The following is a 144179-nucleotide window of genomic DNA, read 5'->3' as shown; positions in this document are numbered from 1 at the left end:
AAATTAATTTTGATTAAGAGTGTTAAGCAATAAATTAATTAAGTGAAGCATCTCCCATCTCCTCAATGATGATCAATCATTACTGAAAATAAATAGATGATTAAGATTTGTCGGATGCCCACAACATTAATTAACGCTAGTTACATATGAAAGAACATTAATAACAAATTATTAAACTAATAGTTATTAAAATACATACTTTGTTTGGCTCAATAATGGAATTTATGTGAGCAGATGGATAATGATTGCTTAAATTGATGGGCATAAATATAATTTAAAAGATATGAAAGGCACAATTAAAGGAGATTCAATTGTTTGTATGTGATGCGAAGTAGACTTGCTTTGATGAGAGACGTGATGATATGATTTTGTAACCACAAAAATAATGGCAATAATGCATGTGATTCTTGTACGAAAAATAAGTTTGTTTGATTGCTTTCTTTTGCCCGTTTAAAATATGCATCTTTCACTATCTTGCACTTAATATAGTAATAATATCACGGGTATTAATATTCTCATTCGACATGACATTATAAAATGTGTGTGTGTGTGTGTGTATTATTATTAAGATTTCTCATTTTATATATAGTTAAGAAACTAATAACTGTTCTTCATTTCTACATTTATTTTTGAATAAATAACTTAAGAAACCAATAGAAGTACATGAAATGGTAAAGGAAAACATATATTTTAAACTAAAAGTGGGATTTTAGATCACATGCAGCATAGCTAGTGTGTGTATAAAGCCCATTGAAGTTTATAATTTTAGCTGAAATTTGCAATATTATTCTATGTTATTTACTCTCCTAAAACATATAAAGATACAAAGGTAATTTAAATAAACTATTAATGAGTGAAATTTAAATTCACCTCCACATTCTTCATTTTAATTTTAAGAAATAATTTTTATTTTGGTCCTTTTTCGAGAAATTATATAGGGGACGTCTCCCTCCACATGTCCATGTGTCTGTTTTCTTAATGTTAGGAATGTGACAAGTTAGTCATACACTTATTAATATCAAATTAAAGAGGAACTCATTTTTAGTAAGTGTATAATTAAGGAAACAGACACATGGATATGTGGAAGGGGAGGTCCCCTGTATAATTTTCCCTATTTTTTCCACTTCCTCAACTTCTTCCTCTGCAAATGCCTCCCTCGTATTTTTAAAAGTTTTGTTTTATTTTATTTTTAATATATACACGCATTCTCACAGAAAAATTTGATCACTCTTATGTTTCTAGTAGCACTGTCACACATAATGCACTACTATGAATAAGTCCATCACTATATATAAGTGAAGTTTATATATAGTTTGAAGACTAATTTCTGTTTTAGGTACTTATTCATCCATATAGACCTCAGTAGATTATATATAAGTGAAGCTTATTATTCAAAACAATTAAAATTAAGCAAACTTATTCTTTTTATATATAAAATATTCTTAGATATTTTGATTAGATCCCAACAAGCTAATGAATATATAAAAGAATGCGATCCATATTCAATAAGTAGAATGCAAATCAATTAAGCTTCCAACCTAAAAGTAAGATTCATCTTTAGAATTGTATCTAGACTTTATACATAAATGTATGAGAGAGAGAGAGAGAGAGAGAGGGGCATGGGCCATTATCCATAACCAATCAAGCTACATAGGAAGCGTGAAGATCATGAGTGTTTTTCCTTTATGGGTGGCTGGTTTTATTTGTGTCGGTGGAGATGAGGGTGATGAGTCTAAGCAGGTGGGAGGAATTGCAGGCACATATATGGTGGTGGCGGCTTGCAAATATATATATATAAAATCGTGGATCATTCAAACAAGGGTTGTACACATTGGTCGCACTATGGGAGCTGGCCATGTCCCGAATATATATAATAATATATGTATGCTTTAATTAATAACAAATGCACTGCTACTGTTTACCCTTTTAGTTGGTGATTGATATGATGCATTATATGCCATGATTGGCAGCTGGGCACACCAAGCACCACCCTCATTATCTTCTCTTTTATCCCATTATGATCACTTGAATAAAAATAGTTCCACGTGTCACTTGACTTTTAATATATATATATATATATATATATATATATATATATATATATATTTGTTAGGATTTGTCCCACATTGATTGTGGAAGGGGTTTGATGGTCAGTTATTAAGTGTGAGGGAAAATCTTACCCCATTAGTTAGCTTTTGGGGTTGAGAAGACCCAAAACCACCCAACAAGTGGTATCAGAGCCGTGTTATTTGTACACATTAAATTTGTGTAAATCATAGATGGTAATGTTGGCCGTATGATTAGCTTCAATGGAAGCAATTGGGTAACTTGGAAAACAAAAAATGTAAGATCTTTTATTTTGTAAAGATTTGGATGGGCCTATTGAGGGTGATAGCCGAAAGCCTAAAGACATGAGTGATGATGAGTGGAATAGGTTTAATAGGAAAACCGTTGGTGTTTTTCGCAAAGGGATTGATGATAGTGTTTTTCATCATATTTCTACCGAAATTTCGGCACGTGAATTATGGAAAAAGGGTCTTTATGATAGAAATTCGGCTACAAATAAAGCTTTTCTTTTCCAAAAATTGGTGAACTTGAAATATAAAATGACGGTCTTATTACTGAACATTTGAATGAGATGAAAAATATTATCAATTAGCTTACTACTATGAAAATAGTTTTTGATGATGAATTGCAAGCATTAATGCTTCTTAACTTTTTGCCGGAAAGTTGGGAGACTTTGGTTGTAACAGTTAGTAATTCGGCTCCCGATGGAATTGTTACTATGAACCAAGTAACTAGCAGCTTATTGAATGAAGAAATTAAAAGAAAATCAATTGGCTATTCTCATTTAGAGGCACTTGTGACAGAAATCGGGGGAGAGACAAAAGCAAAAGCAGATATTCTCACTGCAATGATAAATTAAGAGGCCGGTTCAGCTCAGTTTCGAAAAAAGATATTGAGTGCCACTATTGTCATAAAAAGGGGCATATGAAGCGGAAGTGTAAAAAATTGAAATTCAAGGAGCAAAACAAAGAGAAAAATTTTGAGAAAAAACATGAAAATACAATTTCAGTTACATCTGATGGTGATCTCATGGTTGTTTGTGATGAAAGTTGCATTAATTTGACAAGTCAAGAGACTGATTGGGTTATTGATTCCGGTGCGTCATTCCATGTCACTTCTCGGGGAGATTTGTTCACTTCTTATTCCAAAGGAAATTATGGAGTTGTTCGGATAGGAAATGAAGGTCTGTCGAAGATTGTTGGCATGGGAAATGTTTGTTTGGAAACAAATTTAGGATGTAAGTTGGTGCTCAAAGATGTGAGACATGTACCCGGAATTCGACTAAATTTTATATCTACCGGAAAGCTTGATGATGAAGGGTTTGACAACCATTTTGGAGATGGAAAATGGAAGCTCGCAAAGGGTAACTTGGTGGTGGCTAAAGGCAAGAAGACTGGTACACTCTATATGATGCAAGGTAAAATTGGTAATGGTATTGTGAATGCAATTGAGAGTCACTCTTCCACCGATTTGTGGCATAAGTGGCTTGGGCACGTGAGTGAAAAAGAAATGCAGTTTTTGTTAAAAAAAAAAACTCTTACCCGGGTTGAAAGGTACCTCTCTTAAAGCTTGTGTTCATTGTTTGGCCAGTAAGCAACATATAACTCCTTTTCGTACAAAGTTTGTTACTAAAAAATCTAATGTTTTAGATTTGATACATTCAGATGTATGTGATCCTTTGAAAGTTAAATCTCATGTTGGTGCACTTTATTTTGTTACCTTTATTGATGATTGTTCAAGAAAAGTTTGGGCTTACACTTTGAAGTCTAAAGATCAAGTTTTAGATGTGTTTAAGCATTTTTATGTTAAAGTTGAAAGGGAGACTTGAAAAAAGGTGAAATGTGTGCGCTCAGATAATGGTAGAGAGTATATTGGCCCATTTGATGCATATTGTTACAGCCAAGGAATTAGACATCAAAAGACCGTCAAGAAAACCCCTCAACAAAATGGTATTTCTGAAAGGATGAACCACACTATACTGGAGAGAATGAGATGTATGCTCTCTCATGCGAAGTTTCCAAAATCATTTTGGGGTGAAGCAATGGGGACGGCGGTGGACTTGATTAATTTGTCTCCTTCATCTCCTCTACCTTGTGAAGTTTCCGAAAAAAATTGGAAAGGTAAGGATGTCACTTATGATCACTTGAAAGTGTTTGGTTGTCGTGCATTTGTTCACATTCCAAAAGATGAAATATCCAAACTTGATGACAAAATAATGCAATCTATTTTTCTTGGCTATGGGCATGATGAATTTGGATACAGATTGTGGGATCCGATTGACAAGAAAATTGTTAGAAGTCGAGATGTTGTATTTTTTGAAGATCAAACAATTGAAGATTTTGGCACGGTTGAGAAACCACAATCTAATGGAAATGATTTTGTTGATTTAGACTTACCTTCTCCACCTTTGGCACATGATGAAAATTTAGAAGATGTTCTTCCATCTCTTGAAGATGTTGGAAATGATGAAATTCCTAGTGATGTTGAAGATGAAAATGAGGGGGAGCAACAAGTTCAAGAGCAAGCTCCATTGAGAAGATATTCAAGAGAGCCAAGACCTTCAACTAAATATCCATCAAGCGATTATGTTACTCTAACAGATCAAGGGGAGCTCGAAAGCTATTAAGAAGCCATGAACCATGAAAATAAAGTTGAATGGATGGAGGCTATGCAAGAGGAAATGAATTCCATAGTTGACAAATCACACTAATGATTTGGTTACACTTCCTCCTAGAAAGAAAACTTTGAAAAATAAATGGGTGTTTAGGATGAAAAATGATGGAAAGAATCTTCGGTATAAGGCTAGGCTTGTGGTAAAAGACTTTGATCAGAAAAAGGGAATTGACTTTGATGAGATATTCTCATCGGTTGTGAAGATGTCATCTATTCGGTTTGTTCTTGGCATGACAGCATACTTGAATTTAGAAGTTGAGCAACTAGATGTGAAAACAGCTTTCTTACATGGTGACTTAGAAAATGAAATTTACATGGAATAACCAAAAGGCTTCAAACAAAAAGGGAAATAGAATTTAGTGTGCAAATTAAAGAAAAGTTTGTATTGGTTGAAGCAAGCACCACGGAGATGGTACAAGAAATTTGATTCTTTCATGATTGATCATGGTTATTCAAAAACCTCTTCGCATGATTGTGTGTTTGTGAAAAATTTTTCAGATGGTACTTATATTATTCTCTTACTCTATGTTGATGATTTGCTTATTGTAGGACAGGACTTCTCTAAGATTAACAAGTTGAAGTTGGAGTTGAGCAAGTCTTTTGCTATGAAAGACTTGGGACCAGCAAAGCAAATTCTTGACTTGAGAATTGTTCGTGATCATGAAAAAGGGCAAATTTGGTTGTCTTAAGAAAGTTACATTGAAAAAGTGCATGAGAGGTTCAATATGAATAAAGCAAAACTCGTTGGTTGCCCACTTTCTAGTCACTTCAAGATTTATAAAAAACAAAGTCCTACAAGTGAGAAATACAAGGAAAAGATTAACAAAATTCCTTATGCTTTGGCCGTTGGTTCCTTAATGTATGCAATGGTTTGTATAAGACCAAAAATTAGCTTATGCTGTTGGAGTTGTTAGTCGGTTTCTCTCTAATCCAGGAAAGGAGCATTGGTTATTGGTAAAATGGATTCTATGATACCTTAGAGGCACTTCAAAGGTGTGTTTGTGCTTTGGAAATGGTAAATCTACGCTCCATGGATTCATGGACGCCAACATAGCTGGTGATGTTGATTCTAGAAAATCCACTTCGGGTTATTTGATGACTTTTGTAGGGGGAGTTGTGGCATGGCAATCTAAATTACAGAAATGTGTTGCTTTATCTACTACAGAAGCTGATTTTATAGCCATTACGGAAGCTTCCAAAGAATTACTTTGGTTGAAGAGATTCTTGAAAGAGTTGGGCATGGAACAAGAAAGGTATGTTCTTTATTGTGATAGCCAAAATGCAATTCATTTGAGTAAAAATTCTATCTTTCATTCAAAGTCAAAACATATTGATGTTAGATATCATTGGATTCGAGATGTGTTGGATAAGAAATTGTTGGAACTTAACAAAATTCACACTGATGATAATGGTTCGAATATGATGACAAAAGCATTGACTAGAGACAAGCATGTGAAGTGTCGAGTTTTGGCTGGATTGGTGGAGTTGTCCCCATAAGTCGGGAGGGGGAGATTTGTTGGGTTTCCCTCCTTTTGGGGCCCACACATTTTGGAAAGGTATTTTTTTATTGAGTTGGCTTCTAAAGGAAGCATGGTAGTTGTTGCCTTGCATTTTTCCAAAGGTCTCACGCACATCAGCTGCCCCTTTATCTCTTTTTCTCCTTTTTTTGTCTACTCATAGCAACAAGGGGCTCCTCAGTTTTTCCTCTATTTTTCTATTTTTCATTCACGTCTGCAGCTCCAACACCTCACTCCAGCAACCGCACCGGTCGTCTTCTTTGTTGCAGCAACCTATTGCTGTTGTTTCGGCTATATATTTACAGCATATTGGTATTTCTTTGATTGTGCTCATTTTGGTTGGTTTTTTGGAGCTTTGTTCAGAATATTTGGTGAGGTCTTTTCATCTTGCTACATTTATTTATACACTCTTGTGTATTTGTAAGGCTTATGCCTTTTGTATCCACTTTGTACAACATTTTTGGTAAGAGTGGATTTGGACCGCCATCCCCCGTGGACGTACCTTAACATTTGAGGCAACCACGTTAAATTTCTTGTGTCTTATTTTTATTTATCATTTGCATTACTCCATTGATTTACTTTTGAGAATTGTTTGCACAAATTTTTTTTCCAACAAGTGGTATCAGAGCCCATGGTTTCTCCCTGGGATGCTGGGCATGTGGTGCTGCCAATTTGGTGAGCCCAATTCGTGAGAAGTTTGGAGCCCGATCCTAATTCGTGAGGAGTTTGGAGCCCGATGTGTGAGGGGGAGATTGTTGGGATTTGTCCCACATTGGTTGTGGAAGGGACTTGGTGGTCAGTTATTAAGTGTGAGGAAAAGCCTCACCCCATGACTTAGCTTTTGGGGTTGAGAAGGCCCAAGACTACCCAACAATTTGTTTAAGGCCTCCACCAAAATGGAACTATTTTTTCAATAATTTAATGTTACAAGAGGGAGGAAATCTGCTGCACAAGTCAATTCAGCTCTATCAAATATCAAAAAGGCCAGTTCTTTTGTAAAAATATTGAAGAAGATGTATTATGAGAAGTTGATCCCACAAAGTGAATCCAATTTTATATGAGTAGTAGTTATTGATGAAAGGATAAAAACTGGATTGAAATTAAGGAAGCTAATGGATTATATAAGAGCGAAACCACTGAAAAGTTTGTTAAGAATGAGAAAAATGAGGATGAAGTGGGTATGGTATCCTATCTGAAAGCAATCGACAATAAGTTCTTTTTAAAATTGACTAATTTTTCATTTTAGAGGTGTTTTAAAACATTTTTTACACTCAAGTAAATGGCTCTACGAACAAATAGATTGATACAACTTAGAAAATAGAAATGTAGAAACCCGAATCCATAAAATAAAAGAAATAAATAAGAAAGGAAAAAGGGAAAATTTTAAAAAGGGAAACAATAGGCTTCGTCGACGAATCCCATGTTTTGGTCAATGAATGCCCTTCCGTGGTTTGTTGATGAAGTTCAGGCATTATTGACGAAGAGATCTCGAACGACAGAAATTTCAAGTTTAGAGTTCGTCGACGAAGCCCTTCTTTCGTCGACGAACGTTTTTTCTGCAACTCGTCAACGAAGACTTCATTTCGTCAACGAGGTTGGCTGAGTCAACGCCTATAAATAGAATTTCTCATTTCTTACTCATTAAGAAACCTAAAATTCTCTATTTCTCTCTCTAAAACGACACTCCTCACTCTCTCTCTCTCTATGATTTCTCATCGTTCGTCGCCTGATTCGATGATCAGAAGCCGTTACGAGGATCTAGGAGAAATTCTTTAGAAGTCTAGCGGAGTGGATTTTCGAACGAAGTCTTTTCAGGCATCACCCTAAAGTTGAGGTAAGGGTAGAAATGAGCTGTTTGTCTAGTATATAATTATTTAAATGGGGTGTATGAGCTTGGAGATGTTTAATAGTTGTTGATATGGGGTTTGACTTGATAAACTAAGGTTATTGAATCAGGGTTCGGGTGAGTGCCGCAGGCATCGTTTTGGGGTCCCTGCTCACATAGTTTAGGAAATCAGGTAAGAGGAATAGATTAAGCCAGTAGTTTGTAAATTTCACCGGCTAAAGTGGACATTATTTGTGTATTTATATGAATATCCTGCGAGTATTGAAAGCCAACCGTTTAAACTGAGATTTTTGAGCGTAGGGCTGTGTTATTAGTTATTATTTGTTAAAATAGAATGATTAAAATAATGACGTGTATTTTTAGTAAAATAGACAATAAACATGGGTTGGCTTATTATTTTAGATGATATAATTATGTATATTATTTAAATTGTGTGGCCTGAGTAAAATGAATATACTGAGTTGGGTTGTGATATATGTATGACATGTTGGAAATAATGAAATGTATTGGGATTATACTACATGTGAATTGTTTAATCATAGCAGAATGTGAATGTTAAATTGTAATGCATGGTTTGAGAACTTTGGTGGACCATTGTATGCACAGTACTGTTGCGCGTGATTTCTGAAGAGCTTAGTGCACCCACACGTCTTAGAAAGAGTGTGGAGATGGGATGATCGATTAGGCTGAAAAGGGTAGAGTCCCCCTAGAGTCTAGACTAGCATGGGAATAGCCAATCTGACTTACATACTGAAGAGGTTGTTACTAATTTAACTCTGGTGGGCTAACTAGGGTTAAGTCCAGCCTACGGGCCGCACAACCTGTCATGGGGGGAAGCATGACAGTGATTATCCATCTGCCAGTTCTAAATGCATAATTGATAATTTAACCAATGTATAACATGAGAACAACATATGTGAATTATCTGTGAATACGGAGTATGTGAAGACAAGAGATGAGAAATGTGAAATGTAATCATGTGATGCGAAATACTGAGAAATGTGGGAACTGAGATCATGAAGAGATGATTATTACGGAGATATCAGATTCAGAGTAAAGCATAAATGTATTATATATATATATATATATATATATATATATATATATATATATATTGTAGTATTATATTTATTTGGGATGAGGTAAACTCTCCGCCCAAGGGCTTGTTGAGAAAGGCGAGTGCCTTGATAGGTATCAGATGTAGTCATATCAGGCTCCATAAAGTATTAGGGCAGAGGGTAGCTACTTGTATGGGCAGGTAATCTTCCCTATTCTCAGGAACCTTCGTTGATAAATAATTTTGTGAATGTGTGTGAATACGGGACAAACTATCCACCTGAGGGCTTACTGAGTAAGGTAAGTACCCTGATGAGCATTAGTTGTAGCCATACTCGGTTGCATAAGGTATCAGACCAAAGAGGTGCCACTTGTATGGGCGGGTAATCACCCCAATCCTTAAGAAATTCTTGTTAATAAAATACGTTGCATGTGTGTGAGTAGGGATAGAGAATGATTCCATAATTGTGGATTAATTTGTAAATGATGATTATATTTTGTACACAAACCTCATGATAGTCACACACTGATGTTAATTTATTCCATCTTACTGAGATGTGTCTCACCCGATATGAATTTCATCTTTTTTAGGTCCTCCACGTGATCGAGCTCAGTGAGCTCGGGCTGGTGTAGCGTTTTTTTTAGAGAAAGAGGGTATAGTCTTTTGATGTATATTTTTGGGTTTTGTTTGAGTTTCTGAGATGTATGTATTTTTGAATAATGGATGTTGGAGAATACTATTTTGGCATAAATATATATAGAACTCTAATATGTTATAAAGGATGTTAGTGTATTTCTCCGCTGCGTAATTGATGTTATAGTATCAGATACAGGTAAATGGAAACACACAGCACCTGGGCCCCACTTGGTGGGTTCGGGGCATCACAAGGTGGTATCAGAGCATTAGGTTTTAGGTTCTGCAAACTTAGGGATGATGAATACCAGAGTATAGGAACAGATGACAATGAGGATAGGAACTGGGTAGGTTAGGTGTTGAGAGTTATAGGATCTTGTCTTGTAGCCTAGAGGGGGAAGTACGTCGATGGCTTTCGGTGATTTTTTTGAAGCAGTTGATGGTTTCAGAAAAACCATGGCAAACCTTAGATGATTTCGTTTCTGAACTGTGGGACTAGTCCTTAAGTTGAGAATTTGGACGTATATTGGATTTTAGTTTAATGATTGTGTTGAGTAGGTTATGATAATGGAATTCTTAATTCTTTTCTGTCCTATTTTCAAGATGGGCCCTCGAGGGAAGAATGTAGATGTTGAAGGAAGAGATGACTCGGAGGCTTCTAGTGAGGAGGATTTTGATACCTCCACGATGTTGTAGGGTATAGCCCGTCAGGTTAAGGCAGAGATGTAAGAACCTGAACCTTGATATATAGGTTTAAATATATAAGAGAGGATAAAATTGGGAATTTATCAAATTTTCTCGATGAAGCCAGGATTCGTCGACGAAGTCCATGTAAGTCTCATCGACGAGGAGAAGTTGAGAGATTTCAGGAAACTGGTGATATCAGGATTCGTCGACGAATCCATCGTCTCTTCGACGAGCTGTCTATATAACCTTGTCGACGAGGCCACCATTTCGTCAACGAGGATGCTCGAGTTAAAGGGTTATAAATATCAATTCTCTTTACTTCCAAGTTAAGAAAACTAAAAATCTTCTCTCTCTCTCTCTCTCTCTCTCTCTCTCTCTCTCTCTCTCTCTCTCTCTCTCTCTCTCTCTCTCTCTCTTTTTCTAGAACTCTCCCTACACTTCCTCTCTCTAGATTTATTCACCGTTTGTCATGTTAATTGTTAATCTGAAGTTACCACGAGGATTGTGGAAGGATTCTCTACAAAACCTACAGATTGAAATCCCATTTTGGAGATTTTCGGGTTTCGACTTCAAATCGAGGTAAGGCTCAGTTTTATTTTCTGATCCGGTAGTTTGGTAGAGGAAGGACTTGTGAGTATCTTCTATACTGTGATTTGTAGGTTTTGGAAGTCGATTTCGTTGTTTAGGAGCCTTAGAGTTCAGGAATTTCTATTCGGGGAAAAGGTCAAGGGAATTGTGTTTATATCGGTTATTTTCAAAATCAAATTCAGTAAAACTGTGGTTCATGGTCCTATGTGTGTTTTGGCTACTCATTTGGGGGGATCTAATGGGGGAAACTATGGGTTTTTCATGATTACAGTTTTGGGAAAAATGGCGCAACGGGCTACATCCCTAGTTTTGTTGAAAACCGAATGTATATATTAATTTATACTGTGTTTTAGGGATGGTCGTGCCTTGACTTATTTTAAACTGTATGTGTTTGAAAAACCATGATTTTAGATTACCAAATGGGTGTGGTTTGTTTGGTTATATGAGCATGCATGTGTGTGTGATTGGTTGAAATGCTAGTAGGAACGTGGTTCCGAATTGTTCCAGGTACTAAGAGTGTCTGGCTCTATATCCAAGGGCATATGAAATCGCTAACCATAGATTGTAGAGTGTTCGGCTCTATATCCTAGGACATGAGCCTATTCTGGCAGATCAGGTTGAAGGGTGTGGATCCACCATTTTAGTTCCAGTACGATGCCATGGGAGTCGGGGACTAACCATGTGTCGGTGGCGCCGTGTTTTGCGGGTTGGCTACAGGCTAACTGTCGCACGCCGCCTTCGGGCTGATGGGTGTGACGACACTGGGATTGCTGATCATGTGTGTGTGTGCATGTATGCACTATTGTGAAATTAGTACTGGAATTGCATTCAACTGCATGTATATTGTATCATGATAACACTCAAATGTCACACACCGATATAACATGTATTCTTCCTTACTGAGAGCTGTCTCACCCTTGCTGTACATACATATTTTTCAGGTCCTTCGAGTAACCAAAACTAGCGTCCTTGTGTTGGGAGCGTAGTGGCCGATGTACTATGGGTAGCGCTTGGGTAAGTGCTAGGACTTGTGTTTGTGTAGGTTTCCGTTTTGAGATATGTTGGGCACCCGTTTGTACATTATTCGATGGAACCTTGATTTTTTCCTTGTATAGACTCTGGTATGGTACTGCATGTATATAGTATGACCTTTTTCCACTGCGTATATTTTGTTATGTTTGAATGTGTATAGGGTGCCTGGGAACCCCACGGGGTCTGACCCTCATCCATTGTCTTGTATCTTTGGATGTTTTGTATAGTACAGGGACTAGTTGGTTTACATTTTCACCCTTGGGTCCCATTTTCGGGTTCGGGGCATGACAGCTTGGTATCAGAGCTAACCAAGTTATTAGGTCTTGTAGACTTGGTTAGGCTTAGCTGTGAGTATATACCAGAGTATGGGATGTTGGATATGGGTAGAGTTGGTTGAGGGTTGTTCGGTTGCTAGATCGGGATTTATCGACGGTATTCCATGTTTTTCCTGGAGTGACGATTTTAGTAAAAATAGGGTAGAAAATTGATGACTTTCATGTTGGTGTGATAGGACAGACTTGGACCTGGCAGGGAATAGTTAACACGATTAGTTATAAATCATTGTGTTAACTGTGTGTGTTGTAGGGATACTGATAGATTCCTATTGTGTTGCAGAATGGAGCCCAATGATAACGATCTAGGAAGTGGCTCCGAGGAGACTGCAAGTGATGAGTCTCCTTCTATGCCTTGAGGTTTGTTGAGGCAGGTGTTGCGAGAGATCAAGTGGAGGGTGAGGAGACGCAAGCGCTCTCCTACTACTGAGAGGTGTACCATTGAGAGGTTCACACACATGCATCCTCCGACGTTCTCTGGAGGACCTAACCCAATGATAGTAGAGGACTGGGTAGAGAATACTGAGAGGATTCCGGAGGTCATGCACTGTACAGATAGGTAGCGAGTCTTCTATGCTACCTTTTAGCTATCTGGGGAGGCGGGTTGATGGTGGACTACGGTGAGTTAGCTGGAGAAGCAGAGAGCCGGTCCTGAGGAGATTTTATGGAGTCATTTCAAGGAGGTGTTCTTCGACAGATACTTCCCGGCTTCTGTACGTGATGTGAAGGCGGATGAGTTTTCTACTCTGACTCAGAGGAGTATGATGGTGTAGGGATATGCGACTCGGTACATAGAGTTGTCCCTCTTTGCACCATGTTTGATCTCGAGTGAGTATGAGAAGACTCGTAGGTTTGAGAAGGGCTTGAGGAAGGACATCCGCAGATTGGTGGGTATGCTTCAGATCCGTGAGTTCTCAGTGTTGGTGGATAAAGCTATGGTGATTGAGACTGGTATCTAAGAGGATGAGATGGATCAGGAGTTGAAGAAGAGGCCAGTACCTTCTGGTTCTCAGTCAGGATCTCGTCAGGGATCGTGGAAGAAGAGGAACAAGGGCTCGGGTTACCGCCATAATACCGAGCGTCAGGGTTCTCAGATGAGCCAGACTAGTGGTCGTTGTACCAGATGCCACAGATGGCATGAGGGTGAGTGCTAGTCATTTGGGGGTAACTGTTACAACTGTGGCTAGCCAGGTCACATGTTTTGTAATTGTCGTGCACCGAAGCGAGACTTGCCTGCATCCAGTGTGAACTAAGGGAGCAATCAGATACCTCGGGGAACCATTCAGACGAATATAGCTCAGGCCAAATTATACTCTCTTACTCCAGCGAACGTTGAACATGCGAGGAATGTGGTGACAGGTACCTTATTATTGCTTTCAAATAAGGCTTTTATTTTGTTTGATTCGGGTGCAAACCATTCTTTTATATCTGTGAATTTTGTTGGATGGTGTGGGATTGAGACCCAAGACATGAACGAGGTGTTATCTGTTACTACACCATATGGGAGTGTATCATTCTATAGGAAGATGTTTGTAGGTTGCCCAATAGTAATTCAGGGAAAGCTGCTACCGGCGAATCTTGTGGTATACGACATGTCAGGGTTCGATGTCATTCTAGGGATAAATTGGTTGTTCTCCAGTTATGCTATGATCGACTGTTGTAGGAAGGTAGTAGTTTTCAGACCTCTTGAGCAGTAGGAGTATGAATTCGTGGGATCGTGTGTGCGTTCAGCGCCACAGATTTTGTCAGCACTACAGGTGAGGAGGTTACTCTTGGACGGATGTCAGGGGTAACTAGCTTGTGTGAAAGAACCGACACGGGATAAGTTGAGGCTCGAGGACATTCGGGTAGTCAGCGAGTTCCCGGATGTGTTTCCAGATGATTTACCCAATTTACCTCCGGATTGTGAGGTGGAGTTTGTGATAGAGTTGCTGCCTGGCAAGGCACCGATCTCTAAAGCTCCGTACCTGATGGCTCTAGCCGAACTTCGGGAATTGAAGGAGCAGTTGCAGGAATTACTGGATAGGGGTTTCATTCGACCTAATGTTTCACCCTAGGGTGCTCTAGTACTATTTGTGAAGAAGAAGGACGGGTCGATGCGGATGTGCATTGATTACCGTGAGATTAACAAGGTGACTGTGAAGAATCTCTATCCTTTACCTCATATAGATGATCTCTTTGACCAGTTGCAGGGAACGCGGGTTTTTTCAAAGATTGACTTGCGGTCAAGATATCATCAGGTGAGGGTCAGATCGGAGGATGTGGCGAAGACTACTTTCTGAACTAGATACGACCACTACGAGTTCTTGGTCATGCCATTTGGGTTGACGAATGCTCCGGCAATGTTCATGGATCTGATGAATAGGGTTTTCCATGAGTACCTGGATCGATTCATGGTGGTATTCATTAACGATATTCTGGTATACTTGAGGAGTTCAGAAGAGCATGAGGACCATCTGAGGTTAGTATCACAGATTTAGCAGGAGAAGAAGTTGTATGCTAAACTGAAGAAGTGTGAATTCTGGTTGATTCAGATTGCTTTCTTAGGCCATGTGGTTACTGGTGATGGTATATCAGTTGATCCTAGCAAGATCGAAGCTATGGTCAACTGGGTGAGGCCGAAGAATGTGTAGGAGGTTTGGAGTTCTCTAGGACTGGCGGGTTACTATCGTCGGTTCGTGGAATGTTTCTCTAAATTGTCTAGGCCTCTGACTCGATTGACCAAGAAGGGAGTGCAGTTTGAGTGGACTAGCGATTGCGAGCAGTGCTTTCAGGAGTTGAAGCACCGACTGGTTACTGCTCCAGTTTTGACCATTCCTTCAGGGGGATGGCGGGTTTGTGATCTATAATGATGCATCTCTGAAGGGTTTGGGATGTGTGCTTATGCAGCAGGATAAGGTAGTAGCATATGCTTCTCGAAAATTGAAAGAATATAAGAAGAATTACCCTACACATTATCTGGAATTAGCTGCTGTTGTATATGCACTGAAGATCTGGCAACACTATCTATATGGTGTGCAGTGTGAGATCTTCACCGACAATAAGAGTCTCAGATACTTTTTCATGCAGAAGGACTTGAATATGAGGCAGAGACGGTGGCTTGAGTTGATTAAGGACTACGATTGCACTATCAGTTATTACCCAGGAAAAGCTAATGTGGTGGCTAATGTGTTGAGTCGGAAGTCGGGACCTGCGGCTGTATCTGCAGTTGTAACTCAGTGTCACATCAGACAGGATTTGGAGAGCTCAGGTATAGAGTTGGTGTGTGGTGATCATCAGGCATTCCTTGCTAGTCTGGTGGTCCAGCCGACTTTATTTAAGCGTATAAAGGCTACGCAGGCTAGTGATGTGGAGTTGGCGAAGGTAATGGAAAAGTACAACAAGGACTGGCTACAGAGTTTAACATCTCTAAGGGAGGTGTGTTGAGGTTTGGGACTAGGTTATGTGTTCCGAACGACAATGAGATCAGAAAGACAATTCTGGAGGAAGCACATCGTTCTTTGTAAACGGTACATCTTGGTAGTACAAAGATGTCTCGTGACTTGCGCGAGACCTTCTGATGGTCTGGTATAAAAAGGCAGATTACTCAGTTCGTGGAGCAGTGTCTGACGTGTCAGCAGGTGAAAGCTGAATATCAGAGGCCGGCAAAGCCATTGTAGCCTTTGCCTATTCTGGTATGGAAATGGGAGCATATTTCCATGGATTTTGTGACCGGATTGCCGCCAGTACTTCACGTGCAGAATGCTATTTGGGTAATCGTGGACAGGTTGACGAAATCTGCTCATTTCATACCGATGAAGGTTGGCTATTCTTTAAGTAAGCTAGCAGATATGTATATGAATGAGATTATGAGAATGCACGGAGTACCGGTGTCCATTGTTTCAGATCGAGATCCGAGGTTTACTTCTCGATTTTGGACGAGTTTGCAAGAGGCACTGGGGACGAAGCTTACTTTCAGTAGAGCGTTCCACCCCTAGATTGATGGACAATCGGAGAGGACGATACATATCTTGGAGGATATGTAGCGAGCTTGTGTGTTTGACTTCGGTGGTAGCTGGATACAGTTTATGCCACTAGTTGAGTTTGCTTATAATAACAGCTTCCAGGCTACTATCGGGATGGCACCGTTCGAGGCTTTGTATAGTCGGAGGTGTCGATCTCCTTTGTGTTGGGATGACGTTGGTGAGCGTTAGGTGTTAGGACCAGAACTCGTGCAGTAGGCATCTGAGAAGGTGGATTTGATTCGGGAGAGGATTAGATCAGCTCAAATTTGGCAGAAGAGTTACGTAGATGTTTGCCGCCATGAGTTAGAGTTCGAGGTGGGGGTGGTAAGGTATTTTTGCGTATCGCTCCGATGAAAGGGGTGATGAAATTTGGGAGGAAGGGCAAGCTGAGCCCAAGGTATATCGAACCATTTAAGGTTCTTGAGCGAGTGGGTCTAGTAGCCTACAGGTATGCACTACCCCCAGCACTCTCGAGGGTCCACGATGTATTTCACGTATCCATGTTGAGAAGGTACATGTTGGATCCTTCACATGTTATCAGCTATGATGAGTTGGAAATTGGGGATACTTTAGTGTATGAGGAGATACCTATTCAGGTTTTGGACTGTAAAGTTCAGAAGCTTCGTACCAAAGAGATATCGTTAGTAAAGGTATTGTGGCGGAACCATAAGGTTGAGGAAGCTTCTTGGGAACTAGAAACGGAAATACGCCGAAAGTATCCATAGTTGTTTTAACCTGCTTTGGGTTGGGATAGGTGGTTAGTCGTCAGGAGTGTGTATATTTTGAACTCCTGAGACGGTTGTATATGTAACCATGGTATTCCGCCGCCATAAGTGAGGGTGTGTATGTATGTGTATGATGGGGCTACGATGTAGTTGTAGCCAGTTTTCTCTAGAGTTGCATGTATGTGTTCAGTTGTATGTATGAGTTTGTGAATGAGAGATGGAAAATTTCGAGGACAAATTTTTTGTAAAGAGGGGAGACTGTAAGAACCTGAACCGTGATATATGAGTATAAATAAATAAGAGAGGGGCAAATTGGGAATTTAGAAAATTTCGTCAACGAAGCTAGGATTCGTCGACGAAGTCCATATAAGTCTTGTCGACGAAGTTCAGAGGCTCGTCGACGAGGAGAAGCTGAGATATTTCGGGAAACCAATGATATCAAGATACGTCGACGAGCTGTCTATATGACCTCGTCGACAAGAACACCATTTCGTCGACGAGGATGCCCGAATCAAAGGGCTATAAATATCAATTCTCTTTACTTCCAAGCTAAGATAACTAAAAATCTTTTCTCTCTCTCTCTCTAGAACTCTCCCTACACTTCTTCTCTCTAGATTTCTTTGTCGTTCGTCGCGTTAATCGTTAATCTGAAGTTACCACAAGGATCGTGGAAGGATTCTCTACAAAACCTACGGATCGGAATCCCGTTTCGGAGATTTTTGGGTTTCGGCTTAAATTCGAGGTTAGGCTTGGTTTTCTTTTCTGATCCGGTAGTTTGGTAGAGGACGGACTTGTGAGTGTCTTCTGTATTGTGATTTGTAGGTTTTGGAACTCGGTTCGCTATTTAAGAGCCCTTAGAGTTTGGGAATTTCTATTCGGGGAAAAGGTAAGGGGAATTGTGTTTATATCGGTTATTTTCAAAATCAGACTCGGTAGAACTGTGGTTCATGGTCCTGTGTGTGTTTTGGCTACTCATTTGGGGGGATCTAACGGGGGAAACTATGGGTTTTTCATGATTACAATTTTGGGAAAAATGGGGCGACGGGCTGCATCCTTGGTTTTGTTGAAAACCGAATGTATATGTTGATTCATACTGTGTTGTAGGGATGACTGTGCTTTGACTTGTTTTAAACTGTTTGTGTTTGAAAAATCATGATTTTAGATTACCAAATGGGTGTGGTTTGTTTAGTTATATGAGCATGCATGTGTGTGTGATTGGTTGAAATGCTAGTAGGAAGGTGGTTCCGAATTGTTCTAGGTACTGAGAGTGTCTGGCTTTATATCCGAGGGCGTATGAAATCGCTGGTCATAGATTGGCAGAGTGTTCGACTGTATATCCGAGGGCATGAGCCTATTCCTGCAGATCAGGCCGAAGGATGTGGATCTCCTAGTTTAGCGCTGGTACGATGCCATGGGAGTTGAGGACTAGCCATGTGCCGGTGGCACCGTGTTTCGTGGGTTGGCTAAGGGCCAATGTCGTATGTTGCTGGCCGGCTTAGGGCCGATGGGTGTGACGACACTAGGATTGCTGATCATGTGTGTGTGCGCGTGTATGCACTGTTGTGAAATTAGTATTGGAACTGCATTTAACTGCGTGTATATTGCATCATGATAACACTCAAATGCCACACACCGATATAACCTGTATTCTTCCTTACTAAGAGGTGTCTCACCCCTACCATACGTACATATTTTTAAGGCCCTTCGAGTAACCGGAACTAGCGTCCTTGTGTCGGGAGCGTAGTGGCTGGTGTACTACGGGTAGCGCTTGGGTAAGTGCTAGGACTTGTGTTTGTGCGGGTTGCCATTTTAAGATATGTTGGGCACCCGTTTGTACGTTATTCAATAGAACCTTGATTCTGTCCTTGTATAGACTCTGGTATGGTACTGCATGTATATAGTATGACCTTTTTTCGCTGCGTATATTCTGTTATGTTTGAATGTGTATAGGGTGCCTGGGAACCTCACGGGGTCGGACCCTCATCCATTATCCTATATCTTTGAATGTTTTGTATAGTACAGAGACTTGTTGGTTTACATTTTCACCCCTGGATCCCATTTTCGGGTTTGGGGCGTGACAAGAGATAATACGGGATCCTAGAGAGCATAACTGCCCATCTATAGACCAGGGCTGTAGCATCAAAGAGTTCATTAGATTAAACCCTCCGACTTTTGCTGGAGGACCTGATCCAGAGGCTACAGAGAACTGGTTTTAGGAAATTTAGGAAATAATGGAAGTACTCAACTGCACGGACAAGCAGAAAGTCTGTTATGCCACGTTTAAGATAACAGTTAATGCAAAATGTTGGTGGCTTTCGATGAAACGTCTAAAGGGACAGAGGTTAGTGAAAGTGGCACTGACCTAGGAATGATTCAAGGAGTTGTTCTTTGACAGGTACTTCCCCTCATCCACTAGAGAAGAAAAGGTTGAGGAGTTTACCAACCTGACCCAGGGGAATATGATTGTTAGGGAGTATGCAGCGACATTTATGGAGCTATCTCACTTTGCACCATTTATGATCCCGAATGAGGCAAGAAAGGTTAGGATGCTTGAAAAAGGCCTAAGACGAAAGATCTATGAACTTGTCGTGGGGTTCCACGTTCAGAACTTCTCGGAATTGGTGGATAAGGCCTCGGTATTAGAGAAGAGCTTGTAGGGCAGTATAGAGCTGTTGGAGTAGAGAAAGAGGCCTATACCTTCCAACTTTCAAGCTGAGGCTAGTCAGAGATTGTGGAAGAAAGAAAGGGATACTATGGGCCCGAGGTAGGAGACGAGGGATCGGGGTTATCCTGGTTATCAGGATGATTCATCTTACCTTGTATGTCGTAGATGTAACAGGAGGCATACGGGTGACTGTCGAATTGGGGGTCCTAGCTGCTATAGGTGCGGTAAACTAGGGCACATTGCAAGGAATTGCTGTTAACTATTGCCCAATGTACCTGCACCAAATCAGATCCGAGGAAACCAACACGTACCCCGAGGTGGAGGTGGACCAACACGTGTGTACACGATGATCCCAACTGAGGCAAATATTGCCAAGGGGGCAAGTACGAGTTTATATGTAAGATAATACAGGTTTTATTTAATTAAAGTTAATGCAGAAATTGAGATGGTGGTATATACTGGATTGTATGAGATATAATAAGTTAATAAATTGTAAAAATGTGAAAAATGAATGATTAACAAAATTTCAAGGACGAAATTTTTATAAGGGGGGAAATTGTAGAAACCCGGATCCAAAAAGAAGTAAATAAATAAATAGGAAAGGAAAGGAAAATTTTAAAAAGGGAAACAATAGGCTTCGTCGACGAAGTTCAGGCGTCATCGACGAAGAGATCCCGAACGATAGAAATTTTAGGTTTAGGGTTCATTGACGAAATCCTTCTTTCATCGACGAACGTTCTTCTGCAACTCGTCGATGAAGAATTCATTTCGTCAACGAGGTTGGCCAAGTCAACGGCCTATAAATAGAATTTCTCATTTCTTACTCATTAAGAAACCTAAAATTCTCTCTTTATCTCTCTAAAACGATGCTCCTCACTCACTCTCTCTCTTTATGATTTCTCGTTGTTCGTCGCCTGATTTGACAATCAGAAGTCGTTACAAGGATTTAGGAGAAATTCTCTACAAGTCTAGTGGAGTGGATTTTTGAACAGGGTCTTTCCAAGCATCACCCCAAAGTTGAGGTAAGGGTAGAAATGAGCTGTTTTTCTAGTATATAATTATTTAAATGGGGTGTATGGGCTTGGGGATGTTTAATAGTTGTTGAGTTGGGGTTTGAGTTGATAAACTAGGGTTATTGAATTAGGGTTCGGGTGAGCGCCACAGGTATTGTTTTGGGGTCCCTACTGGCGTAGTTCAAGAAATCAGGTAAGGGGAATAGATTAAGCCAATAGATTTGTAAATTTCACCAGTTAAAATGGAAATTATTTTTGTATTTATATGAATATCCTGCAAGTATTGAAATCCAACCGTTTAAACTGAGATTTTTTAGCATAGGGCTATGTTATTAGTTATTATTTGCGAAAATGGAATGATTAAAGTAATGACGTGTATTTTCAGTAAAACAAACGATGAACATGGGTTGGCTTATTATTTTACATGATATAATTATGTGTATTATTTTAAATTGTGTGACATGAGTAAAATGAATATACTGAGTTGGGTTGTGATATATGTATGACATGTTGGAAATAATGAAATGTATTGGGATTATACTACATGTGAACCATAGTTCCTCTTTTTCCACTGTCCCTGTCTAGAAACAGTCTGAGAACCAGAAGGTACCAGCCTCTTCTTCTGATCTTGTGTCACGTCATCCTCCCAGAGACCAGCCTCAACTACGGCATCCTTCTCCACTAAAACAAAAAACTCCCGACTCTACAGCATTCCCACCAGCCTACAGATGTCCTTTCTCAAGCCCTTTTCGAACCTTGAGCCTTTCGTACTCATTTGAGATCATACACGACACAAAGTGGGACAACTCGATGTATCTAGCTGCGTAACTCTACACTGTCAGGGTCCCTTAAGTCAGACTCGAGAACTTGTCTTCCTTCGCGTCACGAACGGAAACCGGGAAGTATCTTTCGAAGAACACCTCCTTAAAGCAGCCCCACGTCATCCCAGATCAATCGGCTCTCTACTCCTCAAGCAAACTCATAGACACCCACCACCTCTCAGCTTCTCCTGTTAGCTGAAACGTAGCGTAAAGAACCTTGTGCTCATCGGTGTAGTGCAAAACTTTCAATATCTTTTCTGTCTTTCGCACCTAGATCTCTGCGACAATCGGGTCGGATCCTCTAGTAAACGTTGGAGGATGCATGTGGGTGAACTTCTCAATGGTGCAACCCATAACTAAAGGTGGATGCTCCTATCCCTTAACACTTCGCCCGATCTCTCGCATGATATGCCTGGTCAAACCCCGAGGCATGGAAGGTGACCCTTCACTTGAAGTCCCCTCCGAGCTACTATCCCAGTTGCTATCTTTGGGTTCCATACTAAAAATAGTATAGGAATATATTAGCATTCCTATATCATAGCATAGTTAACACAATTATTTACAGAATAATCATGTTAAACTCTCTAGACTCTCAGGTCCAGGTCTACCCAACTGCACAAACATGAAACCATAAATGGTTTGCCGTGATTTTACTAAAATCATCATTCCATGAAAAATATAGAACACCGCCAATGAATCCCTATCTAGCTACAAGACAACACTTGACCTACTCTATCCATTTCCTACATCCTATACTCTGGTATGTTCACATAACTACGCCTAACCAAGTCTACAAGACTTAACAACTTGGTTAGCTCTAATACCAAGTTGTCATGCCCTGAACCCGAAAATGGGCCCTAGGGTGTGATTTAGTAACCTAACATGTCCCTATATCATACAATCGTTCATGATACTATACAATACAAGGGTCTGACCCCGTCGGGTTCACGTATATTCTATCCACAATCACATGTACCATATACGCAGCGGAATAATTCAACCTAATACATTTATAAAACCATACTAGAGTCTATACAAAACAAGATCTAACTCCCAAAATACAATATATATACCACGGGTGTCAACATAACCCAAAATGACAGCCCGGCCAAAAACAATACTACACAAGTACTCCTATACAACTAACCAACCACCGCGCTCTTGATACACTAGGACACTAGTGTCGGCTACTTGAAAGACCTGAAAAAAATATTTTTATGATAAGAGTGAGACACCTCTTAGCAAGGGAGAAACAGGTTATATCAGTGTGTGGATACATGAGTGTTATTTTAATAGTAAAACATACATTTCACAATACAGTATTTTCACAAATACAGTTCCAGTATACATACATATGAAAGCAATACAATCTGGTGTCGTCACACCCTTCAACCTAAGCCGGACTGTCTGGTGGTATTTCACACCCTTCGGAAAAAGCAAGACGATCTGGTGGTATTTCACACCCTTCGGTAAAAGTCGGTGCACCCGATAAGTTGGCATAGCATAAGCCCCCACAGTGTTGAACCAGTGCAGGTCTGGTGTTCACACACCCTTCGGTAAAAATCGGCCGATCTGATGGTATTGGGCACCCTTCAACAAAAGTCGGACTACAAAACCTGCGGTCTTATTCCAGCTCGGTTCAATAGCGCAGCCCGCGACATTTTAATCCGACCCGCTTTGATATATTCCCACTAGTATCATCTCGCCAAGGTGTTTTCACAAAACCTGGAACATTTTTGAACTCACGTCCCTATATCTCATTTGAATAATCCACAACCTATGATTGTTAACCGGCATGCTTTACTACAAAATACATTACTCAAATTTACCATCTCATTCCATACTCATTTGGGTAAACAAACCATCACATATCAGGTGTTATAAAGATACAGTTTAAAATAATCAAAGGCATGGTCATCTCTATATCACAATTTATATCAATATAAAGTTTTCCAACAAAAACGGAGATGATACCCGAAACCCCATAAATGGTAAACCGAAAATCTCGTAATTTCACCCGATAGATTTTCCCAAATAAGTAACCAAAACATCTATAGAATCGTAAACTACAGTTCTATTAATTCAGATTACAAAAACAACTGATATAAACAGAAACCCCTTACCTTTCCCGCAAACTGAAACATGAACTTAATCGGTCCAAAACAACGACACGGGACCCCCAAAACCTAAAAATCGAAGAACAATACTTCAATATATTTACTACTACTATAGATCTACCGAACAGAAATGAAATCGGAATCTTACCTCGATTTTGGATCAAAACCCAAAAATCCTCAAAACGAAATTCCAATCCTCTATAAACGTAGAAATTCCCCTCCTATTCCATGTGGCAACGTTAGATCGTTGATTTGGATAATAGATAGCCCGAATCCATAAAGAGAGAGAAAGAGATTCGAGTACTAGAGAGAGAGAGAGAGAGAGAGAGAGAGAGAAAGGTTTTTGAGTTTACTTAGCAATGAAGAAATGAATAGATATTTATAACTTGGTTGACTCGGCCAGACTCGTCGACGCGACGGCCTCCTCATCGATGAGACGACGTCCTCGTCAATGAGCATAAGAAGGGAGTTCATCGATGAGCCTGAGATTTCAGAATTTTCCAAAATCCCTCGGCATCCTCTCATTGACGAACCTCTAAATTTTGTCGCCAAGCTATAGAAGGGATCTCGTCAACGAGCAAAGGAGCCTCATCGATGAGTCTTGCTAGTTTTCTTTTTTTAATTTGCTTCCTCCTTTCTTATTTATTTAATTCAAAACTCTTGGGTCAGGTTCGTACTGTGAGGTTGTGTTGTATTTGATATCAACTTAATTGAAGGAGCATCATTTTGTACCTCATCTTCTTGTTGAAAAGGGATTGGTTCCCATATTGAAGGTTCTTGGTGAACCGTTGTTAAAGGTTCTTGGTGGACAAATTTGCAAGGCTTTTTGGTGAACCTTGTAGCTCTTGGTGAGTGTTGAGGGATTTGTTCCCTTGTTGTAAGGCTTCTACACTGGTGAAGGAGTTTGTTAGTGGCTTGTGGAATCCTTAACACTGGTATTTTTATTAAAAAGGAGTAATGGGCCGGTGCTGGGCTAAAGCCCAAATGGGTTCTGTGGTTTAGAAAAATTGGGTCTGGCCCTTTCATTTTAAAAATGAACAGTGGGCTTGAATTTTTTTTTTTTTTTTAAAAGGGGCCCAAGGCCTTTTATTATTATTTTAAATGAGCAGTGCGCCTGGTCGACAGGTCAATGGTTTAGTCGACCCAAGTCTAGGTGCACCTAGGTCCTAGGGAGTCTGGGTCAATAGTTCAAGTTAACGGGTTAGGTCAATGAGTCAAATCCGATTGATTTCAGAGTACTTCGATTATGGTTTTTGAAATAATATTGAATAAATAATCAAAGAATAATTAATATTAATTCAAAATATCTACCTATTTTCTTCCACTCCATCAATCTTTAAATAGAATGTTGATACCCCCTTTCAATTGTATGCTTCTAAGTACCAGAACGTCTTTGCTTATGAATTGCTTTGCTCTGTGAATTGCTCTGCTTCTACTTATATTGATATTCACTAAATATGAATTTTCTCTGCTAGTTCTTACTGCTTATGATTTTTACTCACTACTGCTTTTGTTGTTACTCTCTCTTTCTCCATGCTTCTCCATGTGAACCTCAATTTATAGGTTCAAGGATGCATTTAATTTTCAATTACTAACCCTCTATTAACTGCTACCCAATTTCCTTTGTGCGGGTGTGCAAGTGCTAGCAATGTTCCAAGACTCTTGTCTCCTCCTTTTTTTTTACATTTATTTTTGTTGTATTGTACTTCATTTTTTTTTTTTTGTATTTGTCTTTGCTGTATTCCCTCTTATGTTGTATTTTTTTCTATTGCATTTGTATTCACTGTGTAATAATAATAATAATAATAATAATAATAATAATAATAAAAGTATTTTCTTTTGTTATATTTGGCCCCCAAGACAAAATGGGGTGTCTACAATAACAACAACGACAACATTAATAATAAAAAAATAAAATAATTATTATTATTATAAAAATATTAACAACTAATAGTAAGTACACTTAAAATAATATTTATTATTCTAAAATAATGATAACAACAAGAGCAATAATAATAAAAATATGCATAATAATTATTATAAAAATAGTAATAACAACAAACAATAAAAATTACACTAATAATAATCACTATTATGAAAACAATAAAAATAATAATCAAACATAAACAACAATAAAAAATAATACTAATTGTTATTATTATTATTATTATAAAAACAATAACAACTAATAGTGATTACAATAACAATAATAACAATTAATAATAATATTTATGATAATTAAAATAATAATAAAAACAAGAACATTATAAACAAAAAAATGCCAAAATAATAATAAGCATATTTTAAGCATAATAATTATTATATAATAAAATAATAATAAAAATTAATAATAGCTATGATAACAATAACATTTATTATTATAAAATAATTACAATAATAAAATAATAATAATAATAGTTGAAAAATAATAAGAATTATTTTAAGGATAATTATTATTATTATTATTATAAAGATAATTAAAAATAGTAATAACAACAATAAACAATAATAATCACAATAATAATAATCACTATTATAAAAATAACAAAATAATAATAATCAAACAAAAGCAACAATAAAAACTAATACTAATTGTTATTATTATTATTATAAAAACAATAACAACTAATAATAATTACAATAACGCTAATAAAAAACTAAAAATAATATTTATTACTATAAAATAGTAATAACAAAGAGGAAACAAACAACAAAAAGTGCAAAAAAGTATAATTATTACTATTTTAAGGACAATAATTATTACAAAAATAATTAAAAAATAAAAAATTATTAAAATTAAAATAGCAATAATAATTATTACTATAAATAAAAATAAAAATGAAAAAAATTTATTATTTTTTAAGGATAATAATTAGTATAAAATTAAAAAAATTTAAAACTAATAAAAATCACTATTATAAAATAAAAATAATAATACAAAATTAAATAATTATGCATTAGGATTTTTTTAATAAAAATGACTTATTTTTTATTCCATTATAGAAGCCACTAAAGAATATTAAATGTTGGAAAAATAATTGAAACTAGATTCTTACGGTCATTCCATGTTACTAACTAAACGTAGTGATTGCATCCCAGAAGTAATTACATTGCTACCTTGATTCCATTCTTTTTCTGATTCCTTTCCTACTTCAATTTCATTATGCAAACTAAATGGAGGGTAAGTATAGGACTTTATGCGCCAAAGGAATCATGTTAATTAGGCCTCGTGAGTAGACGATCCATGATTGTAGAGTCTTATTAGGAACTCTATATATAAACACATGAAAGGTCCATAATCTCACCCTAATGGCATTTTGATTTCCTGTCAAGACACAATTAGGCTTTGTTTGGAACTTGTAAAATGTGAGGGAAAGCAAAAAAAAAGAAAGAGAAATTCACTTTTTCATGTTTGGTTATTAAAGAAAGTTAGAAAGAAAAAAAATATATACCAAATTAATGAATAAAGTTTTAACTTTAGGCATCATTACCATTTAATTTTTCTTCATTTTTAATTATATTAGAATAAATTATTATTTTTAGTATTGTTGTATTGATTGAATTGCACAGCGGAAATTAGTTCTTACTATCTAGTATCAAAGACACGAACATTGTTACAAATGCATCACAAATGATATATAAATAGAGTTTCCGGAGGCTTTCCCTTCAAATTTCCAACCAACTTAACGTCTCTCGTTTAAAATTCAAAAACCTGCGCTGGGTTCCCAAACCAAACCGTCGATTGTTTGGGCCAAACCACCGACAGTTTCAGACAAAATGGAAATTGTCTGAAATTGGGTGCCAAACCATCGACGATTATAGCCAATCCGTTGACGGTTTTTCTGTTGCTGCAGCAACACTTTGATTTTCTACTATGTTCTCTTTTTGTACATGTATCTCATTCATTATATGAGTCACATATCACAACAAGTATTATTTGGTATGAAGAGAAAATATAATAGAAAATAAATTTCCAACCTATTTTTTTTTCCTTTCCTTTCCCACATAAAAATCTCTTATCTAAAGAGACCCTTAGGCTTCATTTGGACCACAGAAAATATTAGGAAAAGGAAGGGAAAATATCAAGGAATCCATATCTTCATATTTGATTATCAAGTAAAGTAAAAAAAAATTAAAAATTAAAAATATACCAAATCAATCATCAAAGTTTTAATTTTACACATCATTATAATTTAATTTTTAATCATATTAAAACAACCTTTCATTTTTTATAATATTTAATAGAGAGAAAAGTAAGGAAAACAAGCTTACTCTTGATTTTCTTTTTCTTTCCTTTTCTCAAGTAAAATCCTTAATCCAAACAGACCCTTAAAAAAAGAGGAAAGAGGGTGGTCTGCTTCTCATACCCATAGTCTTCTAAATACTGCTATATTTAATCATGTAAAATACATGATTAGTTTTTTTTTTTTTTTTTTGTATTCATATAAATGTTGATTAATTAAAACATTATTGTCAACGAATATTTTGTTATCAAAAACTCATCTCTAGAATCTTTCAATAAAATCCACCGATTTATCATTCTTTAGGCAAAACCCTAATCATGAAGAACTAGTCAAGGTTTTTCAGAAAAGCTTTAAGAGAGAGAGAGATTATGGAGTAGGTGGTGGGTATCTTTCCATTCAAATCAAAAGGAGGAAAGATTTGATGGCTTGATTTCAGTTGGCCTTTTATTTCCGTCGGGCATTTAGGCTTTTAGGGGAGGAGACAAGAGGACAGGGGACCTTTTGTTTTGTGTGGATGCCCAAATAAATCACTAACCTTTTCCGTCTCCTTAGCCACCAAGAATGTACCCTGTGCATTTCCTCAATCAAAAACATCTCTCACCCCCAAAGTTGACAAATTCAACAATTTTTTTTATCATACTTTACAAAGATGTGAAATACTCCATCCGTGGCGGTTGGTATTAGGGTTCGGTTATTCGTTACTTAAATTCAGTTATCTTCATTGTGGAATTATAAAACTTTGATAAGAGACCATGGCAATTAATGCCGAAAGAATTGGGGTACTACAATTACAATTGGGTCTTATGATTTTTTAGTTAAAACTAAACTTTAGTGTCTAAATAGAATATATATATATAGGAATAGACTTACTATTCAGATGGATAGATCAAGTGCACAGAAGAAACTAAAAAAAAGAAAAGAAAAAAGCAAAATGATATGCATCTATTTACAATCTCCCTTCTTCTTAATAATAGTGTATAAAATAAAGAATATTTACTCGTCGAGCGCAATTTTTTTTAAAAAAAATTAAAAGTTAATATTCAAAATATTAAAGTGAGTGTGGCCTATTTTTTTAGCTTTCAATTAACTTTTAAAAGTTACAAATTATTTTCTATCTCATGTTCTGATATTCCATAAATATCCTTAATTTTTTTTTAAATATCATAAAATTATTTATGCATTTTTGTTTTTTAAAAATAGCATATTTATTTTAATTGTTTAAAACATTTTAGTTTGAAGATCTTAACATCCTAATTCCACAAGTGCCTCACATTTTTATTAGAGAGGAAGGATATGATGAAGTTTTACTTCTTCTTCCAAGTGTAGGATAACCCCGAGGGGTTAGGGGTTGTCGGTTTTTTTTCACCAACTAGAGCCCTCTTACTATGATGATGGGCTAAGGGCAAGCTCTTTCTACCATTCAATCTCTATCGATTGCATGCATATAGCCATCTTCGGTTCATCAAAACAGTGCCTATTTTTACTTGTAAAATATATTTTATATAAATATTAATTAAATACCAAAATTATGCACATAAAAATATATATTATGTAGCTTATTAATATATAATTACTTTTAGCTAACACTTTAATATTCAATAAATATATTAAATTATTATATATTACTTCTTTTTGGGGTCTATTTCTTAATATCTTAACCGTCTCTATACATACTCTAAAGTTCAACAAAAAAAAATTGCTATTACTTGACTATATCACCTAACAACTTAAAATAAATTGTAGTAACATCCCGAACAAGGGCCCGGAACGGTGAGAGATAACAATATTGAAATTCGATGGAGTCGCCATTAACTTATTATTTACCTAGATGCGGTTAGAACACCTGATTACTACTCATTTGATTAGTCTTTAGATTGATCATAGGTCAAGGAATTAGTAGTCTCGGTCTATTTTTACCAGAGTTATGATCGGAAATTCAGTTATGCGAGAGGAATGTATCAGCACCCCCTACACACCTGTTCGACGAATGGTACCTAATTAATTATGAACTATCCCCAAATTGAATTTAATAGTCTTTTATTAACTCTCTTTAGAATAAACAAACATATAAATAAATAAATATATAAACAAAATTAACAAGAAGTTAAAAAACCTTAGTGCGATTTAGAAATGTCTAATAAGACCTCCAAACGAAGGGATCTTATTAGATAATCCCCCCTCAGAGCTAATACAGGTGAAGTCTAAAATACCTCATTGCCCTATTTTAAATCATAGGGATACACACACACACAAAAACAAACAAAATCACCAAATTCTAAGCAAACTAATCTTTAAAAGCATCCCCATATTTTTCAAAATTTTAGTATAATTTTTCAAGATTTTTCTAAAATTTTCTAGGATTTTTAAAGACTTTTCCTCATTTTTTGGCAACTTTTACTTTCCATTTTCCTTAAATTATAAGCCAAAATAACTCAAATATTTTTCTTGATCTTAAAAACATTTTTTTCTTCTTTTTTTTCTAATTTTTATGAAAAATTTAAATAAAAAACGGTTCAAGAAAAATGGACCAGTTCAACCAATTTGAACCAGGTCAACTAGTTTAGGAAGTGGGGGTCATGTGTCAACACAGAGTGGTGGCACATGGTTATTTATTTATTTATATATTTTTTACTGTAGCAAGGTGGCGACAACATAACGCACCCACCCTGCCACGTGACATCACCTAGTTCCTTTCCCTTTTTTTTTTTAACTGTAGCAAGGTGACGTCATCCTGCCACGTGGCTTTCCCTGAGTGGCTCTGTACGAATGACAAGGATTGCTGACGTGGAAGCAATCCATCCGTCTAGAGAAAACACAAATCGGATGGCTGAAATTGTGACATGTGTCACTGTACGAATGGTAACACATGTCCCACTTTATTTATTTTTTATTTTTTTAGTTTTTAATTTTCTGTCAAAGGTTGACGTCTGCATGACGTCATCCTCCCACGTGGGAGCTTCTAAGTGGCCTAGCACAAGTGACAGGGATTGCTGGCATGGCAGCAATCCGATGTCCAGAGAAAATACATATTAGACGGTCCTGATGAAGCTACGTCTCCCCTTTTAATGCTTGGACTAGATTGTGCCACGTGTCACCATACGGAGGTGACACGTGTCCCACTAACCCCCATATAAAAATTAATTTTCTCTCTCCTATCTCATTTTTTCCATATTCTTTCTCTCTCCTCTCTCTCTCTCTCTCTCTTCTTTCACCCTCTCCTTTTCTGTTATGCTCTACTCCTCTCTCTTTTTCAAAGCTCTCTTTCTCTCTCTCTCTCTCTGAAGCTTTCTCTTTATTTCAAATCCATGTTTCTCATGGATCTCTCATTTTGGTTATGTGTTTCTCTCTCTCTCTCTCTCTCTCTCTCTCTCTCTCTCTCTCTCTCTCTCTCTCATCTCTCTCTCATTTTCTATTTTTTAGATTTTTTTGTTTTTGGTTTTGTTTTGCAGGTAGAATCTTCAATCGAACAAGACTCCCAAAAGATAAGTTCCCCCCCCCCCCCCCCCCCCCCACCCCCCCCCCCCGCGACTCTCCTTTATTTGTTTTGTTTTGCAAGATTCAATCAAGTTTCATTGATCTATGTTTGGATTTGAGTTTACATTATTTGGCAATTTTTTCTTGGGTTTAAGGTGAGTCAACTCACCTAGCTAGGTTAACCCATTGAGTTGGGTTAACCCACTATGTAGTAACCCGAATAGAAAAAATAAAATAAAATAAAATAATAAATAAATAAATAAATATAATAAATATCTTGGAGGGGATATTTTTAGATATTTATAGATGTTTATATAAATAAATATTTTAGAGAAGATATTTTTAGATATTTATATGTAAATATCTTGGAAGAGATATTTTAAGTTACTAAAGGGCTAAGTTACTTAAGAGCTAAGTTATGTTTTTATTTTATAACTCTCATTTCCTCTCTCTCTCTCTCTCTCTCTCTCTCTCTCTCTCTCTCTCTCTCTCTCTCTATCTATGTCCCCCGGATCACTCACGAGTGCTCCTCGATTCTCCCTCCCTCCTCCCGGCTCGTGGGATCTTGTTTTCAAGCCCCGCTCCAAAAGTTAGGGTTTCATTTTTTGGGAGTTCCGGGTCTTTTTTCGGGAATCAGGTAAGGGGATTATATTATGTCAGTTACTTTTGCAAGTTTTAACCGATTGAAAATACAAGATATGTTTATATGTATATAGTAACGACTTTTCTAGGGTTTCCAAGCCTAGGGTTCGGTTAACCGATGTTATTTTCAAAACCAACCAATTAAATTGAATATGATATTTGTAGATTAAAGTACTGGGCTTTTTGAACATTTTCACAGATTAGGATTTGTGATTTCAAACTGTAGGCGTGTTTTAATATGAACCAAAGGCGGTAGGGTTGATTATCTCCATCTTTCCTGTACTTAACTACGTATCTATATTTTAGTAAAATAACAATTTGAAGATACTAATACCCCTATTTTCAGCACAATGTCTATTTTCTCAAGTAGTTATTTTATTTATGATTTACCAAGTGAAAAATTGTGTGGCCTGAGTACAGTTTAATTGGCATGAATGAACAAGTTTTGTGTAATACTGAACTGTAATGGCTATAAGCCAAGATTAGATATGACAGCCGGGGGCCGATGTTAGTAAATAGTATATGACAGATATTCCACAGAATTACGAACAGTTTATGTTTTATACAATTTTATGAAAATGAATTATGATTTCAGTCTAATGATGTAAATTGCCATATATGATTTTAGAGTCCTGTGAATATGATGTTATGTTATGAGCACGGTACCGTCGCTATATGTGGGAGTGAGTGCAACCACACGTCTTAGATAGAGTGTGGGTATTTGATAGACGATTGGCGACCTAGGTATAATACTCTCCGATGTAGAATTCTGGGGCCCCATCCGATATAGAATTCTGGGTGACCCTCCCGATGCAGAATTCTGGGTATAGGGTAGGCACAATCATACTTACTACTTAGTTTGACTTAGCTATAGTCGGCCTACTATATGTTAGGTCCAGCTTACGAGCCGCACAACCTGTCATGGGAGGAAGCATATCGTAGTGGTATGTGAACGCGTGACGACGCTAATTCAATAGTCCAGGTTGTATCTTCTAGGCATATATGGGCATATTTACTATAGAATGGGCTCTATTGAGCCAACAGTATTTTATTATGAAATTATGGGCTTGCCGACAGATATATTGCAGTACTGTTTTTAAAATACCAATTAAATGTATTTAAGTGTTAACAGTAATATGTGTACATGACAACTCATGCTAGCCACACACTGATAATAATATAATCCGTCTTATTGAGAGGTGTCTCACCCTATTATAAAAATCATGTTTCAGGTCCTTCGAGGGATCGAGTCTAGCGTACTGCTCGGTTGGTGTTAGACAGTAGATAGATATTGTTAGAGCTGGTGAGACATAGACAGTAGTTTTGTTATTTTGGGGATTGTAATAACAGGATATGGAATTAGTTATGCATGCATATATGTGGGAAATAGTTAGAACTCTGGTAAGTATTGGATGTATTAGTATGTAATTTCCGTCGTGTATGTATATGATGATCAGTATGGAACACCTGTTTCCCATTATTTGGGCGAGTTATATATGTATGGTATCAGAGAGACGTGTATGCTATGTTTTAGTAGCACTCCGGGCCCACGTAAAGGGTTGGGGCGTTACACACTTAGTGGGGTTCTGATTGACTTGGGGTGAGTCAACCCGCTGGATTGGGTTTCAAGAGTGGGTTAACCCACTGAGTGGGATCTTTGGGCTTCAGCCCACTGTTGGGTTAAGCGAAATGGGCTCTGAACTTGTTTTAAAAATGGGCTTGGCCCACGGTGGGCTTGGTTTTATAAAAAAAAAAGTGGGTTGGGGATTTTTTTTTAAAAAATAAAAAATAAAAATTAGGCTCAACCCACTGTGGGCTTGGCTGGTTTTGAAAATGGGCTTGGCACATTATTTTAAAAACAGTAAGTTTAAAAATTGGACCTAGGGCTTTTTATTTTAAAAATGAGCAATGGGCTGGGCTTTTTTTAAAAAAAACAGTGGGCTTGGTCAACAGGTCAATGGGTCAATGGACCCAAGTCCAAGTGAACTTGGGTCCTCGGGAGTTCTTATCAATGGGTCAGGTTTTATCCCACAATTTGGGTTAGTGGATCTGGGTCAGTGGGTCAAATCCGGACCCACGGTTCGGATATGATTGATTTCAGAGTATTTCTATTCTATTTTTGAATGAATATAGATAAAATAATAAAGAATATACAAGAATAAGTCCAAAAAAAAAAACCCTACCTAGTGTCTTCCACTCCTTCAATCTTCGAGCTAAATGTTGATGATCCTTTCAATCAAAATTGTATGATGCTCTTGCTAGCTATCCCCTTTCTGTATGGATTTTTGATTGTGTGATTCTCTACTTGCCTCTGTATTGCTTCTAAATCTCTCTAATTATGAATCTTTCTACTTGATATTGTTGCTCTCTAATTATGAATCTCTCCGCTTGTGCTTCTTACTATCTATTGTTCTTACTTAGAGACCCTCAATTTATAGGCTTGGGGAGCATTGACTATAAATATTTAAAATTAAACCTCTAACCACCTATTGACTGCTAATCTCCCACCTTGCCCATTTAATTTTAACAGCTAACTAATTTTCTTTGTACATGTGTGCAAGTGCCAGTAGTGTTCTGGGAGAATCAAGACTCCTGGCTCCCCCCCCCCCCCCTTTTGCATTTATTTCTTGTTCTGCTGTACTATATTTCAATTTTGTTGTATTATTGATTTTTTTTGTACTTTTCTGATGTATTCCCTTTTTTTGTATTTTTCTCTGTTGTATTTGTATAAATTTTTTAATAATAATAATATCTTATTTTGTTATATTTGGCCCCTAGAAAAAATGGGGTGTCTACATAAATTATAGTAATAAGATAAAAGTAAATGCTAGATATATATATATAATTAATAATAATAATAATAATAGGAAATAAAATATAAAGATTAATTAATCTTATAAAAATAAATATAGACATATTACACAAGCATGTGTATCTAAGGAGTGTATATACAGAGAAGAATTTTCCCCTTTTATATGTTTTTTTTGTTTTTTCCAAATACTCCTATGAAATAATTAGTTAAATAAAAAAAATAAAGAAAGTATATGTTGGCCTAACGAGGCTTACAATTCTTATTTTGATGATAACAAATCACGACAAGTTTGACATGATTTGTTTCAAGTGAAATTCTTTCAGGAAAAAGACAAAACTTAAAGAAATTTCAAGCTCAAAAGGATGATAAAGCTCAAGATAAACATACTATACAAAAGGTTCAAGAAAGAAAGATGATCAAAAGCTCAAAGATGATATATGATCATGAAAGAACAAGAACTTACTTGAAGATCAAAATAATAGAGTATTAAGGATGTCTCTATGTAAGTATTTCATGTAAACTTCAATATAAACTGAATTGAAACTCTTATAAATCAAAAGAAACTAATAAATACATTTTTAGAAAACCCTTAAAATGTGTTTTGAAATCAAAGTAACAAAGGTCTCAAAGGAAGAAAGTTTTTCAAATGAATATAAGGGAAAAACTGAGAACCATGTGACTGCCAGATTTTATAAGAAATAAACTAGAGAGGCAGTAGGGTGTCAGGCGACTGCCTGAGCACTGACAGGCACCTGGGTGGTCAAGCCAGGCGACTGCTTGTGTTATGGCAGGCAACTGCCAGCCTTCTAGGTTGTTCAGTTTTCTCAATGGCAGGCGACTACCACTCGAAACAGATTTTAAAAAACTTAACAAGAAGATTTTTTAAATAGATTTCTTGGGCACTACTCTTTTGGAAAACTTGAGGATTACTCCAAATAAACTTGGGGGGCAAGGAATTATCTTTTAAACATCTATAAATAGCCCTAAACTTCAAAAATTTTAAATACCTAAGAAATTTTCTAGCAATCAAAGTTCTCTAAAAGCTCTCAATCCCTCTTGTGTTCATCCTACTTCCACTACTAAATTGGTGCTGATACGAATTCCAAAGTAGAGCCTTCAAAGTCTAAATCTTTCAATACTTGGAAAATATATTTGGTGATCTAAATTCAATTGAGCTTCAATCTCTTTATATTGATTTACTTTGAAGTATATTTGTGCTGAATATTGTACTAATCAGCTCTTTGTATGAGCAATTCTTTGTACACAAATATTTGATTTGTATCTTATAGATTCACGAATCCAAGGATTGCTTGGATCGTTGGCTAAGCAAGGGGATATTGTTTAGAGAGACGGGCTCTAACCTATTTGAAGGAGTGACCAAACGAGGGTACATTGTTTGGAGAAGCGAGCTCTAGCCTATTGAAGGAGTGTGTAAAGGTTTGTTCCGTCCGATAAAGGAACAGGTTTAGTGAATCCTTTAGTGGTTTGTCAAAGGCGAGGACGTAGGCTGAGTATAAGCCGAACCTCGTAAAAATCACGGTCTCATTCTCTTTTTCCCTTACTTTACTTTTCAGCAAAGTATATAAATTGCGTGAATGCTTTATAAATCTCTGAATTCTATGTGTTTGGTTGTTGAATAGACCGAAAGATAATTTGTTTTGGTTTGACCAACATTGATTGCGGAAACGGAAAGGGACTACATTGGTTGATCATCCTTAACTTATTAAACTGAAAGTTTATTTAAAAGCTGAACATTGGGAAGAAGTGTGATTGTGAATGTTTTGTTGAAAATCATATTGAAGAAGCAAATCCATATCAGCAAGCATAAATTATCATTCACTACAGAGCTTAGCTCAAATTTGTATTCATAGGGCTTATATAAACAAACAACCATCTTAAGTTCTTATATTACCAAAGTGATGTATATTTTAAATCTTGGTTTGGTTGAATGATTACTTAGATGATTGATTTGGTTACTTTGATGTTTACATAGTTGTGTTATTGGTTGTATAAAAGAAATTAAGTTCTTGTGTATTTGGTAAAACAACAAGAAAACAAGAATTCATTAAAAAGGACTTAAAAGAAGTTTAAGGATTATTGAAGGGAATTAAAAGAAAATTTTAAAATCCAATTCACCCCCCCCCCCCTCCTCTACTTTTGAGACTACACCTTGCTTTTCAATTGGTATCAGAGCGAGGTTATATAAAATCTTAATTAGTAGCTATAAAAAGATCTTAATGGCTCACTTAGGCATAGTTCTCTTTGGAGAGGGACAATCTTCAACTAAGCCACCCATCTTTTGTGGTTTGAACTACACTTTTTGGAAAAAGAGAATGCAAATATATCTTCAAACTATGAATTAGAAAGCATGGAAGGTTGTCATGGAAGGTGACCAAATTCCCTTTAAACTAGTAGATGGAAGACAAGTTCCCAAAGAGAAAAATGATACGACAGACTTAGACCATAAAATGTTGCAAGTTAATTCAAGTGTCATGAATGTCTTATATTGTGCTTTAGATGCCAATGAATTTAATAGAGTAATGACCTACAAATCAGCTAAGGAGATATGGGACAAATTAGAAGTAACATATGAAGGAACTATAGATGTTAGGGATAATAGGATCAATATGCTTACAAGTGAATATGAAGCCTTTAGGATGAACTCGGATGAATCCATAACTAATATGTTTACTAGGTTCACTCACATAATCAATTCCCTAAATGCACTAGGAAAAACTTATACTACTTATGAGATGATAAGGAAAATTCTTAGAGGACTGCCACCTAAATGGGAACCAAAAGCTACTGCCATAACGGAAGGAAGAAATAGGAAAACCACTTCCTTAGATGAACTTATAGGTTCTCTCCAAACATAAGAAATGACAATGAATGATAGAAGTGGAAAAACTAAAGCCCAAGAATCTATAGCCTTCAAAACTTCAAAAGAAAACTCTAGTAGTGAAGAAAAGATGGATGAAGATGAAGTAGCCTTCATGTCTAAGAATCTAGCAAAAATTCTAAGAAGGAAAAATAAATTCAAAAGAAAATCCCAATCCGAATAAGATGAAGAAGATATTAGCACCAAGAAAGCAAAGACTAAAACCCCTACGTGTTATAATTGCAACAAAGTTGGACATATTAAAACGGAATGTCCACTACTACTAAAGAAAGAGTCTAAAAAGAAAAACAAAAAGGCCATGAAAGCCACTACTTGGGACATGATGAGTACAAATAGTTCGGAAAATGAATCAAGTGACCAAGAGGTTGCTTATACGTGCTTTATGGCTTGGGACGATGAGGAAAACTCCTCATCTAAATATTTAAATAATTCTTATAGTAATGAATCCAATGATGAGTGTACGTCATCTTATGATGAATTATAAAATGATCTAGTCAAAGTTAATAAGATGCTAATCAAAGTAACCAAACAAAACACATCATTGAAAAACAAGAATGAAGGTATAATGAAAAAGTTAGAATCCCTTAAAACTGCTGAAAGAGAAAAGGATTCAAGAATCAAGAAAATAGAAAGTAAGAATGAAGCTATGACAAAGGAATTAGAATATAAAAATCTTGCTGAGAAAGAAGAAATCAAAGAATTAGAATGCAAGAATGAAAAAATGATAGAACACCTTCTATCCCTATCATCTACGGTATATGAGAAAGATATATATATTTCTGAATTAGAGGATAAAATAAGAAAATTATCTCCAGAGTTAGAGAAATCACAAAAGAAGGTTGATAACAAGAAAGAGATAGAGTTAAATGATCTCAAAGATCGGATTAAAGATAAAGAAAAGATCATTTATAACTTTACAAAAGGAAAAACAAACTTTGACAAAATGATAGGCTCACAAAGAATGTCTCTAAACAAAGAAGACATTGGTTTTAATGGAATTGAAAATATAAGGAAAAAGAATCTTTATATGGGTTATTTTTCAAAAACATCCAAAGATTATACTAGCACATCCTCTAATAACTACACTAACACCATATGTTATCAATGTAAGAAGAAGGGACATATAAAGTTTGAATGTCCATTCAAGAGAAAGGGTGTGAAAACTAAACAAGTATGGAGAGTAAAAGAAACATCTTTTATTAAACCAATCGAATCCAAGAAAGCATGGGTACCAAGATGAAAGACTAGTTCATAAACGAAAAACTCCATGGATTAAGTCATTCCCCTTTAAAAATTGAGAAAGTAACTTAATTCATGATCAACAAACGAACTAGAAGAAAAACTTAAAGATGAGTTTTAAGAGCTTATTATAACAAATTCAAAATGACATTGTTGGCCAAAATCATAGGATGATCTTTTTTACAAGGCTTAACTTAAGAAAATATTAAGAAAATCAATACGAAACGAGGACATAACACTAGAATTCGTCAATACAAACGATCAATTAGCAGACATATTCACAAAACCACTATCTGAGGATCGATTTATATTCATTAGATAAGAATTAGGAATGATGCATGTTCGAGAAGTTGTTTAAAAGGAAATCTTCTTGGCAAGCGATTGCCACCTGGGTGATAGGTGACTGCCATGCTACTGACTTGTTTTTTTTTTGGGTTGATAGGCGTCTGCCTGCTCGTAGTAGGCGACTGCCTCACGACGAGTAAAGGTTTAAAATCCTATTATGAGTCATTTAAACGACTCTCAGGCGCTTGCCCCTTCTCCTCTCGCCCTAAAAACTCTCATTCCCACTCTTCTTCAAATCTATTTCTCCTCCAAATCCGTTCGAAATCCTGATTCAAACCCAACATCTACATCATCCTCGCCTAATTTCTAGGGTTTACCAGATTTATCCTTCAAAGCAAACATGCCTCGAACCAAATCAGTTGCTAACAAGGGTGCCTCTTCCTCCACACGAATCAACAACGATGAAGTAGAAAAGTGGTTAGTAACTCATTATGCCAAAGCTCTCTATAGAAATCAAATTGCTTCAGCGGAACCGATTCTAGGTAAAGTACTTGATGTTGCATTTTTCCATTCTGATTTTCCTGAAATCCTAGAGCTTTTTAAAGAAATTGGATAGGAACAATTTATCACATATCAAACAAAAGGGTACTATCCAAATGTGGTACAGATTTTTTATGCTAACATGGAGAAACTCGACAATGGGTTAAAAACAAATCTCCTAGGGTAGAGTATCCATCTTTCTCCCATATCTTTGGAAAAAATTCTTCGTGTTAAGCCGGGAGATTTCGAAGTTCAAATTGTTGAAAAACAATGGATAATGGCCCAAGGATTCACTCCAGAGGAATTCTTACCTCTTGTCATAACTGATACACCCACCTCTTTTGGGCATCCACCCATCTACAAACAGCTCAATCTCCAAGCTATAATCTTGCATAAACTTATTACGTATAATATCCCACCTCAATCCGGTTCCCATGACCATGTTTCCTTTTAGATTGTTTTATTATGTGGTGTATTCTTAAAGGGAAAAAGTTGGATCTTCCTAGTTTACTTATCAAATGGATAAATATGAAAGTCGATGCTCCTCGTATCATTCTACCATATGTTGGGATATTGAATATGGTATTTGCAAATTTTAACATTCTCACACCATCGTTCAACTTCATTAGCAAAACCCATTACGACATCTTTTCTAACACAATTCTTAAGCGCATGGTTTTACAAGGTTCATCGTCACACCACATCTGAACCACCTCCTCAGCTTTCTATGCCAGCCACTTCAGTACAGCTAGACCCAGAAACTCCCTCTTGGTTCCTACCATTTTACAATCACTATATGAACTTCAGCGAGGGATGCAATCTGGTCTTGGTACTCTTCATTAGAAGGTTTCCACTGTGGAAACTCATTGTTCTACCCTTGTTCGGCGTGTTGATAAGATTGAGAAACACTTGGCTAGTTCTTCCAAAGGCACGACTCCGATGGATATTAGCTCCGTTCCATCTAGTGATGATGAATCTGCTGAAAAATCTGATGAATGAGAAGAAGAAGGAGATGGGAGTGGATCTAAGGAAAACTCGGATTGATATGCTTAATCCTTGTGATGTTTTAATATGTTCGCTTATATATTAGTATTTCTATGTATTTCACCAGGCAGCATTCCTTTTGTGTTTGTAAGAACTTAAGTACTTTGTATTTCAGCTCTTCACTATGCTTTTTGTTGTATCACCCTCTTTTCCTTTTTGATTTATGTCCAAAGGGGGGGAGTGTTTAAGAGAGAGGAGCAAAAAGAAATATGAATGTATTTGATATGCTTGATAATTAATGATACTTATAACCTGATGATACTTATATAATACTTAAGTACTTTATACTTTATGTTTCAAAAGGGGAGATGTTTGATACTTAATGGTACTTGATGCATACTTGATAATAACTTGACACATACTTGATGCATATGTTTGAAAACCTCATGCTTATTGAAAGGGGGAGCCATGAGCTGTAATTTTTATTAAAAGGGGAGTACGTTAAGGGGTATTTTCTTATTTTTTGCTCTAGATTTTTCATCAACAAAAAGGGGGAGATTGTTGGCCTAACAAGGCTTACAATTCTTATTTTGATAATAACAAACCACGATAAGTTTGACATGGTTTGTTTCAAGTGAAATTCTTTCAGGAAGAAGTCAAAACTTAAAGAAATTTCAAGCTCAAAAAGGATGATAAAGCTCATGATGAACATACTATACAAAAGGTTCGAGAAAGAAAGATGATCAAAAGCTCAAAGATCATATATGATCATGGAAGAACAAGAACTTACTTGAAGATCAAAATAATAGAGTATTAAGGATGTCTCTATATAAGTACTTCATGTAAAATTCAATATAAACTGAATTGAAGCTCTTATAAATCGAAAGAAACTAAGAAATACATTTTTAGAAAACCCTTAAAATGTGTTTTGAAATCAAAGTAACAAAGGTCTCAAAGGAAGAAAAGTTTTTCAAATGAATATAAGGGAAAAACTAAGAGCCAGGCGACTGCCTATATAGGCAGTAGACTACCAAATTTTAGAAGAAATAAACTCGGGAGGCAGTAGGGTGCCAGGCGACTGCCTGAGCACTGACAAGCACCTGGGTGGTCAAGCCAGGCGACTACTTGTGTTATGGTAGGCGACTACTAGCCTTTTGGATTGTTCAGTTTTCTCTATGGCAGGCGACTGCCTGGTTGTGGCAGGTGACTGCCGTTCGAAATAAATTTTAAAAAACTTAACAGGAATATTTTTTAAATAGATTTCTTGGGCACTACTCTTGTGGAAAACTTGAGGATTACTCCAAGTAAACTTAGGGGGCAAAGAATTATCTTTTAAACATCTATAATTAACCCCAAACTTCAAAGATTTTAAATATCTAAGAAATTTTCCAACAATCAAAGTTCTCTGAAAGCTCCCAATCTCTTTTGTGTTGATCCTACTTCCACTACTGAATTGGTGCTGATTCAAATTCCAAAGTAGAGCCTTCAAAGTCTGAATCTTTCAATACTTGGAAGATATATTTGGTGATCTAAATTCAATTGAGCTTCAATCTCTTTATATTGATTTACTTTGAAGTATATTTGTGCTGAATATTGTACTAATCAGCTCTTTGTGTCAGCAATTCTTTGTACACAAACATTTGATTTGTATCTTATAGATTGACGAATCCAAGAATTGTTTGGATCGTTGGCTAAGCAAGGGGATATTACTTAGAGAGGCGGGCTTTAGCCTATTTGAAGGAGTGACCGAACGAGGGTACATCGTTTAGAGAGGCTGGCTCTAACCTATTGAAGAAGTGTGTAAAGGTTTGTTCTGCCCGGAAAAGGAACAGGTTTAGTGAACCCTTTGGTGGTTTGCCAAAGGCAAGGACGTAGGCTAGGTATAAGACGAACCTCGTAAAAATCTCGATTTCACTCTCTTTTTCCCGTACTCTTTATTTTTCAGCAAAGTATGTAAATTGCATGGATGCTTTATAAATCTCTGAATTCTATGTGTTTGGTTGTTAAATAGACTGGAAGATAATTTTTTTTTGTTTGATCAACATTGACTTATTAAACTGAAAGTTTATTTAAAAGCTGAATATTGGGAAGAAGTATGATTGTGAATGTTTTTTTGAAAATCATATTGAAGAAGCAAATCCATATCAACAAGCATAAATTATTATTCACTATAGGGCTTAGTTCAAATTTGTATTCATAGGGCTTATATAAACAAACAATCATCTTAAGTTCTTATATTACCAAGGTGTTGTATATTTTAAATCTTGGTTTGGTTGAATGATTACTTGGATGATTGATTTGTTTACTTGGATGTTTATATAGTTGTGTTGTTGATTGTATATAAGAAATTAAGTTATTGTGTATTTGGTAAAACAACAAGAATTCATTAAAAAGGACTTAAAAGAAGTTTAAGAATTATTGAAGGGAATTAAAAGTAAATTTTAAAATCTAATTCACCCCTCCCCCCCCCCCCCCTTCTTGGGACTACACCTTACTTTTTAGTATATATAAAAATAAAAAATAAAAAAAACCTTTGAGAAGAAAAAGAAGAATGTGTACAACCATTAAAACAAAGAAGCTTAATCCAGGACTAAAATCAATCATTCATGGAATTCAAATTGAGTCAAGAAGAAAGTATACATATAAAATGTAACGACCCAAAAAAAAATTATAATAATAATAATAATAATAATAATAATAATAATAATAATAAATTAATTAATTTAAAAAATTATTATTATTAATTAATTATTATTAAGAAAATTAATTAAATTAAGAAATTTGAGGATTTTGGATATATATATATATATATATGTATATAAAAGAATATATGTAAGTATATATATATATATAAGTAAGTATATATAAGTATATATAAAAGTTTAAAGTATGGATAAAGGGAAAAAGAAAAAAAAAGACTTAGTGGTTAAGTGTCTAAACCAAGTAGGGAAAAAAAAAAATGAAAGCTTAGTGTTTAGCTTTCTCTGGAAGCACCTGGAACAAAACAGAAGCAGGAAGTGGAAAGAAAAAAAAAAACTCCTCACACACAGAACAGCAGGGAAAGAAAGGAAAAAAAAAAAATTCTCTCAGCTCACGTTCTCCACTCCTCTTCACTCTACGATTTCGCGGCAGATTCTCGCCCAATTGAAAATCCAAAAATACTACCGAACTCCATTCTCCGTCACCGACATATCTACAGAAGTGGGTTTGTTGTAGGAGTAACGTAAATATATCTCGTGGGGTAAGTCAAATTCTCATTCTTTCCTCAATTTTTCTTAAATTTTAAGTCAAATGAATGATCAAACACCATCATGAGAATCTAGGGATGATTCTCTACAAATCTAGCGAAGCGGATTTCTCGTGAGGTCATTGTAGAAATAGCCCAAAATTAGGATAAATGGGTTATTTAGAAATTAATTATTATTTAATTATTGTAAATTAGGAAATGTTAAAATAATATTTTATTGGAGTTGATTTGATTGAATCAGGGTTCAGGTGAGCGTCACGGGTATAATTTTAGGAACCCTACAGGCGTGATTCAGGGAATCAGGTAAGGGGGAATAAAATTATATCAGTATTTTTATTAAAGTAAACCGATTATTTACGAGCATATGAAATTTATTATTTATCTATATGATTTTCAGAATAGCCTGATTACTGGAAAAATGATGATTTTAGTTTAAGGTTATATTTGAGATAATTGCATATGATATTAAATTCGTGTGACATGGAAACAATTTTTCCTAATTAATTGAATATGAATTACTGTGGTATTTGGGTTTGCATGTGGGGATGTTTGGAATGATTATGACATGATGAATAAATTGTTATGTTTGACTCCTGTGTAAAAATGTATTGATCTGTTGGGATACTGTGTGGGAAATGAATTGATCTGTTGGATTCCTATGTGGAAATGCATTAATGCGTCTGTGTGAATTAACTGGTATGGTTATTCGTATGTATCTCAATATAACATTGGCATAAGGAGGTTGTTATATTGCCTAGATATAAATCATGATATGACGAGGAACTCGTCATATTGTCATTTATATGGGGTAGGACATTGGCAGGTCGAGGAGCTTGTTCTACTGATGTACGACGAGTAGGTCATGGGGATTGGATACTGGTGAATAGTGGTGCCTGTGTGGGCCACGTGTCGCGGAAGCTGGAGTGGTGCCTTTGTGGGCCACGTTATATCCTGTGTGGATAGTGGCGCCTGTGTGGTTCATGTTATGTATCCTGTGTGGGTAGTGATGCCTGTGTAGGCCACGTTATATCCTGTGTGGATAATGGCACCTGTGTGGGCCATGTTATGTACCCTATGTGGGTAGTGGTGTCTATGTGGGCCACGTGTAGATAAGAAGTACGTAGGTGCCTGTGTGGGCCACGTACTGACATATACGCAGTTGCTCTGTGTGGGCCACGTATTGAGGATATTGGAAGATGAAGTATAAGATGCATGATTCCTGTGTGGATGTATTGTGCGCATGTGAATTTAATTATAACACAAAAATAATGGTATAGCATATTGTGAATGCATGTGTGTGCATGCAGCGAGGTAAACATACCACCGGGGACTTGCTGAGAAAGGCGAGTGTTCTGCTAGGTAGTTTCTTGGTATCAGTGCAAAGGGATGCTACTTGTATGGGTAGGTAGACATCCCAATCTTCGGAAACCTTCGCCTTTAAAATAATAAAGATGTGTGTACTGGCGGCAGGGTAATACTTCACCTGAGGGCTTACTAAGTAAGGTGAGTGCTTTGGTAGGTAGTTTTTAGTACTAGAGTAGAGGAAAACTACTTGTATGGGTGGGTAATCTTCCCTATCCTCGGGGACTTTCACCTGAATAAAAATTATGTACTTGTGCATATTGGATGTGTGTATGATATTAGATGTCGGGGATGTTATTAATGGTACATTTTCTCAGTTGTTATTGATGTTATATGAGAAGCAGTTTATTTTGAAATATAAATATTAAAACTCAATTGTCACACACTGTTATAATTTATTCCACTCTTACTGAGAAGTGTCTCACCCTAGTGGATTAACAATTTTTCAGGTTCTTCTGGAGACCCGGTTTGAAGGCCTAGGCTGGGATTGTATTTGGTGGTTTCTTTTTGGGGTATTGTGAGATAGTATTATATATATACAGATGTATTTGTATAGGGTTATGTTTTAAATACTGGATGTGGATATGGATATCTAGATGTTGTAGTGTTCATTTTTGGGTCGTTATATAGAACTCCGGTACTTATTTGAGGTTATTTATTTATGTTCCATTGCGTGTATGTTAATTATGGTATCAGATACAGGTGATTGGAACACGTGGCACTCGGGCGCTACCTGGCAGGTTCGGGCATCACATAAAATATTCCTAAAGAATAGCAACAACTAAAGACTCGACATGTAGTAAAAAGGTGAAAGAGTTTATGGGGAAAAAATAAGGAAAAAAAAAAACTATAGGAGATAAACACATATAAGAGCAATGGCGAAGGAGGGAGGAAAATGAAGAACATGAGCTAAGGGTACAAGGAACCTTAAATATTCACTTGCCCCTATAAAGTTGAGAAAAGACATAATATTAAGCTTGTTTCATTAGATTACATGTCACGAAAATTATAATGTTTTACAAAAACAATTGTGTAACGATTGGAAAACAGTTGAGAGCCCCATAGACTGTACGTCCATATGACTAATATATTTGAATATCCCAGTTGTGTTGGAATATTTTCTAAAATATAAGATTTTATGGGTTTTCAAAGTCCTCCATTTATGAATTTTCTAAAGCATTCATAAGGAGTATTTATTGTTATGTGGATTTGTCTCACATTGGAAAAAGTGGAAAAGGAAAGGTCATTAATAAATGATAAGGTGGAATAATCTCTTAAAATTGGTTAAGAGATGGTGCTAGTGTGTACTCTAGTGCACCCTAGAACAGTACAATACCGTTCGCACACGCACACGCACGTGGGCTATAGGGCGCTAGCACTAAACTTAGCACGCTTGCATCGTTGCGAGATCGTAACTGTTGATAATGATCAGATGGTTAAAAACTAATCTTATATTTGTTAAGATCAAGTGGCTCAACCAAGTCGATGCCGAGTGTGATCAGGTCGAATCTACTTTGCAATTTGAACAGATGCAACCTTTCAGAAAAGACATAATTTTGTCTATATAAAGACAGAGTTAACTCCACGAAATATATAGAAAATTCATCATTCTCTCCTTCTCTTTATTACATAAAGCTTCCACAAATTATATGCTTTTCAAATCTGGATTCTATTTACTATAGAAATAAAATTCTAGAAAATTTGTTTAGATTATTCTAAAGGTGTTTGTGATCAGTTTTCATTTATGTATAACGCAAACTAATATCAAATTATATTCTGAGCTTCATTGTATCCTAGAAACGTTATTTCTAACTCAATACACACCGATCTGGTGGGGGTAAATAACGTTTTAAGGAAAACGACTTTGTAACGTGCCTTGAAGCAATTTTCTGTTCTACAGCATTTTCTCCTATCTTTTTCTTCTTTTTTTTATCGGTAAAGGTAAATTTTATTAATCAAAATAGAATATGTACAGAAAACTCCAAACATATGCCCAAGCAGGGAGGCCAAAGCTCCCAATCAAAACAAGTAGCATCAAAATTAGGAAAACCTAGAAGCAAGTACAATCAAACCTGGGCATACCCAGGGCACCAAGGCTTAAACAAGCATCCTCAAGACTAGGAAAAAACCTAGAAACAAATACATTCAAAACTTGGCATACCCAGAAATCCAAGGAAACCCGAGATGAGCAAACCTCAAGGGGGCCTAGACCCCTTATTCCTATTCTTACTTTTCACAGGATGAACAACCAACCATCCATTTTCCGAAGTCACAAGGGAAGCTTTTCCATTGTCTTTAATCTTTTCAGCAACATCAACACCATGATTTTTCGAATTAGGAAGGGTGACATTACCATTATCCATTTTATTTCCACTTACACTCACACCGTGTTTGGAAGGGGTAGCAATAGTCTTTTTTGTTTCTATAGATCCTGCATTGAAAGAGCCATCACCAGAGCTTTTATTCTTTCCACCATCAACCACCATTTTCATTTTGTAGTTAATGGACTTACAAGAGTCCAAGCAAACATTCAGTGACCCTTCTTGGATGCAGGATCATTCTTCTTCTTAACTTTCTCCTGTTCCTGTTCTTTCTTATTTTTGCAATTCACCTCTGCATGACCAAGCATATTGCAGAACTTACAAAATTTAGGCACGTTCTGTGATGACCCAAAAATATATATACGATTAAAGTATAATAAAAATAATAAAATAATAAGAATGGTCATTAAGTTAATATCAACACAGAAGTGTTTTTCTGTAAGATCATTGATTCCATGTTTGATGCTTAAGAAAGATCTATCTTAACGAGTGCTCAGAGACTATTGCTGCTCAGTCACTCCCTAAAGGTCGGTCTGGTCAAAATGGAATTTCATAGAATAAACAGGATGAATATTATTTGTACACGTAAATAAGTACATATACATAAAATAATGTTTTGACTAACATAATTTGTAGAAATACATAATAATAATAATAATAATAATAATAATAATAATAATAATATAGGTATGTTATGCGGGGCCCACTAGACTGTGTGGGGCCCACATGAGACTCGAAGCTGTGTAGGGCTCATAAAATCGTGTGAGAACTATTAGAGTTGCATAGGACCCACTTGGGTTTCGAAGTTGTACAGGGCCCCCACAAGATCATGTGAGACCCACATGAGTTTTCGAAATTTGAATTTAATTTTTTAAAAAAAAAATACAAAAACATAATTTAAAAATAATAACAATGATAATAATAATGATTTTTAAAAAAATTAATTAATTAATTAAAAATTAATCAAATGGGAGTGTTGACAAGCCCTCTCATTTCTCTCACATGATCCTCATCCTCATCTCATACCTAACTAATACCTAACACATCCATGTCTATTCCTTAATTTTAAAAAATTATAATTTCACTTCTCTCCCCACACTTTTATAAATTCAATTTTCTTCTCCAAAATTTTCCTATAAATAGGAAGCTCTCAACATTCATTTTTCACAAAAAAAAATTTCAAAGGAAGAGAAAGATTAGTCAGTGAAAAAATTAATGGTGGAGGGAGAATTTTTGTTATAATTAAAATTCTCACTCGCCTACTCTTTCCGATCTTATTTTTTAAAGATATTCGTTGTGATCGTAGCACAAGGTTAAGTAAGAAATAAGTAAATTTGATTATATTAGACTTTTATTAAAATTCATACCCGAGTTTATTTGTCAGTAAATTCGATTATGTTAGATTTTTATTTAAAATTTTTACCCGAGTTTATTTGTAAATAAATTTTGATTATGTTAGATTTTTATTAAAATTTATACCTGAGTTTATTGGTAAGTAAAATTATTTATGTTAGATTTTTATTTATACCCAAGTTTATTTGTAAGAAAATTTTAATTATGCTAGTTATTTTCATAAAATTCTCCTAAATTTATTTTTACGCATGTTTAATTATTCTAGTTTTATCTTTAATATACTTACGTTTATTTTTTAGTCAAGAAATGTTCTAAACCCTTCGGGTGTATTACAGTAGGGATGAGTAAACAGTCGGTTCGACTAAATTCAGGTAATTAACCGAATTAACTTCGGTTAAATAAAAGCCTTAAACGAACTGACCGAATTGGTCGTGGAAACCGAACAGGAACCGACCGAATTACCCGAACGGGTAATTCGGTTAACCGATTTTAACCGATTTTATTTAAAATTGATAATTATACAAAAAAAATTAAAAAACCAAATCCAACTTAATTAAATACCTTATTTATTAATTTTATTAATAAAAATGATATTTTACCATCGAACAAAGAACCCAAAACAAGAAAAACGATGAAAAAATATAATAATAATAATAATAATAATAATAATAATAATAATAATAATAATAATAATAATAATAATGACGAGTATAATTTGGGAGGAGATAGTGATTAAGGATTTAATATCCTTGAATCTATCAAAAGAAATGGTCCATGATCGCAAAAATTTGCGGAAAAGGATTTATATATATATATATATATATATATATATATATATATATATATATATATATATTTCAAGAGGCTGACAGTTGCAAATGAAGCCTTAGAAATTTCTTTCAAGAGGCTAGCAATTTTTTGGCTGGATTATATAGAGTTCAAAAGATACTCTGAAAACTATATCCACCAATTGATTGAAGAGAGAAAAGGGTATAGAATATAATGTCACTTTTTGGAAGATGATCTAATTCCTGGTCTGTAAAACTTGCATGTTAGCAGAGCTTTATTGTGAACTGCTCCTAGGATTGTCCATTTGACCAGATCAAGACAATCTTATTCACTTTTCTTTTAATAAAAATTATTAACTGTTTGACTAGTGGGGTATGATGCCAAATTTCACACTCCCAGTTGAAGCCCTGGCACATAACCTCTTCACTCCTTCAAGACATCTCTGGCACTTACTACTACTACTACTTCTATTGCTACTATTATTATTGATACTGGCTTTTATCATCTGCCCATGTATTGAAACTTGGATTTTTCACCATTTGTGCAAATTCCTCTTTGTACCATAATGGTTGTTTGGCTTACTGGTAAAATATCTTCTTTTGCAGCTCCTGCATCTCTACCTATTTTAAATGACCAAACGTGATAACCAGGTATGGCCAGATGAAGCTTCAAAGGACCTGGGAAAGTAAAAATACGCTCTTCACGGAACTAGTAAAATAATGATATGAATAATGGAAACAAATAATCTATATTTTGCACAAGTTTAGTTTCTACTAAAGGCAAATTAAGCAAGACAATCCCAGAATTCAATAGAAAAAAAAAAAAGTGGGGTGGAGTGAATTGTGGGTAGGGTTACCCACCGTCAGCTGAATTAAGAAACTCTTAATTTTGAAGAAAAAAAAAATCTATAATGACACCATCAGAGGCTCACAACTAGTCAGTTAGGTGTCTTATCCCTGTTTAGATAAAATATAATCAATGTAAAAATAGAAGTATAGAACCCTGTTTACATAAAATCTAATAAATGTAAAAATAAAATCATCTGCATACCAAAACAATCTAGAAAATCTTCCTAAAAAAATATAATCACAGACCAAACATGAAATTTAAAGGTCTGCAGTGTCTATTTGGATTTGAGTTCAAGAGTACAAAGTTCATAATATTATATTACAAACCAATGTAAATAGTTTGTGCAAAATAAAAATAAAAAACAAACATAAAATATAAATTGTTTCTAAAAAATTTAAAATAAAAAATTAGGACTTCAATGCTTCATACATCAGCTGACAAGTGACAGCTACAATTTCATGGCTTCTTGTATTAGAAACTCCCACTTTTCACCTTCTTACATTGCAAAATACAAAGCACAATTTCTCTGCTTATTTCACCTGTAAGTTTGCAACAAACCAAAATAATTATAATTGATAGCATGTAATTTATATGACAAAACACCAAAGCATAATCTCAATATGAAAGTATGAAACCAACCCTTTGTCTTTCTTTGTTTGTCTTATTCACCAATTGTGGACTCCAATACAACCTTTGACAACTCTAAAAAATTGTATAGAAGCACTCGTAAGTTATAATAATTAATCAATCAATGAACAAATGAAAATTTTTGACAATATATAAATATAATATTACCTTTTTCTAGATTTTCAAGGTCATCTATGTCTTCTTCAATCTTAATTGGAGTATGTGAACCCCGAATCCAATCTTGTGTACAGATAAGAGCTTGAACAATTTTAGGAGTCAAAGAACTCCTAAAGGCATCAAGCACGCCCCCCTGTGCTAAAAGCAGACTCTGAAGCAACTGTAGAGATGGGTACTGCTAAAACATCACGAACCATATGTGAAAGGACGGGAAACCTTTGACTATTTAACCTCCACCACTCCAAAATATCAAAACCCTCCACGTCCTTTTCACAATCCTCCCCCAAATACCTATCCAACTCTAATTTATTATCTCCACCTCCAATTTGAGTCTTGTACTTTTGATACAAAACTTTGAACTTTCATTCTGCTGCTTCACCTTGACCAGTGGAGCAAGTCGAGCTTGAAGTTTCACTTCTGTTTGATTCTTCATTTTTAGATTGTGACAACTTTTTATACTCAGCAAACAATTCCATTGTTGTATCCTGAACCTTTTTCACCACCAATAAACCTTTGTCGCCTTCATACATAGTAGAAAGAGCATATTGCACAAATCCCAACTTACGTCTAGGGTTAAGAACAGATGCAACAAAAATCAACATATTCATTTTGTCAATATTTCCCCAGTACTTGTTGTATTTATCCTTCATTTTCATGCTCATTAAACTCAACTCCAAGTCATCACTATTTTCCCACTCTTTTAGAAGACAATCAATCCCACTAATTTCATCAAAAAAGGTATTACTTGTAACATACAAAGAACCTGAAACTCGTATAGTGAGTTCATAAAAGTGTTCCAAAAACATCACAAATTTTCTAACTTGTTCCCAATCAAAACTACTTGATATGCCATCCCTAGTCTCAAGCTCAATTCTAAATGAAAGATCTTCATCCCTAAACCTTTCAAAAGTCATTTCATATCTTTGAGCTATGTCTAGCATCAAATAAGTAGAATTCCATCGAGTGCTAACATCTAGGCATAACATCTTTTTGCATTCTACTTTTTCTACTTCTGCGCAACGCTTGAAATTTTTCAACCTAGTAGGTGAATGCCTAACATATCTAACTGCGTCTCTAACACGAGCAACTGAATCCCCCATTTCTTTCAAACCATCTTGCACAACTAGGTTAATTATATGTGCAATGCGCCTCATGTGCAAGAATTTGCCTCCACAAATGTCTTTTCTCCAATTTGAAACTTTTCTTTTTATGTAGGCAATTGCAACGTCATTTGAACTTGCATTATCTACAGTCATTGTAAACACATTATCAACTCCCCAGTCAAGCAAACACCTCTCAATGGCCATACCTATCTCTTCACCTTTATGACTATAAATTGGACAAAAGTTAAGGATCTTTTTGTTCAATTTCCAATCATTATCTATAAAGTGTGCAGTCAAACACATATAATTGACCTTTTGCAAAGAAGTCCATGTATCAGTTGTGAAACTAACCCTTTGAGAGGAGGTTTTCAAAAACTTTTTCAACTTTAACCTCTCTTCCATGTAAAGGTCATAACAATCGCTAGAAATTGTCCATCTTGATGGAATTTGAAAACGAGGGCATGCAACTTTCATAAGATGTTTGAATCCCATATTCTCTACAAATTTAAAAGGCAATTCATCAACAGTAAGCATGTAAGATAATGCCTTTCGAATTGCCTCTTGGTCAAATTTCCAATTTGTAAGAGATGCTTCTGAGCCCTCTGCATTTTTTAAAGCTGGTTGATAATTTAATTGTGTATGTTTTGTTTCTTCAACATGTGGATTTTGTGCACATCTAACCATATGATATCTAAGTGTGCCTGTACCATTCTTTTTAGGATCAGCACAGTAATCAATATGACAATAATGACACTTACCCTTAATTTCACCAGACTCCGTCACAAATTTAGTGAAGCGATCCCACACTTCAGATCTTGGTCTCATTCTCTTCCTAACTTTTTCATTAGATTGAGTAGGAGGATTAGTAGCACTCTCACTTGTCATATTGGGATTTGAAGGCTGATGTTGGGAATTAGCTTGCGTCATTATTGCATCTTCCAAGTTTGGCACCTCCACCTCTATAGGCAAGTCATTGCTCATTTTCCCTTTAATATCTGAAAAAAAAAAAAAAAAAGAAGGGTAAAGTCCATCATAGAAGAGTACTAATCCAAATTTTTTAAAAAAAATACTCTAATCACAACATAAAGCTTTCTTACCTTAAAAACTTTTACATAAAACAATATGCTTACCTATTGCATTCATATTCATAACTTAGCAAGTGGCAATCATATGCAGAAAGCTCAAAAAATGTGGTTCTGGGTTTCAATTATTAAAAATGCATGCAATGAGCACGCGTTGATCATCCCACTAAGATTTAATCGATGCATTTGTTGTGAATAACATTTTAATGAATAAATTTGCATCACTTATTTCTGGCTAAAAGAAAATAAAATTACAATACAACGTTTTTCCACAAAATAAAATGGAAGCAGACACTTGATAATGTTTCAATGGAATATGTTCTCATTGAACTTTCAAGATTTAAAATTTTCAAGCACTAAATAATGCATTCCAATAAAACTAACCAAGAACTAGGATAAATTTTCTCCAGATTTCACCTAATTTTCATGGCTCTAAGGTGGTCTTTAGGAGCATCCATTAAATATTTTGAAGCTGAATTCGTTAATACACCCAAAACCAAATTTGTTGAATAATCTGAAGGTTCTAACTATTTACACTAAAACTGAAATACTCATCCTAAATGCAAAATCAACTTCAGAGACAAATCATATTTTCCATTCTAAACCTTCTAATAATTTCTACCGGAAATTAAAAATGAAGTAGCAAAAATGTTTATAAATGCAAACCCAAAAAACGCACATAAATATAATAACAAAAGTGGAAGAAGAAGAAGAAGAAGAGGAGGAGGAGGAGAAGAGGAAGAGTTACTAACTTACTGCCACTGGGGTCCGGCTTTGCACGGCGAGGTGGTGGCTGAGACTGAGAGTCCGAGACGCTGAGGAGTGAGGACCGAGACGAGAGGCTCCAGAGGTGGTCCGATGACTCCGATGGAGAGGCAGGAGAGCTGCGGCCTGCGGGCGTGTGCCGTGCGTGGCAGATCGGCACTCGACAGTCGGCACAGAGAAACTGAGGAACAGAGGAAACGATAAACCCTAACTCTAATCCTCAATGACCCAATCTGGCAATCCCTGATTCCCCACTGTGAGACAGTGAGAGTGTGAGTCTGTGTGTGTGTGTCTATGGACTGTGAGTGTGGAGTGAAATGAGCGAAGGCACGGAGCCTTTTTTTCCCACCAGGCCCAGGCCCCAAGCCCGAGTCGCCCACACGCCCCGCCCTATTATTAATATATTATAAAGTATATTAAAAATTTGGTTAATCGGTTAATCAATATTTTTTTAACCGTTAACCGAACCGAACCCAATTAACCGAGAGTTTATAAAAATTTAACCGAACCGATCGAACTGAATTTTTTACCCGAACCGAACTGGCCAATTTCGGCCGGTTAATTCGGTTTTCACCGAATTATGCTCACCCCTATATTACAGCATTAATTTTTATTCAAAAAATATTTTTAACACAAAAATTGTGTGGCATGAGCTTATTTTTACATTACATATTTTACGAAAATATAAGTAAAAATGACATGAGTTAATTTTTACGTTGCGTATGTTACAAAAATATGAGTAAAAATGAGATTTTCATGATATTATTGTAATTTTATAAATTTTATAATAAGATGTTTTCAAAACTCCTTATGACATAGACGATACAGAAAATTACGAATGTTTGGTACCGCAACTTAAAGTTTAAACGGATCAAAGTACACCCACGTTATTTGCAGAGTGGTTTTATACAGTAGTAGATTTCCCCTAAGTGCACACCTGGGTCGGATGAGAGTTTAATAGGGAAAATCTCACTTAATGATGATATACGTTGATTTAGTTTGACCACCCAGCAAACTAAGTCTAGTTTTCGGACCGCACAACCCAGTCATGGGGGTAAATATGACTTACGATTAACAGGCCTAAGGGTGATTTTTTTACAGTACATGTATATACATATTTAATTACATATACAAAACTATTGATGAATTGAAGGAAAAGTATATGTTTATGTGAACGAGGACATTTTTGTGCCTAAATAATGATTTAATAAGGAAAAGTATATATATACATGATTGAGTATTATAGTTATAGTTTTAAAAATTAAAAAGTTCAGTTTAACAGTTATAGTATATGATTATAAAATTTTACTATTATAGATGATAATAAAAGTTTTATACAGAAATTTTTAAATTTACATTTATTTTTAAAACAGTTTTGAAGTTATAGTATTAAATATTATTTTTACGAAATTAAAATATTATGAAAGCTCTTTTTGGCCACACACTAATAATAATCTTATTTACTTACTAAGCGTCGTCTCACTTCAATCATTATTTTATATTTCGGATCATTTTGAAGAGTGTATCAAAAATCTGGCATAACAAATATATGGGCGGGAATAGAAAGAGTAGAATAAAATAAAAATTTAGCATAATATTATTTAGAATATGTTTGTGTATTTTAGAATTTTAGAAATTTACATTTTAATAGTTAAGACATATATTTGTAATAAAGCTAATTAGTGCTCTGGTAGTAAAAATAATTTAGATTTATTTGTGTCCGCTGAAAAATTTATATGTAGGAACCCACTCGGGTTCGGGTCCTTACAATTGGTATTAGAGAATAGGATATAGGTTCTGCATACTCTATCATATAGATTTTACCAGAGCTTAGACATAAAACATTATTTGGGTAGGATTTGATAGTTTAGAATATTTCTTTTAGTTTGTTATATTATTATACGTTAATAATAGATTTATGATTTTAAAATAACATTTTATCATTGTTTAAGAATGGATCCTAAAGATTGTAACATTGGAAAAAATGATATTAACGTCAAGGCTCCTAAAGACAAGTAACAATCCTATATTCTCTAAGAAAAATTGTAGTATTATTGAAAATATGTTAATTAATTTAAATATGTTGTTTATGTTTGTAGAAACATGTACTCATATTGATGACTCATAATTAATTACTAGATCAGATGCATTAATAATTTAAAATTTTCATATATATAAATATAATAATATAATAATATCCAAGATTTATTTATTTTCGTCGTTATTATTTTCACTAAAAATATAAGAAGTAGCACATTAGACCCTACTGGGCTTGGAGGTGCTACACATACAAATAGATATGAACAAACAGTTTATTCTGAAATCTAGATTTATCTAAAATTCCTTTGCATGTGCAAGTTTGATATGAATATCTATTTTTTTCATTACATATTCAGTTTCATCAAAACATTCAAGCTTAATATACGAATATATATTTTGACGAAATCTTTAATTTTAATTTTGTATTAGTTTATAAGGAATTAAATATAATTTAAATGTTACTATATTATATTTAAATTCAAAAAAAAAACCCTTAGTATGTGCAAGTTAAATATGAATATATATATATATATATATATATATATATATATATATATTCATTGCATATTCAATTCCCATCAAGTATCCAAGTTTGATTTAAGAGTACAAATGTTGACGAAATCTTTAATTTTTATTTTTTATAAATTTATAAAAGTTAATACAACTTAAATTTTACTATAATATATTAAAAAAAAAAACTTTATATAGTTAAAAAAAATTTCATTAATGAAAGCAATATAAAAATTAACTAATATTCTTCAAATAACTAACCAATGTCAAATCATCGATCGGTCAAACATACCCAAAATATATTTGATCTAATAATAATAATAATGATAATAATACTAATAATATTGGAATATAAAAAATATATATATAAAAGGGGTACTCTCGTAGAAAATAAAATAAAATAAAAAATAGCCTCATTGGTGGAAATCATCGGCTATAGCTCACTTACCCCTAAAGCAGTCAATGCATGAGACCACTTGAGCATAGTGGGGACTCGAACCCGTGATCACATGGATGCATTGCCGATTCATTTCCACTAGGCCACCCACCCAAGTGGTGACTTAAGGATGAGATTAATTATAATTAAAGCATTAATAAAGATGTGGAAACATAAATAGAACTTTGAGTCCGCAAATTTTACAATACGCGTCACTCGCTCTATTTTCGAGGCACGCGTCACTCTCTCTTGATTTCTGCAATACATATCACTCTCCCTCGATTTTTGTAAAACGCATCACTTGAGGCACACGTCGCTCTCTCTCGATTTTTACAACACACATCATTCTCCCTCGATTTTTGTAAAATGCGTCGCTCGATATCTGTGGCACACGTCGCTCTCTCTCGATTCTCGCGGCACACGTTGCTCTCCCTCGATTTTTGCAAAATGGGTCGCTCAATATCCGTGACACATGTTGTTCTCTCTCGATTATCGCGGCACATGTCGCTCTCTCTCGATTTCCACAACACGCGGTCATTCCCCTATAAAAAGGGTCTGCCCTCCTCAAACTCTAAGCATCACAGCTTTCTACCATCTTGAACAACCATATTTCAGTTTGCAGAGATTAGCTCTTTCCAACTTTTCTCTTGGTTGTCTCATTACTCGAAAATGTTGTCAAATCACCCAACTCCCCAAGTTGTTGAGAGTAGCACTAGATCGTCAATCCAAAGATGGAAACCCAACAAGGCACAACTCGAGATTTTAGAGGAGGCCTTCCATAACAATCAAGGGGAACTCCTTTCTGTGGAGCGGACTATCTTGCTTGCAGCACAACTCCGACGGTATGGTCCAATCGATCCGAAAAATGTACGCTTTTGAGAACCGTAGGCGTAAGCAGGGATCAGTTGAAGAAATCACTATTTCAACTACTGCCCCACCAATTATCCATCTTACCTCCTCCACTACTATCGCCCCAAGCAGTGCTCCTACCATTTTCTCAACCACTTGTACCCTCATCCCTATCGACAATATTCCTTCTTTGAAACTTACAACTAACATCACACCAATGAACCATAACTCTTACAATGGCAGCATCGCAGTCACCACACTAAGGGTTTGTGATAATGCTGGCCTACTCCACCATTGCCAAGAGATCCAAAATGCGTTGAGACTCATGTATGGGCCACCGATGGCTTGTTTTGAGCATCCCCACCAAAGGGCACAAGGGGAAGAGGGCAGCTCTTCCTCCCTTTCCGAACAAACGGGTGTTCTCTCCCTTTTACTGACCCAAGCTATTGACATTACAAGAGGTCAACTCCACCAAGAAAGAACCTGGGCAGTTAGCAATGACACCGCTAGCACTTCGATAAATGTTGATGTTGAGCTAAGGCTCTAAAGGCCAGATTTCATTTCATTTTGTTTTATATATTTTTTTTTTTTTTTTAATTTATAGGACATGTATTGTAATGACCTGAAGAATAATGGTATTTAAATAATAAAGAGAAAGGAAAATGGAAATAGTGAAAGGAGGCGGCAGTAAACTTCATTGACGAACGCGATGACATTGCATTTTGGGCTCGTCGACGAAAAGATACCAAGAGGAATAGTATTCTTCGACGAAGACCAGTGTATAAGTATGCTAAAACCATATTTTTCAACAAAAATTACGCGAGAAACTCTTTCTCTCTCTAGGTTTTTGTCCCTCCCTCCTCTCTAGGATTTTGGGCCGATCTTTTGCCGATTCAACGATCCGAGCCCACCACGACACTTCTGGGAAAGTTCTCCTTAACTCTGCTGGAGTGGATCGTTGGTGGGGCTAAGTTGGAATCCATCACAAATTCAGAGTAATGCTTTTATTAAGTATTTGGCCTTCCCTACAGTTGTAGAAAATGTAGTATGCGTAGAAATACTAAATTTCTGTTCTCGGAGATATTGTTTTAGGGAGTTGAACGGGGAACGCTGCGGGTACAAGACCAGTATATTATTGGAGGTTTTTCAGAAATCAAGTAAGGGAATAAACTAAAGCAGTTATTTTTCCATAAAAATTATTATTAAATTATTAGAAGAATTATGTTCAAGAAAGCATGTATTATATTTGTACAATATTAAGAAAATGTTTATTTGGAAAAATACTGTTATGATACTGAAATGTATGTATTAGTATGAAATGACAGAAAATATGATTTTAGAATAAAATGTATGGTTTTATTCAGTATTGTGTGGCATGAATATTATTTTACATGAAAAGTATTATGTTATGGCAATTTTACGAATAAGTATGTTTTCAGAAATGATAGAATATTGCAATACATTATGGTTTCAAAATACATGATAAACAAATTATTTATTCAGAATAATATGTATGAAATGTTCGGCACAAGGCTGTGATTGATAATCGGCACAAGGCCGTGTATTATGTATGATTTCGACGTAAGACCGTATTTATGAATGTTCGGCGCAAGGCCGCATATATGAAAGAAATCAGCACAAGGTCGTATGTATGTATGTATGTTATTACAGAAAATGCTATCAATCTATTTATGTTAGACAAATATATTATCATGTATTATATGTTATCAGAACCCGGATGATAGTTCAGTTCAGTTTCAGGAGCACGGTACCGTAGTTATACAGATCAGATTACTATGTTCAGACTTGTGCTAACCGCCCTTGCAAGTAGAGGGGGTGGGAGATGGATAGTCGATGTGACTTTCAGTGTAGAGTTGTAGACGTACACCTGGCAGTCCGAACCAGGGTGTGGCGGGCCCATCGTATTTACATACATTTTTCACTCAGCAGTGGTCAGCCAGCCATTGTCGGGTCTCGCCTTCGGGCTGCACAACCCGTCATGGGGGGGTTAATACATGACATCAGCTAGCTATACATCTTGAGTAAATTACAGTATTACCAGTTATATCAGACATTTTATGTACAATATGATTTATTAGAAATTACGAAAGTATATGCTTATTCAACTATGTTATGATGAATGTTTACTGGTATATGAAATGTACAGTATATGTATTATAGCGTCAAATATTCATGTTGTCACACAGCTGTATTTAGTTTATTTTCTCTTACTGAAAGGTGTCTCACCCCCCCCAACATTAAATCATTTTCAAGAAACCCAGAAAGACCGGTGGATCAAGACCGCTGTTGAGATAGTGTGATACTACCTCGCTAAAAGGGTAGGTTTTGATCTAGGAACAGGAGAATTGTGTTGTGGGTTCTTAGATATGTATATATTATTGAATTTTTATAGATTTGTATATAAACACAGTATTTTGGAATTTAGTTGACTCTGATATTATGTATTTTATGATTATGAGAATGTGATTTACATTTACTACTGCTTAAGTTTCTGCTGTGAATGTCAGATGTGTCCCCGTTACCCACGGGTTCGAGTTGACTATATTAATAAATATATTTAACTATATGATTAGATAAACAGGTCGTTACATGTATTATATATATATATATATATATATATATATATATAAATTATCATTTTCCACATCTTCTGAATTTCTTTTCCATTTCAACTCCTATTAAACTGACGATTCACACTCCAGTTCTCAAAATTAAATATTTCGTCAAATTGACCCTCAATCTATTCTAAGACTTAGACAAATCGTTCATCAATTTACTCTTTTAAATAGTGCAACCAATTATACAGTACTCATTTTAAATTAGCAAATTTCGAGAACAAAATTTTTATAAGGGGAGAATGTGATGACCCAAAAATATATATACGATTAAAGTATAATAATAATAATAATAATAATATAAGTATCCTATGCGGTGCCCAAAAGAATGTGTGGGGCTCACATGAGTCCCGAAGTCGTGTGGGGTCCACATGAAACCCGAAACTGTGTAGGGCTTATAAAACCGTGTGAGGACTATTGGAGTTACGTAGAACCCACTTGGGTCTCGAAGTTGCGTGGGGCCCACAAGACCATGTGGGGCTCACATGAGTTTTCGAAATTCAAATTTAATTCTTTTTCAAAAAAAAACTAAAACATAGCTTAAAAATAATAACAATGATAATAATAATGATTTTTAAAAAAATTAAATAATTAATTTTTAATTAATTATTTAAAAATTAATTAAATGGGAGTGTCGGCAAGCCCTCCCATTTCTCTCACATGATCCCATCCCCATCTCATACCTAACTCATCCAAGTCCATCCCTTAATTTTAAAAAATTATAATTTCACCCATCTCCCCACACTTTTACAAATTCAATTTTCTTCCTCAAAATTTTCCTATAAATAGGAAGTTCTCAACATTCATTTTTCACCAAAAAAAAAATTTCTAAAGGAAGAGAAGGATTAGTGAGTGAAAGAATTAGTAGTGGAGGGAGAATTTTTGTTATAATTAAAATTCTTACTCACTCACTCTTTTCGATCTCATTTTTTAAAGATGTTCGTTGTAATCGTAGCACAAGGTTAAGTAAGAGGTAAGTAAATTTGATTATATTAGACTTTTATTAAAATTTATACCCGAGTTTATTTGTAAGTAAATTCGATTATGTTATATTTTTATTTAAAATTTTTACCCGAATATATTGGTAAGTACATTTTGATTATGTTATATTTTTATTAAAATTTATACCCGAATTTATTGGTAAGTAAAATTGTTTATGTTACATTTTTATTTATACCAAAGTTTATTTGTAAGAAAATTCTGATTATGCTAGTTATTTTCATAAAATTATTCCAAATTTATTTTTACACATGTTTAATTATATCAGTTTTATCTTTAATATACTTACGTTTATTTTTTAGTCAAGAAATGTTCTAAACCCCTCGGATATTTTACAACATGAATTTTTATTCAAGAAAATATTTTTAACACGAAAACTGTGTGGCATGAACTTACTTTTACATTACATATTTCACGAAAATATGAATAAAAATGACATTAGTTGATTTTTACGTTGCGTATGTCACAAAAATATGAGTAAAAATGAAATTTTCATGATATTATTGTAATTTTATAAATTCTATAATAAAATATTTTCAAAACCCCTTATGGCACAGACGATATAGAAAATTATGAATGCTCGGTACTGCAACTTAAAGTTTAAACGGATCAAAGTGCACTCACGCTGTTTATAGAGTGGTTTTATATGATAATTGATTTCTCCTAAGTGCACACTTGGGTCGGATTAGGGTTTAATAAGGAAAATCTCACTTAATGATGATATACGTTGATTTAGTTTGGCCGGCCAGCCAGCTAACTATTAACAGGCCTAAGGGTGGTTTTTTTTACAGTACGTGTATATACATATTTAATTAAGTATACAGAGCTATTGATGAATTGAAGGAAAAGTATATGTTTATGTGAATAGGGATATTTTTGTGCCTAAATAATGATTTAATAAGGAAAAGTGTGTGTGTGTGTGTGTATATATATATATGTATGTATAAATATGTATACATGATTGAGTATTATAATTATAATTTTAAAAGTTAAAAAGTTCAGTTTAACAACTATAGTATATGATTATAAAATTTTACTACTATAGATGATAGTAAAAGTTTTATACATAAATTTTTAAATTTACATTTATTTTTAAAGCAGTTTTGAAGTTATAGTATTAAATATTATTTTACGAAATTAAAATATTATGAAAGCTCATTTTGACCACACACTAATAATATCGTATTTACTTATTGAGCGTCGTCTCATCCCAATTATAAGTTTACATTTCAGATCATTTTGAAGAGTGTACCAGAAATCTGGCGTAACAAATGTACGGGCGGGAATAGAAAGAGTAGAGTAGAATAAAAATTTAGTATAATACAATTTAGAATATGTTTGTGTATTTTAAAATTTTAGAAATTTGTATTTTAATAGTTGAGACATATATTTGTAATAAAAATAATTAGCGCTTTGGTAATAAAAATGATTTAGATTTATTTGCAGCCGTTGAAAAATTTATATGTAAAAACCTACTTGAGTTCGATCCTTACTTATTCTCATAAGACACCCTTTGAATAAAAGACTGCCCATTAGGCAAACGGACTTTCACACAACTCTTTAGTTCTTTAGCAACATAAATCTCTACCAACGTCCTGGCAAAGGATATACTTTCCCTGTTGGTAGTCAGTTTATCTGCATGCACTAGACGTCCCAAAATAGAACAAATCTTCCCAAGAGCATTCAATCTCCAGAATTCAAGAGGAAGGTTTTCCAACTGAACCCAAACAGGCAAAATGCTCAATTCCTCATTGTTGAACTGAAATATGTTTGGCATCCTTTTAAGGAACAAAGGCGGACCAAATGCAAGATAAGGACCACTTAATAGCACCCGAATCATGTCCTCTTCTCTGTAAAATCTGAAAATAATCCAGCCACTCTCATGATAAAAAATCTCAGCCTTCACGTAACAGGATTCAATAATCGCATTAAGAGGACATGAAGATGAATTCAAAAAATCTTAAAATAATTGCATTAAGCAAAAAAGATCCTTTAAGCTAGTCTATTTGCCACTTCTTTGTATTTTTTTTGTGTTTGTTTAGGATTCTTGGTAGAGTAATTCAAAAAGAAAATGGATCATTTCGTTAGGCAAAAGATTTTATGTAGATCCAAAGGAGGATGGAGTTTGGTCGTGGTTATTCTAAAAATGTACTTTCTTTGGAAAATAGTTGTAGTAGTTTTGTAAAGGTAAACTCCTTTGCCACATAGTTATATAAAGTGTAAGTTTGGCTTGGCAGGATGCTACTATATGCATTAGGTATTCGTCGTATGTTTACCCATCCTTTCATTCCTTTTGCGGAAGAGATAATTGTATATGTATTTGGGAGGACGTTTTATCAGGTGAGGGGTTCTGCTTTGTTGTGGTCCTTCGTTTATATCATCTTTCTTCTCTCCAAATATGCAACTTCTTTGTCTACAACTCCATAGAGTGACTTCTATTCTCCAAATTTTCATTTTAAAAGGTGTTTGAATGGTAAAGAGTTGGAGGAGAGGATTTTGAATTCTTGGAGTGATAATTTGTACGAGCCATTTGTCTGTCGCCTTGTCCAATCTAATGTGTCTTTTCCTTTTCATGGGTGCATATATGGGTGACTTTACCCTTCTGACTAACGACCATGAATTCATCCTGAAAATATCATATACATTCTAGTTCAAAATCAATAGCAATAGTTTAAATGCATATATTTTTTATTAATGTTTCTTATGTTTTATTAGATTAAGATAATAATTCATATTATTAAATATCTCATCCATGATTCAAGTCGCAACTTATAATTAATTTTTTTTAAAATAAAAAAGTACAACAAAATTAAGCGTGAATATTACTACGATAGTAGAAACATGGATGTTCACTTTAATAGTAGATTTGTTAATATAATTTTCTTCTTTTGCACGTTTGCGAAAGGGGGAACGAAAAAATGAGTCGGAAATTGGGAGAATTCATGGAAATTCTTGAAAATTCAGCCGCTATTCTTAATTGGAAAGCGACATTTTGATGGAAATTCAGCTAAAATTTAAGAATATTTTTGAAACAATCCAAATTTGAGGGAAGAGAAAATAGGGTGGATGCAAAGACAATGGTGAGCAGAGCAAGTTGAGACAGCCCAAAACAAACATCATATCCCTCAGCTGGCATTTCCAGCTAACGAATGGATAACCCAACTCCACGATCAGACCTCTACCCTCCATGGATTCTTATTCACTCGTTGTGAATGTACTTTTTGTGAAGGCCCCCATTTCCAACAAACCCTAACAATGTCATGTAAAATCATTGCAACACCCCTTTTACCGACCCGATATGTTTTTCGAGTTTTGATGTGACTCAATGAACCTAATGAATTGACTTAGTCCATGAATGACTCGTATTAAAAAAAAAAATTAATTAGTTTGATAGATCTTATTCATCTAGTGACATCATCATGATATCATGTTTCTGTTTCATATATTATTGCACCTTATGTTTATGTAAAATAGACTAAATAAGTTTATTACATTATTTTGAATGACAAAAACATCGATGCAACAAATAAATATGCACACTTTGAAAGAAAATAATAAGTTTTAAGAGTAAAATAATTTTTTTAGTGAAAATTATTTAAAAATCAATCAATTAGTAGGTCCAATTTTTTCTTTAAGACCTAATTGAGTTCACATTTGAATTTTTTTTGTCTCATTTTTGGAGTTTTTACTTAGACTTGAAGTCAATTTGATTATCTATTTGACTAATTTATTTAGTTGATTTGAGCAGACTTTAAAAACATTTAAAAATTGTAATTGCTAGAAATATTTTTCCACCGATATTTAGTCAACTCATATGAACTCTTCTGACTTTTTTTCCCATTTGCTTTATTGTTAGAGTTATAACAATGTCAACGGCCAATATTTTTATTACGAAAGTGAATGCTTTTTGGATTTTTTTATATTATCCATTTGAACTTAACAATTCACTTTCTTGTAAATAATCCTTTATATGATCTATTGTTTACTTGTCTAAATTCTCGTGTGTTTAACTCATTCTAACCTAATAATTCCTTCCATCAATATTATCCAAAAAATAAAAAGAGGAGCAATGCTATTCCATAAAGCATCCTATGACTTGACCTACAATGTGGTAGTGCTGTCTTTAAAAATGTTTAGGAAATTAGTTCTTGAAGTCTTGTTTACTCACGCTCTAGTAATGAATGTTTTAATTTTAACATTCAACCACTTGAAGTTCTAATAAGTTGCGGCATCATTTTTTTTATTGTCAATATTGGCTAGCATACATCAGCCCACTCAATCTTATAAATTATTTTTTTCTTTACACCATTAGACTATTTAAAAAAATCAATAATACCACTAATTGCTCACTCCTTTCAACCAACCTCACTTCTATTATCTCATTGCAATTTCCATTGCGTTGACTTCGAGTTCAAATTGTGATCTAGCTCATAAGAGAAAACAAGTACTTAATAAGATCTTAATCATAAGTTGCATCTATTTTCTTTCTTCTTCTTTTTCAAAGGAGATCAATCTAACAAGCAATCAAATAAAGCTTCAAGGATTAATTGTGTAATTTACCCGAAGATGTTTCGGCTTCCTCTTGCTCAAAATTGTGCTCAAATGACTTCGACAAACACAAAAAACAAAAAGATTATTTAGGATGAACACATATAAAGCTAGAGCTGTTGCTCTATGTCTTTTTATACCTGTATGTGCATGGGTATGTGTCTATTTTCAGTTTTCCATTTCGTTTCTCTTTCTTTTCTTGCTTCAAATGGAAATAGAAAACTAAACAAAAAGCCCACGTAGGAGGATATGGAAAAGAGGATCTAGATCCTGTTCGAAGAAGCTAGGGAAATGAATTAGGAGAAAGGGTGAGTAGATATATTGCAGCTAGGCAGATTTGTCTGAGATTTGATGATGGCATGGTCGAAAACTCAAAATGGGAAAAGAAAACTAAAAGCAGGGGATGGATTGAGAGGAAGGGGGACATGGTAGGAGCGTGCGGGACGGCCCCTCCATGTGTGGTATGGTATGGCTTCGTACTGCCCTCCCTCCTTCCCTCCCTCGACTCAACTTGCACTCATCTCTTCTACTCACCGCCATCATCTCATCATCACCATTCACATATTTACACTTTTTGTTTTTTGCTTTCTGCATGCTCTGTATAAAGCAATCTTTTTTCTGATCATATATAAGTATGTGTATGCAGCTCTCCAATATCTGTGCAGTATATATAAATATGTGCAGAGGGGTTTCAGCTTTAGGGTTCCAAGTTGCATGGTGAATGGTGGGTGTGCGGGATGGTAATATCCAGGGAGAGATCTGCTGGTCCCATTTTTCTGTACCCTTCACTGTACGGATTCAAAATCCTGTGGGAGATACATGCAATATAAATATATATATATATATATATATATATATACCTCATATGTCACACGTCTCTTTCCTTCCCCATTCCCCATTCCCCCTTCTTCTGTATACCTCATATGTCTCATTGGTGATAAGATAACTATATGATGGGAAGACTTCTTTTGTCCCTCTTCTCACTGTAAAAACAAAAAACAAAAACAAAAACAAAACAAAATTTGTATGGCTGCTGCTGCTTGACACCAATTGTGCACATCTCTTATATCTTGCTGGTGGTCTTTTTTCCTTGATGCCTAGGCTACATGTCACAGCCCCGCATTGAATGTGTGTTAGGAAATTTTGGACTTATAAGGAGAATTTGCACTCCAAATATGTGAGGTGCATTTTATAAGTCTGTGAGATCAATGAGTCAAAGTGGACAATACCTTATCAGAGTATGGCCCAGGACCCTTCACTACACAATGGGAGGTAACTTATTTTCCATTGGGTACCTCATCTCTCACACCCTTCTAAAGTTTGAATACTAAACTTCTACTAATACTAGTCTCAAACTCCAACTATAACTTATTTTCTGTTGGGTACCTCGATCTCTCACACCCTCCTAAAGTTCGAATACGAAACCTCTAATCATACCAGTCTCAAACTCTAACTGTTAGAATGTCCTTTAAGTGAAATGGTTATCTCAGTATAAGCGTGTTTGTATGTGTGTATATTTATACTTGCATGGAAATGAGAGTCGCATAAAATTTATCGTACACCAGTCTCCTTATGTCGTGTTAGCATTTTACATGAGAATGAAATTTTTATTCACAAATTTTCTCGCAAATAGATTCCAAAGACTTAATGAAAGAAAGATGTAGAAAATGAGATCTCATATTGGTGCTTTGTGAGTTCTATGCGGTGCTTTTATTTCAAACTAATTTATCTCTCTGTGTATGATTGTAATTATAAGGAAATGAAATGAGTAAACCTTTTTTGCATGAATAAATGTTGGGTCTATATGATATGAGAAGAATAATAAGTTAGGATTTTGAGTGGGAAGTGGGTTTTGAACCTAAGGACATAGAAGAGAAATTAGACAAGGGCCCCTCCATGAATACAAAAGGAAGGATATAGCTTTTGATGTTTTAGCCTTTTAGGTGCTTTTAAAAGTCAATAAGAACTTTTTCAGTTTTTTGCCTTGAATTTTTCATTTTCATGAGTTATGGCTTCATTACTTTATTTAGAGCTTAACCACTTCTACTTATTATTCATTATGTTTTCAATTAAATTCTCCAATAACCTCACAACAATCTCTCATGCGCTAGTTTTCATCAACCCTAGCAGCCCCGCGCTTGTTATGTTACAATTGGAGGGTTGGGACCTACAACTTAAGAAGTCTTATATACCCAAAAATGCGATTTCAAGGGGAAATGTGGTTTCAAAATTAATGGAAACATGTGCCACTTATTTTCAAAGCTTAAACTAAGACTAGGTCATCCTAATCATCATCTTCATCATTATTGTTATATGTTTTTGATATTGACACTAGACTAATAAACAATTACCATTCTATTCTTCTCGACTTAAATAAAGTCGAATACCAAGTTCTTATTTGGTGGATGTAATTAATTATTTTATTATTGTCACAGTAATCCCAAGCATGACGCAACAAATGACATGGGTCGAGTTGAGTAAAGTTCATTTAAAATTAAAATGACTAAACTTGAAAATTAGTCTGGTACAACATGAGATTGTGCTCAGATGGGTTAACCCACCAACAATAGGAAGAATTGACCATCTCTCCTTTGTCTCAAGAGTCTGAAGAACAGTGTCAGGTTAGCCACAAACCCAAAATGAAATGATCACTGGAGGATGAAGAAAAGAAGAAATTACAACACTGATAACAAAACAGGCAGTGGACATGTTTGTCTCGGGGGCAGAGAAAGAGGAAAGATAAAATAACGATAATAACTACCCAACACAAGCATATTCTATGAAACAAGTGATTTTCCAAAAAAGCGCAGCAGCAGAGGATGAGTAGAATGGAATTAAAAATTGTGGTATCTTAATTGAGAGAGATAAAAAACAAAGCATTAGGAAGTAGCCACCCAAAAAGACTCCCAAGTTAACAATTTTTCTTCTCCACATCTTCCTGCTTTGCACCTGCTCGGCCTATGAAATTTCTTCATTCCCATTTCAACCCCAAAATCCAGACTAGCACTATCCACTCCCACCCTCAAGCATCCATCACAATCTTCTTCCCCCTCCTCTTCCGCATAATCCTGCTCTTCCTCTTCTTTCTCTGCAGTCTCTCCCCCATTTTCAAAGCTATCTCTTTCGCTGTCTCCATTTTCGCCCTCACTTTCTTCGGCAGCATCCTCGGAGTCAAAATCATGAGCACGATAATTCAGTAGGCACAGTCTAAGACGTCCATCACTTCTTTCAGCTTGAAAATATGAGTGTGGTGATGAGGCTGCAACTGCTTTCATCACTAACCGCCCATCCTCACGATGAGGCCTGATTTCAAGAGGTTCATATCCGCTTAACGTCGTCAATGGAGGAGGAAAATTAGGAGAATTCTGTTTTTCCAACCTTGAAGAGCGTCGACTTTTTGGTTGGTCTCTCATTGGATAATCCCCACCATTGGAACCCAACAAGGAAGATGAGAAAATGCTGCTCTCAAACATATCGGAACCCGTCTCGCTGCCCAAATTTTCAGTGCACAATTCCAAGCTCCTTTGGCTAAGTGAATACTTGACCTCAGGATAGAAAGAGGACTTTTCTGTGTCCACTACTTCTTTGGGATTTTGGGAGGTATTGGAGAGTGCTTGGATGAAGCTCCAGCAACCCGAGTTATGATTTGGGGAGACATAGTTGTTAGAAGGATAGCTATTCTTCTCGCTGTATTGCTCGTAGTGACATTTCTCTTCGGATTCCTGAGTGTTGGAATCTAAAATGGAGGACTTTATGTTGAATCCAAGCAATTGAGAGAAGGGAGACTGTGGTGAGCTCGGTTTGACCTTCAGAGTCCTCTGCTCTACGAGCTGAGAATTAAGACATGACTGCAACTTTTGGAACTCAGTCATCGACATGACGATAAAAGGTACTCAAAATGCCAGAGGCAGAACAGAGAAAACTCTGTGAGATGAAACAGGGGAAGAACAGGATAGTTGAGTTCACTCTGATGCAACAAAAAAGGTCTTTTTTTACTTGGCGGGCTTGTGTGTGTGAGAGAAAGAAGTGGAGAAGGGAGAAGAACTGGGGACAGAGGGAAGAGTAAGAAGAGGATTGAGCATGGGGAGATTGAATGAAGTGGAGCCTGAATTTGTAGTCCGCAAAAAGTGCCTTGGAGGCCTGTTGTACACAGAGAGGTGGCCTTTTTACACCACTAGAATTAGACTATTCTTGATCTGTCACACACAGCATAACAGAATAAAGAAATACCCAAAAAAGTATATAGATGCATACAAACATACATACAGTACTATATATACATTTATACGTATATATATAAAATTATGCGCGTAGAAAATGGAATGTCCATTAGTGGGTTTGAATGTTATTGAGAGAGAGAGAGAGAGAGAGAGAGAAAGGGTTAAAACATTCCCCCAAAATTTCCTGCCCTCCTGTTTCCTTTTTCTTTCGCTTCTTCCAAAAGATAGCAAACAAGAGACCAGGAAATGAAGGTTCACCAAATATTTATTGACAACGATTGCTTTACTACCTTAATTTTTCCCCAAAAACTAGCAGTCAGTCGTTAGATGTATGTGTCATAAGTCAGGTAGTCAAAGCCCATTTTATAGATTGAATTCAAAGAGAGTATATGAAAGAGAAGAAAATCAGCCCACAGCCTTTGAAATTTAGGAACTGATGTCATTTAAGTGGCATAGAATCCATGGCCCCCGAGCTGATCTTATCATCATCTTAGCTTTCTTGCTCAGAACAAGGGGACCAAATCTGACTGCTCCTTCACTAATTAAATTGCAAAATAGGAGGTAGTTTTGTCTTCAGACAAATTATATTATTTATACAGGTTGAAAATTCTTTATTGGTTTGATAAGGAGACTGCTGGAATCGGTGAAATTGTTAGAAAAAAATCAGTATCACTGTGGATGTGACCTTTGGGCCCTCTTCCACCGTATGAATTTAAAAGGACTTGATGTGTGATTAAATCATTGAGAATTTCACTTGTGAGTTTATGTCATATTGAAAATATTGAGTGGATGATGGGTGCTTTTATACATGGTTGGATCCAAAACCTAATTAGCTTAAACTTTTGGGTCAAGTTGGTACTCACTCATGTATATCAAGTCCACCTGTGGAACTACTTCGATGCTAACTAGTGATATCAAAGCCGAAGGTTTGTAATTCTGGTTGAACGACATCATAAAAAAAAAAAAGTCAAAACGTGAAGGTAATTCTCCTAATGTGCTAACAGTTAAGAACCAAGTGTGTGACCAAGGCCAATAAGGATCATCTAGGCATAGAAGATGGATTTGAACAGGATCAAGACATGAGAAATATGATTGGTTTGGAGACACGTCGAATGCAATCTGAGGCACATAAGGCGCGGTGGTAAGGCCCACTTGAGCAAATATTTTGTCCCAAATTGAAAAAATTGAGTGGATGATGAGTGCTTATATATATGATTGGGTCCAAAATTCAATAGGTTTAAACTTTTAGATCAATTTGGTACTCACTGATGCATATCAAGCCCACTCATAGACTCTACCGATACTAACATAAATTTCATGAATAGTGTCACATACAGCCATCTCAGTGACCTACCTTTTGCTTTTCATTCAAATCCTACCATGATGATGGAACGCGCTATGATTAGTACGGACAAATTCCTTGTGATTAACAGAAATTCAACTTTTCTTTCGGTGCATAAATTTTGAGCCTGCCAAAAATGAACAGAAACTTTTCTTTTTGGGTTTTTTCCCGTACCATGTAATTTGATTTGTAAAGAACTAAAATTGCATGTTTTGTGTAACTTTTATGGTTTTTATAGCATTAGCATCGCCCAAATAAACCCAATTAAATTTTTCATCGCACAGACAGCACAGAAAAAAATCTTTCCTTTCCTTGCCAACGAATTAAAGCCCATCGAAAAGGCGACGCAGTGATCCTCCACTAAAACAATCTTTTGGCTGTCGGCTAGGCACTTATCTATGAAGACTACTGCTGTCTCTCTCACTTTCACTCTCATCCTCTCTTCTCTCTACAAATAAAATACTAAAATAAAAGATTAATTTTTGAGTACCATATTAAAATTTAATATATCATAATATATAACATATATGATGTGATTCCAGAAGCACATGGAGTCCAAGCCATGTGATGTGGTAGACAAGAGATGAGCTACCGGGGGATGTTTAAAGCTGTATGATCACAGGCACATTTACCCACAAAAGTTGGTGTGGGGACTCATTCCTAGTTGAGGGTGGCTGCTTAAAGGCCTATTGCTTCTGGTTTCTAAGTGTGGTAATGTAAAATGCACCATTAGATAAGTAGGATATGCAGCCTGTGAAACACTGCTCATCAATAGCTTTCTGGGATTGCCCTTGTGTGATTACACATGCATGCATGTTCCTTTCCTTTCATTAGTCCCCTTCAATATATTTACAAGTATACATTTCTATATTTCTTCATGGACAGTTTGATTTCTTGCATACAACTTTCTGATGCTAGCTATTCAAGGAAAAAGAAAAGCAAACAGACAAAACAGTTTATACTAAAATCCTATACAGATCTCCACTTAGGGTTTATGATACCAGCTCCCCTATAGATGTCACTATTAATTATTACTATGATTCCAGCTCTCATATGTTAATTTATCATTATTTTTCATTCTTACTTTCTTCAGTAGAATGCATTTGTGTCAAGATTTCAAGAAAATATGGACGCAAACTATATCAAAATTCAAACCCCACCCACTTAAATACAAGCATTAATGCCATTGGTGGAAGTCATTAAAATCCAATTTATTTATGCTACTGGATGTATTGACCAATTTGTTACTTCCATTCTACACTAAACTCTATCTAAACCCTAAAACTTTAAGTTCCATTATCTCAAAGTGGGGAGACCATGATTAATTAAGGATAGAATGAAATGAGGTTAAGGGTGTGCATACGTTGTTAAGTAAACGGATAGGGTTGGATTGACCATAGATACCCTATTCCCTCATATTATATACAGCGCATGAGCGGTGAAAGTAATGACCTCATGTGTAACATGGGTATGGACTAGCATCTGATTCAACTACTGATGTAATTAGATTTTTGAAAATTTTTATATGGAAAGCACTTTTTGTTTTCTTTTTCCTCTTTCATTTTTTCATTTTTGGTGCAAGAGAATCCACCTTGGATTACAGATTGCACGAGGATAACCTAGTCTAGTATTTTACAATTCTCCTATCTGGCAGTTGTTTTGGATTAGTTTTTGGATTCCTAAAATACTCCCATGACTACTCTTTATCTTTTTTCCTAATTAAAAATTGATAATATATTTATTTTTAAACAAATTTTCGGGAAGCTGGGGCTCACAAACATAGACACTGTGTGTGCCTCTTGTTACCCTATGTTTTTGTATATGAGCCCTCTGAGTACTTGCAGCTTAAAGGTTTATTGGGAAAAGGGGAAAAAATAATAATAATAGAAAAAAATGAACTTGGTTGGACCCTCCCTACCCTAATAGTGAGATTTTCATGCCCAAACATGGAATGTGATCCAAACCAAAGTACGTGCACACCACCACCCCCCAATGGAATTAGCCTAAAATAAAACAGGGCAACCTTAGGCACCTCTGAACGAGCAACACATGCTTTTCAGCCTCCAAGCACAAAAAGTTCCTTTGTCAGAGACGTTAACATGCATGATGGGGTATGCCAGCTTGGATTTGAGAAAGAGACGCCATCAGATTTGCATTAGAACCCATCTCTCTGTTTATTTATTTCACAGACAGTGAGAGAAAGTGCGAGAGAGAGAGAGAGAGAGAGAGAGAATATGTGTGTATCAAAATGTATCATAACCCATGAATGCATTTGGTTTTGTTTAATGAAGAATCTTGGGGGAGTACGTCATGCTGCCTTGGCCTTAAGTGAAAACTACAAGCCCTCGATTTTTTTTGTTTAAAATTTTTGTTTTATTTTTCTAATACTACTATTAGTACTATTGGTATGAGTATTATACACTGTCGTTCTTTATTAAGAAAGACAAGAGAATCCAGATAATGGGTTGCTTAAGCATGTAAGCAAAGCAAACTCTCCTCACCTTTTTTACCATGTTAGTGCCATGCAACTTTTTTCCCTTCCATCGTCAATAATTTCATCTTTTCTCCTTTTTTGTCTTTTTTTTTTTTAAAAAAAAATTCAAGTATGGAAAAGCCTCAACTTCACAAATATATAATGCTAGCCATAATTATAAACATAATTTTACGCATCGAAAAAGCTTCAGACATAAATCTTATACTATCTAGCGATTTGACAGCAATCAAACAAGTGAAAAGAAAAATCGAATCCTGAATCGCCTAACACTATAGGCTACAGATTGCTATTTCCTAGATAATCAGGTCAAACCTCAACTGAAAATGAAATGTTGTACGTTAATTTAACCATTTTAGAAATAATTATCATCCATCATTAGTTTTCATGTTCTTACAAACAAATCAGGGTTCGATCAATGCCGAAAGTTTCAGATTTTGAGTTAAAAATGATAACTATACAAGAATAATAGTACAACTTGATTAGAAAATATTTAAAGTGCAAGCTGAGCTCACAAATGGAATAATCTCTTTCATAAATTTGAAAAAGAAGCTTTTGGCAATTAACTAATAATATAGGACGAAGAAGGCAACTGCAATACCTTGCAGAATCTGTTGGAAGCTGAGCCATGGACCTGAGACCAAAACACCAGCAATACAGAAAAATTACTGAGACTCACAAATTAAGGAATTGTAAACACTGGGAAAATCAAGAGAGATTGAAAGTCTTATTGTTGAAGTAGTTAAGATCATGGCCGGCCAGTAAGGCCTAAATCCAAGGGCAAAAGAACCATGGGATCTAATCTTGATATTGCTCACCTTGGGTTATTGTGTGTGTATATTTTCATGAATTCAACCATTAAAATAAATCTAGAAACCATTAAACATTGAAGTGAATTTTGTAACAAGCCTCACAATGGTATAGGTTGTTAAAAATAGCAGCAGCCTCAATCCTGTATTTGGGAGACACGTTTGGAGTAGTCTCCTGACAAGACACAAGGTGGTGAATTCCACACACATGACACATGGGTGCCATCTAGCCACGATACTACTCAAAATGTAGGAGCAATGAATCGAGTATATGTGTAGTCGAGATGCTACTCAGGACACGAGCAGGACACCTAATACTGCCGACATAGTCAGTCCTTCAAGACTATCAGATACTCATACACCCAGCCCCAGGAACAGATAAAATTGCTGATTTTAATTGAGGGTACAAATCCATATCTTTGTGTGTATCTATCATTTTACTTCATGCTTTTTGTGATAGAAATTGTGGAGAGAGAGAGAGAGAGAGAGAGATATTGAGATTTAATTAATGAATATTTATAAAGAATAATTAAAAACCATTTGACACGCCGACCAATGCATATCAATGCAATTGACCATGTCTGGCTATCAGTTAAAACAAGAAAGCCAATCAGCAGAGCACAGATCATGTTCCCAGTGCGCCAACAAGGTTCATCTGCTTTACCAAAAATAACAATTAATTAATTTATTATTACTATTATTCGACTATTAGCATTATTTATTCTCATTGAGCAAGGAAATCTAGTCAGTAGCTAACGCAGAGATGAAATTTTAGAACATATGCAAAAATTCATAGACTAAAACCCACAGGCCAGGTTCAAAGTTAAAATTTTAGTTTATCAGATATCACAGAATCGATATCTTATAAAGAAATTCACAGATTTTTGCAGGGAAACTCAGCTATTTAAAAATTCAAAAAAAAAAAAAAACCACGCACACAAGCTCCGACTATCCAGCTATATTACTTCAACAAAAACAATCATATAATGAACCCAATATGCGTCCAACTCGAATACATTTGGCAATGGGTGGAGCATTCATCCAAGTTCATATATTATATTAGTGAATTTTCTTTACTTTGATGTGAGACTTTTGGGTCAAAACAGACCACCACACTCCACAACTATTGTCCTCCTCAGTGGCTTCACTTTTCTTTAATCAACAGTTGACCGACCGACATTTTGCCAGTGATTCTAATATGTAGTCATTTCCAGTGGCCGGCTTCACTCTTAAGTGGCCGTACAATTATCAGCACTAGCTCCCTTAGGAAGGCCCATTTGGTTACTCAGGCCCATGAGGTGTGGGGTAAGACCCACACGGGCCACACTTTGTACCAATGTGATGAAACCAATAGGCATGCGACCCATCAAAAATCAATTGGCAATAGGTGGAGAGGCCCATCATGTCTTTATACTGGTATTTTTCTTGCCAGGGAGGCCCAAAATTTTATCCAAAACAAAATACTATTTTTGAAAGCATAAATTTCAGGTTTTGGATTTAGATTTGTGAATAAAGGCATACAAGAGTCCGAACTCTAAACCCCCAAACACAATCTAAAGATATTTGGAAGTCATCAAAATTTTTACAAGATCAACCAACTTGAAGCATCTCGTTTGGAAGTATCAACCTAGTGAAAATATCACATTTTATTGTGTGTGTGTGTGTGTGTGTGTATTTGTTGAGATTAGTAATCAAAAAAGAAAAAACTATTTTGGAGTGGTTGGTTTATTCCTCGAGATCTTCCGGAGTTTTGCTTGTTTTCCACTTATAGTTATTTAGTTCTTATTTATTTGTTTGGTTGTTGGTCATTGATTTTTTGATTTTGAATTAGTTTGTTAAGTCAATTTTAGATTCTTGGGATTTGATTTTGTTTTCCCCAAGTCTCAAGGTGAGAACCACGGTATTTTTCCGCCATAAATGAGGTGTTTTCTAATAAAGATAAGAGGTACCGTCCTCTTTTTAAAAAAAAAAAATCATATTCTATCCATCCATCAAACCTTAACATTTCGTAGGGGTAAAAAAAAAAAAAAAGAATTAGCGATTAGATTGAAACTTTATTCTAATAGTAATAATACCAAGACATGAGAGCATATGAGCCTAATATGTTCTCCAAAATTGACATTTAATATAAACCATACAACCACCATCAGACTGAAAACTGTTAGTTGATAATAGACTATAAGAAACCAAGTAAACTAATTACTAGAGGGGGTTGCTTGCCCATTTTGGAAACCAGAATCCCAGATAATCCATTTGGAAATGTTTTGGTTTTTCATTTTTTGCTTTGCATATCATAGAAGTTGACTGTGCTGTGAAATTTATATATTCATGTAGTGACGAGGCATATTTTGGTTTGCAAAATGGGGAAACATGTTTCCAAAGGAACTTCACAATCATGTCTCAGCTCTTGTTGAAAAGGGACACTATATACAAAAAAAAGGGCAGCCGGGTGCATGAAGCTCCCATGCATGTGGCATCTTGGGAAATAATATACAAAACAAACCAAATTATGGAAATGGTAAATACAAACCATCATATTTCTGAATTGTGAATCAGTAATAAAATATGATGCGAGCACAAGCAGGAAAAAGGAAATGTGAGAACCAAGTTTACCTTCTTTGCTTCTCACCAACCAGTAAGAGTGTTGGGGTTGGTATTGGTCTGACACGGCCAGTGATATGAATAGCTATTCATCCTCTTCAACAAACTCCCATTTCATGCATTTGCACTGGTTGAACAAGGCCAGCGACTCTTCAATATTTGTCCTCTTCAACATCAATGAAAGAAACGAAAAAAGAAAAAACAAGAAAACCCATCCGTACAATATTTCCATTATTTTTCAACCTACATATATGATAGTATTATTTTTAAAGTACTAAATGAGCGAATTTATTATAATTTCTTTTCATTTGCATTTCTCTAATTTTTTTACTATTCTAATAATATAATTAATATTTTAATTGCTTGAAGCTTTAACATCACGTTTGGTTCGCTGAATGAGATAAGCTGTGAATGGAATGGATTATAATTTTAACTGGAGAATACGAAGGGATTTCATTCCGTCCGATTCCATTCCATGCCAACATACCAATATAGTGAGTAAATGTATTTATAAATGGCAAATATATAAGGTTTTATCGTGGCACCATTAAATATTTAGGAGTTGAGAATGAAAAATTATACGTCAATTTATGAGGGAGATGATAATTAACAGCTATTTAATTCAATAACAGTCAATCATGTGATCAATTTTCGTTTTGCTAATTTTTAGTATTTATTGTTTTTGTTACTAATTTTCATTTCTAGAAATTTGATAGCAATATCAAATGGTCCTCAGTAGTTTTTCCACAAGCATAGTATTCTCATAATCAAAGTTGTCTTCATACAGCACATGTGGAATGACTGATATGCTGAGCAGAAAACAGGGGACATTTTCTAGCATCAGCATGGCAAAATAAAAAGACACATTTTCATGCAACAATAATAAAAGACATCAGTCACCGATCTAGAAATATAAAAATGCAAGGTCAATTAAAATTAAGGCATCAATACCAAAAAGAATAGATAATTACCAACAAGCAAATCCTAGTTCATAAGATAATATATCCTATTTCTCATATGAAAAATGTTTTTTTCAGGAGGTAACGAACAGAAGACCACAAAACTAACAAACAGCAAACCAAGGACTACAGACCTAACAATGAAGAATATGAACCTTGCAACAACAAAATAAACTCTCAAAAGCTATTACGCCACAAAATCTACTTCTAATATCAAGTAGAATCCTTCTAACAGGGTCAGCATCTACAGCAACCGTTTCATAAAGCCTTGTGTTAAGGTGTGACAATGTAATGGGGAAAAGGAGGAGTGAGATGCTACTATAATTGTATTCTTCAGGGATTTAGAATGAATATATGAATATCTGTGTTATCGCTTGTATGGTGATTCTCTTGTAGATGAATAATACAAGTAGTTCTTTTCATTGTGGTGTTCTGTTGCCTTGGATTATGATGTCTCTGATTGTTATAGTCTTATTCGGTGTATAAGAATATATTGCTCATGTGAAATCCTATTGTTCCTTGTTTTCCTTGAGTATTGAGACTCACCTGGTGCTCGTGCTTGCAAGCTTGAACGTGTGAGAGTTGGCTGACTTGTCGAGGGAGAGCTCTCAACGAGTGCCACACGGCCCTTACTTGAGTCCCATTTTGGGGGTCTGTGACAGTTGGTATCAGAGCACCTTGTGTGGGATTATGAGAAATAAGTCAAGAAGAGTGAAGCACATTGAGGCGCTTGAGACAAAACTTGCAACCCTGGAGATAACGTGCGGTGACCTCCAAGGGTTGGTGGCAACATTGATAAAAGAGAAAGGCGTGTCAACAGAGCTTGAGGCCGCCGAAGAAAACCCTAGAGAAAATCTCTATGGGGTATCAAAAGTCGTAGAGAGATTTGAGGAACTTGAAAAATTCATTCCAAGTGTGAAATCCCTAGAGAAACAGCCAAGAGAGCTTGAAGCCTTCCAGAAGAGTATCGAGCAGTTGGAAGCCTTTGAGAGCAGGCTACAACATATTGAGGGCATATTGCCATCTCTTTCGTCCCAACAGGGAGAGCCAATAGAGCTTGAGGCCTCCTTACGGGAGCTAACGGATAATCTTGATTTTCTTACAGAAGATGTTAAAGTGTCCATTACTGCTTTGAAGGAAGATTTGAAGGTGATGGGCAATGTTCGAAGTGCGGTGGTCCAAGTCCAGAGGGATTTACAAGAGATCACTGCGAAAGTGAATGCAGTGGCACAGTTAGCACGATGGCTAGTTGCATATCCAAATGAGAGTTCTCGATGGAAGGTACCAGAACCTAAAAGTTTTGGGGGTACACGAGATGCAAAGGAGCTAGACAATTTTTTCTTTGATATGGAACACTACTTCACGTGCTCCCGAGTGGATTTAGAAGTGGACCGGGTCAATATGGCAACGGTATACCTAGTTGGGGATACAAAATTGTGGTGGAGAACTAAATGGAATGATATTCAGCACAATAGATGTGTCATTAACACATGGGAGGGGTTGAAACAGGCGTTGAAGGCCCAATTCTATCCAGAAAATGTGGAGTATATAGCAAAGTGCAAAATAATGGAATTGCAACAGACGGGCTCATTAAGGAGTTATGTAAGGGAATACCAAGCCTTGATGTTGGACATTGTAGACATGACTGAATCGGATAAACTGATTCATTTTCTTCGGGGTTTGAAGACATGGCCAAGAAATGAAATACGTCGGCAAGGTGCTGGTGATCTCTCTTCTGCCCTCGCTGCTGCTGAACGGTTGGATGATTTTTCAGATAATTCTGGGAAGCGAAATTTCCCCACATCCGCCAATAATGATTCCCGTCCCAACAAAGTGTATAAGCCCACAAATGGGGGAAGAGATAAGGAGACAAATAGTTCTTGGAAAGATAAAAGAGCGCCCATGAATAGGGAGTGGAGGGGCGGACGAACGGGGGGTGGAGAGCGTCGACCGATCTCTTGTTTTCTTTGCATGGGACCACATCGAGTGGCGGAGTGCTCCGATCGTAAGGCTTTGAATGCTATAAAGGCCCTTCGAGGGGAAACCGAAACCTCGACAGCAATTCCAAAAGAACAACCGAATATGGTGGGAGCCTTGAGATTTTTGGGGGCATTAGAGCGTCAAGTAATTAACAGCAAGTCTCAGGAGAAGGGACTAATGTATGTGGATCTACTTTTGAATGGAAAGAAAATCAGGGCCATGATTGATACAGGGACCACCCATAATTTCATTGCTGATTCTGAAGCTCAACGGTTAGAATTGCAAGTAGATAAAGATGTGGGCAAGATAAAAGCAGTGAATTCTCCAGCATTAACCACGGTGGGGGTGGTACCCAAAGTCGCATGCCAAATGGGATCATGGTCTGGAACAGTTGATTTCACTGTGGCACCCTTTGACGACTTTGATGTGGTATTGGGGATGGATTTTCTTAAAGTGACACGCTCAATGCCGATCCCAGCTGCGGATTGTCTTGTGATAATAGGAAGTGCACCTTGTGCGGTCCCTGCAGCCTACAACAATTTCAATGAGAGAAAGTTGCTTTCAGCCCTCCAATTCAAAAAGGGAGTAAAAAGGGGAGAATCTTCTTTCGTGGTTCTACCAATAGTATCAGAAGATGCAGAAGGAGGGAAATATCCACTTGAGATTAAGGAAGTTTTAGAAGAGTTCAAGGAGGTGATCCCGGAACAGCTACCGAGGGTTTTACCACCTCGACGACAGATTGACCACGAAATTGAACTTTTGCCAGGAGTAAAGCCGCCAGCACGTGCCCCTTATCGAATGGCGCCGCCTAAGTTAGCTGAACTTAGAAGGCAACTGAATGATCTTATTGCAGCAGGGTTCATCCGGCCTTCAAAAGCACCTTTTGGGGCCCCAGTGTTATTTCAGAAGAAACAAGATGGTAGTTTGCGCTTGTGTATAGATTATCGGGCTCTTAATAAGGTGACCGTGTGCAACAAGTATCCCATTCCACTGATTGCTGATATTTTTGACCAGTTAAGTACAGCTAGATATTTCACGAAACTGGACTTGAGGTCAGGATATCATCAAGTGCGCATTGTTGAGGGAGATGAACCGAAGACCACTTGTGTCACACGGTATGGAGCATTTGAATTCCTTGTCATGCCTTTTAGGCTAACAAATGCACCCGCTACCTTTTGTTCTCTAATGAATCAGGTTTTTCGGGACTACCTTGATCAGTTTGTGGTTGTTTACCTTGATGACATACTGGTTTTCAGCGCATCCTTAGAAGAACATAAAGATCATCTTCAAAAGGTTTTTCAAAAACTCAAAGAAAATCAGTTATATGTAAAAGGGGAGAAGTGTGCTTTCGCTCAAAAGCGTATTAAATTCTTGGGGCATATCATTGAGGAGGGCCAGATTCGGATGGATTCAGCTAAAGTAAAAACTATCAAGGAGTGGCGAGCACCTACATCAGTTAGAGAACTGCAATCTTTCTTGGGTCTAACCAACTACTACCGAAAGTTTATAGAGGGGTACTCTAGAAGAGTTGTATTGTTAACGAATTTACTGAGGAAGGGGGTACCATAGGGGTGGTCAGAAGAGTGCCAATCAGCATTTGTTGAATTAAAGGAAAAGATTGTAGGAGATCCTGTGCTAATCTTTCCTGATGTGACAAAACCGTTTGAAGTGCAAGTAGATGCCTCAGACTTTGCATTAGGGGGAGTTCTCTTGCAGGAAGGGCATCCAGTTGCTTTTGAAAGTAGAAAATTGTCGGGTGCCGAACGGAACTATACAACACAAGAGAAGGAGCTTCTCGCAGTGGTACACTGTCTTCGGGTGTGGAGGCACTATCTCTTGGGGTCCAAATTTGTGGTAAAAACCGATAATGTAGCAGTTACTCATTTTTTGTCACAACCTGGACTAACGTCAAAACAAGCCCGTTGGCAGGAGAAGCTAGCTGAATTTGATTTTGCTTTTGAATATAAAGTGGGGAAGACGAATGAAGTGGCCGACGCTTTAAGTAGAAAAACTGAATTGGCAGCATTGAAAATCATCGGTCATCTATCAACTAGTAGAGTGGCGCTACCTTTGAAGAATCTTATCAAGGAACATTTAAGTACAGACCAGCAGGCGCAGCCACTAAGCAAACTAATAGACGAAGGGAAGACACGACAATTCTGGGTAGAAGATGGACTGATAATGACTAAAGGCAGGAGAGTCTATGTGCCTAAAGCTGGAAACTTGAGGAAAACTTTACTGAAAGAGTGTCATGATATGTTGTGGGCTGGTCATCCGGGATGGCGAAGAACTCATGCTTTGATTACACAGGGGTACTATTGGCCGAATATGCAAGATGATGTGATGAGTTATACTAAAACGTGCTTGATCTGTCAACAAGACAAGGTAGAAAGAAAGAAGACTTCAAGTTTATTGGAGCCATTGCTAGTTCCTGCTAGGCCATGGGAGAATGTCTCTTTGGATTTCATTTCCTCGTTGCCAAAAGTAGAGGAGTTTGACACAATTTTGGTGGTGATTGACCGGTTCTCAAAGTATGCAACTTTCGTACCAGTCTCGAAGCCGTGTTCAGCAGAGAAGACAGCTCAGTTATTCTTCAAGCATGTAGTGAAATATTGGGGTGTTCCAGAAAGCTTAATTAGTGATAGGGATGTTAGATTCACAGGGGGATTTTGGGGTGAACTCTTTCGCTTGATGGGTTCAAACCTTAATCTTTTCACGAGCTATCACCCACAAACAGATGGTCAAACGGAACGTTTTAATGGGATGCTGGAAGAATACTTACGACATTTTGTTCACTCCAATCAGAAGAATTGGGTTACTTTACTGGACACGGCACAATTTTGTTTTAACTCTATGAAATCTTCTGCAACTAATAAAAGCCCTTTTGAGATTGTGACAGGTCAACAACCGACTCTCCCACACACTCTGGATGGTCCGTACGAAGGAAATTGCCCAAAAGCCTACCAATTCACGAAAAATTGGTTGCAAAACATCGAAGTCACCCGAGCTCAATTAGAAAAAGCATCAAAGCGCATGAAGAAATGGGCTGACAAAGGGAGACGACCACAACAATTTGAAGCTGGAGATCTGGTTCTTGTAAAAGTGCCGCCGGAGACATTTCGCTTTCTTCGTGGCAAGGATAAAAGGCTGTTACGTCGTTACAAGGGTCCAATCAAAGTAATCGAAAAGGTGGGACATGCATCTTATCGACTTGAGCAACCTGAGTGGATGAAAAGCCACAGACGTCCAGTCCATCCCGTGTTTCATGTAAGCAATTTAAAGCCATTCCACACAGATGAAGCAGATCCGCACCGACAAAAATTAAGGAGATCAACAATTTCCAGAAGGCATCCTATCACCAAAGAAGTCCAGGAGATCATTGCAGACAGAGTCGTCAATCTAGAAGGTTGTCAACAACAACAATTTCTGGTTCAGTGGTTAGGACTGGGGGAAGAAGAGAATAGTTGGGAAACAGCAGACAACCTTCAGCATGCCAAACAGAAGATTGAAGATTTCAGAAATTCGTAGTCAACGACATCTACATCGACATCAGAAGAGTGAAAAGGCCGTCTACAACACATCGACGAGGACGTCGATAAATTGAGTGGGGGAGGATGTTAAGGTGTGACAATGTAATGGGGAAAAGGGGGAGTGAGATGCTGCTATAATTGTATTCTTCAGGGATTTAGAATGAATATATGAATATCTGTGTTATCGCTTGTATGGTGATTCTCTTGTAGATGAATAATACAAGTAGTTCTTTTCATTGTGGTGTTCTGTTGCCTTGGATTATGATGTCTCTGATTGTTATAGTCTTATTCGGTGTATAAGAATATATTGCTCATGTGAAATCCTATTGTTCCTTGTTTTCCTTGAGTATTGAGACTCACCTAGTGCTCGTGCTTGCAGGCTTGAACGTGTGAGAGTTGGCTGACTTGTCAAGGGAGAGCTCTCAAACGAGTGCCACACGGCCCTTACTTGAGTCCCATTTTGGGGGTCCGTGACACCTTGCATTTCTAGCTTCTGTATGAGCCAAATATTTGCAGCCCAATCAATCAGCAGAAAGCAAAAATTACAAACTTGTGAGCTCCCATAGAAGATATCCACTGAATTTATTACAAATCTCTATGAAAAATCATTGTTCAAAGGCCTTCTAGTATCTGGCTTCCTGAGCTTCTGTATGAGCTAAATATTTGCAGCCCAATCAATCAGCAGAAAGCAAAAATTGCAAACTTGTGAGCTCCCATAGAAGATATCCACTGAAGCTCAGGAAGCCAGATACTAGAAGTACTTTGAACTCTGATTTTTCAATAAATTTCTGATGAAATGAACAGCTGAAGAACAAGAGATGACAAGTCTCAGATTCAACATTGCATAAGATACGCTTTGAATCCAGCTTATCTAGGGTGGATATTGCGCTCAAAGTAATCAACCAGCATATTAAAGAATGCTTTGGTATGTAATGCTGAAACCAAATTGAGGAATAGTAAGTAACCACTAGGTTCTTCCTCCTGAAAACATTCCAAGTAGACCGGAAAGTATAAGAACCAATAGAAATAGGTTCACAGATAAATCTGTCCCCAACTAACTGAGTTGAAAGTGTCGAAAATTGAAAAGAGTTATGTATTGATCTGAACATTACATGTGAATATATACAACAATCCTAGCATTCCAAAAAAGTAAATTAATAAATCAAATCCCATAATTTATGGGACACCCTAACAAAATTGGAAACTTAGCTGTATAGGCCTAATTTTAAGGTTCAATCAGTTATTAAAAGAATATCCTAAAATAGCTAACTAATTATACACGGTTTTCCCACACTCCCCCTCAAGCTGGTGAATAGGTATTCTCCATTCCCAGCTTGGAAACAATAGTTTGGAAAACAGAGCTACTCAACCCTTTGGTAAGGACATCAGCAAGTTGACCATGTGTAGACACGTAAGGTGTACAAATCAATCCACTCTCCAACTTTTCTTTGATAAAGTGTCTGTCAACTTCAATGTGCTTCGTTCGGTCAAGTTGTATTGGGTTATGAGGTATGTTGATTGCAGATTTGTTGTCACAATAAAGTCTCATAGGGCCATCCCACTTAAATCTTCAAATCTTCAAGGTTGATCTTCAGCCAAAGTAGTTCACACACACCTTGAGCCATTGCCCGGAATTCAGCCTCTGCACTCGACCGAGCTACCACACTTTGTTTTTCACTTCTCCATGTCACAAGATTCCCACCGAGAAAGGTGCAATATCCTGAGGTTGATTTTCTATCAACAATTGATCCAGCATAATCAGCATTAGTGTATGCCTCAAGTACCAATCCTCCATTTCTTCTGAACATGATACCTTTCCCTAGTGTTCCCTTGAGATACTGTAGTACTCTATGGGCTGCTTGTAAATGAACTTCCTTCGGGCTATGCATAAATTGACTAATCACACTCACTGCATATGCTATATCTGGTCGTGTGTGAGACAAATAAATGAGTCTTCCTACCAGGATACATTTCTGTGTCTACTGCGACATCCTCCTTAGTTTTTCCAAGTTTAAGATTAGAATCTATGGGAGCACTTGCTGGTTTGCATGCTGTCTTACTAGTTTCCTTGAGAAGATCTGTGACATACTTTTGTTGAGAGATAAAAATTCCCTACCTAGAGTGAGCAACCTCAATCCCAAGAAAATACTTCAATCTCCCTAATGCTTTAATCTCAAACTCTTTAGCCAAATATTGACTCAAGACCTGTTTCTCCTTAGCATCATCTCCTGTCACTATTATGTCATCAACATACACTAAAAGGACTGTAACTCCCCATGAAGGAGAGTGTTTAATGAACAATAGCCAACATAACTCTTGCAAATCTCCCAAACCATGCTCATGGTGATTGCTTAAGGCCATACAGTGCCTTTTTCAATTTACACATAGTGTGAGCAGCCAAATTCTTCCCATATCCCGGTGGAACCTACATATAAATCTCTTCCTCTAGTTCCCCATGTCAGAAAGCATTCTTGACATCAAATTGTTGCAACTCCCAACCATAATTAGCTACTAGTGATAATAATACTCTAACCGTGTTCATCTTTGCAACAGGAGCAAAGGTCTCTAAATAATCAATCCCATAGGTTTGAGTATACCCCTTGGCTACCAACCGCACCTTGTATCTCTCAATCAACCCATCTGCCCTATACTTCACCGTATATACCCACTTACAGCCCACCGGTTTCTTTCCTCCCGGTAACTTCACTAACTCTCAAGTCTTGTTCTTTTCCAACGCCTTCATCTCCACATTCTTAGCTTGTCTCCATTTTCCATTAGACAAAGCCTCAGATAATGTGGTAGGAATGGTTATGTTATTTAGGCTTACAAGAAAGGCTCTATGGGATGGTGAAAAATTCTTAAACAACAAAAAATGTGCAAGAGGGTACAATGGTTGCTTTGTGCATTTTCGAGTTCCTTTCCTAATGGCAATTGGAAGGTCCTAGTCACCATTATCAACATGAGATTCAGTTTCATCTTGCAACGGATGGTTAACAATTGTTACCTCATTCAAACGATCTGAGTTGGACTCTTGGACCTACATTGGTTCAAGAACAGCCATCTTCCTACTTGTGAACACCTTGCCAAATATGGTATTTCTAGGAGCAAAATCGGTCTTTTCTTTGGGTTCATTTGGTATTTCAGGCACAAGTTCAGAAGAACTCTCAGGTACATGGTTGGAACACGATGAACAAGGAGGTACAGGTATAGGGTTCGAGGTTCTAGACATAGGAAATGACGGCAAATCAAGCAAAAAATCTTCCTTATCTTCCCTAGTTGAATTCTCCCCCTGAAGATAAGGATTAGTGAAATAAGACTTTTGTTCATTGAACGTAACATCCACCGAGACATAGAATTTCTTTGACAGAGGGTGGTAACACTTATATCCTAGTTGATTCGAAGAATAGCCCACAAAGACACATTTTAGAGCCCTCAGATCTAATTTCCCCCTATTGTGACTATGAACATGGACAAATGACACACACCCAAAAATCCTAGGAACGAGGTTGTTTGTAGTGGTTAGGTCTGGATAGAATGTGGAAAGTATGTTCATAGGACTCTTGAAACCCAAGACTCTTGAAGGCAAATGATTTATCAGATGAGTAGCTGTCAAAACTGCTTCCCCCCAAAAAACCTTAAGACACATTTTTTTGAAACAACAAAGCTCTGGTTTTTTCAAGGAGATGCCCATTTTTCCTCTCTGCTACCCCATTTTCTATGGGTATTGACACAAGATGACTCATGTACTATTCCTTCTGTCTAAAAATATGGGGTAAGAATTTGATTGAAATAGTCCCTGGCATTATCTAACCTAAACCTTTTGATATTGACCCCAAATTGGTTTTTGATCATGGAATAGAAATTTGGGAACACAATACTAACATCGGACTCATGTTTAAGCAGGAAAATCCAGGTAACACGAGTGCAATCACAATGAAAGAAACAAACCATCTTGCCCCAAAACATTACAAAAAGTAGATGGACCCCAAATATCACTGTGAATAAGATAGAAAGGAATTGAGCTTCTTTTGTAACTAATTGGAAAAGGTACACGCTTGTGTTTAGCAAGTTCACATACATCGCACTGAAAGTTTTCAACATCTAAATCCTTAAACAAGGAAGGAAACATAACTTTAATAACCCTAAACGATGGATGTCCAAGTCGGCAATGATGAAGTAGATTTTTTTCTTTATTGGTTAAAACAAACTCTGACATAAAAGAAGAAGATAATCTGTCCTTGGTCATGTGCAACTGACTTGGTGTTTCAAGATAGTAGAGGCTATTCCTTTCCCTAGCATGTCCAATCATCTTCCCCAAATCCTAGTCCTGAAATATACAATTACTACCGTAAAAAATCACATTACAACATAAATCTTGAGTGAGTTTATGTATAGAGACCAGATTTGTGGACAATTTAGGAACATGAAGGACATTTTTCAAAGTTACTGATGGTCTTATTTTCACATCCCCAAAACCAGCTACAGTGGTCAAGGATCCATTTGTTGTGGCTATTTTCCTACTGCTTGGGCATGGAGTATAGGTTGAAAAAATATTGGATAAATAGGTCATATGATCGGTTGCTCCTGAGTCCATGACCCAGGAGTTGGTAAAGGTTTTATCTGAGACATTTAATCCAATAGAAGATGGAAGCTCACCTGAATATGCCAAAGAACAAGTACCTGGAGATCCTTCAGGTTTTCCAAGACTGAGTGATCTCAACCTCTCAATCTCTTCTTGGTTGAAACTACTCAGCTCCTGCGATGTCGATTCACCTTGTGGTCCTGCAGCAATGTGGACTTGTCCATTGTTCCGTGGTTGTCCTCCTTTTTGGCCCCATTCTTGGCTTGGAGGTTTTCCATGAAGTTTCCAGCATTTTTCACGGGTGTGACGAGACTTCTTGCAGTAAGTGCACCATAATCCATCACGATTTTGGGTTTTCGGCTGGCCACCTTTTTCTCCTTCAAGTGTTGCTCCTCTCTCCATGTTTGTGGCTGATTTATTGTTACCACTAGCCACCATAGCCGAACTATCGGTGATTTGTGGTCCAAGCATCAACCCTCTTCTACTTTCTTCACTTCGGATTATAGCCCACTACTTCGTTAAAGCTTGGAACCTCCGGCTTCCCAAGAATATGTATCCTCACTTGATCAAATTCTGGATTAAGTACAACCAGAAAATCATACACCCTATCTTGTTCAATAAAGGCCTTTAGAACCGCTGCATCATCAGAGCATTTTGTATTTATCACCCGGTAGTGATCCAATTCCTGCCACAAGGATTTCAGTTGATTTGCATATTCAGTGACTGTTTTATTCCCTTGTTTTGCAGCCATAGTTTTTACCTTGACCTCGTACACTTGTGCACATCATTAGCTTTGGAATAGGTTTTCTAAATTGCATCCTAGATGTCCTTTGCAGTAGCCAAAAACATGCATGTGTCACTTCTTTCTAGAATCATGGAATTCCACAACCATGCCATGATCAAAGAGTCTTCTTCATCCCATGCTTCAAATTTAGGATCCCCTAGTTTAGGAACTATACCCGTGAGATGGCTAATCTTTCCCTTGCCTTTCAACACTGTGCGAATGAGTTGAGACCACTTAAGGTAGTTCTTTCCATCTAACCTGTAAGAGGCATGAATATTCTACAATTTTCCTGCTTGTTGGGGTCGGATTACCTCTTCTGATTGGGCTGTAGTAGTAGTCTCCACGATTTCTGCCATCTTGAAGGCTTGAACAATCAGCTAATCAATGATGATGTCAGCCAGAAGCAGAAATGATGATAACAAGTGGGAAAAAGTGAAACCCACAGAAGAGAAAAATTGGCAATGAAGGCAAACAGAAGTTTTTAAGGCTTTGACGAAACAAGCTCTGTTTGGCAGAAACAGAAGTGCACGCTCAAAAAATAGAGTAGAACAGAGGTGTGCAAAGACGGGAAGAAACCAGCAATGAAGGCTGAAAATATCAGCGATGAAGGCTGAAAAAAATTGAAACCCTAAGGAGCCTAATTTGGCTCTGATACCATGTCGAAAATTGAAAAGAGTTATGTATTGATCTGAACATTAAATGTGAATATATACAACAATCCTAGCATTCCTAAAAAGTAAATTAATAAATCAAATCCCATGATTTATGGGACACCCTAACAGAATAGGAAACTTAGCTGTGTAGGCCTAATTCTAAGGATACAATCTGTTATTAAAAGAATATCCTAAAATAGCTAACTAATTATACACGGTTTTCCCACAGGAAGATATTCTAGATGAATATGTGATTTGATGTCAACAATACTACAAGAATATCTCCTTGGCCAACCTAAGAATAGTTTTCAATGATTTTAGCAACCTTGACCTTACTAGGAAGCCCAAAATCATGAAAATTTCTATAATCATAAGAAATTAGATTAGCAGGGTGACAATTATTGAAAAATAATGTAGATTTCCCATTGCCAATCTACCTTTCAATACATGGATAAATCTCATCTTTAGCAGTTAAAATATTTTTTCAAGTTCAAGCAGAGTTAAGAGGAACTTTAAGGGACCAAAAGCTTCTGCCTTTTAGCTTATAAGAACAGATCCATATCACCCATAGAAAGGATTTAGAAAACAGAGGCCTTGTTAAAATCAAAAAGTAACATCAAAGCAAGTCTCCTTCACTATAAGGATTGCAGACATCCAACCATACGTTGTAATTAGTTGTATTCCACTCACTTCCTTTCCGTAAAAAATCTTTCAGCTTTTATTCAAGGCCCATGACTACAGCAATCTACCAGCATAAGAGAGAGATATATCTATGTGCTGACAAACAAGTATTCGCGGAAATTCTATGACTAAGAAGGTCACAATCAGCCTTGCTTATTTTCTTTGTAACCAAAGGCAGACTAAGATAGTTTACTCACAGTGAGCCTGCAAAAATTTCCAGAATTTGAATCACCTCCTGCTTTATTCTAAATGCTAGTTGCTGAAGAAATATCGACATAGGCAAAAATTAGGTCATCTGCAAAACACAAATTTCTTACACCCACTTTCATACATTGGCTATGAAAAGTGAGGTCACCCCTTAGAGTTGCTCTTTGGAGAAGCTTTGCAAGGAATTTTTTTTTTTTTTTTAGTAGACAGTGCATTAAGAGGAGAGAAGATTGTACATCAGAAAAAGAGAAAGAGAAAGAAAAACACAGGGAGAATAATAAATCGTCCCTTTACATCAATAGAAACTAGTTACAAAGAACACAACCCGAACTGAGAACCAACTCAATGTAGCAGAGCCAACCAATCCTGCTGCAGGTCTTTCAGAAAAACATGACGAAAAAAGTCATTTGCCGGCAGCCAAAGCAACTCGAGATATACCACTCTACTCCAAAGCAAATTGTTAGCAGTAGCCACACCTTTGAATATTCTAGCATTGCTTTCCAACCAAACACACCAAATAATAGCCACAACAGTGCATCGCCATAGAACTTTCCTATCCTTTCCTTTTCCAAAACCCCTAAATGTGATGGTACGAAAAGCCTTCAAAGTGTACGGAGAGACCCATTCTTCACCAAATATACCAAATAATTTATTCGAAACAGCCAACCTGAAAGGGCAATGAAGAAACAGGCGTGCACAAATCTCTTCATTCCTCATATAAAGGACAACTATTTGTAAGAATCTCCATAACATTAACAAAAAGATAGGGAGAGATAGCTACCCCTTGTGTCATGATCATACATCGGAAATGTAATAGGGAGATCTTGGGCTTATAAGAATGATTCCAACCTTTATATATATATCACGTAGATGGATCCTACACAAGTGTAAGTCCCACATAGAGGTGTAGGCTACTCTGATGAATGCAATAGAGATCCGATGGGAGAGCCTGTCATGATGCTACATCAAAAGTGTACTAGGGAGATCTTGGGCTTATAAGGATAGTTTAGACTCCAACTATGTGCGGCACCTTTCATAGGACCAAACCGCAAAGCTTGTTGTCCAAGGCAGACAATACCTCACCGGAGCTAGGTCGAGAATGTACACCTTGCCTTGGCCTGCCTTTACCTTGAAAAAAAACCTTCCACAGGAACATGTTTTTATAAAGAAAACCAAGGAGTTGAAACACTTTCATTAATCCAGCTTACGAAGTTTAAGGGTAACAATACTTTGGATAAGCTGAATGAGAAAATCCCAGTTAATAGAATCGAAAGCCTTTATTGGATCAACTTTCAAAGCAGGACCTTTAGCTAAATAATATACTCCCATATGAACGAAAAATTGTTAATTATGTTAAATACAAACCTACAATCCTTAAGTTAAAAAAAAAAAAAGGAATAAGAAGAAGAAGAAGAAAATGATAGATATATAACACTTGGGCATTAGTTTCATTGTCGAGTTTGTTTATTCCAAATAAATTAAATAAGTAATAAAATAAAAATGTATTAGAGACATTAAATGACGGAAGTAAACTACAATTTAGTGCATTCAAAACTGAGTCTCAAAACAATTTATAATTCCATGAGAATCAAGCTGATCACACAATATGTAATTGATGTTTCTCTCATAGTTCCTTTTGAGTTTCTCATTCTTAACAATTTCCCCTTCCCTAGCTACCAGTTAATGAAACCAAATCTATATTAGAAAAATATATATTTTATTGATTCAATTCCCACTTGTAGGATCATTGACAAGAATGCTCATTGATTTCCTAATGTGAAATACTGATAATAGGACCAGAAAATCTCGATATCATCTCTTCATTTTTTTTTTTCTTTTTTTCTTTGTTCTTTTTCTCTGTCCTTTTTTTTTGGATAGAAGAAAAGATTTCATTAAGGAAGAAAGAATGTACAAAAAGGCAAATAAGAAATCCTACTGAGAAGAAGAAAGAACAAACAAGAAAAAATTACTCAAAATAACACAGCCACCCAGTCACTTGTAGATCCACAAAACACACGCCTTAAAACAACCTGCTAACAAAGCCCATAAAAAGACATGTATTGAATCCTATCCCAGAGCAAATACCATTGAATCTCCTTTCCTTAAAAATAAAAGCATTTTGTTCCAATCAAATACACAATAAAACAACAAAAAGAACTCACACTTGCACAAGGCTGAACCATCTCTAGTCCTGCCAAATTCTGTAAAAGAAATAGCCAGCAAATCCTCCACCCAATCCAGGCAAACCCAGTTTTCTACAAATAGACTTCCATACCCTCTGTTAAAATATTACGTAAAATAGAAGATCTGATCACAATGATAGATCTTTCCTTCTATTACTAACTCACACTTACTAATGTAACACTAGCACATACTAATAATGCTAAAAGACCAAAATAACTGTTAACACTCCCCCTAAAGCTGGAGCATAGATATCATATGCTTCTAGCTTGTTACAATGAATTTAACATAAGCACCACCAAAGCTTTAGTGATTAGTGAATAAGTTAGCAAGATGCAAATCCGACTTCACATGAGTGGTCATGATGAGGCCCTGCACAAGTTCCTCCCAAACAGTGGCAATCAACTTCAATGTGCTTTATCTACTTAACTAGACCAAGTTGGAGGCTATATGAATTGATTATCAAACATCAACACCATAGGCCGAGAATCTAGAAAACCTAGAGCTTCCAACATGTTCTTCAACCAAACAAGTTCCCATGTAGTGTGAGTCATGGTCGTATACTCTGACTCAACACTTGACCTTGCCACCACAATTTCTTTCTTACTCTTCCAAAAAACTAATTACCACTAACAGAGATGTAGTACGTGGTTGTGGATCTTCTATCTGAAGGTGACCTGACACAATCTGCATTTATACATCCCTAAATATAAGTGTGGCTTGATCTTGATATAAGAGACCTCTCCTATGTGCACCTTTAAAATATCTCAAGATGTGAATTACTGCATTCTAGTGACTTGTTCTTAGAGAACTAAAAAATGGATTCCCACACTTGTTGCCAAAAATATATTCGGTTGAGTGACTATCAAATAATTCAACTTTCCAACAAGTCTCTGGTACCGTCCTTAGGTGACAAATCACCCATATCTAGCACTAACTTACTTTTTGGGATCCATGGGTGCATCAATAGGTTTGGATCCCCAGTCTCATCCAAAACATCAAGAACATACTTCCTCTATGACAAAACGTTTCCTATACAAGATATGGATACTTCTATACCCAAAAAGTACTTCAATGGTCCCCAACCTTTGGTCTGAAACATAGTCTATAGAAAATGCTTTAGGCCTTAGACACCTTGATCATCATCGCCAATAATCACAATATCATCCACATGCACAATAAGTAGAATCCATCCGTCAAAGGCCAAACTCAAGTACAACAATACTAAATCGACCAAACCATGCTCTAGGAGATTGTTTTAATCCATATACTAATTTTTTAAGCTAACACACTAAGCCTGACACCTCTTAAGCAACAAACTCATCCATATAGACCTCATCCTGAAGATCACCATGCAAGAGGCATTCTTCACATCCTTCACATCTAACTGATACAGAGGCTAGTGACATGTCGTGGCTAAGGAGATAACAATTTGGCAACTAGGGAGAATGTGTTTGAACAATCCAAATTTTCCAACTGAATATATCCCTTAGCAACAAGACGTGTATCCAAATGAGCCACTGAATGATTAAGGCCAACTTTAACTAAATATACCCAGCAAAATCAACCACAAATTTATCAAGGGGAAAGGATACCGATTCCCAAGTATCATTTTTCGACAATAAACTCACTTCAACCATTGCACTCTCCATCTAGAGTGGACTAAGGGTTCGGAAACAGATTTAGGAAAAGCAATAGAGGATAGAGTAGTAACAAAACAATTATATGAGGGTGACAAGAAGTCATAGCAAACAAAGCTGGATAACAGATGATGTGTAAATGTGTGTATGCCTTCTCGGACAATAGTACAAGGATCAAAGAAACCAAAGTCGTAACAACGTATGCCTTCTCGGACAACAATGGAAGGATGAAGGAAATCAAAGGCGTAATAGTAGAAGCTATAGGGAACTATCTTCCCTTGAGTCACCATCTTTTATACACCTACAAATTAGGATGATCACGGCGACAAGAAAGACTCAAACTACATTGACACATAAGTGGATGAATGGGTAGAGATAAATAAAATATATGGAAGATTAGGCAAAAGAAGAGACTCATCAAGATTAGGAGCACTCAAAGACTGAGATTAGCACTATGTAGACACATAGAAGGTAACATTGGCAGAGACACAAAATGTGACGTCCCGAACCCAGTAGGGTCCAGGGTGCAACTTTCTGTAAATATTAGCGGCGAAAGTAAATAAAACCTCAAACATTCTCATACCAGAGTACTAAATAACTATAATTACAAGAGTTCCTTAAACTTCAAAATTTCAAACTTTAAAAACTTCCAAAACATAACACCTAATTACAATTCTAGCTAGTCCTATGACAATATTTATTAAGCAGCTATTTCTCTTTCTAATCTCGCCCACAAGCTCTCTTAGCCAAAGTTCTAGCATGCTCCTCACAGCCATCTATAGGGTAGGTAAATAATTGGGTGAGACAACACTCAGTAAGTGTTGACTTTTTTTAGTCCAATCCTGTTTTAATTATGACAAACCACAGTATCTCATCTATGTGCATTGAGTATTTGAACAGGATTATGTTTCAGTAAGCACAGATGATGATGTAATTTAGAAGCCGTAAAAGCGCCTAAATGAACATACCCCGGCGTATTCCATGGAATTACAAAGGAGCAGAAGACTGAAGATTTTATATGTTTTTCAGTTGTAATAATTATTTAGGTTTAATTGTGCATGCATTCCTCATGATGACCTTAGACTGAGCCTAGGATGCATGTTTTTCATGAAATATTCATATACACTTGATCTAGGTTGGATCTACATTTTAGAAGGTTAATAGAGCTGAAAAACAGGGCACTCGTTGACTAGTCCCCTGGCCTCGTTGACGAGCAAATACTGAGACCCTAATTTTCTTAGACAAGCCACTTGTCGACTAATCCCCTGGTTTCATCGACGAGCGAGTGAAGGACACTCGTCGACTAGTTCTCCACTCGTCAACGAGTCTGTCCGGCATAACTTGATGCTCCAGCGCTCAACGTGTAATAACCCCAAAAATGGTTATACAAGATTAGTGGGGTGATTTCAAAAAAAAAAATTAAAATTAAATTAATTAATTAATTAAATTTTAAAAATATATAAATCAATAATAATTATATTTTTATTTTTATTAATTAAATAAATCATTATTAATTAAATATTATATTATTATTATTATTTTATATTTTATATATATATATATATGTATCACCTCTGAAGTAGAAGCTTCAAGAGGATTTCCATTTCACGCAAAGAGGCAGAGAACAGCGCCCCCCCCTGGTTCGTCTCTCTCCTTCGTTCTCTCTCCCACTCTCATCAATTTCTCAACTGATTTTCGCCCAATTGAAAATCAGAAAATACAGCTAGACTCCATTTTCCGCTACTATCATTTCTACCGAAGCAGATTCATTGTAGGAGCGGTGTAGGCATATCTTCTGGGATAAGCTAAATTCTCACTATCATTTCTCGTAAATCGTAAGCTTAATTGACGATCGGACCCCACCATGAGAATCTAAGGATAATTCTCTACAAGTCTAGGCGAATGAATTTCTTGTGGGGTCGTTGTAGATATAACCCCAAAATTAGGATAAGGGGGTGATTAAGGGGCTAATTATTATTTAATTAATGTAGATTTAGAAATGCTAGAATATTGGGCATTCTGAGGTTGAATTTGGGTTATTGAATTCAGGGTTTGGGTAAGCGCCGCGGGTGTAATTTCGGGACCCTATGGGCATAGTTTAGGAAATCAGGTAAGGGTGTTTAATATTAGTTTAAATGTTAATTTGGAGTATATGGAGCCTAGGAAAGGTTATATGGGCATTATTTTGGGAAATGAGTTAGTTAATCTGAGAAAAACGCGAATTGCAAGATTTGAGTTTTAGGCGCCAGGGGTGTAGGATCTAAAGTTCTAACGAGACTCTCAGTAAGCCAGGTAAGGAGAATAAATTATAACAGTATTTTTGATATTATTGATTGAATGAATATGTGAAAAATGAAGCTATGATATTTTTCCCTGTGAAATTAGTATATTATGATATGATTATCAGATGAAATTTGTGTGGCATATGATTTATACTGAAATATGCTTAAAACTGGATTAAATGATTTACCCTGAGAATTATGAGATTATGAAATGCATATTGAAATACATATTTTTGAATGTGGAAAATGATGGAAGTTCATAAATATTGGAAAATATTTCTTCTGAGAAACGATGGAACATGAATTATGGAAATATTTATTGAGAAAGATTGAATAACGTGAAATGAGATATGTATACGTTATTATGAGATGAAATGAATATTGAATTGGTGTAATGTTATTGAAATGATGAAATGAGTTGTGAATGCTGAAATGAAAATACATTGCAATGTTAATGCTACAATGAACATGGAAATATGAATATTGAAATGAGTATATTGAAATGTAAATATGGCAAAATAAATGTTGAGTTGAGAAAGTGAAAATGAGAATATTGCAACGTAAATAATGCAATACGGAAATTGAAATGTAATGATTGAAATGAGAATATTGATTGTGAATACTGAGGAAACGTGAACATTGCTAAGTGTGAAAGCTGCAATGGGATCATTGAAATGTGATTGATGAAATGCCAATATCACATAATGATTGTGTGTATGTGGCAATGATTAACCCTGATGGACGGATATGGAAACCCTAAAGATGGGTTGTGATTTTAAGCACGGTACCGTTGCTAGTGGTGTTAGTGCAACCACACGAACTTGTGGAGCGTGTGGCGTGACAGTCGAGTGAGTTGTATAGTAGAGTTGTTGTGCCCCCTGAGTCCGAATCAGGGCTATAGGCCAGCCAATCGTACTACAAACACGGAATATATGATATGATATTTTGATCTAACCGGGTCGGCCAACCGCGGTTAGTTCCAGCCTTCGGGCCGTACAACCTCGACCATGTGGGGAAGCATGGCATAGTGAATATCCTCAGGGCAGCCATGAGTTATAGACATGGGTATAATGGTTACCAAGGACACTCATGAGCTAGGTGGAAATGAAAAGGAAATGAAAATGGAAATGAAATGATACGGAAATGAAAACGAAAATGAGAAATTGCGTGAGTTAATAATCTAAATAATTAAAGCGAAGTAAAACACACGCCTGAGGGCTTACTGAGTAAGGTAAGTGCTCTGATAAGTATCAGTTGTGGCCGAACCCAAGTTATTTGGGTAAGAATACAAACGATATCAGGCCAGAGGGAATCTGCTTGTATGGGCGGGTAAGCTTCCCTATTCTCAGGAACTTTGCTAGAAAACATGAGTTGTGTACGAATGGTTTTGGAAATGAAATTAAAAGCTTTTGAAAGCTTGTGTTGTATATCTATATGACTGTATATCTAGAGTGGTGTATTTTCTCAGAAGATACCATCACTGATATGTTTACATATTATGATATAAGAAAACTCATACTGCCACACACTGTAAATAATTTATTCAATCTCACTGAAATGTGTCTAACTCAAATTATCTAAACTTTTCAGGGAACAGAGATAGGCCAGATGATAGAGCTCCGAGACCGTAGGGAGCTGAGACCCTGATACACAGGGTGAGTTCTTGGACTAGGGAGGTGTAATTTCCCTAGGGTTGTATTGTTTTCGGGTAAGAGATGGTAATGTATATATATGTATGTTGATACTCTGGGTATTGTATTCTGATTGTTATGTATATACTGTCTTCGACTGTTAGGTTGTATAAATGAAATGACTATTTACCCGGTACCTAATGCGGGTCGAGTCATACGGGTGGTAACAGGGTTGTTGACGTGGCCGATTTGTGAATATTGCTGATGATGTGTGAATATTTATTATTGTTTATAAAAATAAAAATAAAAATTGGTACGAAAATTGGGGCGTCACACAATGGTCCGATTTTTATATCTTTTAATGATCCAACGGGTAGAAAACAGCTATATGCTGAAAGTGCCTATAAATACTAACCCTAAAACTTATTTTACAAACTCTTGCCTACATTCTCTAACACTAAAATCATTACTGGGCATTATTCCCTTCTATCTTCAAGATCTAAGAGTATCCACTCACATCATCTTGCAAAGCTATATTGATCTTGAGGTTTGGTAAATAAGTTTTTGTTTTAGGCATTCAAACCTTGTTTTTCTACTCTCCTACTCATTCTATTTGAAATATTTATTGGGAGCAAAAACCCTAGTTTTCCACGTGTCCATTGTTTGAAAAATATTTTGGGAAAAAGTTTATACTAGGGCTTGAATTTTGAAGTGTTGACTTTTATATTTTTATTCAAAGATTTTATATTCTCTTATCTTTGCAAAAACTATTTGAAAGCAAACCCTAGAATCTCCAATACACATATTTTTAATAAATCATTTTTGGAGAAATATTGAATAGGGTTTAGATCTTTGAAGCAACTTATTATATATATTTTTCATACAAAGATCATATATCTTTATTGCAAATACGTCATCGGGTAAAACACATATTCTCTCTTGAGCTTCAAGTTATATCTTGTGAGAGTGTTTAGAATTTCATTGTACTCATTAGCTTATTGAGAAGCATCCGAGTGTATTCAAAATTATTTGTCATTACTTGACGGTTCGGGTTGTGAACTGGGAGGAGGAAGCTAGGCCTCTTGTAAGCAGCAAAGTATAAAGGAGGTAGTTACATCTCTTGTAAGCAGCAGATTGTAACGGGAAGCTCCATCCCAGGTTAAGGAGCGGTATAGCGGAATCCTTGGATATTTTGCCCAAGGAAAGGACGTAGGCCGAGTTGGCCGAACCTTGTAAAATCTGGAGTTTGCATTTCTCTTTCCCTCATCTCATTTTATTTCCGCTTGCGTTTGATTATTTATTTCACATTTGTCTATTGGGAATGTCTTAAATATCTCTTGCACCTATGATTGATTGTGGAATACATAGCTTGAATTTATTAGGTTGGGTAATACTGAAATCTGTGTATCTCCAAACTTGTGTTTGTGCGGTTGGGTTTTCAAAATTAGCGATTAAAAGACCTAGAATTTTTAAAATACCCAATTCACTCCTCCCCCCCCCCCCCCCCATTTTGGGTTTACACCTAAATTCACAATAAGTAAATGAGATTATATTAGTATCTGGCTAAAATGAGTTTTAATGCATCATAATCTCATACCAATAAACTTTTATAAATTCAACATGCATTTGAAAAGCTGTAAAATATATATATAAATTTCTGTAGCTGTAACTGTAACTATAAATATAAACGGTAATTGTAACTATAAATATAAATACATATATTTATATATATATATATATTTATATTTATATATAAAATTGTAAACTGAAAACTATAATTGTAAATGCATATATATACAATCAATTGCAGATTCAGTCAGTTACAGCACCTCCAGAGCCTTTGGTACGTCGCTCTCCTCGAGTGTCTATACCCCCATATAGGTATGGGTTTCCCTCTTCCAGTTCTGGCAATTCTATTACAGCTCTTATTACTGCATTGTCCAATTTTGATATTCCCACATCCTACTCACACGCTGCCACACATGATTGTTAGCGACAAGCTATGCAGGAAGAAATTGTTGCTCTAGAGGCCAATCGCACCTAGGACATTGAGCCTTGTCCTCCCACCATTGTTCCTTTGGGTTGCAAATGGGTTTACTCGGTCAAGGTCCAATCTGATGGAAGTTTGGATCGTTACAAATCTCGCCTTGTTGCAGGTGGAATAATCAGGAATATGGTGTCAATTATGAAGAGCCTTTGCTCCTATGGCTAAGATGACTACTATTGATGCGATCCTAGCTCTTACTGCTTCCAATGATTGGCCACTACATCATATGGATGTCAAGAATGCTTTTCTTCACAGGGATCTTAAATACTGTATTTATATGAAGCCACCCCCGGGCTCCTATGGCTAAGATGACTACTGTTCGTACGATTCTAGCTCTTGCTGCTTCCACAGATAGGCCACTACATTATATGGATGTCAAGAATGCTTTTCTTCACAGGGATCTTAAAGAGTGTATTTATATGAAGCCACCCCCAGGTTTGTTACCCTCTCCGACTTCACATGTGTGTAAGCTTCGTCGCTCTCTTTATGGTCTCAAACAAGCTCCAAGGGCCCTATTTAATAAACTCCGCACCACTTTATTACAATTTTCATTCAAGCAGAGCAAGTATGACAATTATTGTTTCTTTGGAAATCATACATGAGTATTGTTGTTCTTTTGGTTTATGGTGATGATATTGTGATCACTGGTTCCGATTCTGCTCTACTTGGTCAGCTCAAGACTCATCTCTCAAAGTCCTTTCATATGAAAGATCTTGGGTCTCTCACATATTTTCTTGGTCTTAAGGTGCATCGCAGTCCTTCTGGTATTTCACTCAATCAACATAAGTATGCTAGTGACTTGGTGGCTACAGCTGGCCTTCAGGAGGCTACTTTTGTTGATACTCCCATGGAATTAAATGTCAAACTTCGCAAAGAGGAAGGTGACTTACTTGTTGATCCCAGTTTATATTGGAAGTTGGTGGGTAGCCTTGTTTATCTCACCATTACTAGACCGTACATTTCTTTTGCTGTACAGCAAGTCAGTCAGTTTCTTTAGACGACTCGCAATCTTCATTTGGCTTCTGTCCGTAGGATCATACGCTATGTGTAGGGCACTTCTACCTATGGTTTATTCTTCCGTGCAGGCAATTCTACTCGCCTTGCTGCTTATAGCGATGCTGATTGGGCTGGTTGTGCAGACACACGTCACTCCATCTCTGGTTGGTTGGTGTGTGTTCTTAGGTGATGCATTGATCTCTTGGAAGAGTAAGAAGCGAGACAAAGTTTCTAAGTCATCTATGGAATCTGAATACCGGGCGATGCCTCTTGCTTGTTCTGAAATTATTTGGCTTCAAGGTTTGCTTGCTGAGCTAAATTTTTCTGAGACCGATCCTAGACCTCTACATGCCGATGATATGAGTGCTATTCAGATCACAGCCAATCCTGTCTATCATGAGCGCATGAAGCATATTGAAGTCGATTGTCACTCTATCCATGAAACATTTGAAGCTTGTGTTATCACTCTTCCACATATTTCCACTAAATTACAAATTGTTGATATCTTCACCAAGGCTCTCTCACTCCTCGTTGACATTGCTTACTAAGTAGCAAATTGATGCTTGTTAATCAACTTGCATCAATTTGAGGGGGGCTATCAACGGACAACAAAAGCTTTGTTGTCCACATTTCTTTCCTTATTTCTCCATTCATTATTCTGTACAGTTAGCATACATTATTTGACAGATTATAGTTTACATGTATAGGGCTAGAATCATGCGGGAACTTTTTTACTTTCCATGTATAGCATTCTTGTAAAGTCTATATATAATATACAGAACTCAAGGCCAGACAATTTTGGCCATTCATACAATACTTTGACACATCTAGATGCATGCATATCCATTCAATATGGGGTTGCATTGAGTTCTACAAGAAGGAGACAATCAATGCACTTCTTCTTGAATCCACAATTCTTTCCTTTTATCATCACGGGCCCAGATTGGAACGAATGTCATATTTACCTAAGCCTTCAACTAGACCTTAACAGCCTTAGACCACTTAACATAATTCTTCCCATCCAACTTGTCAGTTTTTACTTGTGGCAATGATGAACTTCTAGGATTCATGGACTCCATCCCAACACTAACAAAATAAACCAATGACAAAAAAGGTGCACAGTCAGAACAACCACAAAAAAATTAAGGCACTAAAACAACCAACCATGAACAAGTCAGCAACAAATTGACATAAAATTGCCACAGCCCAAGAAACCAAGATACAAACACTACCACTGCCTCAAGAGACTCGCCATGACCTTAACAGTAGCGAACAACAACTAACAAATTAGCATGAGTGAACAATCAAAAAGGGTTGGACCTTTGAATGAAATAGATGACCAACAATTTGGTATTATGGTCTATGGAAGGATTTAACCCAATGATTTGAGAGACCTTGAATTTGGATTTGCATTGAATTTGAGTATTAAATTTGTCAAATCCATATCCAAGGTCCGAAATTCATCCTCCCAAACACAGCATAAATCTTTTTGGAGGAAATCTCAGCAAAAGCAGGCCAGGAAGAAGTCTCACATGCTGGCGCATGGGGTTGAAGCTGCCGACAGTTGGTCGGCACGTGGGGACTCCTACAATGATGATATTTCACAGACTTATAGATCAGATGGTTCTGTGACTAAATCTATATTTTTTTGGTCATGCAAAATATGGAGATGCAGAAAAGGGCAGCAACGTCCAAGAAGTTTCCAGTGACTGCTGTGTTTTCGAACAACTACTAGACTTGTTTCTCAGCTCTAGAGGTGCGGCTGATCCTCCTATATTGGGAGATTGGTAGGATGATCAAGCTTCGGGTTTGGTTGGGCGATAGGGTTAGGTTGAATCTTGCTCTAATACCATGTTGAAATATTGGGTAAAATGGACAATCTGCTCACAGCGATAGGTCTCCCATTCCCGTTCTATTTATAATATATGTCAAGCACATACATATGACCAAAATACCCTAACTAACTCACACTTACTAACATAACACTAGCACATACAATAATTCAAAATGGCCAATTCAAAATAACCATTAACCATGAGAAAGAACAATGCATGAACAAATGAAAAGCAGATTTAGGATGAGTTGGCCCAACTGTGGCATTTTAAAAGAACCTTTTAGAAAGGAACTTATTAAAAGGACCCCCCATGTGAAAAAGGACTTGTTAGAATGAAAAGCCAACTTTAGAGTTTAGTACAAAAGTTGTAAAGTGCCTAAAATTATTTAAAATGACTAAAATGGATATATATTTCTAGGAAATATAATTAATGCATTGATAATTTTGTAATATTTGTAAAAAAACCAAAGATGACAATGGAATAGAATAATCTGTGGGGCAAATGCTAGCTTTCAGCTTTTAAAGGGTTCAAATTTGTAGCTTTTAAAAGCTCCCTAAAAAAGCTACAAACTGGATTTTTAAAGTTAAAAAGTTGCTAGCCAAGTGCGTTATATCTAGCTTTTACTTTTAGAAAGGAGAAGTTGAGGGGGAAATGGGAGGGCACACTCTTAGATCTATTAAAACAAAGAATGCACAAATCCAGGATAAAGCCTTACAAAGACTCCTACTCTACGACAGATTGTTGATGAACTCTATTAAGAACAACCAACCAAGTAGAGGGTACTCTAGCCTTACAAATACTACGATGAAGCAAAAATGTTTCATTTTAATGAATCAAATATTCAAGGAAAGATTCACAACAATAATCCCCAAAGAATCTAAAAGCCACAACCAAGCAGCTTTTCTATTGGAAGGATGGCTACCCTCCAACAAACACAACAAATACAGGGAATCTCAATATCATCTTTAACAAACTTATCTTTCTTTGTCAATTATGTTTCTAAATTTTTAATTTTACCCATGAAGCACCAACATGCTATTTGGATGAAATGCCAGCATGTCCAATAAATGGCATATGTAAGGCTGTAAGCACAAACATGCTCTCAACAGGCATCCATATTCCAAGTTTCCAACCATACAAGTCCAAATATAAATTAGCCTATAGGTTTAATACCTCATAGTCACACTCCTCGCAGATAACCAGTAGTCATGTGTTTTATCAGGTCCTAATTAATTATAGAGGAAATTTTGCCTTCATGCAATTTTTCCCCTTATCCCTAAGTAAGGGTTTGGCATTAAGGTTGCAGTTAGCAGTAATGGTTGTGGTCAGAGTTAATGATTAGTGAAGTTTTTATCATGTACAATTAACTAAAATTGAAAACTTTTGCCTTCATATGATTTTTTACCATAAACTTAGGTGAGGGTTTGGCATTATGGTTGCAGTTAGGTGTAGCGATTGTGATGAGAATCGCTACTATAATTGGTGGTTGCAGTTGGAAAAAAGCTACAAATTGGAGCTTTTAGCCAACTGTTGGTTCTAGGATTCCGGGAGCTATTGGAAAGCCACCAATTATAAAAGCTGTTCATTGCCAAAAGTTGCTAAAAGAAGCATTTGGCATTTGGCCAACTGCTAAGGTTTACCAATTGGAAATTGCCCTAAATGGCAACAACTAGCATTTGGCCAACCACAGCTTCTAAGAACTCCTTAAAATATTGTACTAAAATTCACCAAGTTTTGCTAGATTTATATTATAATGTTAGTAATCACTAAACTATAATAACAACAACAACAACAAGCTTTAAGTCTCACTAGGCAAGGTCAACTACATGAATCCTTTTCCACAAATTCACCCAATCAAGAGTGTTTTCCTCTATTAGATTAAGGACAATTAAATCCTTACTCACTACCTCATTCCAAGTTATTTTAGGCCTTCCCCTACCCTTTTTATGCTAGATACAATAACTAACTCACTCCTCCTTACAGGTGCTCTGCTAGGTCTACATTTCAAATGCCAAAACCATCTAAGTCACTCCTCCTTTATCTATTTTTCAACAAGAGCTATGTCTAAATTATTACGTATATGTTCATTTCTTACTTTATCTTTTAAAGTTAAGCTACTCATCCACCTTATCATTCACATCTCAGCAACTTTTATTTTTTGTACATGTTGTTTCTTAGTTGCCCAACATTCTGAACCACAAAACATAGCTAGACTTATAGTCGTCTTATAAAACTTTCCTTATTTTAAAGGTATTCTACGATCACACAACACACTCGACGCACTACTCCATTTTACCCAGCCTGTTTTAATTCTACGTACTACATCTTCTTCAATTTCCCCTTTAGCTTGCATAATAGATCTAAGATATCTAAATCTATTAGTGTTATTAATCTCTTGATTATCAAGTTCAATCTTCTCTCTATTGCTACTCCTTGCATTACTGAAATTACATTTTATATTCTGTCTTATTCTAACTTATCCTGAACCATTTAGACTCTAATATGGCTCTTCAAAGTTCTAGCTTAGATTTCACTCCGCCCCTACTATCATCAATCAACACGATATCATCTGCAAACAACATACACCAAAGGATCTCATTTTGAATATTCTTAGTTAGTTCATCACTTACTAAAGTAAAAAGATAAAGACTCAAAGTAGAACCTTGATGTCCACCTATTGTGATTAGAAAATCTCTAAATTCACCTCTTACAGTCCTAACGCTAGTCACTACTCTATCATACATATCCTTAATGACCTCCGTATATCTACTAAAAACTCTCTTCTTTTCTAACACCCGCCAAAGAACTTCCCTAGGTACTTTATCATAAGCTTTCTCTAGGTCAATAAAAGCCATAAGCAAGTCTCTCTTCTTTTCCCTAAACTTTTCCATTAAACTTCTTAAAAGATAAATAGCTTTTGTTGTTGATCTCCCAGCCATAAAAACAAATTGATTTCTAAAATCTTTGTTTTTAATCTTATTCTATGTTCAATTACCCTTTCCCATAATTTCATCATATGACTCATAATCTTAATTCCACGATAGTTATTATAGTTTTGAATATCGCCTTTGTTTTTGTACCTAGGTACCAATGTTTTTTTCCTCCATTCTTCTAGCATTTTCTTGGTTTTCATAATAGTGTTGAATAGATTAGTTAACCAAACAATTCCTTTATTCCCTAAACATGTCCAAACTTCAATTGGTATTTTATTTGGTCCTATAGATTTCCCACTTTTCATCTTTTTTAATGCCACCTCAAATTCAAGGACTCTAATATTGTGAATAAATCTTCTATTTTTAGTATTTTCCTCATTTGTCAGTTCCAAGTTCAATCTTTCATTTTGGTTTTCATTAAACAACTTATCAAAATACATCTGCCACCCCTCTTTTATGCCTTCTTCTCTAATTAAGACGTCATCATTCCCATCCTTTATACATTTTACATCACTTAAATTTTGCATTCTCTTTTTCTAACTCTAGCAAGTTTATAAATGCATTTTTATCGTGCTTTTGTAACTAGTTTAGTATATAAAGTACCATAAACTCTATGTTTAGCTTCACTGATAGTCTTTTTTGCATTTTTTCTTGCTTCTTTATATTTTTCAAGATTTTCTATATTTCTACAATTTTGCCATATTTTATACTAATTTATTTTTTCCTTAACAGCTTTTTGGACTTCTTGATCCCACCACCAACTTTCTTTACTATCCGAGTATCTTCCTTTGGACTCATCTAAAACCTCTTTTGCTATCCTTATGATAGAATTTGTCATTCTATTCCAAACAGTATTTGAATAAACCTTATTCCCTACTGTTCAATTGCACTCTTTGTTCATTATATCTTTAAATTTTATTATATTATCTCCCTTCAAGTTCCACCATCTAGTTCTCTTGCATTGATTCATGCTACTCCTTCTCATCCATTTTTAATATGCATATCTAATACTAAGGCTCTAAGTTGTGTAGCCAAACTTTCACCTGGAATAACTTTTCAATCCTTACAAGATAGACGATCACCATTCTTATTTAAGAAGGAATCTATTTGACTTTTATTATACTCACTTGTGAAGGTTATTAAGTGTTCTCTTTTTATAAAGCAAGTATTCAATAAAGCCAAATCATAAGACATGGCAAAATCTAAGATTGTATCACTGGCCTCATTTTTATCTCCATATCCATGGCCTCCATGTATCCTCTCATATCCTATATTATCCTTTCCAACGTGACCATTCAAATAAGCTCCTATGAACTCTTTTCAAACATAGGTATCCCTTGTAAAATACTATCCATATCTTCCCAAAATTGTCTTTTAAAGATTGTCTATTAATCCTATTTAGGGAGCATACACACTATCGATGTTCACTATCTCCAAGCCTAAAGCTATCATGATTTTAGTGATTCTATCCCCTATTCTTTTAAGATCTACTCCATTATTTTAAGGTCTTTTTTTACAATAATACCCACCCCGTTTTTATGTTTTTCTATACCAATGTACCAAAGTTTAAAAGCCTGATTTTTCAATGTCCCTAACTTTCTCTCCTACCCATTTCATCTCTTGAAGGCAGATTAAGTTAATTTACCTCCTAAACATTATTTCCACAATTTCCATGCTTTTTCCCATAAGAGTTCCTATATTCCAAGTTGTTAATCTAATCTTTGTTTCTTGTACTAACTTATTTATCCTCTCCCTTTTATATTGACCTGATCTATTCCCTTGACCTAGGTGAATTTGGTAAGAATTTATGATAATAAGATCTAACAAAGTTTTACGTTAGCTATCAGCTACGCAACACAACCTTGCTCCTTTATCCGGGCTTAACATATTATATCATAATATTAAGAGCATATTAGATGGCAGGGATTGATTTTCTTAGGTATTGACTGTTCCAAGATTTTTTCCCTTTCTAATACTTTCAAGATAGTTTCTTCTTAAAAATTGAGGAAAAAAAATACAAATTTATAAATTGTTTCTCAGTAAAAGAAGGCATTGTGAACTATTCTTACAAACATTTAATGTTAATGTAACAACTGATACACTGTGAATTTCATTCACTATGATCTTTAAATCGCACAGTAATGGTCTCATAGCACCTGATACCACTAAGTAACAAGCGCTACATACCAATTTCTAATACCATACATGCAATACCCAAAAAAAAAAAACACAGCACTTAGTACACTCAACATTATGACTAAAAGAAACAAATACAAAATAACCCCAAAATACCTAAAATATTAAAAATAATCCTAATTAATTAAACCCCTAAAATATCTAGATTTACTGATTTAACAAGATCCCTAACTTTTATATTTGCAAAGAGAATGTGACCACCTAGAATTTTACACAAGCAATCCTTCATTATTCCACCTTTTCCTCTCTATTTTGCCCTTTTTTTATTGCTCTCTCTCTTCTTTCCTGACGATTCCACATCAACCCAACTATCAATTTGTGAGGTTATAGTCCAAGTTTAATGATTAACACTACAAATATATCATAAACATAATATTATATAAAAAGTTCCATACAAGGGCAAATTTTCATCTTACTTTTAAATTTAAAATTTAAAAAAAAAAAAAATTAAATAAGGAGCGCTCTTCGTAGTGAGAGGTTGTACGAATGGGAGGCATAGGCCTAACTTTGACAAGGCGAAAATTTCACAACAATCCAACGTCAAAAGATGATGCCCTAAATCATATACAATGGCAAAAAGGGGGGAAAGGGGATTCATAAAGCCAGTGAAATATAGTAGGACATAATTTGTTGGGTTGTTTGTACTAGAATTATAGATGTAAAAGTTTTCAAAAAAAGTAGCTTCAAATTGTTTTAAAGACAGAGCATTTCTTCAAAAGCTTCTTGGTGCAAAGATCTTCTCGGAAGATAATGCTTGCTCACAAAGCAACTTATGGAACTTGGATCCGACTAAACTTGATTGTTGTTTGTCAATTTTTTACTTTGCATCAAATATTTTCAATTTAGCTTAAGTGCACATGTGATATCCTAATTCTTAGTATCAAACTTATTAGGCATGTAATATAAATGGAAACATTAGTGTCGTAGTATATTTTTTACACTATTCACATATAAATTAATGTTCTATTAATTTATGCTATAAAGGAAAGTTCTTAATTGATAATTATTAGAATGAGCAATATAAGTCATGGAACAAACTCGTATCTTCAAAAAACGAAATCATGAAAGTGACAAGAATTATATTCTAAATTCTGTTTATTTGGAGAGAGGAATGAGCAGGCAAATTACATTCACCAAAATATAACAGATAGGACAAGTAATCAGATCTATTTATGCTGGATAAGTCAATAGCACATCAAATATTCCATTATCATGAAACATAATGGCTCAAAACTAGCTCTCTCTAGTTAGAAAATTAACATATCAACCATTCAAAGCAATCAAAGCGAACAAGCTTTCTCTTGAAAAAGTGAGGGCATTAACAATCTAAAAAGAAAAAGATTGCTTTCTCCACATCGAAGGAAGAAATAAAGAAATTGTTTTCTCCACATTAAAGGCAGAAATAAAGAAAACAAGGCTAGGAAAAAGAAAAAACAGGCACAGCCTTCATTACAATGGAACATAATGACTTATAATGAGTCCGCGCTCCAGTTTGAAAAAATACATTCAGCCATTCAAAGCAATAAATGGAATGTGCTCTCTATTAATTAGCATCACTTAATCTCAGGTCTTTTGACAATAGTCCCTTTGCCTTACTGGAGTTCAGCAAAAAGATGCTTTGTCTTTTAATTGGAACAATGTACCCCTTAACAATAGCTATTAAATCAATGCACTGCAATGCCAAAAAAAAATACCAAAAACTGCAACCAGAGTCCCAGTTTTTGCGCCAGCTGCCAAGGAAGGATATGGTCTTACACAGTAGGGCACATTTTAGCATAAAATAAATTGCCAGCTAGGCCAACGTCACTGCTGTATGCTGTCAGATTTGCTCGATGACCCCCAATCGAGTGGTCCTTTTTCTTATATAGAAGTCATTTTCCCTAATTACAATATATCCCTTAATTACAATATCTCTTAATTACAGCATCTCCTAACATTAAGCATTGACACGACTACGTCATTAGTTTCTTGTTCTACATTTATTTAGAAAACAAATCTGTCAAACCTACCATAAATTGTTGTATAGTAATTTAGGAAACAGATCTGTAAATATCTTTCCTGAGTTAGGGGTCAATGCTTAATATTAGGAGATGCTGTAATTAGGATATTGTAATTAAGAGATATTTTAATTAAGGTATATATACCATTGCAAGCTGAGTTAGAATTATGGAGAGAAACTTTGGAATCTAGAAGCTTTAGGATAAGTAGAAATAAAACAGAATATATAAAATGTAATTTTAGTAATGATAGGAGGAATATTGGAGACAAAGTTAAACTTGATGATGAAGAAATAAATAGCACTTGTAGATTTCGATACCTTGGATCTATTATGCAAGCTAAAGGAGAAATTGAAGATGATGAAATGCATAGAGTTAAAGCATGTTGGGTAAAATGGAGAAGTGCTTCAAGTGTGCTCTATAATTGTAGATACCCTTAAAATCGAAAGGGAACTTTTATAGGACAGCTATAAGACCAGCCATGCTATATGGATCGGAATGTTGGACGACGAAGAAACATAATATCCAAAAAATAAAAGTTTCCGAGATGAGAATGCTTAGATGGATGAGTGGAATAACATTGAAAGATAAATTAAGGAATGAACATATTCGCGGTAAGTTAGGTGTAGCTCCTATAGAATATAAGACAAGGGAGGGACAACTCAGATGGTATGGAGTATGGACCCTTGCAACATAGGCCGAATAGTGCACTAGTGAGGAAGAGTGAGTTAGTTACTGTGGGGGGCAATAGAAGGTGTAAGGGTAGACATAACTTGGGAGGAGATAGTTAGTAAGAATTTAATATCCCTGAATCTGTCAAAAGAAATGGTTCATGATCGCATAAATTGGCGGAAAAGGATTTATATAACCAACCCCACCTAGTGGGACTTAAGGCTTGGTTTTGTTGTTGTATATATACCATTGCTGTAATTAGGAGATTTTGTAATTAAGGGATATATTGTAATTAGGGAAAATGACTTCTATATTAGAAAAGGACCAAAGACAAGGTTGATTCAGAGAGTGGCTCTAATACCATGTCAGATTTGCTCGATGACCCTCAATCGAATGGTCCCTTTCTTATATAGAAGTCATTTTCCCTAATTACAATATATCACTTAATTATAATATCTCCTTATTACAGCAAAGGTATATATCCCTTAATTACAATATCTCCTAACTACAGCATCCTAATTACAGCATCTTATAACATTAAGCACTGACCCCTAATTGGGGAAAGATATTTACAGATTTGTTTCCTAAATAACTATACAACAATTTATGGTAGGTTTGACAGATTTGTTTCCTAAATAAATGTAGAACAATTTATGGTAAGTTTGTTATCTATCCTACTAACATATGCAACTGAGCAAAATGGCGGGTTGGAAATATTGTTTTTTGTCATGTCTATCTCAGTATCTCTCTTCTCTTAGCACAGTCACCTCAATTCAAACTATGGGGCTGGTTTAGGAATGATAGTTGGCCTCTTGCTCTGCAGTCATCAAGAACAAAGAGAAAAAGGCTCCATATTTCCTTGGGGTAAAGAGGGCCAGTGATTTGGTACAGATTTCTAAAAGAAAAAGAATAACAAGGCTTGTGCATACTGAACTGCTCTACATGATGCACATGCAAGCTTTTTATTATTTTCTTAGTCGAAGGATCACCCTGCTCCACTGGTTATAGTTAAGAGCAAACATTGCTCCAAGGCTACAATTAGAAGAAAGGTCCTCCTTTTGTAAAAACCTCAATAGGATAAGCGAGACTTATAGTCAAAAGACCATCATCTAACAAGTAAAAAGCACAAGACTGTTACCTCCATACAAGGAGGAGGAAGAAATAAGCAAAGGTGGGTGTGGGAAGTATCTCAACTCTACTAGGCCTAACATATGCTATATCTAATAGCATGCCAAAATCTCTTAATAGAAATCTGCTCAATTCTTTTTGGGAATAAATAACAAACACAAACAATTTAACATCATTTGCATAATTCACACTCTCTATCTCTCTCTAAATTTACTTTTCTTTTTAATGAAGCACAAAAAGCATCATTTGATTTACTTAATTATTCTGGGTCCAGTTTGGTTGAGAAACTTGTTCAATCATGTTACAAGTAACAGTGCACAACCAAAAAAGGATATAGCAAGTATTAGTTTCACAACAGATAATGTAATTTAATCTAAAACATAAACAGTTGCAATAAGACTAATTAAAGGTCCAAAGGTTATCATGTAGGATGATCCAATAATAAGTTATATCACTCAAAATGGTGTCTTTGCGCATCAAAAAAGAGTCTATTTCCTTAAGCAATCAGGCAACATATCTCGCCCTCATCAGTATTCAACAAAGCCATCAAGTAAGTTTATGATTAGTTAAAAACTGAGATGGAGATGCAGAAGCACAAAACAACCCTTCTTCAAGAAACCTACTTCAAAACACTAAAAAAAGTATTAAAAAAAAAACACAAGTATGGCACCCTTAGGCTAATAAAAGATACAACAACAACAAAACCAAGCCTTAAGTCCTACAAGGTAGGGTCGGCTACATGAATCGTTTTCCGCCAATTTATGTGATCATGGACAATTTCTTTCAACAAATTCAGGCCTGTTAAATCCCTACTTACTGTCTCATTCCAAGTTATTTTAAGTCTACCCCTACCCGTTCTACTACCCCTCACAACAACTAACTCACTCTTCCTCACTGGCGCACTATGTGGCCTACATTGCAAGTGCCCAAACCATCTAAGTCGTCCCTTCCTTATCTTATCAATTTCATTACATACATCATATCCTTCTCTGACTGAAGTTACTAGTCAATTATATCCCTGGCCGTCTCAAACATCAAGCAACAGCAATGCAAACAACTTCACCACATTCTGATTCTTACACATCCAAACCAACTTCCTACAGTCACGTATTCCAATTAATCAGATCTCATCACCAATTATTCACTGGATCTCAGCCATGTGCATTAGCAAATTGTCAAGCTTCTGCCTCAACGTAAAGCATGTTCACTCCATGCTGTAATTGACTTCAACTTTTTTGAGCCCACCTTAGCAAAGCATCCAATACAACTGGTTCTCCTTTCTTCACATAACATCAACTAATCACCACCAATCTGCTCAATTAAGTTTTTTATTTTCCTGTTCTCATCAATTGAGATAGAATAACAAAAACCTGTGTTCAAATGATTTCAATTAGCGCACGCATTTAGTATATATTTATATGAATACCTGATCAACCCACCTGTTCATTCACCCTTAGAACTCTTGCATCATGATAGAACATATAGCCACCTCCATAAATTGCCAAAAAGTGAACCTCAGTACTGAACAAAAGAGGCCTTGCCATGTTTGTCAGATCAAATGCTTGCTGTCCCCTCCACGCACCCAACATCCAATATCAATCTAGCAATAGCAGCAATAATTTCCAGTGTCCAAAGTCAAGTGATGTCATCAATTCATCAAAAGAACCACCTCCTCAGGACGTTGAACATCCAGCAAGGACTCATGGGTAAAACCAAATTTGAATCTAATTGATCTAATTTTAAAAACCAACCCTCAATGTGTTTGCAACCCTTATAAATAGAGAGATATTTTCCTAAGTTTACTTTCCAAAAATTAACAAGGCATACTTGCCTAAAATAAGTGGAAATAAAATAAAATCAAACAAATCAAAATTCAGATCTCCTCAACCAGGATAGGGCTTCTGAACTGGCCCTTTACCCTGCAACTCTCTCCTACTTTGTCATTCTCTCCCACCTTTGAAAGTTTTGCCTTGAATGCTGTTTAACGAAGGAGGATATAGCAAAACAGACATAAGCCACCCAACACTCTTAAGGGATCCCAGCATATTTCTAAGGATTGAAAGTTCAGAGTGCAGCAGCAGAAGGACCCAATCTTGATGCTCGCAGTATTTCACATGGTCATCCTAAATCATATAACACTGGAACTGCCTCAGTCTCCCCAATAAAACATCACAAGCATGTAACTCAAACATTAAATAATCCGAAAGTAATTCTACTCCATGCTAAATCCAGTAATCCACATCCACTCAGGTAGACATATTGTCACCAAGCCCTGTTTGGTAACCAGATACCTGCATTGTTTGAGACCAAGAGAGTTGCAAATCCAGCTAACAGACCAGCCAATACGAGATTAAATTAGTCTCACCAAAGTGTGTACAGGCTGTAGGTGACTATCCCAGCAAGCTCCTTTGACTTAGGGGATGGCCTAAGGACAGGAAAAAAATTTCAAAATTTTCTGCCAATAAAACACATCATCATTTGAATCTTAGACTAAAGTTTCTATATTCTTCAAATATATTCTTCAAGTACATTGTAGACATAGCAAAAAATACCTTAAATTTTATAAATACGCTAGTTAGATGCAAGAAAGAACACAAAGCTAAAATGGAGAATACACCAATTTCAAAGACAAAGGAAAATGGAAATCCTAGAGGTACAACACAAGGAATGGGAACTCTCTCTCTCCCTCTTTCACCATCTGAAATCTGAATACCCAACCTTTCTTGATCCTGCAGTGTCGTGGATGTTGGTTACCCTAAGGGAGAATTGTCTTAGGCATACACTCCAAAGAAAGTGGAGGAAGGTGGCTTCATTTTTTAACCGGAGAAGAATCCAGTATGAAATAGCCGCATTAGAGTTTCCTTAGTGACAATGAAATGGCTTTCTAATCATCAATATTCTGTCTTCTGTTTTTGGTTGATTGACAATTTCGTGGAACAAAGTTTAGAGGGTTTACTATTGGATGGCAATTGGACAAGAGAGGCAGATTTATGGGGTTAGTCTCTGTCTTCACTCCAAGAGACTTTTGAGGTGTTGGATATAGAACCATTGTAGAATCCAATCAGTGGAAGAATCGACTAGTAGGGGGGTTGATGTCCCAAAGAGTTGTAATAGTTTCGTGCAAAGTGTGGTGAAGCGATGGTGTGTCCACTGCTGGTGCGCAGTGATAAACAATGAGTGTGTGCGGAGAAAGGAAATCAGCATTGGGCAGCGGCTGCTAGGAGTTGATGAGGATGGCAGGAGTTGATGATGAGATGGAGTGAGTCAGGGTCGTTTACAATCGTGTTGGATCTGGATTAGTTGTTAGGTAGTCTTAAGTAATTCAGGTTCAAATCTGAAGTTAAATTTTTATTAGACCAATAAAAGGAGTGGAATGGTTCTTATCTTTGAGGAAGAGGCTATGATAAAGAACTGGAAAATGATCACGTTAAGGAGCAGGCGACTGTAATCAAAGGAGATGGTCTTTTGCCCACTTCAGTCATTCTAAAAAATGAAGTTGGAACAAGTATTAAAGCCCAGAATCTTTCGGACAAAATGGGTTTGCAGCTTTTAGCTCACAGAAGGAGATCAGGTTGATCAGTGGGAATAGCAGATGAGAAAGGAACAATGGAAGAGCCAATTTAAAATAGTCTACTGATTATGATGGGAAGGGGTTGGAAAGAGGCTTTATGAATAGGTTTAATTGTTTTCTGTTTTCTTCTAAACTTTTTTAGGACTTCTTATCCTCTCTTAGATGTAATTCTCTCCTCTTTTCCTGAATAAATTTCTTTTGTTATCTTTAAAAAAAAAAAAAATTATGCCCGACAAAAGTAGAACAGAGTTAATAACAAATCAACATAGGAAAAATCAATTCAAAATTGTTGGTTATTTTTCATACCATTGCCTTCACACTGTTTACTTTGAAGATCATCAAACCATATATTTTCATTCAACAAACACGCTCCCCAAATTTCCTTCATCTGCATCTCAGTGTGGCAGGAAAGCGTCCAGCTCCATGCAATGTGGCGCAGCAAGATCTGTTGCTATGCACTTGCATACCATGTAAAGTAAAATCACTGGACAAGTAAACAAACAACTTGCATCATTTGAATTATTTTCTATTTCTTAACATTGCGTGCAATTATTTGATGAGAAAACAGATTAAAGATTGCTTATATATGTCCAAAATGCTGCCCAATTAATACCAATTCCCTAAAATTTTCAACCACGGTTGAGCAGCAAGTCATTCCACACAAAAGAAAATCCAAGAACAAACATGTTAATAATTCATTTACCTGAAGCTATGATCACTTCAGTAAAAATACCACAGGTAAGAAGAAAGAGATGCCAAAGTGATGGCATGGCATGAAATATGCCAAGGCGATGGCATGAAGAAAGCTTGCAAAGCTCAAACCTGCCCAATCTGTGTACATCTGAATCTTCATGCTACAAAGCAAGTGCTGCAACATTAAGCAGCCATGCAACTTCTTCCGTCACATGTTCTTTTGGAACCTATAGGCTATAATGGAAATTTAAAATAAAAATTCAAAGCGCCATAAGTTCATTTGGTAACTTGCCTCAAAGAGGGCCAAAAGAATTGCAATGACAACCATCAATCAATACCACAAACCACATAGAGAGGGATAGTAATTGATTATGATTAACCACCTAATCAAAATGTAAAGTGCATGAAGACATAACCATTGCACGTCAGTGAGATTATTAATAAACATACTTTTTAAAAAAGTAACAGTAGCCCCACAAAACACACACCTAGTAATGATTTTTTTAATACCAAAGGAGATTCATAAATGAGGGCAAGAAAACAGTACAAGATCTGGAGACTGAGACATTGTCCAATGAGAATTGCAATTACAAAAGTGCAGCCCTCCAATCAATTTGCAAATTAGACAAAGAACCACCTGCCCCCAAAACACACCCAAAGCAAGCACCTCAAAGCAAGCAAGGAAAATAATCTATCCTATAACTAATGGCAACGTGTTATCCTGTCATTAAAAATCCATGCACTTCACTTCAGCCACAAACTCCAAATAATTGTCAAAGTATTGTGTGAATGGCCGAATGGTTTGGCTTTGAGTTCTGTATATTATATATAGACTTTACAAGAATGCTATACATGGAAAGTAAATAAGTTCTAGCTTGATTCTAGCCCTCTACATGTAAACTATAATCTGTCAAGCCCTATAAATGTAAACTAAATATATGCTAACTGTACAAAATAATGAATTGAAAAATAAAGAAATAATTGTGGGCTAAAGTAAGGAAAGAAATCTTTTGCTTTGTTGTTCTGTTGATAGCCCCCCTCAAATTGATGCAAGTTGATCAACAAGCATCAATTTGCTACTTAGGAAGCAATGTCGATGACGAGTGAGAGCCTTGGTGAAGATATCCGTAATTTGTAATTCAGTGGAAATATGTGGAAGAGTGATAACACGAGCTTCAAATGCTTCACGGATAGAGTGACAATCAGCTTCAATATGCTTTGTGTGCTCATGATAGACAGGGTTGGCCGTGACAGGACTCGTATTATTGGCATGTAGAGGTGTAGGATAGATCTTAGAAAAATTTAGCTCAACAAGCAAACCTTGAAGCCCAATAATTTCAGAACAAGCAAAAGACATCACCCGATATTCAGATTTCATCGATGACTTAGAAACTCTGTCATGCTTTTTACTCTTCCGAGAGATCAATGCATCACCTAAGAACACACACCAACCAGTGATGGAGCGATGTGTATCCACACAACCAGCCCAATCCGCATCACTATAAGCAGCAAGGCGAGTAGAATTGACTGTAGGGAAGAATAAACCACAAGCAAAAGTACCTGAACATAGCGTATGATCCTACGAACAGCAGCCAAATGAAGATGACAAGGAGTCTAAAGAAACTGGCTGACTTGCTGTACAGCAAAAGAAATGTCTGGTCTAGTTATGGTGAGATAGACAAGACTACCCACCAACTTCTGGTATAAACTGGGATCAGCAAGTAAGTCACACTTCTCTTTGCGAAGCTTAACATTTAATTCTATAAGAGTATCAACCGAAGTACCCTTCAGAAGGCCAGTTACGGCCACCAAGTCACTAGCATAGTTATGTTGATTGAGTGAAATACCTGAGGGACTACGATTCACCTCAAGACCAAGAAAATACGTGAGAGACCCAAGATCTTTTATATGAAAGGACTCTGAGAGATGAGTCTTGAGCTGAGCAAGTAAAGCCAAATCGGAACCAGTAATCACAATATCATCAACATAAACCAAAAGAACAACAATACCCATGTCTGATTTTTGAAGAAACAATGAAGTGTCATACTTGCTCTGCTTGAATGAAAATTGTAATAAAGTGGTGCGGAATTTATCAAATCAGGCCCTCGGAGCTTGTTTGAGACCATAAAGAGAGCAACGAAGCTTACACACATATGAAGTCGGACAAAAAAACAAGCCTGGGGGGTGGCTTCATATAAATACACTCTTTAAGATCCCTGTGAAGAAAAGCATTCTTGACATCCATTTGATGTAGTGGCCAATCACTGGAAGCAGCAATAGCCAGAATTATACGAACAGTAGTCATCTTAGCCACAGGAGCAAAGGTCTCTTCATAATTGACACCATATTCCTGATTATTCCCAAGTGCAACAAGGCAAGTTTTGTAACGATCCAGACTTCCATCAGATCGGACCTTGACTAAGTAAAGCCATTTACAACCCAGAGGAACAATGGTGGGAGGACAAGGCTCAATGTCCCATGTGTGATTGGCCTCTAGAGTGGCAATTTCTTCCTACATAGCTTGTCGCCAACAAGCATGCTTGGCAGCGTGTGAATAGAATGTGGGAATATCTAAATTGGACAATGCAACAGTTAGAGCTAAAATAGAATTGCTAGAACTTGAAGAGGGAAACCCATACCTATCCAGGGGTACAGACACTCAAGAAGAGCGACGTACCAAAGGCTCTAGAGGTGTTGCAACTGACTAAATATGGAGCGTGGTAGGATCAGATATCGGATGAGCTACTGGAAGAGACTATGGGCAGGAGCGTCGCATATACACAATACCTAGTTTAAAACGAGAACTGACTTGATGAGGATCCAAGAACTGCTCCTCAAAAGAGGAGAGAATCACAGTAGAAGAGGAGTGTACAGAGGACACAGGAAAGAAATGTTGATTTTCAAAGAAAATAACATTCCTAGAAATGCGCGTACAATGTAGAATCATAGCAAACAAATCCCTTTTGACACAAATTATATCCCAAGAATGCACATTGAATGGATTGAGCAGATAATTTATGTCCCTCATAAGGAGGTAAATGAACAAAACATACACAATCAAAGGTACGGAGGTTATCGTAACTAGGTTGCTTAGCAAATAAGCGGAAATAGGGAGACCCCATGTGTAGGACTTGAGAAGGTAAACGATTAATCAAGTAAGTAGCAGCTTTCAGAGCCTCAACCCAGAACAAGGATGGAATAGAGGATTCCAGCAAGAGAGTACGTACCACATCTATGAGATGACGATTTTTTCGTTCAGCTACTCCATTCTGTTGGAGAGTAGCGAGACATGAACATTGATGAATAATACCTTTAGAAGCCAAAAATGCCTGAAACTTAATAGACACATATTCACCACCAGAATCTGTGCGTAATGTCTTAATAGAAGCAGAAAATTGATTGTCAACATACACTAAAAACTCAGTGAAAGTAAAAAACCTTAGATGTAGAGCGAAGAAAGTAGACCTAAGTAAATCTGCTATGATCATCAATGAAATTCACATAGTATTTAAATTTTTCATGTGAACTATCCGGGGAAGGTCCCCAAACATCACTATGGATAATATCAAAGCACTGAGAAGCTCTACTAGCATGCAAAGGGAAGGGAAGAGTTTTGTTTTTACCAAGTTTGCAAGAGGCACACTCAAGAGATAAAGAAGAACGTTCTTTATTACCAAGTAAACCAGAGCTCAATACATGAGATATAATCTGAGTATTAGGATAGCCTAAATGATGATGTCATACCATACAAAGATCTGAAACATTATTACAAGCAAAAGACTTAATAGAAGAAACTGAAGAACGTGCTAGAACAGGCAAAAGTAGTGGAAACAAGCGCCCCACTTTAGGTCCCTTCGCGATCGGCTCCCCCGTTACCTGGTCCTCACAACACAACCATTACCAGAAAAATTAACAGCACAATTGTTATCAACTAATTGACCAACAGAAATAAGATTCGTGGAAAGCTAAGGAGCAAGAAACACATCAGTGAACTTAGAAGAGGCATCTCCAACAATAGCTATTGGCAAAGAACTATCATTGGCAGTCTGAATAGCAGGTTGACCAACATAGGGCCGAACATGACCCAGGGTGGATTATTCGTCATGTGATTAGAGGCACCCGAGTCCACATACCAGAGTTTAGTAGAATTGTCACCTTGGAGCCCTATTGCTGATAATGCTGAAATTAGAATATGTTGCACCATTTCGAGTGTGCGGTAATTCGTTGTAGGAGGTGTAGAAACAGAGGAATCACTTGAAGAAGAGCCAGGGGCCGCAAAAGTCACTGTGGGGGGCACAATAACAGAGTCTTTAATACCTGGGCCTGATGATTTTGCAGGCGGATACGACAGTCTTTGATAATGTGACCCTTCTTCTTGCAATGAAAGCAGAATTTTTTGGAACAATTAGCAACAATATGCCCAAATTCTTTGCAGCAAAAACACTGCAAGGATCTAGAATGAGCAGGCGGTCCTTGTCGTTGAGCAGCATAAGCCACAGGGACAGACCCTGAACTATCATGAGATTGTGCCAGAGTAACTTGAGTACTAAGCCGTTGTTCTTCACGAAGTAACTCATCAAAACAAACATCAAGAGAAGGAACAGGAGAGCAATTCAGCAGATACGAGCGAACAGAGTCATACTCAGGTCAGAGTTTCATAAGAAACTGATCACGACGACTAGTCTCGTGAAGACGTTGAATAATGGGAAGAGAGGCAACAGAAACATCCGCATTAACCAGATCAGAATATTCGTTCCAAATAGTCAGAAACCCCGAATAATAGTCTTGGATGGAACGATTGTCACGTTGAAACATGGCAATCACATGCTCTAATTGAAAACGAAGGGCACCGTTATCTTGATGATATACTGTTTTTAAATAAGTCCACATGAATTGAGCAATGCGATAAGGTCGCAAGTTGGGGACAATATGTGGCTCAACCGATCCAAGAAGCCAAGACATAATCCGAGCATCAAGCATAACCCATGAAGGACAAGCCACTAAATCCTTGGCACCAAGCACAGCCCATGAAGGACAAGCCGCTAAATCCTTGGCACCAAGCACAGCCATGAAGGACAAGCCGCTGACTCCTTGGATTTATCCGGATTGGGTGCACAATCCGTGCCATCAATATGACCCCAAAGATCTTTTCCCTTCAGAAAAAGTTCAAAATGAAAAGCCCACGTAGAGTAATTGTTGCCTGTAAACTTGGCACACAAAGGTGCAGAGTCCATGCTAAATAAAGGAGAAAATTGAGAAGCCCAAAAATACAGACTGTGCCAAAAGAAAAAGACCACCAGAAAATCTAGAAGCCCAAAAAATAAATCAACGCAGGTACAAAGAAAACCAAGAACAACCTACCTACACTAGACATAAATCTTGAACCAAAAAAAACTGTTGTGCTGAGAATCACAAGGGCAGAGAAGCACCAGAAACAGCAACAGAAAGAACCAAGACCAACCTTCCTGCACTAAAAAATAAATCTTGAACCAAGAAACCTGCTGTGCCAAGAATCACAAGGACAGAAACCTGCTGTGCCGAGATAGAGAAGTACCAGAAACCGCAACAGAAAGTTGTTGCTTGCTTGTCGAGAATCACAAGGACAGAAACCTGCTGTGCCGAGACAGAGAAGTACCAGAAACAACAACAGAAAGTTGTTGCCTGCTTGCCGAGAATCACAAGGACAGAAACTTGCTGTGCTGAGACAGAGAAGCACCAGGAACAGCAACAGAAAGCTGTAGCCTGCACTAAAATAAATGGCAAACCAGAAAACGTGCTGTGCCGACAGCCACTCAGCCACAGAAGTACCGAAAGAACAGAGAACAAAAAAATTACAGAAGAGAAAAAAAACCACAACAGCCACAGAAACGAGAGACACCTCCAAAACCGAGAAGACAAAAAAATTTGAAGGGAAAAAAAAACTTAGCAGTTGGCTGGCTCTGATACCATGTCAAAGTATCGTGTGAATGGCCGAATGGTTTGGTCTTGAGTTCTGTATATTATATATAGACTTTACAAGAATGCTATACATGGAAAGCAAATAAGTTATAGCATGATTCTAGCCCTATACATGTAAAACTATAACCTGTCAAACCTCATACATGTAAACTAAATATATGCTAACTGTACAAAATAATGAATTGAAAAATAAGGAAATAATTGTGGGCTGAAGTAAGGAAAGAAATCTTTTGCTTTGATGTTCCATTGACAATAATGTCATACTTATCAAATCAAAATCATATTAAATAAAGCATATAATTGAGAGGAATCATTTTATTATATTCTTTCTCATCAACAACGCATCTTAGGTCTACTAAGCACAATGGAGAAGGCCCAAAAAAAAATTAAGCGTTTATTTGTTATCATTTAAAGTTTCTATTCTCTATCCGTTGTTGTACATTGAAGAAACAGATTATGATAATGTGTTTGTTTACATTACTAGTTTTCTATTTCTGTTGTTACTTTTAAGTTATTTTTGTAAAAACCAAAAATCAAATTTTATGGGTTTCAACTATTTTGACAACCTATTGCCAAAGTACCTTACTTTCCACAACTAACTTTTGTGGATTTCATCATTCATTCTCTTGAGAATTTTTATTTAAAATTAAAACTCAATGACATGAGAATTTAAAATATAATTAAAATAAAAATATTCATGAAATTTCTAAAATTTTGAAAGAAAAATAATAAAGGTTATTAAATAGTATTTAAACTATTTTTTTCACGTGTCATGTACAATAAGATTGTTCTTGTAGCACTAAAACATGAGTTGTGAAATAGACACTATTTAAGTGGAATAATTATAATTCTTTTAAATTTCTATTTTTATATTTTTATTTTACATTATTCTGTATTTTTATTATTTTAATCGCATTTTTTAACTGTCATTCAATTCAAGAACAAAAATGAGCATTTGTTCAATCGAGTTTCTAATTTGTTTTGGTTTTAGAAATATTAAGAATCAAATTACTAGTTTTAGTTTTTTAGAGGTTGTTGGTTTTAGTTTTTAAGTTTTTGTCTGGTTTTTCATTTTTCGTTTTTGTTTTTGCTTTCATAATTTTTTACAATGGTGCCAAATGGGTCCTTTACTAATTCAAGGCAATCACATAATACATTGTGGTCACTTTGCTAAGAGAGAAGAACAACCTTTTGACCAATCACTCCAAAAGTGCAATGACACGTTTATTGAGCTAAAGCTACAAGCCTTTGACAAAATCTTTGTCGGGACACCTCTCATTTAAGCTTTTCACTACTTATCAAAGAAACAAGTTTATCCTTCTTGTTCTTGCATGTAATTATAAGTCTAGCACTAAAGCGTAGATAAACCTCCTCACTTAAGAAAAATTCAACCACTATCATCAATTTTTGAACATTAATAAGCTACTAAAATTTGAACTTCTTCCATTGGTAATAAGAGTTTCACATAATAACATAAAAATAAAATGAGAACAGTGAAAAATTCAGAAAAATAAAAATAAAAACAATGGCCAAAAAGATGTAAAAAAGGAAGCAGATCAACAGGTATGCAAGTGCATGTGTTTTTTGAGAGCAGTAAGGTTTTAAATTTTGATTTCAACTAGAGTTTCAAGGCTTCATATACAAAATTTTAATATGGAAATTTTTATTTGGGCTTCATTTTCTAAAAAAGTTATGTAAATTAGTAGTAAGACAGAAATCTTGTATAAAACTCTGAAAATTTTTAGTAGACACAGCAATGCATTAGTTAGAATTGAAAAATCATACATAAAATGCATAAATGAAGAGTATATGGTGTATATTATGCCATAACTGCAAAACAATAAGAATATTAAAAATTCTCAGTTAATATAAATGGAATTCATAAATATTAATTCACAAGCATTTGTAACTTTTCAAAGCATTGTTCAAAATTAAAGCATCTCCATCTAACTCAAGTGATTTGTTTAGTGAAAATCTTCAAATTTGTCACAATTTCGTACAAGAATTATCAAACTGATGTTTTACCAAAATATATATATATATATATATATATATAAAAAGTACTATATTGTTTCAAGGAAATTTAGCTCCACAGCCAACTCTTTGACAAAGTTTGGATGATTAGGGAAAATTTTGAAAGAAATTTTGTAAGATAGAACTTGACCTTCATTTGGATTTCAAGAGTGGTGGAAAGAGGAAATTTCGATGGAAATTCTACACTTTCATGGAATTTAAGATAATGGTGAGCACATGTTGGCACATAGGCATACACTTGACCTGCGAATGGTTAATTTAGTATAATTCTAAGCACCAATAATTCTTCTGCAACCCCAGGCATCTTCGCCCAGTACTCCATCAGTCCATCTAAAGGAAATCTGAGTGCCAGGAAAATAGTGTGAGTTTCTTTTTAGAGGAACACTTACCCATTCATATAATTTGGATTTTCTAGTTCAGTCATGATGGTTCTCTTTCTTCATACCCTCCCATTTTTCTCATGGTGCAAAACATGATATACTGTGTGCATAGTAAATGCATGAAATGCATTTTTACATCAACAAGTAATGTCTGTATATTCTCTTCGTAACAAAAAAGAGGGAAATTCTTAGTGAGGGAGATAGAGAGGACAGGGAGGTTGTGAATGTGAAATTCACACTATTATAGACATTCAACCGAAGTTGCCTCCTAAAAACCATACATTCATCATTCATGCGCATGGAGAAAAGGGGTGCACTGACCATCGAGAAACGACCGGGAAATTCAGCAGTAGCCGGAAAAAGGCAGTGCTGAGAGGGATAGCTTCGTCAGCTATTGGGCATCTTCTTGATCGCTGATAGGGTTTTGCTGGTTGTGGGGATATGGACAGTGCCAGGAACATTCCGCCATCAATGCATGCAATCGACCACAATTGAAGATAGCGACTCTCCTGTAAGCGAGCAAAGATCATATGACTCTTCTATGGCTTTACGCATTCTGTTGCAATCTTAATTCTTAAGAGTCCCTTTTCTCCTTCTTCTAATTTATGTTATTTATATATGCGTTAAATCTGAACAATGCACGTAACAACAAAACCAAATCTTAGTCCCGGATGGGTTATATAAATTATTTTTCATCAATTTATGCAATCATAAATCATTTCTTTTCATAAATTCAAAGAAATTAAATTATTATTCACTATTTTCTCCAAAATTATTGTAGGTCTATCCCTACCCTTTTTACTATCATTGATAGTAACTAAGTCACTCTCAGTATGTGGCCTATGTTGTCCATACCATTTGAGTCATCTCTCTCTTATTTTATCTTTTATAGGAGCTATACCTAACTTACTATAAGTATGTTCATTCCTTAATTTATCTTCAATGTTATACCATCCATCCATTTAAGCATTCTCATCTCAGCAACTTTATGTGACGACCTAATTTTTCTAACATTTTTTTTTCAACAATAAACAATAATAATCAATCATCATCTGTCAACTAACTCTGATACTATATATTACACATAACCCGATTCTAAGGGTGGTACCGGGTATTCAGTCTATCCAAACATACTATCCACGCAACGGAATACATACTGTGTTTGGGTCCAAAATACAATACCATAAAAAATACAATATAATACCAGAGTGCTAAGACCTCTACACACATATATACACCCCCACAAATCTATAAAATAGTCTATGGGTTACACAAAACACATCTCATACTCAATCACTTACCCTGAATACTAGGGTACTACGATCTCCTCTACCTCGGGGCTCTCCCTGCTCATTTATCCTTATTTCCTAAAATGTTTAGATTTTGGGTGAGACACCTCTCACTAAGACAAAATAAATTATTGACAATGTGTGGCACATGAGTTTAAATATATTAACACATTGATTTAAATAATTATAACAACTAAAAAAATATACTGATATGTACTCACGATCATATATAAAACATAGTGTCATAAACTTTCATATCATTTTCATAATCATATACATACTCATTCATTTCTTATATCATATCCGTACTCTGTCATTTCTCATATTCATAATCATACTCAAGCCCATGGGTATCCACCAACATATAGCACAACGCGTCTATAACCCATGGCTGTTCATTTCCCATATCATTTTTTTCATTTTCGTAGTATAACTCATGAGTATCCACTAGTATAGAATACACTACGCGTCTGTAACTTATGGTTGTTTGTTGGCTTTACAAGGCTTAACATCATATTTTGATGCTAACAAACAAGTGGAACTTAACATATATGGTTGAGTAATAATATTTCAGGACTCACGAGGATCAAGCATGTAAATGCAAGGTCAAGGATCCATTGCAAGCGTATACTTCAAAAAGGATGATCATATGAAGGTTAAAAGCATGGATGTCAAGATGATATTTTAAAACTTGAAGAATATGAGAGAATGTGCTAAAAGCTTAAATCTTGAAGACAAGAGAGCCAAAGAAAAGCAAAGCAAGAGAGTTAAAGAAAAGCAAAGAGAGAGAGCTCAAAAAATAAGCATGAAGACTCAAGTACTTAGAATTTCAAAAGTCTTAGAGAAGTCTTTGTGTAAGTACTTCATATTTTAAATATCTTTTGAAATATTTTTGAAACTCTTTAGGATATAAAGACTTAGAGAACAATTTTTGAAAAACTCTTGAAAATGTTTTTGAAAAGTTACATTTAAGTCTTTCAAATAACAAAAGGTTTAAAAATGAAAAATGAAAGTTTTTCAGAAAATGAAACTGGTCAGCCGACTAACCAGAACACACTGAGATTGATCAGCCAACTGACAACACATCAAGAATGAATAAACCTGCTCAACCGACTAACAGTTTAAACTAGAATGAGTCAGCCGATTGACAAACTTAGTCTGTCAAACCGACTGACAATTTTGAATGTGGTTGAGTCAGCCGACTGACATTTTTACAGAATTTAATTTTTGGCAAACAGAAAGGTCTCAACCTCCTATCCAACCAACTGATTCTGTGAAATGAACTACTCAGTTGTCTATCCAGCCGACTGACTCTAAGAAATGAATTACCTAGTCGCCTATCCAGCTGATTGACTCCACATAATTTAAATTTTTAAACTTCAATGGGAAAATTTTAAAAATTAGTTTTTCAAATATGAACATTATAAAAACTTGGTGGACACTCCAAGTAACTTGGGGAACAAGGAAAATAATTCTAAAAAGTTTATAAATACTATTTTAACCCCAAGAAATTAATAACTAAGGCAATCACACTACATTCTTGAAATCAAACTCTCAATCTCTCTCAAAGTTCTCTATTGCTCATACCCCATATGGGAGATACCTTCTGAATTGCTGCTGAATCACAAGCTTAAGGTTCAAATACTGAGTTTTCTCAATCACTAAAAGAACCCTTGGTGATCTCTTTACATGAGTTTCAATTCTATTTCATATTAATATTTAAATTCTTGAAGTACATAGTGCTGAATTTGTACTAATCTGTTTGTTTGAGGGTGTTCTTGTATGTAGCATTTGTTTCATATTTTTCTTGTAGCTCTTAGATGATTCAAGGTGTTTGGATCATTGACCAAGCATGTGGTATCACTTGGAGAGGCGAGCTCTAGTCTAATTAAATAAGTGACCGAGTAAGGGGTATCACTTGGAGAGGCGGGCTTTAGCCTATTAAAGTAGTGTGTAACGGTGTTGTTTCGCCGAAAAAGGAACTGGTTTAGTGGAATTCTTTGGTGGTTTGCCAAAGGCGAGGACGTAGACTGGGAATAAGCCGAACCTCATAAAAACCCAATGTCACTCTCTTTCCTTTACTCTCTTTAATTTCCAGTATACATATAAACTACATGGATGTTTTAAATTCTTAATCACAAATACTACGAAGTTTGGAAATTAAATCAACCGAAGTTTAAATTGTTTTTAGGCTTGCAAAAACCGAAAGGGAGTACGTCGGTTGATCCACACTTTGCGGAAACCGTAAGGAAGTACGTTGATTAGTGAAACACCCAAAGACTCTTTAACTAAAAGTTTATCAAAAGTCTAAACTTTTGGAAAAAGTGTTGGATTTTATATTGCACTTCATTTTGAGAAAGTAAATTCATTAATGCAGGGCTTTATATCTGTAAACTTGCATTATCAATCTTTACTTTAAGAAGTTGAATCAAAATCATATATATAGGGCTGCAAACATACAAAAGCTGAATTCTTGTAATAAGTTGAATCTTATATCTTGGTTTGGATATTGTGATTGATTGGATAATTGATTGGTTTGGTTGATTAATTGGTTACTTGATTGATTAAAAATTATGCGGTTGTGAATTGTATAAAAACTTAAGTATTTATTGTGTATTTAATAAATCAACAAGAAGTAAAGAATTCATTAAAGGAAGTAAAAGAAGTTAAGGATTCTTAAAATGAACTAAAAGAAAATTTTTAAACCCAATTCACCCCCTCTCTTAGGACTACACCTTAGTTCTCACTATTCATTTCACTTTTCAATTTTCATAAACATTTTCTAGCTCATGTGTAATAATTCCAAAAATGATTATACAAGATTAGTGGGGTGATTCCCAAAAAAAATAAAAAAATTAATAAATTAATTAAATATATTTTAAAAATAATTTATTTTATTTTTATTTTTATTAATAAAATATATTATTATTAATATTAATTTATTATTATTATTATTATTATTATAAACAACCATTCCTAAAGCTCGTTGAGGCTTCAGGATTCATTCTAGAAGCCTGTGCAGGACCAGCTCCCCCTAGTCTCTCTCTATAATTATCCTCGTTCTCTCTCCCTCTCTCCTCAGTTCTGTGATAGACACTCGGCCGATCAAAAATCAGGAAATACCACTGGACTCAATTTTTCGCTGCCGTCATTTCTACCGGAGCGGATTGGTGGTAGGAAAGGCGTAGGCGTATCACCCGAGGTAAGCTAATTTACCCTTTTTCCTCAATTTCTTGCAAATTATAAGTCCAATCGACAATTAGATACCACCACGAGAATCTAGGGATAATTCTCTACAAGTCTAGTGGAGCGGAATTCTCGTAGGGTCGTCGTAAGCATAACCCCAAATTTGGGATAAGGGGCTTATTAAGAGGCTTATTATTATTTAATTGGTGTTGATTTAGAAAAGTTAGAATATTAAGCATCTGGAGTTGAAGTAGGATTTTTGAAATTTAAGGATCGGATGAGCTCTGCAGATGTAATTTCGGGACCCGCAGGCATAGTTCAAAAAATTAAGTTGAGGTGTTAAATATCAGTTTAAATGTTGATTTGAGGTATATGGAGCCTAAGGAAGGTTAAATGGGTATTATTTTGGGGAAATAAGTTAATTAATCTGGAAAAAAAGCAAATTACAGGATTTGAGTTTCAAGCGCCAAGGGCGTAGGATTTGGGGCTCTAACGAGATTCACAATAAGTCAGGTAAGGGGAATAAATTATAACGGTATTTATAGAACTACTATTTGAATTAATATGTGAAAATGAGCATATGGTATTTTGTCGGAAAATTATTATGATGTAAATATCAGATAAATTGGGTGGCCCTTGAGTAATATTAAATTGTGATATTTTGGTGTGTGAAATTAATATATTATGAATATTATATGAGAACTGTGTGGCATATGACGTGTATTGAAAAATGTGAAATATAACGTGAGTAATTTTTGAAAAAATATTGAAATAAGAATTATTATTGTGATTAGTGGAAAATAATGAAATGTGGTATTTATATGTGGGTAAAAATGATTTGCATGAAAAATGAGATTTTGTGAATTACTGAAATGGGTATTTTGAGAGATGTTGAAATACGTGAAACACAATATATACTATTATGAGATGATAAAATGTGCACATAAAATGATGAGAACATTTATATTGAGATGAATTGAGATATACTGATATGGTAAAATTGAGAAATGAAACCGTGTGAGTTAATAATATAAATAATTGAGGCGAAGTGAAACTCTCCGCCTGAGGGCTTACTGAGTAAGATGAGTGTCCTGATAGGTATTAGATGTGGCAATTCCTAACAACATAACGTATTAGGGCAGTGGGAAGCTACCTGTATGGACAGGTAATCTTCCCTATTCTCAGGAACTTTGCGGGTAAATATGCGTTAGAAATAATTGAATTTGAGAAATGATTTTAAAGCTTATAAAAGCTTGTGTTGTATATCTATATGATTATGAGAATATGTTTATCAGTGTATTTTTCTCAGATGAAATGTTAATTTGAAAAGTAAAGTGTGTTATAACTGAACTCATATGGTCATATACTATAAATAATTTATTCCTTTTTACCGAGATGTGTCTCACCCAAATTATCTAAATTTTTCAGGGAATAAAGATAGACCAGGTGATAAAGCTTCGTGACCATGGGGAGTTGGGACCCTGACACACAGGGTGAGTTTTTAGACTAGGGGAGGTGTAATTCCCCTAGAGTTGAGTTGTTTTTGAGTTTGTGATGGTGATGTATATATATGTATATTGATACTCTGGGTATTGTCTTCTAACTGTTATGTATATACCGTTTTCCGCTGTTAGGTTATATAAATAAAATGACTTTTTACCCAGTACACAATGCGGGTCCGGTTATATGAATGGTAGTAGGATTGTTGACGTGACCGATTTGTGAATGTTGTTGATGACGAGTGAATATTTATTTATTTATTATTGTAAAAAAAAATTATACGAAAATCGGGGCGTCACAGTTTTGGTATTAGAGCCTAGGTTGCTAGGTTCTACAAACTTTAGTAGATAGTGGAATACAATACCAGAGTATAAGAGTGGATTTTGAGGAAAATAGGAGACAAATAGATTGAAATGTGAGTTAGTTATTGTTAGAGGATGAGGTAAGAATTAGGGTTCTATCTTGCGGCCTAGAGACAAGAGTATCGAGGTTGTTTCTACGTTTTTCCTGAGGTGACGATTTTAAGAAAATCATGGATACTATCGTTGGGTCTTGTTTCTAAGTGGTAGGACTGAATCTTAAATAGGGATTAAGGATATGGAGATAAATGGTCATAGAAGAGTAATTTATGATTATAGCAGTGTATTGGTTGTGTGATAGTAATTGTATACCGAGATTAGTTGCTCCTTTTGCAGGATGGACTCGGGGAATAGTAATACGAATACGAGAGGTGATGGAGTATGACCTTCCAGTATGGGTGGTGGAGACCTTGACGCAGTATTGCATAAAGTTACTCGGTAGGTGATGACTGAGATGGCTAGGAGCTCAGGGGAGCAAAGCTACACGATCGAGCAGTTCGCATGTATGCAACCCCCGTCTTTTGCTTGAGGAGTGGACCCACTGGTAGTAGAGAACTGGGTTCAGGACATAGAGGATATACTGGCAGTCCTCTTATGTACAAATGAGCAGAGGGTGTTATTTGCCACATTTAAATTGATCGGGGAAGCAAAGCGCTGGTGGAGGTCAGTGAGATTACTGGAGGAGTAGAGACTTGACCCTATAGCGATGATGTGGAGTCGCTTTAGGGAGATTTTCTTTGAGTGGTACTTTCCTGCTACGATCAGGAGTGCAAAGGCATCAGAGTTTCTGTATCTGACACAGGGGTCTTTGACGATACAGTAGTACAAAGCGAGATTCGTTGAACTATCTCGGTTCGCCTCGTATTTGGTGCCAGATGAGGAGAGGAAGGCAAGGAAGTTTGAGGAGGGCCTGAGGTAGAACCTGTATGAGCACGTGGTAGGTCTCTGAGCTCAGACCTTATCAGAGATAGTGAACAGGGCTGTGGTGATTGAGAGCGGCCTACAGAGAGGTGCAGTAGCACAAAACCAGAGGAAGATGCCCGCACCTTCTGATTTTCAAGTAGGGTCCAGTCGATGGGCCATCGAGGAGATATGATAGCAGAGAGGGACGACGATAAGGAGGAGGAGATCGAGCAGAAGAGGGCAGATAGATGCCCCCTCCTTATCCTAGATGTTTGAGGAGACACCCAAGAGAGTGTCGAGCGAGGGAGGTTGTCTACTATCAGTGCCACCATTATGGGCATATCACGAAGAATTGTCAGACACCGCCAATGGTAGCAACTGCTCCTCGACCATACAGAGAAGGCTATCAGGCACCTCGAGGTGGACATTAGAGGAATACTACTTCGGCGCTAGTTATGCACTGACGTGGGAGATGCTGAGGCAGTAGGAGATGTGGTGACAGGTACCGCTGTTCTTTCAACTCTCTCAATTCAGCTAGAGTCATACGATACAGAGCTTTCGATATCGGCGTAGTACCTAGAGCTAATTCAATGGCAAATTCTACTTCACAGTCCAGAGGTAAACCTAGCAAGTCCTCTAGAAACACGATAGGGAACTCGCATAATACAACAATCATCTCCAGATCCCGTTCTTCTACTAGAATGTCTTTCACAAACGCCAGATACCCCTGGCACCCTTTCAAGAGTAGCCTTATAGCTTGCAAAGAAGAAAGGATCCGTGGTGCAGAACACACACACGATCCAAGGAACTTGAATTCTTGCATTCCTAGCAGTCTGAACAACACTTCCTTCCTGTGGCAATCGATACTGGCATAACTAGCTGACAACTAGTCCATCCCAAAGATGATATCAAAGTCAAACATGCCGTACACCACAAGGTCAACTGGTAGCATCCTTCCCTGAATTTCAACCAGGAACTTACAGACTACACTGCTACACACGACCGCAGACCTAGACTGTGTAGCTACTACCAGTTCATAATTTAACAATTGCACCTCTAATCCACACAGTTTAACAAATCCACATAAAATAAAAGAATGCGTTGCCCCATAATCAAATAATACTATAGCTTTATAAGAAAGCATGTAAATGATACCTGTGACAACATTGCCAGCGTTCTCAGCATTAGCTGGAGTTAGAGAATACACCTTAGCCTGGGTCGTACCCCCTTGCTAACCACCATGCTATGCCTGAGCATTCCCTCTGTATGGTTTCTGTGAGGCTCCACTGCTTCCCTGTACACCACAGTCTCTCGCTTGGTGCCCTTGCCTACCACACCGCATACACGCCCCCGTAGACAACCAACACTGCCCCAAGTGTCTCTTTCCACACACAGGGCAACGTTGAAAACGTGCGGTGTTCCGAGACATACCACCACTATTCTTCTTCCAATTACCCTACTTTGCCCTAGGTGAAGAACTAGGAGGCGCTGGCCTCTTCTTCGAAACCTGGACTTTAGCGTCCTCAAGCAAACACTCCTCTGCCACCGTGGCTTTATCAACCAACATAGCGAAGTCCTGCAACTGTAGAATCGTCATCTGCCTACGAATCTCCTTCCTTAGACCCCTCTGAAACTTCCAGGCCTTCTTCACTTCATCCGATAACACGAATGGAGCGAATCCAGACAGCTCCTGGAATTTGGCAGCGTACTGCTGCACTGTCAACGATTCCTGAGTCAAATTCATGAATTCCTCCATGTTTGCGTTTCTGACCGTGGCCGGAAAATACTGTTCAAAGAATAACTCTTTGAATCGGGCCCACGTTAATGCTACCAGTATCAGTCGGAGTTCCTCCATCTTCTTCACAGACACCCACCATTTCTTAGCCTCCCTTGCCAACTTGAACGTGGAGAAGGTGACCTTCTGATTCTCTGTGCAGTTCAAGACATCCAGGACCTTCTTGATCTTCTGGATCCAATTCTTAGCACGAACTGGATCTACACTTCCTACGAAAGCCGAAGGCTTCAATCTAGTGAACTGATCAATGGAGCAACCCATCTCCGTTATAGAACGGTCCTGTCCTCTATTCGTCTGCACTATCTCAGCCAGGAGCTACTGTGCGAAATCACGCAATACACTAGTGGGATCATTGCCAACCTTAGGGCCGACACCCTCACTACTACTGCCTCCCACGTTGGCAGTAATATCCCTGGATTCCATCCTGAAAAATAATTATGAGAATCCATTAGAAAGGTAATAGCCTAAGAATCGACTAGTACTATCATTTAAGCTTGAATTTCTCCCTTCTACTAGGAAACAAAATCGTCGATGGATTGCTGTGATTTTCTGAACCTTTTGACTGACCCAAAAAAACACGGAAGTCTATCAATGAATTTACGTCTCCAGGTTTACAAAGCAAAACCCAAGGTCTTATCCATGTCCTATACTCTGGTATATTCTAGACTACAGAACTAGCAACCCCTAAGTCCTGAACACATCCTTAACCAAACAGCATGTATTAAAACATACTTCCGACTGGTTAAGGCTCTGATACCAATTGTAACAACCTGACCCTTTATACGGACCAGCACCGTTAACCCAAATACAAAATACCTGTATCTGTTCAAGATACATAGACAACCCGCCCTAAACAGGGACATACAGGTGTAAACCATACATAATTACAATGTAAGTGTTGCGGAAAAACATTAACGTTCATTGAGATTTCTACTAGATTTATACCAAAGTTTACTATTACATCCTCACGTACACAAAGTTAGACATAAAATATAACCAGTTATTACAACCCTTTAAAAAGGAACTTCATCTAAGTTTGATACATGATTTGAATGCTTACGTAAGCTAAACCAAAACAATCTTCCCAGTCCCTCTAGCTACTAGGATTGACGTCCTAATGGACCTGAAAACAAAGGTTGTATAATGGGGTGAGACACCTCCGACTAAGGAAGAAAGTATTACAATCAGTGTGTGACCATATGTGAGTATTTCAATTTAAAACGCGTATCCATATGTATGAGACAAAGGTTTTCAATACCAAAGCACTACACATATATCAATATAAGCAATGCCGTTTTTCCATATCAGCTTTTAAATCATGTATATGAATATAGAATGACCATCAGCTCTGTATCACATATAATGCCTATTTTACCCCGTGGCATGGGTTGTGCACTGATACCTCTGACAATGTCCTGTTCGTGCAGACACCGCCGAGCATCTATTATAGTCCGACCGCCCCTTGGTTTATTTTTACCAACAGTTTACTAACTCCATGCAGGTCGACTATCTTATGTACCCACAATGATCCCTTATGTGTGGTTGCACTGTACCCTTCCAGCTGAGGAATTCCCTGCCATTGGGAGTATATTTCACCTCCATTAATGAAGTTTTTTCAATTTCTCACATTTGAGTATCTTTCAACCCTTTTTTTAACAAGTTGTGGTTCCATTTATCATATATACAATTTATAACAAAACACGATAACCTGTACAATTCCAGTATATTCACAAATTCAGATAATCACATCAGGTTCAAACCGGCACCTATCCACTTGGTTTACCCCTTTTTGTTTCACTAATACAGCTCGGTGTATAACCGACCTTTATTTTCCACATTTTCAGTATAACAAGTTGGAACTCCATTCCCATAATCCATATTAATAATATCAAATGTTCACAAGTTCAATTTCATCCACATGTCACACTAATTTAAACAAAAATCTGCTATATAATATATGATATAATAAACACCATTTTACATAAAAATAAAGGATTCATGCATCTCCTACATACATAATAATCCAAATAAAGAAGTTTTAAAACATTTGAAGTCCATACGCCAAAATCCATATTTTTACCAAAAATCGGAAAATCGCAAAACCGACATCTCTACTCGGTGAAATTTAACAAATAAACAGTTAAATCATACATATAAGCATAACCTAACTTTTTAGCGATTTAGTTTTTCCAAAAATAACTGTTGTAATCAAATTCCCCTTACCTTAAACTTGAAACAAAACTACATACAAAACGGTCCAAACCGGCAACCCGGAATCCTTGAAACCTAACAACCACATAACATAACCTTACTATAATTTCGACTACTATCCAAATATTCAATCGAAATTGAAATCAAATCCTTACTTCGATTTTTGGAAAAACTCGAAAATCTTCAAAACAACGATCCGATCCGCTAAAGTTGTAGAACTTTCTCCTCTGATCCCTGCAAGAACTTCCGTTTTTAGAACAGACGTCGAACGACGAAGAACCCTAGAGAGAGAGAGAGAGTGTTCGCTAGTTTAGAGAGAGAGAGAGAGAGAGAGCTTTGGGAAGAAACTTAGCTTCTAAGCAACCAAAATGGATATTTTTAGGGCCTTTGACCAAGTCAAACTCATTGATGAGGCGGCGTCTTCATTGACGAATCTGCCACACAGCTCGTAGACGAAGCTATTCCTTCGTCTCCGAGCCCAATTCCAGATATTTCTAGGACCTGCTCGGTATTTGCTTGTCGATGACGCTCTGAATCTTGTCAACAAGGCTTTGAAGGACTTTGTCAACGAACGTGATTCCTTCGTCAACGAACCCAACTTATTTCGGGTTTGGGTCTCTACAAGTAGATTGGGTACGACTAAAGAATGTGCACGAGATCAGGAGTTTCCTTGGATTGGCTGGGTACTACCGCAGGTTTGTTAAGGGCTTCTCTAGACTGTCAGGTCCACTAACCATATTGACCAGGAAGGGAGTGAAGTTTGAGTGGTCTAATAAATGTGAACAGAGCTTCCAAGAATTGAAACAACAACTCATCACTACGCCCATGTTAATGATTCCTTTAGGAGAAGAGGGGTTCATGATTTATAGTGATTCGTTCCATAAAGGGATCGGATGCGTGTTGATGCAGCGAGGAAGAGTGATAGCTTATGCCTCACGACAGTTGAAAGAATATGAGAAGAAGAACTATCCTATCCATGATATAAAATTGGGAGTGGTTGTTTACGCGCTGAAGATTTGGAGGCACTATTTATATGGGGGTAGGTGTGAGATATTTATTAACCATAAGAACTTAAAATATTTCTTCACATAGAAGGAATTAAATATGAGACAGAGAAGATGACTGGAGCTAATAAAGGATTATAACTACACTATCAGCTACCACTTGGGAAAAACTAATGTTGTAATGACAGGAAGAATAATGATATTTAAATAATATAGAGGGAGGGAAATAGAAAATAGAAACAGATGGAGGCAGTAGACTTCGTCGACGAACGCGACATTGCATTTTGGGAGTAATAACTGAGGAATTTAATCAAGGACTCGTCAACAAATATAAGGGATTCATCGACAAGGATAACATAGGATCTCGTCGACGAGGGTATGTTTTGTCAACTAGAAAATACTGAAAGGATATTTGGGCGACTTTGAATTTTGTCGACGAAGGGTAGGGCTCGTCGACGAATTGTCTCTTGACCTTGTCGATGAGGTGATGTGGCTCATCGAAGAGGACCAGTGTATAAAAAGGTCAAACTTCATTTTTTTTTATAGAATTTTAACGCTCAACCCTCTCTCTCTTTCCTCCCTACGGTTCCTCCCTCTTCTCTTTTCGATTCTGGCCCCGTTAGTCGTCGGATCGATGATCTGAAGCCACCACGACGCTCCTAGGGAAGTTCTCTCCAAATCTTCCAGAGCGAATAGTTGGTGGAAGCAAGTTGAAATTCATCCTTGAGTTGAGGTAAGACTTTTTATGTAACACCCCAACCTGTGTCTGCCAGGGAGCACTGCGTATCTCCTCCTCCACTTGGACCAGACAATAGGGGAGGCCTTATCGGACTTGACTGGCCCCACAAACCAATACATGTCCTTTTCAGTGTGTTTTTGTCCTCATTCACACACTTCCTGAGAAAACTTCTAAGTGGTCACCCATCCCAAGATTGCTCTAAGCCAATCACGCTTAATTATGAAGTTCTTATGGGAAGGCTCTTGAAAATAAAGGTGCACCTTGTTGATATGGGTAGTAACATCTAGTCTTTTAAGTCTTTCATCTATGAGGTATCAAATTCTCTCCCACTTATAGAACGCAACGTCCTTGTTGTGAACCCACATTTCCAAACCCAGATGATGTGAATCTCATCACACTTCCGGTTGGATGTTGTCTCTGATACCATTTGAGTTGAGAGAATTTTTTTTTTCTTTTTTTTCCCTACTTGGTTCAGAGACTTAACCACTAAGTCTTTTTTTTTTCTTCCCTTTATCCATACTTTTACCTTTATATATTCTTATATATATCCTTATATGTATTTAAATATACATATATATATATATATATATATATATACCCAAAATCCTCAAATTTCTTAATTTAATTAATTTTTTTAATAATAATAAATTTTTTTTTGGGTCGTTACATTTTATTCAAAATTTAGTCTTTCCATAGTTGAAGGAAATAATGTACTCGAATGAATATTGAAATTTAATTCTGGGAGTTATCATTTTCAGGGAACTGCTCAGGGTTTCCTACAGGTGTAAGACCAGTATTATAGAGGGACTTTTCAATTGCCAGGTAAGGGGATAAATTAAAACAGTTATTTTCCATTGAAATTACTATTATTTCATAGTAGAATAGTTTTCAAAAAGCATGTGATTATATATGAGTATAATTGAGAAAATGTAAATTTGGGAAAATACTGCAATTGTACAGGAAATGTAATTTCAGAACGGAATATATGATTTCATTAAATTCGTGTGACATGAATATTATTTTATATATATATATATATATATATTATGTAATAACCCAAAAAGAAAAAGAAAAAAAAGAAATAATAATAATGGTCATTTAGTTAGTATCAAAACGAAAGTATTTCTCTGCTAGAATCCTTGATTCCATATTTGATGCCTAAGAAAGACCTTATCTAAGCGAGTGCTTAGAGATCACTGCGGCTCAGTCGCTCCCTGATAGTCGGCCTAGTCAAAATGGAATTTTATAGGATAAAACAGGGTAGACACTGTTTATATACGTAAATAAGTACATAAAATAATGTTTTGACTGACATACTTTGTAGAAGTATATGATAAAATAATAATAATAATATAAGTATCTTATGCGGGGCCCACAAGACTGTGTGGGGTTCACATGAGTCCCGAAGCCGTGTGGAGGTTTACACGAGTCTCGAAGTTGCGTAGGACTCATAAAATCGTATGAGGATTATTGGAGTTACGTAGGATCCATTTGGGTCTCGAAGTTGTGTGGGGGGGCCTACATAAGTTTTCAAAATTTAAATTTAATTATTGTTCAAAAATAAATAATAAAATAAATAAATACTAAAAATAGTTTAAAATTAATAATAATGATAATAATGATTAAGAAAAATAATAAAATAATTAATTAACTAATTGATTAATTAATTAGGTAAGTAATTAATTAAAAATTTATTTAGTGGGAATAGTGGTAAGCACTCCCATGTAGCCTCCATCCCTATCCCATATTCAACCCATACCTTATCCATCCCTTGCCCATTCTTTAATTTAAAAAAAATTATAATTTCACCCATCTCCCCACACTTTTATAAATTCTATTTCTTCCCCAAAATTTTCCTATAAATAGGAAGCTCTCAACCTTCATTCTTCATAACAATTTTTCCAAAGAAGAGAAGGATTAGTGAGTGAAAGAATATGTGGCGGAGAGAGAATTTTTGAGTAAGTTCTCACTCACCCACTCTTTCCGATCTCATTTCTTAGAGATAATTATTGTGTTCGTAGCACAAAGTAAAAGAAGAAGGTAAGTAAATTTCAATTATATTAGTTAGTTCCATAAAATTTTCATGAGTTTATTTTTACGTATATTTAATTATACCAGTTCTATCTTTAATATATTTACATTTATTTTTGGGTTAAGAAATGTTCTAATCCCCTTGGGTAAATTTTCAACATTTATTTCTATTAAAAAAAAAATATAATAATTATATATATTTTTAATACAAAAATTGTGTGGCATGAGTTTATTTCTACATTGCATTTTTTTATGAAAATATGAGTAAAGATGAGATTTTCACGATATTATTTTAAATTACATAAATTATAATAAGGTGATTTTAAAACCCCTTATGGCAACGAAAGTTCAAAGTTACAGATGTTAGGTACTGCAACTTAAAGTTTAAACAGATCAGAGTGCACCCACACTGTTTACAGAGTGGTTATTTATGTTAGTGGATTTCTCCTGAGTGCACACCTGATTCCGGACCAAGACTTAATAAGGAAAATCTCACTTAAAGTTTATCTACGTTGATTTAGTTTTGTCGGCCAGCCAGCTAAGTTCAGTTTTCGGACTTTACAACCCAGTCATGGGGGTAAATATGACTTAGGACAAATAGACTTAAGGGTGGTTTTTACAATATATGTTTATACATATTTAATTAAGTGTACAAAGTTACTGTTGATTTGAAGGAAAAGTGTAAGTTTACATGGAAATGATCATTCTGGTACTTAAATGACGATCTAAGGAAAACGTATAAGGAAAAGTATATGTATGTTTATCATTAAATATTTTTTTTTTTCAGTTTTAAAGTTAAAAATTTAATTTAATAGTTATAGTATATGATTATAAAATTTTACTGTCGTAATTGATGGTAAAAGTTTTATGTAGAAATTTTTTAAATTTATATTTATTCTAGAAGCAGTTTTGAAGTTGTAGTATTAAACATTGTTTTAAAAATTTTTTAAAAATTTATTTACTTACTGAGGGTCGTCTCACTCCAATCATATTTTTATTTCAGATAACTCTGAAGAGTATGTCGGAAATCAGACTTAGCAAGTATGCGAGTGGGGATAGAAAAATAAAGATTGTTTAGAAATATTAGTATGATGTCAGATATTTATGCTTGTGTAATTTTTCTTCTTTTGAAATAAATGATTGTAATATGGATAATTAGTGCTCTCATTTAATAATAAATGAGTTTATTTGCTTTCGCTGTAAATCAATAGTAAAAAGTAAATATCCCAGACCCTTCGGGGTTGGGGTGTTACATACCATGTTAAGTTAGATTTACAAAATAAAGCATGTTTACAAATATTTTCAGGAATAACATGATAAACACAGTAAATTATAATTTCATAATAGATGATATGGTTGGCGCAAGGCCGCAATTACTCATGTTATTCGGCGCAAGGCCGCACTTATTCATGTTTTCGGCGCAAGGCCGTAATTATTATGTTAATGTAAGATTCAAAAAGTGCTATTATTTGATTTACAATAAACAATATATGTTTATGTAATATATGTTATCAGAATCGGGATGTTAGTTTAGTTTAGTTTCAGGAGTACGATACCGTAACTTATAAATCAGATATCTATGTTCAGATTAGTGTTAACCAACCCACAAGGGGGTGAGAGATGGATAGTCGATGTGACTTTTAGTGTATAGTTGTAGACGTCCACCTAGTAATTCGGACCAAGGTGTGGTGGGTCCATCGTACTTACAAACATTTTTTACTCGGCAATGGTGGACCAGCCATTGTCGGGTCCCGCCTTCGGGCTGCACAACCATTATGGGAGGTAATACATGACATCAGTTAGCTATACATTCTGGGTAGTTTTCAGTATTATAGATTATATAAGATAATATATGATTAGTATGATTACTTGGAAGTATGAAATTATATGTTTATCTAACCATATTACGATTTATGTTTTATGGTATGTGAAATGCACGGTATATGTATTATAACATTAAATATTCATGTTGCCACAGAGCTGATTTTAATTTATCTACCCTTATTCAGAGGTGTTTCACCCTAAGTTTAAATTATTTCAGGAAATTCGAAGAGACCGGCGGGTCAGAGCTGCCACTGAGTGAGTTGAGCTTCCCTGCTAGAAGGGTAAGTTTTGATCTAGGATCAAAAGATTTTTGTTGTAAGACCCTAGGTTTATTTTGATGTTTTGGAGATTGTATATAAATACAGTATCTTTGGGAATATAGTAAACTCTAGTATTATGTAATTTATGGTTGTAGTGATGTCGAATTGTTGATTCCGGCAACAGACGGCACGAAATCCTAGAGAGAGAGAGAGAGAGAGAGAGAGAGAGAGAGAGTGAGAGAGAGAGAGTTCTTGTCGACAAGCCAAAGAGGTCGCTTGTGGCTGAGAAGGTGACCTCGTCGACGAACTTGAGATTTCAGAATCTCTGAAAATCTCTCGGTATCTCCTCATTGACGAACCCTGGCGTCTCGTCGCCAAGCCACATAAGAGACTTCGTTGACGAGAAATGGAGCCTCGTCGACGAGCTCTATTGTTTTATCCTTTTTAATTTCCCTTCTCTTTTCTTTATTTTTTTTCCAGATTCGGGTCCCTACATGTTTGGGCAAGTAATATCAAGCGTTGATTGAACATAGTCAATTCTCATTAAAATGGTGAGTTCATTTCTTATTCAAATTGGTAAATTGCGAATCTATCATAATTTTTGATTTTTTACATCACTCAGATACCAAACATGTATTTAATTTTTATGGGCTAGATAATTTAATTATAGGTCAAAATATAGCATAGAAAGTTATCATCTCCAAAATATTTGATTTTAAATGATAAAGTTTTAAAAACAAATAAAAATACAAAGAGTAATGGCCCATTCTCATATTCTACACGTAATCATCCCTTTTCAAAAGTAACTATGGAGCCATATAGAGCCACTCATAGGATAATGACTATTCATTTTTTCACATGCCAATGTCGTAATTTGTTACAGTGTCATCCATATGAAAAGACAATAACGAGAATCATAATCAATCATGATCCTAATTTTTATGTTTTAAAAATATCCTTACATTTTGCATGTATACTTTCTCAATAGTAGCCATTTAGCTTTTCAATAAAAAAATAGTACAATTATGAAATATTGTAAAAAAATATTTGTCATTTGAGATAGTGAGTACACAAATAATTACCCTCAATCCAAGTTTTATAATAAAACCTTAAATATGATTCACAAATTACAAAAATACCCTTAAAAAAACCCCAGGATTCGGAGAAGACTTGGAGGTTGGCAGTCTTCCTAAAAAAGCTTTAACCCCAAAAATATTCAATAGATTTGACTTAGCATGTAAGATATTACTTTAATCACCAAAATTAAATGAGCATCATGGATAAGCCTCTTTTTTCAACACCACCACATGGGTCTCCACAAACTCATTAAGGCACACCCAAATGAGCATCATTTGCAACCTAGCCAGCACTGCATCCCCCCCTCAGAGTGAAACCCACAAAACAAAACTTAACACAAACTTTAGAATATACCCCCACCCCTAATCCCCTATACACGTTTTCCATTGGCTTCACAAA

The 144179-nt window shown here is 36.1% G+C and overlaps 3 protein-coding genes and 1 long non-coding RNA gene across 4 annotated transcripts; 1 reads left to right on the top strand and 3 right to left on the bottom strand.

The window, feature by feature from the left end:
- The first annotated feature begins 19392 nt into the window (after positions 1-19392).
- Positions 19393-19818, top strand: LOC131151172 (uncharacterized). Its single transcript, XM_058102422.1, has 2 exons — positions 19393-19502; positions 19557-19818. The coding sequence occupies exons 1-2, from the start codon at positions 19393-19395 to the stop codon at positions 19816-19818; spliced, it is 372 nt and encodes a 123-aa protein (XP_057958405.1).
- A 49244-nt stretch (positions 19819-69062) lies between these two features.
- On the bottom strand, positions 69063-70659 carry LOC131150188 (protein FANTASTIC FOUR 3-like). The gene has a single exon (XM_058100784.1). It carries the CDS (start codon positions 70465-70467, stop codon positions 69469-69471), a length of 999 nt encoding a protein of 332 aa, XP_057956767.1. The 5' UTR covers positions 70468-70659; the 3' UTR covers positions 69063-69468.
- Positions 70660-74963: 4304 nt separating this feature from the next.
- Positions 74964-126188, bottom strand: LOC131150187 (uncharacterized). Its single transcript, XR_009135487.1, has 4 exons — positions 125924-126188; positions 116844-117464; positions 78065-78179; positions 74964-75276 (listed from the first exon to the last, which is right to left on the bottom strand). It is a non-coding gene; the product is annotated as an uncharacterized LOC131150187 (long non-coding RNA).
- An 8107-nt stretch (positions 126189-134295) lies between these two features.
- On the bottom strand, positions 134296-134895 carry LOC131151170 (uncharacterized). Its single transcript, XM_058102421.1, has one exon. It carries the CDS (start codon positions 134893-134895, stop codon positions 134296-134298), a length of 600 nt encoding a protein of 199 aa, XP_057958404.1.
- Positions 134896-144179: the final 9284 nt, after the last annotated feature.

The sequence above is a fragment of the Malania oleifera genome, chromosome 3, assembly GCF_029873635.1.
Source record: "Malania oleifera isolate guangnan ecotype guangnan chromosome 3, ASM2987363v1, whole genome shotgun sequence".
Classification (NCBI taxonomy): Eukaryota; Viridiplantae; Streptophyta; class Magnoliopsida; order Santalales; family Ximeniaceae; genus Malania; species Malania oleifera.
The sequence above is the reverse complement of the archived record's forward strand: the minus strand, read 5'-3'. Positions and strand labels throughout refer to the sequence as shown.

What these genes read in the sequence shown, in the direction of transcription:
- LOC131150188 (XM_058100784.1), bottom strand. Translation starts at nt 70,467, where the DNA reads ATGTCGATGACTGAGTTCCAAAAGTTGCAGTCATGTCTTAATTCTCAG.
- LOC131151172 (XM_058102422.1), top strand. Translation starts at nt 19,393, where the DNA reads ATGGAAGTACTCAACTGCACGGACAAGCAGAAAGTCTGTTATGCCACG. An exon ending in AAACGTCTAAAGGGACAGAG is followed by an intron (nt 19,503 to 19,556) that starts GTTAGTGAAAGT and finishes GTTCTTTGACAG; the next exon opens with GTACTTCCCCTCATCCACTA.
- LOC131151170 (XM_058102421.1), bottom strand. Translation starts at nt 134,895, where the DNA reads ATGGGTTGCTCCATTGATCAGTTCACTAGATTGAAGCCTTCGGCTTTC.